The sequence below is a fragment of the Rhinoderma darwinii genome, chromosome 1 (assembly GCF_050947455.1).
Source record: "Rhinoderma darwinii isolate aRhiDar2 chromosome 1, aRhiDar2.hap1, whole genome shotgun sequence".
NCBI lineage: Eukaryota > Metazoa > Chordata > Amphibia > Anura > Rhinodermatidae > Rhinoderma > Rhinoderma darwinii.
The window spans coordinates 451,786,412-451,930,590 of NC_134687.1; the positions used below are offsets into that span (position 1 = coordinate 451,786,412).

Consider the following 144,179-nt stretch of genomic DNA (forward strand, 5'->3'; position numbering starts at 1 on the left):
ATTCTCTATGGGGATGTGTGTGCCGTATTCCATCACTGTATGTGTCGTTAATCGACACATACAGAGATGGCAAAAAAAAAATGGCAGCCCCCATAGACAAGAAAAAGTTAAAAAATATAAAAAAGTAAAACACAAACACACACATAAATAAAAGATGTAATAATAAAACACTAAATGCAAATTGATATAAAATTATTTTTTTTTCGTGACACTCGTCCTTTAAGGAACGAAAGAAGATAAACAAAAAGGTGCACGCTCGTGTCCTGGACATCGGTTAAAAAAAAATAAAAAATGTAAAAAAAATAAATTATATATATATATATATATATATAAATAATGTTTTATTGACTACATCTACTAAATGCATTTAGAGCCTGGAAATCCCGTTTTAGCACACAACATAATATGGATTAGTGCTGTACAGAACCATAATATGGTGCCCATACGGTACCTCTATGTGCCCTGATTTTATACAGCATCGAAGAGAATTTTTTTTCTTTTCAGGTTTTCTTTTTTATCTTCTTCATGGACTAATGCAGAATGTTGTATCACAATGCTTCTAGGGAAGAATACGGTGCAGCATGTAACCAAATATAGTAATGTTCACAATGACTCAAACAATATGAAAAATTACATAACACAGTTTTATTTTGGCATCTGAATGAAATGTTTCTCACAGTAAGATGAGGAAAAGAAAAAAAAATATCAGTAGATTTATTGTTAAATGAAACTTAACAACCCAAAAAATGAAACTAAAAAGTCAGAGGCTGAAAGATACAGCATCAAGTCTCATATCTACATGGTATATCAAAATTATTTACACATTGCCACAGGTAAAATCAGTCACAATATGTGAAAATCTACATATCAGAAAGAGCTGTTTTGTGGACGTACATTTCTGGGCCTCCTGCCCTGCAATAGTGGCTTGTAAACAATCTCTTCACTAATTGGGTAACAGCCTTCTCAAGGAGAATCTAGAAAGGCACCCAGAACAATGGAGAAAAAGGGGACACGTACTTTACTTTCTGCTCTTAGAGTCATACTACAGCAAAAAAAAGAAAAAGTTCCTGTCACAACATATGAGCTACTGCTGGCTTAGCGATACTGTCCAGCACGTGGGAATAATTTCTTCTGTTAAGAGACTTAGTTCACCCAAAACCTGAAGAGTGTCCATCGAGACTCAAAGGGCATAAAACAAAATGTACAAGGGTCCCCCCCAATTGTCACCTACAATGACTTCCTACTTTATAAGATCTATCACAATAGACTAGGCCTTGTGCATGGTTATGTTGCAAATGTTTAAAGGCAAAGCACTAACCACTGTAAATCTGGGCTCAGTTGTGTATCGGTCTCCTAAATGAACCATTTGGATATAAACCTCTTGCACATTTCTTTGAATCATACAGTTATTGGGAGTAGCGTACAGTAGTACTGAGAGTTAAAGGTCTGAAAATCATTCAGGATTCAGCGTAGGAAGCATTTACTCTAGTTCCTTAGGGTTTTGATAAATAATTGAACATTGATTTATTCTTCATTTACGAACGGTTCTAGCAAAGGCAACAAAAGAAAAAAAAATCTAAGTTAACGTGCATAGCTTTAGTTAAAGAGCCAAAAGCAAACCAAAATCTGGGGGCACAATAGAAAACGTCTTGAACATGATCTCATTTTTTCCAGTCTATAGAAAAAAATGCAAAAATTTAGAAGACCAAAAAAATATACCAAATTTAAAAAAAAAAGTGAACCACACTGAACATGCCCGTTAGGTCTTCACATCTTTAAGCTACGACATCGCTAAACAGCATAGAACTGTAGCACAATATACGGTTTCGGAAACCATAAAACAGCTTTTACAAACCGGTTCTTGTCTGTTATTCCAAATTAAGTGCCAGTATGGAAAACTCCTCATTTTAACGCTGCTGACAAAAAAAAAAAAAAACAGGGAAACACACATTTAAAAAGGCAAATTTATGTGCTAATCTATGAAAAATAAATTTAATTCGTTCAAACACAGTGTTTCAAGATATAGGCCATTACATTTCTCTTCCAGTCTAGGTGAACAGGGCGTTTTTCGAATTGATGGATAAAAACGAACAAGACAGCCATCAAACTAAGAAACCTCCTTTAAAAATGTAATACATTTTTTTTGCAGATAGAAAACCCCAATCCCTTCCAATAAAATAACCCTAGCATATCATATGTCATCATGCGATGATATGGTAATAAAGTATTCTGTATGGAGAGCGCAATATATCACCTGAACTAAAGCAAAATATGGACGATGATGTGAATGTGTAAGTACAAAGTCTTTGTTCATACGTAGGGAAAACTAATATCTTAAAAGCTTCTGGTCCCAAGAGTACAGATTATCCACACCTTGCAAGTCTCACAATGTTCTGAGAAGGATGCAGGGATGGTACTTCGTATTTACATCCAATTCTGCCCAAGACCCAATGGCAGTTGAACCTCAGCTGTGAAAGTATTCGGAAAAGATCAGTTGCCTTTGCCTGTGCTTTTATCATCATTTTGCATTGTGCTGGAGCTGAATTGACAGAATCTGAGGGTCCCGTGAATGCAGTTTCTTGCTTGATTATTGCAAGTTACTGAATTCAGAGAAACAAATGTAGAATAGAATTCAAAAAATAGCTATAAAAACTCTACAGGAGACAAAGTCTTCCTCACACTCTCACACATACACTCAAGGGGGAATGGAGAAAGTGCAGCACTTGAAATGGAATATTTACATGATAAATCGTAAAATTTTAGATCATGGTGTAACTTGCCTATTTAACACTTGACCTGCCTCAGTAGTTGCGTGTGCAGTGGCAGAAACACCTTAGGTAGCAAAAAGGGTTAATGTGATTATTATCTTTCTTTTTACAAAATAAGGATGTATGATCTGGGAGCCCTCTTGTAGAATATTTCAGCTAATGCTTTCAACAGTTCAATAAAGGTTGGCGATGTCATGGCACAGTTAGTATACCGTTCTCCGGTTCCTTTTTTTCATTCTAAACTCAAACAACAGTGTTAAGAGAACAGTTGCTCGGCGAGGGCCCAGATTGACCAGCATTAGGGAAGGCTTCATTTTGAAGAATATTAGGGGGCACAAGTAGTGAAATGCTTCTGTCTTCAGAGTCTTCTGTATCGCTTTGTGGTTGAGGCAGAGGTGGCACTGCAGGTGGCAGTGGTTCCTCTGTGGTTTGTGGTGAAGATGCATTGCTACTGCTTGCAGTGGAGAGTTGCCCTAACCCAGCTGACTGCCGAGTCACTTGATCTGAGTTCACAATAGAGAAGGGGAAAAAAAAAAAAAAGAGTGAAAATCAATAATCATAGATCAACAAGAGCTCTCACATTCCTTAGAGCCCCGCGAGAGGGTTTTAGTTCTAGCGCATACCATTCTAAAAGACTACACTAGCTAGTCACAACTACAGCTAAGGCTTGCCTCAACACACCATGACTTTATACTGCAGCCTTTCCCAACCGGGGTTCTGTAAAATTCAGTCAAGTTGCCTATAGACAATCGTCCCCCTCACTGAGATGTAGTGAACGCTGTGCTTACTTCTACCTAGGAATCATTGACAGTCCATTCTGTGAATAATACACTGCTGCTAAAGGAGTAGACCAGAGCGGACGAGATAAGCATATTATGTAGCAAACACCAATATAGGGGCACCGTGGTGGTCAAGGTTATGGGAGCATTGTATTGTGGATCTACAAAATTTGACAAATACAAAAATAGTGGTGGGTGGGTGGGTGTGTGTGTGTGTGTGTGTGCGTGTGCGTGTGCGTGTGCGTGTGCGTGTGCGTGTGCTATGAAAACGAGTCAGTGCGATTGAACTATAACTCTGCTGTTATAAAAATGTTGAGGATCACTGTTAGAGTCTCAATGTTCAGTTAAAACATAACCGCATGCAACATTTAGCTCAGTAAAGATAAATTACAATTTGCAATCTACAGCAATTTTGTACCACCACCGTTTGGGCCCTTCCCTTTCCTGGTTCCCAAACATCAGGGCCTTGCTAACTACCTCTGAAGGAATGTTCCCCGCTGGACTGTACTTCAGGATATTTTTTTTTCATCGCCACCTTCTAAGAGCCATAACTTTTTAATCGACGTAGCCGTATGAAGTTTTTTTGCGGGACAAGCGGTCGTTTTTATTGGTACGATTTGGGCCGCATGTGACCTTAAATCACTTCTATGCCATTTTTTGGGTGACAAGGTTATTTAAAAAAAAACACAAAAACAAATAGTATTTTTATTTATTTTTTTAACGGCGTTCACCGTGAGGTATAAATAACGCAATATCTTAATAGTTTAGGTCATTACGGACGCAGCGATACCAATTGGTTTATACAATGTTTTTTCAATGATAAAAAGGGACTGGATAAGGTAAAAAGATGACTTTACATTTTTAACGCACAATCTACTGTACAAGTTCTCATATTTTAGGATTATTTCTTAAATTTATTTAAGGGGTTTTCCCCACAATAAGTGATGGCATATCCTAGTGATATCGGTAGAGCTTCGACTGCTGGGACTTCCACCGATCCTCAGTATGAATAGGCTGCAGCGATAGTTTAGCACTGCGGTTCTTTAAAGTGCAGGGAACTTTCCAATTCACTTAAAAAAGCAGTTTTGTTCCTTCTTTCTCGGAATGGGACTCCCCACCGATCTTTATGTTACGGCATAACTTAGCGATATACCAAAACATTATGGGAGAAATTTATCAACTTTTCAATGCCAGTTTTTTCCAGTAGAAAACGGCTGAAAAAAATAAAAATTGGACTTTTGCCCTATTTCTGCCACTATTCTAAAACAAAGTTGGTGAAGCTTAGTGAAATGAGCCGCAGCCCATGGCGTTTACTATATTTTACACCAGCTACTGGTGTATGAAACGCAGTTTTAATAAATTCATCACTAAGTAATTATAAAGGAGTCATGTATTAAAGTATACATTTTGGCACACAAATGGGAAATTCCTTACCTGTTGTTGAGCAAAGAATGATATCAGGACATATTGAAGCTTCATATGGGGGTGGTGGACCATCCGGGGGATGGATGTCAGAGTATTTATATGCAGTATATGGAGGAGGTGGTTCATGAAAGTGGAAGGCTCCGCCCTCCCCATCATCAGAAAGGTGGAGTGGTGTCAGACCAGTACCAAAGCCATCAGGTCCATAATCGAAGCCTGGCATTCTGCGGCCCAAGTTAAAATGATGTACTGTGGGAGAAATATAAATAAAACCGATACATGTTACATGCATGCAGAATATAATATATATACACACACACACACACACACACACACACACACACACACACACACACACACTTCATTAGATTGCACTAACAAAAGAGGTTCAATTAGGAGTTACTAGTGTATTTAGGCTGCTTATTTGATGTCCCAAAATATTTGGGGAATCTAAAAACAAACAAAAAAAAGCTATTGTAAAAACAAAAAGCCCCTCGCTCTTTACATTTGCGTCAGATTCCATCATATGTGTCAGAACAAATTGCACAGCATATTGCGCTATTTTTTCCATTACATCAATGGTCCAAATGACAGAACCCATAAGTTAATAGGGTCAGTCGGTTGCTGGTGGCGTTCGTCGTGCGACGGATCGGGAACTCCATTAAGTTTAATGTGAAGCAAAACAAAAAAAAATTGAAGAAGAACGCAGATGTGAATAAGGTCTAAGTCGGCCAGAATGTGATCATTTAACTACTACTCGAAGCACCGGATTAGAAACACAGAGCTCTGACCTCTAAATAAGAAAGTGCGGTGTACACAGCCTTGTTCTTTAACCCTTTCACTGCTAAGGATGTAATATGTCATGACTTAATGCTTGCCGATACTAGCGTATAAGAGCTTAGATTGTGCATCATATTAGAGCTCAGTCTCCTAATTTTCAAAAGATACCAGGCTGATATTCTAGGTGCAATATTCAGGGCACAGCACGAAAAGTTTCACTCCTTGGTTTTGTGTAAGGGAGGGGGAAGATTAAATTGAGAGCAGGATGAAAGATCATAGGCTGTGACTGTCCTTTCTCACCTGGTACAAGCTTCCAGTGACCTCAGGGTGGTGATACAGAAACTTTTTTTTGTGTGGTCATGGTAAAAGGGTTGAGAGAGGAAATGTGCTCTCAGATTGTCACATAAAAAAGGGGCGGGGGGGGGGCTTTTTTTTATTTTCCACTACAGGGTGAGAAGTTGGGCTTGTTGCATAACTAATCGCACCTCATCAGGACACGTTTAGACTCAGATGTTTACCGGCATAAAAGGTTTGCGGGTATTTTTGGTCTATTCAGTTCTGGTGATTACAGGTATATACATGCAGACATAGGCATAAGGGGCAAGTATGAATACTGCACATTTTGAACTGTCATTTTAGGAGAGGTTGTGCACCTAGGGCTCTGCTTGTGTTAGCCTTTGAGACACTATATATATATATATACACATGCATAAAAAATTTTTATACAAAGTATTTCCCTTGTTATGGGTAGTATTACATGAAAACATTACATGGTAGAATTTTCACAATGTGCCAGGTGTCTACTCATACAGGGCAGCATAGTGCGAAGAAAGATTTATTTAAACATGTCGTCTAAGGTCCAAAAGTCTGTGCCGATTAATGTCACCTACATTTGTAGTGGTTGGAGCTTCTTTTTTAAGATACAGAGCTCCAAATCCCCTGAATAGAATCAGAGTAAATCTGTACAATCCAGGCTGCCTACAGCCACCACTAGGAGGAGCTTAGGTGCTTACTGCATACATTGAACTCAATAATAAAGCAGTATGCAGACAGCTCCCTCCAGTAGTGGCAAGAGGCAGCCAGAATGTTATCTTGCAAATCTATATGTATGCAAGAGTTTTGGAGCTCTGGATCAGAAAAACAGCCAACAACCACTATAAAAGATATATTTGAAGACATTAATCCACAGAGTTTTTGGCGCTTTTTAGATTAAAAAAGCAAAATGGTGTGGACCTTAATGTAAAATTAGGTTTGATCTTCAAGGGGTAAAAACTTGAGCATTTGAAATAAAGCAGGTATTTACAAGAACATGGCTTACAATTGGCTCCAATTAAGGACTCAATGCGTTCCCTCCGCCTCTGACGAAGCCGATGAACCATGAAGAGCAGAAGAGAGAGTATAAGGAAAGAGGAGATGCAGCTCACAATCAGACGCATACCACTGGCCATTGAATCAAAAAGACTGCTTCCATCTAGGAAACGAGAGAGAATAATTGCATTATAGTTTAACTTGTTACGTTTGTTGTCCTATCAGTTATTTAAAACACAAACTATTTATTAGTATTAAGACCGAGAAGCAATTTTTATACACTGTGTTGGTGCACCTAGAGTTTAGAAAATGAGAGTGGTAGTACATCACAGGAGTCACAGAAAATTGACCATCTATACATAGATAAAATGTAACCTTTACTGATTATTATATATAAAAATGGGCTAATGAGTGGAAATGGCCCTACTTTTATACAGTATACCGACCACCCTGTCAAACAACCCTAGTGTTCCCCTAATGTGTCCCTACCTAGTCGAAGCACCTGCCTCTAAGTGGAAGCCTCCTAGTACGACCAAGTTAAAGCACTAGACCTCTAGGTAGAGAAGGGTTTAAAAAAAATAAAATAAAACCCAAGTGAAAAAAAAAAAGTGAAACCACTAAACACACCCCGTGCTGCAGAACTGTGGCTCTGCTCCTATTCACTTGAATAGCAGCAGAGCTGAAGCACTGCATTTCAGGTCACTATTCCGTGACCGGAACCATCTGCTTCTGGCATGGAAGTCCGGTGCCCGGAGGCAACTGTTCGGTGTGGGGTCCGGGTGTTGAACCCGCATTGCCTATTCGGTGGATAGGTCATCAGTTGTCCGGTAGTGGACAACCCCTTTAAGACATACAATGCTTGCTAATCCTAAGATAAATTTCTAGCATAAATCAGCTATGACATATCTAAATAGTGTTGATTATTGACCAACACTACAAGCTATGTGTTCTCTGAGGAACCCACCAAATTGTGGGGAAAACTCACAAGAACTGGAACAGGTCCATACCAAATGGTAGAGGTTGATGTATTATTGACCAGCATACAACCTGTCGCGTATTCCTTTCGATTTTCACTTCCGGCGGCCAATGCGAATTGCTTATCTGTTACCAGTGGAGATAAGGTGGCCCATAAACTATATATCATTGGGGCCATTTCTGCTAACCATTTTTAGTTTTCTTGATGTGGTAATGGTCTATTTTCTGTGGTTCCCTAATTCGATTTTTCAGAAAATATATTAGGTAATAGGGTTGTCACGATACCAGAATTTGGACTTGGATACCGATACCAAAACGATACTTTGCCAACAAGAATAAAAAAATAAAAAAGTTCTTCCATTTTCTTAATAGTAATTAACCCCATCATGGACAACATTGGGTTAATGTGTGAGGTACATTATGGGGTTAATTGCTATTAATGTGAGGCACATGAACGTTCAAAATTCATAATACCTTGTGCCTCACATTAATAAGTGAAAGAACGCAGTTTTTATTTTACTTTATAACAGCGTAAACATCATAAATGACGCTATATATGTGCTATTACGGTCGCGACAATACGAATATCTGTAGATTTTATGTATTGAGACTTATTTAAGGTTAATTGTAAAAAATGTGTGTATTTTTTTAATTTAATATTACTTTATTTTTTTTAAAACCTTTACGTACTGGCATATACCTATATGCCAGTACATTAGCCTGTGTACTGATAGGTATGTCCTAACAACTGCCTGTGTACTAAGTATGCCCTAGCAACAGGAAATATGGTCAGACAGCCCTGGGGTCCTTCAATGGACCCTGGGCTGTCGGCCCATATATGGTATGTCCCTCGATCGGGTCACAGGGATTACCTGTAACGCGATCCAAAGGGCATACCCCTTCTCATTTACCCTTTGATCGCAGCATTCAAGGGAATAGCAGAGGAGATGAGGTTTCTCTGATCATGGTGCGGGTGCTGAAGTATGGAGCGGGCTCACGCGCTAAGCCCGCTCCATACGCTGTGGATATCAGCTGTGTATCACAGCTGACACCTCGCGCTAACGGCCAGGAACACATAGTTACCGCAAAATCTAAGCCATTAGAAAGAGGGCACTTTGACAGCCCTCTGACAGCAAGTTGGCCCCTCCCCGCGATGTCATGGCAGCCCGGGGGCCTAATGAAAGCCTCCAGGTTCACCACTTCCGTAAAAGCCGGAACAAATACAAAATAACATTTAACCTGCATGATGAATGCCGCAAAACGAAATTAAAAACGGACAGAATCGCTGTTTTTGGTCACCTTAGAGCTAAAAAAAATTGAACATCAAAAAGTGATCAAACAAGTCGTATGCAGGGCCGGCCAGATTCTCGATCGCTGCCCTCCACAAAAATAAATAAACAAATTACCCACATTAAATTATAAGTATGTGTAACACCACAGATAAAACACAATGGCACGTGCAATATTGTTGGAATGCACATCCGCCGTACATACACATATAGTGTTAATAGGTTAAAGGGGTTGTCCGGGTTTAAACTTTTATGTGGTAGTAGGAGAGGAGGGGTTCAAATGAAATGTAAAAAAAGCAGCCTATACTTACCTCACCCCTCAGACGTTCCTGTGCTGGGGGCTTCTGTCATCTCTGTTCTGTGTGTACACAGAGCGGCTGCAGTGGTGACATCACGTCGTCCTATTACTGGTCTCCGCTGAACACCCCTGAGGCTATTAATAGGCTGCAGCGGTGGTGTATGGTCAACATGATGTCACTGCTGCAGCCACACTGTGTACTAGAAGTTCTTTTTTTTTTTATTTTAACTCCTTCTGCTGCTTCAACAAAATGTTTTTTGTTTTTTTTTTATTCCGGACAGCCATTTTAAAGGCTATGCACACCTTTGAAATTATATATATATATATATATATATATATATATATATATATATATATATATATATATGTGTTTTGAGCAACTTTCAAAATAAATACTTTTTATTAAAAACTAATTTTTACTTTTTGAGATACAGCTGCTTTGTATTCTGTATACAGACAGAGCAGCCATATCTAGCGCTGAGACCTGAATCCGTCAGGTCAGTGGGACTGACAGGTTCAATGTCACCAGGTCCACCTGTTATCGATCACATCTAAGTTATGAACTGTCAGAGACACGGAGGACACACTGACACTGAACCCACTGACCTGACTGTTTCAGGTCTCAGCGCTAGATACGACTGCTCTGTATACAGAATACAAAGCAGCAGTATCTCAAAAAGTAAAAATAGTTTAATAAGGCTCCGTTCACATCTGCGTCAGGGCTCGGTTCAGGCGTTCCATATGAGCGGGACCCTGACAAAAACTGAAACCATAGGTTTCTGTTTGCATCACCATCGATTTCAATGACTGATCCGGTGAAAATGGTTTCAGTTTCTCTCCATTGTGCAAGGGTTCCGTCGTTTTGATAGAATCAATACTGTAGTTGACTACGCTATTCATACCATCAAAACGACAGAACCCTTACACAACGGTGACAAACGTAAACCATTTTTACCGAATCCGTCACCATTGAAATTAATGGTGATGCAAACGGAAACCTACGGTTTCCGTTTGTTTCAGTCAGGGTTCTGTTCTGATGGAAAGCTCAGACGGAACGCCAGAACGGAGCCCTGACGCAGATGTGAACGAAGCCTTGAATGTAATTACAAAGTTGCACCAAACACACGGATTTTTATAAAAAAAAAAAAAAAAGATTTCAAAGGTGCACATAGCTTTTAACGTAATCTGAACAGGGTTTAAAAAAAGCAACACATGGTAAATGTGCACTATGAAGGCACTTAATTCTGTGCCAATTTGACATTTATTAACACTTTAGTGTCTTTCAGTGCCAACATGGTGCTCACTTATTGCCCCTTTAGCGTCCTTCTGTTTGGTGGCCCCTTGATGCCCATTTGCCATTTACTGCCTCTGTAGCATCTTTTGTGATAAAACAATAAAGGGGCAACAAAATGGCAAATGGGCATCAAGGGGGCACTGAATAGAATGACACTAAAGGGGCAACAAAATGGCAAATGGGCACCAAGGTGGCACTGAATCCCCTGCCATTATTGCCCTTTTTAGACCCCCATCAGTGCCCCCATTCAAAGAAAGCCCACAGTCCGTGACTAACCTGCTCGGCTTCTGAGAAACACTGCCTTCTGGCGCTGGAGCCGGCCACAGAAAACGTTTCCTCGGTGTCCCCACCAGCCCTGGAAGCGCACAGAAAGCGCGGTGTCTCCTCCCTGTCTTGCGTCCTGAAAGAGGTCATCACGCCTGTCTAGTCATTCAGGACACAGGACAGGGTGAGCGGACGAGCGGCGTCCAGGCCGTGGGGCAGCCAGTATGGAGGTCGGTGCAGTGAGTGGCACCTGACCCGCTGGCGCCCCGAGTAGTGGCCACGGCGCAGGGCATGCACACCCGGTGGCGCCCTGTGCGACCACACTGGTCGCACGTACCTAATGCCGGCCATGGTCGTATTTGTACCAAAAAATTTTACCAATAAAAACTACAGCTCGTCCTGCAAATAATAAGCCCTCACACCGCTCAAATCGACGAAAAAATAAAAAAAAGTTATGACTTTCGGAATCTGCTGACCCAAAACAAAATGTATTTATTTTTTTTAAAAGTTTTTTCTTTGTAAAAAGTAGTAAAAAGATTAAAAAATAAAAACGATATAAATTTGGTATGGCCATAAATTGGATTGACCAGCAGAATAAACTTAAGTCGACGTTTTTAGTGCACAGTGAAAGCCGTAAAATTTAAACCCAAAAAAATCATGGAGGAATCCGTTTTTTCCAATACCACCCGGCAAGACCTTTTTTTTTCAGTTTCCCAGTGCCAATAAAAACCAACTCCTCCCGGAAAAAATAAGCCTTCGCACTGCTCCATTGATGGAAAAATAAAAAAATTAAGTTATGGCTTTTGGAAGCGGGGAGTGAAAAACTAAAGCAAAAAAAATAAAAAATGGCTGGGACTTTAACCCCTTCGGGACGAAGCAATTTTTTGATTTTTTTTATTCCCTGCATTCCAAAAGCCATAACTTTTTTATTTTTCCGTCAGTAGAGTGGTGTGAGGCCTTTTTTTTGCGGGAGGAGTTGTAGTTTCTTTTGGTACCATTTATAGTTCCATATAATGTACTCGGAAACTGAAATAAAATTATTTGCGGGCTGAAGTTGGAAAAAACGGCGATTCCTCAATTGTTTTTTGGGTTGCGTTTTTACAGCTTATCTTTATTCTGCGGCTCAATACGATTACGGTGATACCAAATTTATATAGTTGTTTTTTTACACTTTATTACTTTTATTGATAATAAACTTGCCAATAATAAATGTTTTGTGTCGCCACATTCTGAGAGCTTTAACTTTTTTATTTTTTCCCCGATTGAGCAGTGTGAGGGCTTATTTTTTAGCGGGACAAGCTGTAGTTTAATCGGTACCATTTTTTGGTGCATATAAGTTTTTGATCACTTTATATTACATTTATTTTTTAGAGCTAAGTTGACCAAGAAACTGAGATATGGCATTTTACATTTTTTACGGCGTTCACCGCGCTCGTTAAATAACGATATTCTAATAGTTCAGATTTTTACGGATGCAGCCATACCAATTTTGTTAACTTTTACATTACTTTAGGGGGAAATGTTTGTTTTTTTTAACTTTTAATATAAAAAAATTTCCCAACTACTACCGTAAAAAAAAATTTAACACTTTATTAGCACCCCTAGGGGACTTGAACCAGCGATCGTTAGATTGCTGGTATAATATACTGCAATACTAAGGTATTGCAGTATATTGTCATTTTGACAGGGGGGGATGATGAGATGTCTGAGGGGGCTGCCCTCCTCTTTTCAACGCCTCAGATGCTGCGGTCGGCAGCATTTGAGGGGTTAAATAGCCAGGAACAGCGCGATCGCTGTTAGTCCCGGGTGTCCGCTGTAAAATACAGCCGACACCCGCAGTATATGGAGCGCGTTTCAACCATCACCCCCCGCATCCAGACGTAATGGACCGTCCGGGTGCGCGAACAGTTTAAGGCGTGACCAACTTCTTTTTTTCGTTTTTGCCTCTCCACCTTCCAGCAAGGGAAATTGGATTTTTTTTTTATCCTGCGCAGTTTGGGGTTAAAAAAAACAAAAAAAAACAAAGAGAATGTGTGTCATTTATAGAAAAAAAAAGAAAAGGTGATTTGGCATTGTTTTAGATTTATTATTTTATACCGTTCACGTTTCACACTAAATAACCTGTTAAATTAATTCTTCAAGTTATTTTGTTCATGTAGATACCCAATATGTGTACTTTTTTTGTTTTTACGTAATGTATGGGCAATAAAATATATTTTATGCTAAATAACAACTTTTTTCGTAGTGTGATTTCTTTATTACATTTTTTTTCTAATCCCATGAAGGGATAACTAACAACTTTATTTTTGTACTTAGAATGTATTAGCATAATCTTGTATGCTATATATTGTATGCGGTCACTATGACACAGGCTGCCATTAGGGGAACAAATAGTATGCCCTAACTGCAGGCTTACAGGTCAGGTCAGGGGTCCCTAGGGCTGACTGCAGAGGGGGCTCCCCCTGTTGCGATCGCGTCACCAGGTTAAACAGCTGGGGTCAGAGTTTCCTCCAATACCAGCTGCATTCAGCAGGATTCACTAAGTACAGGAGCTGTTATTCTCTAAGCAGAAGCTGTTACTGAGTGCTCATAAACCTTTTCTACAGGAAAGCCAAAAGACATCACTATAGAGTGCGGATCGGCACCGCACACCATTAAAATACCGTGGGTGGATGGAAAACGTTTAATAAGACTCACACTTATTAGCAGTTATAAAACACCAAAAACACTGCAGGGCTTCATGGAGAATTTTAGAACCCCCACCAGCAGTGATGCGTTCTCACTATTATTAATGGTTAGGAAGTATTTTAAGATCATTCCCGTAGCTGCCCAAAAAAAAAAAAAAGAAGAAAGGTTCTGAAATTCTAATTATATTGTGGAATCAATGTGAAATAATCAAGCGTTTGTTCGCTACTTCTGCATCAATAAACAGTGCATGCTCATTGCCAAGGTCCAAAACACACACAAAACAAATGAAACAGCATCCTTTAGTGACTAATTCACATATGTACGTACAGTGAAGCCTCTTGACCATCGAAAATTGTATCAAAACATGGTCTTCTAGCAGGGTGGAATCCATAGCATATAGTCTTGTCAAAGAGGTGGTCTTTTGAAGAGGTTTCACTGTACATCATTGGCCAGAGTGTGAAACATTTTGGGTCTTCTTCCAGGTCTTTTAGTGTGGCTCTCAAATCCAGATTAAAAGGCCAGAAGAAGGGCCAATAGATGTCTGAAACATTGGATCACTAAAGTATGTGTAACTGCAAGACACCTTAAGGCAAAATGCACAAATTGCATGCAAATTCGCAGCGTAAAACAGTACCAGTAAATAAGATTTCAAGTCAATCTCATCTACACGTTAGGGAATTGTTCTGTGACAAATTTAGAAAAAAAAACCACACCAAAATTCGCACCAAAATTTAAATACCGCACCGATAAAAACGCACTATTAAATCCTTAACGACCGACAGTGTTTTTACGGCGGCCGTTCAGGGTAGTTCTTCTAAGGCGCCACCTTTTCACGAAAGGCACTTCAGAAGAAGTTTTCCCGCATCGGACGGGGTGCTCCTGCAGCCCATGCTGTTGCCAACAGCCTCCGGTTTCAGGTCAACGATCGGAGACCACTAGCAGATGCGGCAATCAATAGCAACTGCCGCATCTGAGTGGTATTAGAGTGAAGGGGCTCCCTCTCTCGCCCCACTGGCACACCCACAATGAGATTACGGGGTGCTAACAGTTTTAATGGCAGCCGGGGGCCTAACAAAGGCCCCCAGGTCTGCCTTTAGGGATTGCCTATTAGGCAATGCCTCTGGCATGACCTAACAGATGTCTGTCAGTTTTACACTGACAGGCAATAATACACTGCAAAACAGAAGAATTGCAGTGTATTATAAAAGCAATCAAATGATCGCATAGTGAACTTCCCCAGTGGGACTAAAAAATAAAAAAAAATGAACTAAAAATTTATATATTTGGTGTCGCCGCGTCCGTAATGAGCCCAGCTATAAAACGATTATTTAAACCAGCACGGTGAACGGCATAAAAAATAAAATAAAAAAGCAATGCCAGAATTGCTGTTTTCTGTTCATCCTGCTTAAAAAAAATGTGATAAAAGTGATCAAAAAGTCGCATGTACTCCAAAATGGTACCAATAAAAACTACGAGTAGTCCCGCAAAAAAAATTTGGCAACACCAAATCAAATCATTAAGAAAAAGTAGTAAAACATTAAAAAAAAAAAAAAAATCATCATAAATTTGGTATCGCCACAATCGGAACGACCCGCTGAATAAAGAGATTATGTTATTTATACCACACTATAAAACGGCGTAAACTTAAAACACGAAAAAAGCCACAATTTCAAGGTTTATTTGATATTACCCCACCAAAACAGTTAATACAAGTTTTTGTTTTTTTTTAAAGGTAATTTTATTAAGACCTCATAGCAAACAGCAGTACAAATACAAAAGTACAAAATAACGTTGCATTCAGTAAGTACAACAGTACCAAGTGCAGAAGGTCCGTTCTTCACAAAAAACATACAGACACAATTCTTCACATATCAATATGTATATATATATATATATATATATATATATATATATATATATATATATATATATATATTAGATAACAAAACAGCCTTTCCTTATCAGGAGAAAATGAAAAATAAAATCTGGTGACGAACAGCCAACGGAAACGTTTAGTGGAGGAATCGGGGAGCGCAGAGAGACTTCGGCAAATTCCAGGCCCAATCAACTCGAATAATGTCAAGTTATGAGCTAGTAGGCGGGTTGGCTATCCAAGAGCTCCACACTTTCAAAAATGTATCAGGGCATCCACCTGCTTCATAAGTGAGTTTAAGAAGTGGCAAAGCAGAACTAACAAACGTAATCAATGCTGACAATGTTGGAACCTTAAGACATTTCCAATGCAGCAGTATAGTTTTTTCAGCATAGAATAATACGAGAGTCATGAGAGATCTAACAGCCACAGTAGGTATCATTTCTTCTACCAGTTATAAAAGACAAGTTCTGGGTTTAAATAGATGAGGGAGTCCTACTTTAAACTCAAGAAATTCCATAACCTCAGCCAAGAAATTATTAATAATTGGAAATTCCTAGAACATATGTAGGAAAGAGCAAAAAGTTAATCAATAAATTATATGCACCCCAAAATGGTGCTATTAAAAAAATACAACTTGCCCCCCTCGAATTGGACAGGGTCCACCACTCAGCTGGCCCCAGAACCCGAATTATCCCATAGATGTTCTTAGCAGAGTCCACTTCTATAAACAAAAAGAGGATAAACTACGCTGCGCTTTGGAACAAGGTACGGTACTCTATGACGACGCTGACTATCCAAATGATCTTTCTGTCCGCTTAGAGGGTCCCGCGTACGCAACGTAAACAGTGAGAGGGTGATACGGACCATGTCACCCCCCTTCTGGCAATGGTAGGACGACGTCCCACAGCCATCACCATCCCTGTATATATGTAATCCTCATCATCCCTGTATATATGTAATCTTCATCATCCCTGTATATACCATCGGGGCAGGCTGCGCATGGCCATTGAGGAATAACATGAACATTAAGTAAATGGGACGGGCATTGAGACGTAAACAAAAAGTGAACGGGTCGGGCATTAAGGAGGCTGTGGACCAATAGGATGCCCGGGAACTCCAAGAGATATGGAGGAGGGGGCGTGGACGACCAGAGAATAGTTGCCAACATTTGAAAAATAAATTCCAGGAACACTTAGGGTGTGGCTTCTTTGGTGAGTGTGGCCAATGAGGTGTGGCTTTCTTCCCAGAATTTCTGCATGCAAATAAAACGAACAAACATTTCTGCATTAGTTTGGCTGACAACTGCTATGGTGGCCAGTATCTCTCGGTTTATCTTGTTGTAGAAAGGTAGTTGATGTCTCACTTTATCACCAGGGCTAGGTGATGTGTGGACCACTTCTGGTAGTGTAAAAACCAGCAGAGATCGTGCTACTCTCAGTGCCCCTTGTAGATCGTGCCAACCCCCTCCCCCCCCCCCGTCTTGATAGGGCCACACACACACACACATACACACTCCCCACCCGTCTTCATAGGGCCACACACACACACACACACACACACCCCCCACCCGTCTTGATAGGGACACACATACAACTTTTCCACATATAAACACACTTTATTTGAAAAGTAATTGTATATGCCACGTTAAGTCAAAATAGCAATAACATTTATTCCTGGCCAACTCCTTTAAAGAGGCTCTGTCATCACATTATAAGTGCCGTATCTCCTATATAAGGAGATGGGCGCTGTAATGTAGGTGACAGCAGTGCTTTTTATTTAAAAAAACGATCAGTTTTCACCACTTTATTAGCGATTTTCGATCCCTGTGCGCTGAGTAAATGAATGGAGAGGAGTGCAGGAGGCTGATTGGTCAGCGTCATACACTCCCCTGTACAACGCCCACTTGGTCTAAAGTAAAAACCCGCCCACTTGGGCATTAAGCAACTCATTAGCACAAATCTAAAATCGCTAATAAAGTGGTGAAAACAGGTCTTTTTTTTAATAAAAAGCACTCCTGTCATCTACATTATAGCACCGATCTCCTTATGTAGGAGATAGGGCACTTATAATGTGGTAACAGAGTCTCTTTAAGGTTTAAAATACCTTTGGTACTTAGGGCATGTTCACACGGCTTATTTTTAGCTGTACATAAACACCCCGAAAAACAGCTGAAAATACGGGGACTGAACGCCTCCAAACATTTGGCCATTGATTTGAATGGGAAAAACGTTGTTTCGTTCCCACGGGGCATTTTTTATGCGACCGTTCGTAAAAACGGTGCCTCGTAAAAACGAAGAAGTGTGTGTCACTTCTTGAGCCGTTTTTCATGGTCTCAATAGAAAAACAGCTCCAAAAACGAACTTAAAAAAACGAATCAAAAAACGCTTGATGCATTGATGATTTCCCTTGAAAACAGCTCTGTATTTTACAGCAGTTTTTCGTTTTGCGTGTGAACATACCCTAAGGGGTTAATTGCAGATTTTACCTGCGGTTTTATGCAGATTTTCAGAAGCAAATTATGCAACGTGTGCATGTATTTATACAGAGAAAAAGCTGAGTACGAAGGTGTATATATGAAAATATAACAAATTTTATCAAAAAAATAAGACAGACATTTAAAAAGGTACATAATGAATAGAAAGACTATAATGTTACATAGTATAACAGGAAAACAGACTATCCATGTTTGCAGCAATAAAGAAATACACTAATCCTAACAATGAGGATATATGGAATGGGAGGTAGATTTTCCTATGGGTGGCTGACCCCTCATGTAAAAACCCATCAAGTTATGGACACTGTAGTCCTGGGAAAAGTTAGGGAAAACCTGAATGTCAAAGGAATAGAGAAAACCTTACCCATGTCAATGATCATGAAAGGCTGAATACCATGTATGGAACCCCGCGCATGTAGTTTAAGTGTGATGATCACATTCTTCTATTGTACTGAAGCAATTTACTAATAATTTCTCAGGACAAGAGAAATATTTTAAATATCACGCAGACAAGTCCAGTAAGTTTAATTGATGCATAATAGCTTCCCAGAAGCCACAGTACTAAAGGATTGCAAACAAAGCATTAAAAGGCTTTTAAAATTTCCTGGGAGCAATAATTTTCTGCTGCAAGCAGCAAGACGAAGACGTCTGGCAAAATAATATGCATACTAGATTACTATAAACAAAACATTGGCGGCACAGGTCCTTTGGAAGAAAACCCAGCGTGTTTGTATGTTATTGGCCAAATCGCACCCGAAAATGTCAATTAGGTCCAACGTGAAAGTATTTTTGCCACCGTTCACATTAATTTTTGTGTTTTAGTTTAGTGTGTACATTGGTAAGCTCCAGATGTACACGCCAAATGTGTCCACAAAGCTCCATTATCAGACAGAAGACCAGGAAAAAAAAAAAAGGGGGGGGGGGAATAAACATTAAATCACATAGTAGATTACGTTATTCCATCCCACGGAGCCCAGTAAATAAAATGCATACTTTTTTTACATTGCAGCCTATGGGTGACAGATGCCACTGTATGGCATATATGTTGGCCATAGGTTATAATGGAATCCGTTAAACGGATACCTCATACTTCTAATAGTTTTTCATAACGTATCCGTTAAACAGATGCCAATATAACCTATGAGTGACAGATGAAATAAACGGATCCCTTAATGGATACATCATGAAAAGGGTCAGAATAGTTCATGACGTATCCATTAAACAGTTACCATTTAGCCTATGGATGACTAAAGCCACTGGTAGGTATCCGTCATAGCCTACGTGTAATGTATACATCGGGAGACTTTCCAGGTATATACATCAGACATAGCTCCAAAAAACGTAATGTGTACATTAAGACACATCAAATACAGCACCCATAATTTCGATGGGCATCTACTGTACCTCTGTATACCTATTTTATGCAGCATGCAGTGTTTTGTTGTTTTGTTTTTTTCCCCAGACCAAAAATCAGCATGAAAACCAGCGCTGAAAATAAAACAGCCTGAAATTGGAGGCCGATTCAGCATCTGATATTTCAACTTATAAAGAACTCGGAACTGCTTTGCTACCTCAGGGCCTGGACGCCGTGCGATCATTGAGGGAACTATGAATTCAAAAGGTTTATCAAGACCTTTTACAGGAGAATGTAAGGGCTACAGTCCATGACCTCCAGCTGAAGAGACGTTGGGTGATGCAACAAGACACACAAGTAAATCAACTAAAGAAAGGTTGAAAAAGAGGAGGATTTGTGTTTTGGAATGACCAAGTCAGAGTTGTGGCCTTAACCCTATGGAGATGATGTGGCATGACTTGGAGAGCTGTGCATGCAAGGAATCCCAGCAATATTCAGGACCTGAAACACATTTGCAGGGAGGAACGGTTCAGAATTCCTCCTCAATGTTGTGCATTTGGTGGAGGTGATTGCTGTTTCACTTACTTTTTCTCCCTGCACTGTGGATATTTACTCAACCGGTTGTCTGTTATTAGATTAATCGCGCTTACTAATCAAATGTGGCCTGATTTGCCAAGTCGCAATTATAGACAATCAAAGCAGTAACGCAGGTAACTCCAAATGGTTCTCTTTCTTGCAACTGTACTTATGGTATTCTGTATGCTGCTATCCACACACAAAGTATCGGTGGGAGTGGGCGGGTGTTGAGAATATGATGTTGCTACTGCTAAAAGCATCCATTGACTGGGTTATTCTTTTTATTCCAACAGTTTTCATACAACCAAGACCCCATCGCCTACCCTCCCATATACCATTCAACCCACAGTCGTTAACCTCTTAAGGACACAGCCTGCTTTGGCCTTTAGGACACACATTTTTTTTCCAAATCTGACATATGTCACTTTATGTGGTAATAACTCCGGAATGCTTTTACCTGTCCAAGTGATTCTGAGATTGTTTTCTCGTGACATATTGTACTTTGTGTTACTGAATAAATTTGGCGGATAAATTCTGAATTTGTGAAAATCACCATAATTTAGAGAAAATTAGCATTTTTCTAAATGTAAATGTATCTGCTTGTAAGACAGGCAGTAATACCACACAAAATAGTTACTATTTCATATATCCCATATGTCTACTTTATGTTTGCATCGTTTTTTGAACATTCTTTTATTTTTCTAGGACGTTACGAGGTTTAGAACTTTACCAGCAATTTCTCATATTTTCAAGAAAATGTCAAAAGGCTATTTTTACAGGGACCAGTTCAGTTCTGAAGTGGCTTTGAGGGCCTTATATATTAGAAAGTCCTCCATAAATCACCCCATTTAAAAAACTGCACCCCTCATAGTATTCAAAACAGCATTTAGAAATATTCTTAACCCTTTAGGCGTTTCACAGGAATTAAAGCAAAAGTAGAGGTGACATTTATAAATTATTATTTTTTTGCCAAAATTCATTTGTAATAAAAAAAAATCTGTAACAGAAAAATTTACGAGAGAAACGCAACTCAATACTTATTGCCCAGATTCTGCAGTCTTTAGAAATATCCAACATGTGGCCCTAGTGTGATAATGGACTGAAACACAGGCCTCAGAAGCAAAGGAGCACCTAGTGGATTTTTGGGCCTCCTTTTTTTTTTTTTTTTTATATATATTTTAGGCCCCATGTCCAGTTCGAGGAGGTCTTGTGGTGCCAAAACCGTGGAAACCCCATTTTGGAAACTACACCCCTTAGTTTTCATTGGTACCATTTTGGGCACATGCGATTTTTTTTATAACGTTTTGTTTCATTTTTTGGCAAGCAAGGTTACCTAAAACCAGCAACTCTGACAATGTTTTTTGAGATATATATATATATATATATAGTTTTTTTATGTTTTGCCGCGTTTGCACAATAAAATCACTTTTGTTTCGAATAATACATTTTTTGTGTCGCCATATTCTGAGAGCCATAACGTTTATATTTTGTCGTCAAAAAAAGCCGTGAAGGGCTTGTTTTTTGCAGGACGGGATTTAGTTTTTAATGGTATCATTTTGGGGTACATGCAACATTTTCATCACTTTTTTTATTCTGTTTTGGGAGGGGTAGTGACCAAAGACAGATTCCGGAATTGTTCATTTTTTTTTCAGTGTTCACCGTTCGGGTAAAATAGCGTGATATTTTTTTTATAGTTTGGGCCATTACGGACGCGGTGATACCAAAAATGTATACTTTTTTTTTATGTTTTCCATTTTTTCCTATAATAAAAGACTTATAAAAAAAAATGGCGGTTATTGTTTTTATTAACTTTTTTTTTTTGTCCCACTATGGGACTTGAAGGCATGAAGCCCTTGCGATTCAAATACACTGCATTACCTACATAGTACAGTGTATTAGAGCTGTCATCTATTCACTGACAGCAAACCTATTAGGCTTCACCTCCCGTGGCCTAATAGGCTTTCGTACTAGGAAGCCATTGTTAGGCCTCCGGTTGCCATAGCAACCATCGGGTGCGATCTAACCACCTAGATACAGTGATCGCTTTTGATCGCTGCATCTAAGGGGTTAATCAGCCGGATTGGAGGCTAGCTCCGGTCCTGGCCGTTACAGCGGGATGTCATCTGTAATATACAGCAGACACCCGGCGGTGATGGCGCTGGCTCACACATACTAGCGCCCATCAGGTAACTGTACATGATTTTGCGGGTAAGTGGGCACACTGTTAAGAGTATGTGCACACGCTTACTCAAAAACATCTGAAAATGCGGAGCAGTTTTCAAGGGAAATCAGCTCCTGATTTTCAGCCGTTTTTTACGGCCTTTTTTGGGGCTGTTTTTCTATAAAGTCAATAAAAAACTGCTCGAAAAAAGTGACATGCACTTCTTTTTCGTGGGCGTTTTTCAAAACGGCCGCGTAAAAAAACGCTCCGTCGGAACAGAACGCCGGATTTCCCATTGAAATCAATGGGCAGATGTTTGTAGGCGCTCTGCTTCCGATTTTTTGGCTGTTTATGGCCCGAAAAACTGCCAAAAATAAGCCGTGCGAACATACCCTTACATGTCCGATCTCTTTACTTTCACACCGAGGAGATCCGATGCTGTAACAATTTTTACAGCCAGTTTTGTTGTCAAGGAGCTGTGATTGGTCCCCTGCCGTATTACTGTGCCAATCAACTGTGAAACAGTTGATGGCACAGTTCTGTCATCTTGTCCTTTGACAGAGGGACAGTTTACATCCATGAATAATGTGCGCATAGATCGACACGGCCGTGCGGCAGACAGAGGGGGCTCCCTTCCCTCCCTGTGCCCTTTCGGCAACTCACAGATCTGGCCCCCTTCCGTCACATGTGTTATTGATGCCATCAATAACATATCTTAAGGAAGAGGGCACAATCTGTGAGTTGCCGAAAGGGCACAGGGTGGGAAGGGAGCCCCCTCTGTCTGCCGCACCGATCTATTACTTAGAAAACGTATTAGGAGGGGAGAGGCCTGGTGAGGCTTGCTCTGTCTGGTGGTCTTCATCACCTAGTAACCAGCGTCACTGTTCGATGCAGTGCAACATCAGATAGTGACGCTCACTTGATAACCAAGACCACCAGATAAAGCGCGCCGAGCCTAGCAAGCAGCATCGTTATCTTCGGACCAGTAAATGATCCGGGATAGCGGTGCTGCTGAAATTAAGCCTAATACTGGTTGGCTGAGCCGCTCAGACAGTGTTAGAGTTCTTCTTGCTCCACCCTCTTAGCCAGCCGATGCTTTTACGGTGTGGTGTGTGTGCCGAGCATCGTGAATGGTACGGACTAAAAATAAAAATAACTAGGATGTAGTGGTTGCTGCCCTGTCTGTAGAAAATGTTTGGAGTGGAGCTCAGTGGATAGTTAGGCCCTGGTCACACTGAGTTTTTTTGACACGTATTTTGACCCGGAAAAGCGTGTCGGAAAAAGCGCCAAAAAAAAAACGGCAGAAAATGCCTCTTCGGGACAGGATATGCCATAAATGACCAATAGATTCAGGTCCCACCTCTGGGACCTGCACCTATCCGTAGAACAGATCCCTAAACCCTGTTCTGCCTTTCTCAGCTTATGCTGCTTCCCGGCCACTTCCTGATTAGATGGTCGGGAGTTCGCTGAGTTACGCTTTTTCCGTAACTCCCATAGAAGTCAATGGCAGTTACGGTAGCAGCGTAGTACGATAGTCATTATAAGTTAGTTACACGAGTGCTTTGGATTATACCCAGTTGTTACATATGGAAATTATTTGCATTATTTATGTTTGTTACTTGTGTTCTAAACTAGTAATAAAATGTGCAATATAGATTTGTATAGTTTTCTAATGCGCACGGGTGTGGTTAGGTTATGGGGGGCCCAGGCACATTCTTTGCACAGGGGCCCTCTGCAGTCACAACATATGTATGTACAGCAATACATTTATTGACTAGGTTTTGCGATATCTAACGCGCAAAACTTAAACATTAATATATAGAATAAGCAGCCCAAGCAAGAACGTGGTATTGTGAACAGAGAAGTTTTCACAGACCATTAGACTTCCTGAATTAATCATGAATGCAATTCTTACAACGCTACACAGCTTAAAAATGATCTTATACAGCAAAGGCTCATTATTTTTTCCCACGGAGAGCCAGAACAAACATGGTTTCTAAGCGGTTTCACAACGTGCAGTTTAATTAAAGGGGTATTCTCATCTCAGACATTTATGGCATATCCACAGGATATGCCATAAAGCTCCAACAGATGCTGGTCCCACGTCTTGAACTAACACATTTCTAGAACGGGGCCACCTGACATACCTTGTCTTGCTGTCGCTTTTCTCCTGCCACTATGTGGTCTGGAGTACAAAAACAGCCAAGTTCTCTGAGCCATGGTGTTTTCGTTACCCGGGAGCTACAGAAACCGTATTCACACCACCCATTCACCTCTGAGAGTTGCAGAATCAACGCAAGCTCAGCTGTTTCCATACTCCTGACCTTCTCATAACTAAGTGAGCGGAGAGCAGCCACAGCAGGACAAGGTAGGACAGGGGTCAGGGGCACAGTTCTAGAGATAGGTGCGGGTCCCACCTGTAAATATGCCCTAACTGTCCGAGATGAGAAGTATTTTTTTTACTAATCAGTTTTGAGATTATTTCCATTTTTTTAGTATCGCATCTAGTTAAATAACCAAAACAGGTCCATAATTAAAATGCAGAGCACAAAAGGCAATGCTACCAAAGCTTTCATTAGTGCTCAGTCTTGGCCACTCTTACCAGGGTCTAGGCAAGTGAATTTACAGCATTCTTTAGGATCTTTGAGATATTGCTGGCATCCCTGTGGTTTCTCACATAGAGCAGCCACACACATTTCAGGTTCACCGTTGTGGCAGGTGCAGCTAAGACATGGGTCATCACCTTTTGGGGTAAAATAGTATCCCTCATCCACAATGTTGTCTTTGATATCAACACATGTCTGACCTGAGGGGGAAAAAAAAAAGAAAAAAAGAGAAGATTAAAAACAGATTGTTAGGCCTCATTCACACGAGCGTATCAGATTCACGCGCATGAATCTGGTCCGTGTGTGTTGCGTTATGCATCAGTGTGCTTTGCGAGTGACATGCTTAAAAGGGGTTGGCCACTTTACGTATAATCTTTTTAAATGTGTGTCAGTCTCCAGAGGGGGGGGGGGGCGTGTGCGTGTGCGTGTGCGTGTGCGCGTGTGTGTAGGATGGGGCAGTTCAACTTTATTTTTATAGCCGGCCTCCTAGACTCTTTCTGGTAAAGATCTGCCACTCATCAGAAGCCAAGCGGGAAACGCTTTGCAAAACCAGTAAAATAACAGTGATCCTAATTACTTTACATTTGATGGTTCTACCATCAGTCAGCAGAGCTTTGCCAATTTTTATGCACTATGGGCCTCAGCATTCAGCGACCCCACTCTTTAACTTTACGTGGTCTTCCACTTCATTGCTAAATTTGCCGTGGTTCCTAAACGCTTCCACTTTGCAATAATACCACTAACATTTGATCGTGGAATATCTAGGAGGGAAGAAGTCTCATGAACTGAGTAGTAACAACGACGCCATCCTATTACAGTACCATGCTCAAATTTTTTTATTTTTTTTTGAATATTGCCTTTAGTATGTTATTAAAATAAGTTTTATTTATTTGTGTTCTACTTATTTTTTTTTCTTACTTTTACTTCTCTATGGGGCTGCCATTTTTTTTTTTTTCATCTCTGTATGTGTCGAGAGACGACACATACAGAGATGGAATACAGCACATACATCAGCCGTTCCATTCACTGCAGCGTACGCCGTTTGTGTGGAAACGGAGCTTGCGCCGCTCCCACAAAGACCAAAACGAAGCTCGTTAGCAGAGCGAAATCCGGTGCCATTTTCATGTGGACCGGAAGCTACTGCCGGACAGTCAGATGACTACTTCCGGCCGCGGCTTCCGGCCATATGTTCAAGGCAGCGAAGATGCAAGGAATAGGAGCGGAGGCAGGAGCAGGTAAGTTATATTTGTGTATGTGATGTGTGTATTATGTTCATGTTATACTGTCTGATTTCCACTGTATCTAATCCTCCTACACTGTGCAGTCGCTCAAAATGGAAGCACACAGTGTAAGAGGTTTGAAGATTCAACCCCCTCCTTCTCCTGGCACTAGCCAGAATAAGGAAGGGGGGGGGAATTGTGTGAGGACACTAGGGGAGAGTGTATCCACCCCAAATTTGCAGCATAAAGCAATGAGGTTGGGAACTCTTTGATCACTTTTTAATTCCATATCTTGGAGGGGTGGTGTCCAAAAAATAGCGATGCAGGTATCGTTTTTCGTTTATTAATTTTTTGCTGTGTTCACCGTGCGGGAAAAATAACAGTTTTATAGTTTGGGTCGTTACGAACGCGGTAAGACCAAATATGTGCACTTTTTTTTTTTTTTTACGTTTTCAATTTCTTCCTATAATAAAAGACTTATAGGGGAAAAAAAAACAAAAAACATTTTTTACACTTTAACCCCTTAATGACCAAGCTATTTTATTTGTTTTTCTATAGTCGCATTCAAAGAGCTATAACGTTTTTATTTTTTCGTCTACATAGCTGTATGAGGACTTGTTTTTTGCGGGATTAGTTGTGCTTTTTAAATGGCACCATTTTTGGGTACATATAATTTTTATATTAACTTTTATTAACCTTTTTGGGGGGGATTATAAAAAAAAACTGAAATTCCGCCATTGTTCTATGCGTTTTTAAATTGACGCCGTGCACTGTGCGACGTAATTAACATGTGACCTTTATTCTATGGGTCGGTACGATTACGGCGATACCACATATGTGGAGGTTTTTTTATGTTTTACGACTTTTGCACAATAAAAACACTTTTGAACTAAAATTATTTGTTTTTGCATCGTCGCTTTCCAAGAGCCGTAATTTTTTTATTTTTCCATGAATGTAGTGATTTTTTTGGGCTTGTTTTCTGCGGGACAAGACGTAGTTTTGAATGGTACTGTTTTGGGGTACATGGGACTTATTGATTCATTTTTATTATGACTTTTTTGGGGGGCAATGGAAAAAAATTGCAATTTCGCCATAGTTTTTGGCGTTTTTTTTTTACGGTGTTCACTTTGCGGTTTAAATTACATATTAACTTTATTAATGGAGTCATTACGGTCGCGGCGATACCACATATGTGTACTTTTTTTTATTTTTTACACTTTTACTAAATAAAACCACTTTTTATGGAAAAAAATGGATTTATTTTTTTACTGTACTTTTTATTAATAATCTTTATTTCACTTTGATGACTGATTCTATTAGTCCCACTAGGGGACTTTACTGTGCGATATTCCGATCGCTGCTATAATGCTCTGGTATACTTCGTATACCAGAGCATTATTGCCTGTCAGTGTAAATCTGACAGGCAATCTGTTAGGACGTGCCTCCGGCGCGTCCTAACAGGCATATGTCCAGGGCAGACCTGGGGGCTTTTATCAGTCCCCCGGCTGCCATGACACCCCATCGGAGACCCGCGATTTCATTCGAGGGCCGCCGATGGGTGACGGAGGGAGCGCACTCCCTCTGTAAACAAAGTTAAATGCCGCGGTCGCTATTGACGGCGGCATTTAACGGGTTAAACGGCCGCGATCGAAGTAAACTTCGATCGCGGGCGTTGGAGCAGGAGCTCAGCTGTCATCAGACAGCAGAGCCCCGGCTCCTGCCTGCACGGGAGACCCGTGCAGGACTTAGACTAGGCTGACGTGAAAAAGGCGTCAGCCTAGCCTAAAGCCCAGTAGTGAATCACGTTAAAACACGTATTAGTGGTCACTAAGGGGTTAATAAAACATTCTTAACTTTTTTTTTACTTCTTACAATTTTTGTTTTTTACCTGCAGCTCTGATCGCTGCTATAATATATCACACTACCTTGTAGTGTAATGTATATCAACTGTCAGTGTGACATCACAGTCACTGACCGTAAGCCTATGAGGATCAGCCAGAGGCTGGTCCTCATAGGCTTCCATACATGGCAGACCTGTAGATCATTGTCTGGCCTCCGGTTGCCATGGCAACCCCCACAATTGCATTGGGGGCTGTCAATGTGCTACAAACCCCCTAAATTGCGGCCATCGCAACCGACAGTATGCATCGGAAACGACACAGTGACTTCCGGTCACTCAGACAAGAAGCCTATCAGGACCAGCCGGAGGTTGGTCCTGATAGGCTTCAGTCCATGGCAGACACAGAGGCCTCCAATTGCATGCTGACCATCGGCAAGCCCTGCGATTTCAGAGCGGGGTCTGCCGATGTGCTAGAAACCCCTAAAATGCGGCGATTGCAACCGATCGCCGCATTTAAGGGATTATTTGCCCAAATTAGCGGCAAAGGACCGCTGGCCGGCAAGAGTGGAGTGTCAGCTGTCGGAGACAGCAGACCTCCTGGTTCCCGGTGCACACGGTCGCCGACCTCCCGCGACGACGTATAGTTACTGAGTGGTGCAGCTAGGGGTTAAGGCTTTAGTATTGATCTTTTACGATCATTATTTTAATCGACCTTGCCTTTATAAAATAATTTGCCTGTTTACACAACTATTTTCACGTTAGATGCGTTATAAACAAAATGTACACTAACGTACAAGTCCTTCAGGCCAAGTTTTAACAATGCAGGGATGCTTCCATGTTGTCTATAAGAATGTCACATTCAGTAGTCATAGTAACATGACCACAGCATTCTGTGGCAGCAGCGTGGAAAATGGTTCAGAATAGGGGGACCACCGTAATTAAAAATAAAAGACACGAGTAGAATGCAGTAGAAAAAAGGAAAAGCTAAAATAACTAATGGAGCAGGATTCCGTCAGTTGGAAACAATGTGCCATAGCGGTGATGATTATTGTTAAGAATGGCAAAATAGCTTTTATCATTAGTCTTTTTCAACCTTACAGACTACGTCACTAGGTTATTGCTATTGTACTATATTACTACTAAAATAAAATATTTATAAAAGCAATAAAAATGTGAAATTACTTCTTACAATTGTGACAATTTTGGTAATGGTCCAGCCCTAATCATTTATGTAGTAAAATTGCTATATGCAAAAGAGGGTCTTGACTTCAAATGTACTAGTTTACCAAACAGGAAAACCTACTTACTGCGTTTGCAAAGGAAGGAGGACTTTTCGTAGCAGTTTTCAGCATACCAGCTATGGAGTCCATGATGCCGGAGAGAGGGCAGATAGAAATACTGCAGTTGGGCACAAAGGATGTTCTCATTTTCATACATTCCAAAGATGGGCACAGGAGGTAAAAATACTTCAGAGGAGCCTAAAAGAGAAAATTGAGACAGCCTTACAGAAACAATAGGATTAACTATTAGAGGCAATGCTATTTATGACGAATAACTATGGTTGTCTATAGAGAATACATTGTTATGAAACAGAAGCTGCGCCTAGGAGTGGCACAGTTACACAACTCCATCAACCTTACCTTTGTAAGCCACTTCCCAGTGTCCTTCCACGGAATGATTCCGGTTTGTTATCACAAACTGGTAACCTACCCACAGTCTATGGAAATAAATAAAATAATATATTACTGTATGGAAGTGTGTGTGTGTGTGTGTGTGTGTGTGTGTGTGTGTGTGTGTGTGTGTGTGTGTGTGTGTGTGTGTGTGTGTGTGTGTGTGTGTGTGTGTTTTCATACAACCTGTGAAAAGTCATTAAGTTACGTTAATAAAGAAACAATATTTTGATAAAAGAATCTCTGTGAGAGACAAAGGTTTGGCGGAGGAGCTCAATTCTGATAATCCTTTCAGTGGTCTAGCTGCCTGAGAGATCGGTCTAGATGTCTTTCTTTTATTTTTTGACTACAAGGAGGGATAGGAATGTCAAGGGTTTTAATTCTAGTGCAGAAGCTCTTAGAGACCTTAACACCACGTTCAAGACACAGCAGCAAAACAGTATTTCATGCAATTTCATACAAGGAACTATTTCAGAGATCCATGTAGCTTCAAAAGTAGCACATTACAATAAAAAAAAAAAAAACAATCCTGATTGCCAGAATAACCAGAAAAGTGTATATATAAATAGGCTTTGCCTCACCTTCGCTGGTCCTTTCTTAAATAGGGCCTTTCTTCCATTTCCCATTCTTGAGCCAAGATGAACTTTAGCTCAGAGTCTGTGGTAAATGTAGCAAGAGAGCCATTCACCTTCTGACAGGTCTGAACAGCATCCCAGTAGTTCTCACCCGAGGAGTACACCTTATAGCAGCTTGCAGTCCCATCATAATGATGCCACCCTGATGGGCATTTCCCTAGGAAACCTAAAAAGAGGACGGAGTACATAACCACACAATGTGAAAAACTTTAACACATATCATTTGCTCTACGGTTTCTTTTCTATAATATTTGGATATGTCATAAGACTACTTCATGGATACAGACGGAAACAGCAGAGCTCCAATTCATTATATCAGATGGTAAGACACAATCAAACTTACTACTGAAGCGCACAGGTTGGGCTAAGTTAACCGTCTGGAATCTAGGCCCTTCCCCATTCCTGACACGACCATGTCGTGTCTCCACACTCTCCTTCCCATGAAATCCTCTTTGGTCTCCTCCCAGTCCTTAAACAAAAGTAGAAGAAATAATTTATTTATTTATTTTTTTATTTTTTTAAAAACAGCATATTAAAAACTAATTTAATAGGTCTAAGGCCACATTCAGATGTGGGGGGTTTGTCATGGATTTTTAGTACAATATATGTGGATGGGATATATGAAAACCCCATTAACACAGTGGAAATATCTGCGTGGATTTCAAGTCATGCTGCAGATTTTCAAATCTGCATCATGCACATTCGGTTGCAAAATTTTTGCTTCCGTTTTTGCAGGATTCGGAACATGAGAGTTCAGTTATGATCCATTTGACTTAAAGAGGCTCTGTCACCAGATTATAAATGCTCTATCATAATCTGATCGGCGCTGTAATGTAGATAACAGTGATTTTTACTTTGAAAAACTATCATTTTTGAGCACGTTATGAGCAATTTTAGATTTATGCCAATTAGTTTCTTAATGCCCAACTGGGCGGTTTTTGACTTTTGACCAAGTGGGCTTTGTAAAGAGAAGTGTATGACGCTGACCAATCAGCGTCATACACTTCTCTCCATTTGTACTCAGCACAGCGTCATCTCGCGAGATCATGCTGTGCTGTCATACACCCACATTAACTTTACTGAAGTGTCTCGAGTGAATAGACATTGCCTACAGCCAGGACGCAATGTCTATTCACACTTCGGTAAAGTTTGTGTGGGACTTAATCACAGCACAGCGTGATCTCACATGGACATGAATGGAGAGAAGCGTATGACGCTGATTGGTCAGCGTCATACACTTCTCTTTACAACGCCCACTTGGTCAAAAGTTAAAAAACGCCCAGCGGGGCATTAAGAAACGAATTAGCATAAATCTAAAATTGCTCATAACTTGCTAAAAAATGATAGTTTTTCTAAATAAAAACAACTGTTGTTATCTACATTCCAGCGCCGATCAGATTATGTAGGATATAGGGCACTTATAATCTGGTGACAGAGCCTCTTTAACTGTTATTATCCGGCCTGTACCATAATGATTTTTCCCCCACTGTATAGAATAGCATACAATGCTACAATATTTTGTCAAAAATGAATTTAAAAAACTGATGAAAAAAAGAACCCAGGTGTGTATGGAGTCTAAGGGCTCGTCCACACGCTCCGGAATTGGAGCGTTTTCCGGCCAGAAAAAACGCAGCAGAATACAGTAGCAGCATAGTGGATGAGATTGAACAAATCTCATCCACACGCTGCGTAAAATTTCCGAGCCGAAATTTACCTGTGGTGCGTATTTTTCGGACCACAGCAGGTCAATTCCTGCTACAAAAGGGTGCAGAATTGCTGCGTTTTTCAGAGGAGATGTCTCCACCTCCTAACATTGGAAAAAACGCAGCAATTTATGCACCATTTACTGCCGCAAAAAACGCAGGAAATGGTGCGTTTATTGCCGCAGCGGAAAGCCTTTGACTTTCAACGGAATTGCTGCAGAAATTCTGTTGTGTGTGGACAAGCCCTAAGTGCAACTTATTGTACAGAATGGGTTAATAGTTAAAGCGGCTCTGTTTAAGGGCAGCATAGTATGGGGACAGATCCTCTACTATTAAAGCCTGAACAGCACACAAAAAATTGTGCTGTTTGGCGAATAGCAGCTATCAAAGAAAACAGCGGAATCATAGTTGGGAGTTCGCTGTATTCATGAGACCACCCCACCCCCTCTTGCCCCGCTCTCCAGCGACTAACGAGCTTGCTGTGTATCTGCCTGTACACATGGCAATCAATGATGGTGGAGTCCGCTATATTCTTTGATTGCTGCTAATAGCCAACCAGCAGAATATTTTATTGTGCCCTGTAATATGCTACCCTAAAACACCGTGGCATAATATGACAACAAAACCGCTTTAACATGTAAAATTCCTGGAATAATGAAGGTTCCTGTTGAACTACAGCAAGCTAAGATCTTGAAAACAGTGAGGAATTGATAACTGTAAAGTGTCTCATTATACAATAATCTTTTTTTTCTTGAAACCGTAATAGCCATAATTGCTGTAGTAGTGGACAACCCCTTTAAGATCCACTGGACTATCACATAGCCATGTACTAGAGTTTATAACAGCAGATAGGTTACGAATAGAGTTGTAGAAGGGGAAATTATACTTACTTTGGATGAATGTTACTTCACAAAGTTATTTAACCCCTTCCCGTTCCTGGACGTACTATTAGGTCATGGTAACCATAGCTTTCGCGCTCCATGACCTAATAGTACGTCTCGGGAGTAACGGCCATTTCGGCCGTCCTCCCGACACATACAGGAGCTGTGACAGCTGCTGTCTCGTACAGCAGTTGTCACAGCTCCTACAGCGGGCACCGATCGCTGTGTCCCCGCTGATTAACCCCTTAAAAGCCGCGTTCAATAGAGAACGCGGCTTTTTAGGGGTTAAGCTGCCATCGCCGGCCTGCTACACGATAGCTGCCGGCGATGGTGACTATGGCAACCGGACACCAAACAATGGCGTCCGGCTATGCCATAGACGGAAGCCTAGTGGGTCCTGACAAAGTCAGGACCCACTATGCTTGCTGTCAGTGAGTAGCTGACAGCTCTAATACACTGCACTACTCATGTAGTGCAGTGTATTAGAATTGCGATCAGGGCCTCCTGCCCTCAAGTCCCCTAGTGGGACAGAGTAAAAAAGTAAAAAAAAAAAAAAAAAAAAAAAAAAAAAGGTGTAAAAATAAGAAAATAAAAGATTTAAAAGTAATAATCCCCCCTTTTCCCTGATCAGTCCTTTATTATTAATAAAAACATATAAACAAACAAATAAACTATACATAATTGGTATCGCCGCGTCCGTAACGGCCTGAACTACAAAATTATTTTGTTATTTATAACGCGCGGTGAACGCCGTAAAAGAAAATAATAATAAACCGTACCAGAATCACAATTGTTTGGTCACTTCACATCCCAAAAAAATGGAATAAAACGAGATCAAAAAGTCGCATGTACCGAGAAATGGTACTGATGGAAACTGCAGTTCGTTACGCAAAAAATAAGTCCGGGCACGGCTTTATTGATTGAAAAAAAAAAACGTTATGGCTCTTAGAATAAGGTAACACAAAAAGTGAATGATTGTTTACAAAACGTATTTTATTGTGCAAACCCCAGAAGACATAAAAAAAAAACTATAAACATCTGGTATCGCCGTGATCGTATCGCCCCGCAGAATAAAGTGAATGTGTCATGTATAGCGCACGGTGAACGCTGTAAAAAAAAATAGAATAAAAAACAAATAGTAGAATTGCTGTTTTTTAGTCACCGCGCCACTTAAAAATAGAATAAAAACTGATCAAAAAGCCGCATGCACCCCAAGAAAACTACAATGAATTCCTCAAGGGGTCTAGTTTCCAAAATGGGGTCACTTTTGGGGGGTTTCCACAGTTTTGGCACCACAAGACCTCTTAAAACCGGACATGGTGCCTAATAAAAAGGAGGGCTCAAAATCCACTAGGTTCTCCTTTGCTTCGGAGGCCGGTGCTTCAGTCCATTACCGCACTAGGGCCACATGTGGGATATTTCTCAAAACTGCAGAATCTGGGTAATACGTATTAAGTTGCGTTTCTCTGGTAAAACCTTTTGTGTTATAAAAAAAAAAAAAAAAAAATGGTATAAAAAGGATTTTCTGACCAAAAAAAAAAAAATTTACATTTCACCTCTACTTTGCTCAAAATTCCTGTGAACCTTAAGGGTTCATAAACTTTCTAAATGCTGTTGTGAATACTTTGAGGGGTCTAGTTTCTAAAATGGGGTGTTTGATAGGGGTTTCTAATATATGGGCCCCTCAAAGCAACTTCAGAACTGAACTGGAACCTAAAAAAATAAATAAATGAGGCAATACTTTGCTTCTTACATTATACTGATAATGAGCCGTGCCCACCCCGAGATGACCCCAGTTTTGACCGTTTGTATAAACGGAGACCCCTATTAGACCGTTTCAGTGCCCGGTTTTCCCAAGCATTCACCCCCGAGACGTGTATTTCTATTGATGAGTCCCTGGTACATTTTAAAGGGAGGGTTCAATTCCGCGAGTACCTGCCGGGTAAGAGGGCAAGGTATGGCGTGAAGATATATAAGCTGCGAGAGTGCATCAGGGTATACCTACAAATTTAGGATATATGAAGGAAAGGCCACCCCCAAAACAGACTGCTTCCTGGACTACAATAGGTACATAGGAGGGGTGGACTTGTCAGATCAAATCCTGAAGCCCTACAGCGCCATGCGGTGTGGTATAAGAAGCTGGCTGGGCACATCATACAGATGGCTTTGTACAATGCGTACGTGCTACGTCGATGTGCAGGCCAGACGGGAACTTTCCTGGAATTTCAAGAGGTGATTATCAAGAACCTAATCTTTAGGGACCAAGAAGGGGGGGCATCCAGTATTTCTGGAAGCGGGGCCACACGCATCGTACCAGGGCGGCAACACTTTCCAGGAGAAGTTCCCCAAACTGGCAAGAAGGGAAAAAGTCAAAAGAGGTGCAAAGTCTGCTATAAGGGATGACACAATATATAAATGTGACACGTGTCCCGAATAACCAGTGCTCTGTATGAAAGAGTGTTTTAAAATTTATCATACATCCCTTGGTTTATAATTTACCCCAATTTTACTTACCCTGACGCCCCCCGCACAGCTTATCCCCCCTCGTCTTTCCCCTCTGAGCCCTGCTGTGTGCCCAGGCAGCTGATAACAGTCACATGTAGGGTATTGCCATAACCAGGAGAACCCACATTACAGTTTATGGGGTGTAGGTCTCCGGTCAAAATGCTCACTACACCTCTAGATGAATGCCTTAAGGGTGTCGTTTTTAAAACGGGGTCACTTCTTGCGGGTTTCAACTGTACTGGTACCTCAGGTGCTTCTGCATACATGACTTCACAGTAGAAAATCCCCAGTAGGCCAAATGGTGGTACTTTCCTTCTGAGCCCTCCCATGGGCCCAAACGGCAGTTTATCACCACAAATGGGGTATTGCTGCACTCAGAACAAATTGCGCAACAGAATGGGGTATTTTGTTTCTTGTGAAAATAAGAAATTTTCAGCCAAAACGACATATTATTTGCAAAAATAATTTTGTTTTCATTCCCAGCCCAATTCAAATAAGTTCTGTGAAAAAACTATGGGGTCAAAATGGTCACAACACCCATAAATGAATTCCTTGAGGGGTGTAGTTTCCAAAATGGGGTCACTTCTGGTGGGTTTCTATTGCTTTGATACCTCTGGGGCTCTGCAAATGTAACATGGCACCCGAAAACCAATCCAGCAAAATCTGGACTCCAAAGAACAAATAGCGCTCCTTTGCTTTTGAGCCCTCCCATGGGCCCAAACAGCAGTTTATCACCACAAATGGGGTATTGCCGCACTCAGGACAAATTGGGCAACAAAATGGAGTATTTTATTTCTTGTGAAAATAAGAATTTTTGAGCTAAAATGACATATTATTGGAAAAAATATATTTTTTTTTCATTCCCAGCCCAATTCAAATAAGTTCTGTGAAGAAACTATTGGGTCTAAATCAGGGGTCTCAAGCACGCGGCCCGCGGGCCGCATGCGGCCCCTGGGGCTGTCATCTGCGGCCCGCGGGACACAGCCGCTAGTATCGGCTCTGCTCCGAGACTCTGGAATTCCCTGACATCGCTGTCCACATATGAACAGCGATGTCTGGGGCTTCCCCAGAGCCGGAGTCCCGAGCAGAGCGCTGGTGTCGGCTCTGCTCCGAGACTCTGTGGAATTCCCTGACATCGCTGCCCATATATGGACAGTGTGTCAGGGTCTTGCCCAGAGCGGAGCAGAGCGCTGGTGTCGGCTCTGCTCCTGGACTCTGTGGAATTCCCTGACATCGCTGTCCACATATGAACAGCGATGTCTGGGGCTTCCGCAGAGCCGGAGTCCCGAGCAGAGCGCTGGTGTCGGCTCTGCTCCGGGACTCTGTGGAATTCCCTGACATCGCTGCCCATATATGGACAGTGTGTCAGGGTCTTCCCCAGAGCGGAGTCCCGGGCAGAGCGCTATTATCGGCTCTGCTCCGGGACTCTGGGGAAGCCTCTGACATCGCTGTCCATACATCGACAATGATGTCAGGGGCTTCCCCAGAGCAGGAGTCCCAGTGATGTCAGGAGCACAGCTTGAGTCCCAGGAAGAGCTTACTAGCGCTCTGCCTGGGACTCCAGCTCTGGGCAAGCCCCTGACATCACTGGGGCAGCCTATACAGAGGGCACTGTGGCAGCCTCTACAGAGGGCACTGTGGCGTTATCTACAAGTGGGTGTGTGACAGTATCTGAAGAGGACATTGGCATTATCTAGGGGTGTGTTGCATTATCTACAGAGGGCACTGTGGCCTTATCTAGGGGTGTGTTGCGGCAGCAGCCGCAGAGGGCACTGCGGCAGCAGCCGCAGAGGGCACTGCGGCAGCAGCCGCAGAGGGCACTGCGGCAGCATCCGCAGAGGGCACTGCGGCAGCATCCGCAGAGGGCACTGCGGCAGCATCCGCAGAGGGCACTGCGGCAGCATCCCCAGAGGGCACTGCGGCAGCATCCCCAGAGGGCACTGCGGCAGCATCCCCAGAGGGCACTGCGGCAGCATCCCCAGAGGGCACTAAAAAGGGGCTGCCCAATCTTGACATGTGTGCTAACTGAGCCGCCGGACTGCATTTAGAGACACTTAAACTGGAAAGCTGGATTGTTGAAATAAGCACGTGGAGAAATATCTCAAATTTTAAACCTAGCGCTATTATTATAGTAATGTAGTATTATTATTCTAGTAATATAGTGTTATAGTAGTTCAAATAAATAATTGATTAACAATAATTTTGTATTGTATCAAATTTGAAAGTAATGTGGCCCGTCAACTTCCCATTTTTTCTATATGCGGCCCACTTACCCGGCCGAGTTTGAGACCCCTGGTCTAAATGGTCACATTATCCATAAATGAATTCCTTGAGGGGTGTAGTTTCCAAAATGGGGTCACTTCTGGTGGGTTTCTATTGCTTTGATACCTCTGGGGCTCTGCAAATGTGACATGGCACCCGAAAACCAATCCAGCAAAATCTGGACTCCAACAAACACATAGCGCTCCTTTCCTTCTGAGCCCTCCCATGAGCCCAAACGGCAGTTTATCACCACAAATGGGGTATTGCCACACTAAGGACAAATTGGGCAACAAAATGGGGTATTTTGTTCCCTGTGAAAATAAGAAATTTTGATCACAAATGACATTTTATTGGAAAAAATGACATTTTTTTCATTTCACAGCCCAATTCAAATACGTGCTGTAAAAAAACTGTGTGGTCAAAATGGTAACAGCAACCATAAATGAATTCCTTGAGGGGTGTAGTTTCCAAAATGGGGTCACTATTGGGGGATTCCTACTGTTTTGGCACCTCAACACCTCTTCAAACCTGGCATTCTGCCTAAAATATATTCTAATAAAAAAAGAGGACTCAAAATGCACTAGGTGCTTCTTTGCTTCTAGGGCTTGTGTTGTATTCCACGAGCGCACTAGAGACACATGTGGGACATTTCTAAAAACTGCAGAATCTGGGCAATACATATTTAGTAGTGTTTCTCTGGTAAAACCTTCTTTGTTACAGAAAAAAAATGAATAAAATTGAAATTCAGCAAGAAAAATGAAATTTGCAAATTTCACCTCCACTTTGCTTTAATTCCTGTGAAATGCCTGAAGGGTTAAAAAACTTTCTAAATGCTGTTTTGAATACTTTGAGGGGTCTAGTTTTTAAAATGGGGTGTTTTATCAGGGTTTCTAATACATAGGCCCCTCAAAGCCACTTCAGAACTGAAGAGGTACCTTAAAAAAAAGGCTTTTGAAATTTTCTTAAAAATATGAGAAATTGCTGTTTATGTTCTAAGCCTTGTAACGTCCAAGAAAAATAAAAGAATGTTCAAAAAACGATGCCAATCTAAAGTAGACATATGGGAAATGTGAACTAGTAACTATTTTGGGTGGTATAAACGTCTGTTTTACAAGCAGATGCATTTAAATTCTGAAAAATGCGATTTTTTCAAAATTTTCTCTACATTTTGCAATTTTTTACCAATAAACACTGAATATATCGACCAAATTTTACCACGAACATGAAGCCCAATGTGTCACAAGAAAACAATCTCAGAATCGCTTATGTAGGTTTAAGCATTCCGACGTTATTACCACATAAAGTGAAATATGTCAGATTTGAAAAATGGGCTCTGAGCCTTAACGCCAAAACTAGGCTGCGTCCTTAAGGGGTTAAAATAACACTTTACATTTCTCTTTAACCTAAAAAGCTGTGCAAAACAAGGTTACTGACCTTTTCGGACATACAGGTCCATATGGTTGGCAGACACAGCTGCAAGATGCGCCAGGAAGGCAGGTGTGGGTCTGGATTTAGCCCACAAGAATGTGTTGTGCTGAGTGATTTAAATGCCACTTGTGCCGGATGCAATATCAGTATCAGACAAGCCATATGCCCAAATTTAGGAGAAGTGAAATATCGCTACTACTAGAAAATGATTCAGGAATTTGTTTCCTGTTTAACAAATACTGCTCTACAGTCACATTTTCACCAAGTACAGAAGGACTCCAACACTTTTGTTTTGCCTATATAGTACAGCACATGCTAATATTAAAGAATAATGTAGAGGCTTATATGTATGCCTCGTGCATACCCGTTTTATGGTTCCTTCTTCACCTCTGATGTGGTTCCCCTAAGGCCCAATTTACACAGTTTTTTTGCGCCGATTTTGACGGATCGGAATCAGAGGCAAAAAATGTCTGAACCGCATCCCACGGCTTCCAATGGGAGGCAGAGGCATTTTTTCCGCTGCAATTTCTAGCCGCTCACGGTATAAAAATCGTGGCATGCTCTTTCTCGACGTGGTTCCACCTCTGACCTCCCATTGTAATCAATGGGAGGCAGAGAAAGCATTTTTCACCCGTGGCGCACAATGGCCGCGGCCGACAAAACAATGCGAAAATCTCGGCAAGAAATTGCAGGCAGGTCAAAATCTGCCTCAAAATTCCTGAAGGAATTTTGAGGCAGATTTTTCTGCCTGCAAAAAAAACCAAAAAAAAAAAATGTGTGAACAGGGCCTAATGCATCCTACATTTTCCACCATGCCTCCGGCTATGCAGAGGGGGCAGAGTCTCGTCACACTGCACTTGCTTTGTGTCCTAAGTGCAGCAAGTGATAGATCAGTGACATAGGACTGCTGTCTGCAGTCTCAATGTATCCTATGCGATGCAGTTCAGCCTGTCTCCCCTGCTAGTAATAGATTTTTCTCTGTCAGTTCTTACAAGCAGGACACCGGGGCGAGCAGTGTGAAGCGGCATCTCATAGAAATACACTGAAGACTTCGCACACAGATCATATAGACTGTAGTCAGGGTAGTAGACAATGGTGCAGCTAATCATTGTACGGACTCATATTATATCACTGCACTCCTACTCCCTAAGATAGGGCAGAATTATTTTTTTCAGCAGCACTATATGTATGACAAACAGAAACAAGGAAAGTGGAACTCAGTGGGGAGGGGTCTCAGAGCTGCTAAGAGGGATTTGATTGGTGATGATGTAATCATGTAGTTAAAGAGGCTCTGTCACCAGATTACATTACAGCGCCGATCAGATTATGTAGGAGATAGGGCATTTATAATCTGGTGACAGGGCCTCTTTAAGTCATCTATACAGGAGAAACTGACCTACCTACACGAGAGCATGGTCTATTTTGGCGGTCAGACTGAGATCACATGACAGCTGCTCACAATGAGATGACACCGCTAGAATATTGCTGGTGTCACAAAAACAATACACAAAAAAACAAAAAAAAAACCCACACCCAGAAACAATTTCAACACTATTTTGTCACTTGCCATATAGCTGGACTAGTCTCTTGTGCAGAAGCGGATATGTCCGTTTACTATACACTTCCAAAATCCATCGTAATTAAACACTCCCGAGTATTATTTTTATTTTATTTTTTTTTGCTAAGGCTGCTTTCCCTAAGTACTGTACTATGTTACAGTCTTTTGTTTGTATCACTAGCAATAGAAATTTCATCTCACCGTTCTGACGCCATCATTATCTGTTACTTTCTCCTTCCCTCTGGACCGGTTGTGGCTGCTACTGCAGCGTAAAACTTTCGTCCCTACGCAAGTCTTGACTTCCTACAACTCCCATAATGCCTCGTACAGAGGAGAGACAGCTAGAGGCATGTCTAGCTGAGCTCCTCCTCCCATTCTTCCAGGGCTGTGACGGCAAGTCCTACATGACGGGGAAGCCCATTAACCCCCACTTAAAAAAAACAGTAAGTGTCCCCTGTAGAAAACGACACACACACACACACACACACACACACACACACACACACACTTTATGTATCCTGTGTACATAGAATCTGTATCTTTCCGTCTCAACCGATTTTGTCAGTTCAGCTAAACTGATGGCTCAGCTGAGAGCGAGTCCTGCATGTCAGAGACAGGATGTACTTAATAGCGATCACATCTAAGGTCTTATCTTTAAGGAGTATAAGCCATTTTAGAAAAATTCTGGCAGATAAAAAGCTTTATCTGTAGAACATATGAGGGTTTACTGTGTATAGTGAATGCAGGAGTAGTTATATTGCAGGACTAAACGGGAGTTAGATCTCGGTCAAATACAGGAGGTCACTTGTCAAAAGGTGTAAGGCTGGGTTCACACGAGCATGTTACGTCTGTAAAGGACAAAACGTATTTCGGCCGCAAGTCCCGGACCTAACAGTGCAGGGAGCCGGGCTCCTAGCATCATAGTTATGTACGATGCTAGGAGTCCCTGCCTCTCTGCGGGACAACTGTCCCGTACTGTAATCATGTTTTCAGTACGGGACAGTAGTTCCACGGAAAGGCAGGGACTCCTAGCGTCGTACATAACTATGATGCTAGGAGCCAGACTCCCTGCACTGAGTTCGGTCCGGGACTTCCGGCCGAAATACGTCCGTCCATTACGGACGTTAATGTGCTCGTGTGAACCCAGCCTTAAGGTCAATATGGGGTGTTTCTCTGAGGTTTTTTTTACACCGTTTCTAAATAAAAAAAAGTCCTGATGGACTCAGCATCTTGTATAAGATGCAAAGATAAGAGGGCAGATTTGAATTATAGATTGGTGTTGCCCTAAAATATTTTGATACCGGAAATAAATTACAGAATGTTTGTACAGGGCATATGAAGTACGGATCCTACGGTTTGTGTTTTGGGCATCACACAGGGCCTAGCCCATCTAGCACTTTACACTCATCGACACCTCCATGTAATTTTGCATCAAAGCGTATCGTAAAATGAATAACAAGTCATGTTTTTGCCTAGAAGTCTGACCCAAGCAGAGCCTGAGAAGCAGAACATCTCCTAAAGATAAAAGTCCAGGATGTGCTGAATTCATATATGTCACTTATATCTACACGTACAGATCTTCATTTAATCACCAGAACTGAAGAGACCAAAAATCTCTGCAATACAGATGCCAGAAGATATTTGGCTCACAGAGTACACAAATGGTCTGATTAGATGTGTAACTGCTCATCTACTCACCCCCCCCCCCCCCTAAATGTGACAGAGGATCTGTGCTCTCATTGGTGAGAGGGGTGATAACATGAAGAATAGTTCCTGTATTACCCCTCTGCGGTCAATGGAGGCTGTACCAGAGACAGTAACAGGCTGTGATCTATCTTCTTGATGTCACTTGTGGTCCACCCCCCCCCCCCACCCTTTTTAGAGACAGAACAAAGTAGTAACATTTTTCGTTCTGCTCCCGGACTTCAAATTAGTGCTGCACTCATAACACTACCCTTACAGCTTTGACCTGGTATCATTTGAAATCTTAGATTGTTGGCTTTAACCCCTTAATGACCGGGCCATTTTGCACATTAATGACCAAGGATTATTTTTTGGTTTTTCATGGTCGCATTCCATGAGTCGTGACTTTTTTTATTCCGTCGACATAGCCGCATAAGGGCTTGTTTTTTGCGGGACGAGTTGTATTTTGTAATTGTACCATTTTTAGATGCTTATAATATATCGATTAACTTTTATTAACTTTTTTTTTTAGGAGAGAATTGAAAATAAGCAGCTATTCCAGCATTGATTTTCATGTTATAAATTTACGCCGTTTACTATGCAGCGTAAATAACATGTTAACTTTATTCTATGGGTCGGCACGATTACGGGGATACCAAATATGTAAAGGTTTTATATGTTTTCCTATATCTGCACAATAAAAACCCTTTTAATAAAAAAAACTACTTGTTTTTGCATCGCCGCATTCCAAGAGACGTAATTTTTTTATTTTTCCGTCGATGTGGCCGTATGTGGGCTTGATTATTGCGGGCCAAGGTGTAGTTTTCATTAGTCCTATTTTGGGGTAAATAGGACTTATAGATTAACTTTTATTTTATTTTTTATGGGGGGAATGGGAGGAGAGAATTTTGCCGTTTTTTTGGACGCCGTTCATCCGGCGGTTTAATTAATGTGTTCATTTTATTGTTCAAGTCGTTACGATCGCGGGGATACCATATATGTGTATGTGTTATTTTATTTTGACTGTAAATTTATTTTTATTTTTTTCACAAACTTTATTTAAAGAGGCTCTGTCACCAGATTTTGCAACCCCTATCTGCTATTGCAGCAGATAGGCGCTGCAATGTTGATTACAGTAACGTTTTTATTTTTTCAAAAACGAGCATTTTTGGCCAAGTTATGACCATTTTTATATTTATGAAATGAGCCTTTCTTAAGTACAAGTGGGCGTGTTTAAAGTTATCTACAACTGGGCGTGTATTATGTGTGTACATCTGGGTGCGTTTACTTGCTTTACTAGCTGGGCGTTGTGAATGGAAGTGTATGATGCTGACGAATCAGCATCATCCACTTCTCTTCACAACGCCCAGCTTCTGGCAGTGCACAGACACACAGCGTGTTCTCGAGAGATCACGCTGTGACGTCACTCACTTCCTCCCACAGGAACTTCATCGCGTCGAATGAGCGAGGACACGCTGTGCGTCTGAACTGCCAGAAGCTGGGTGGTAACGAAGAGAAGTGGATGATGCTGATTCGTCAGCATCATACACGTCTATTCACAACGCCCAGCTAGTAAAACAAGTAAAAACGCCCAGATGTACGCGCACAATACACGCCCAGTTGGACATAACTTTAAACACGCCCAGTTGTACTTAAGAAAGGCTCATTTGCATAAACATAGAAATGGTCATAACTTGGCCAAAAATGCTCGTTTTAAAAAAAAAAAAAAAAAAACTTTACTGTTATCTACATTGATCTGCTGCAATACGAGATAGGGGTTTGAAAATCTGGTGACAGAGCCTCTTTAAGTGCTTTACATTTATTTTTTTTAGTCCCACCAGGGGACTTCACTGTGCGATCTGCTGATCGCATATATAATGCTTTGGTATACTTAGTATACCAAAGCATTATTGCCCGTCAGTGTAAAACTGGCATCGCCTAACAGGCAGATGCTGAAGGCAGACCTGGGGGTCTTTGTTAGGCCCCCGCTGCCATGGAAACCCGACGGCGACCCGCGATTTCTTTGTGGGGGCGCTGATGGGGTGATAGAGGGAGCTCCCTCTGTCAAACACATTAGATGTCGCTGTCGCTATTGACCGCGGCATTTAATGGGTTAAACTGCCGGAATCGGAGCACGCTTCGATTCCGGCAGTTGCGGCAGGAGCCAGGCTGTGTATAACAGTCGTGCTCCTGCCGCTGATCGCGTGGGTACAGTGTCAGTACCCGCGCCATCACAGGACGGATATATCCGTCCTCCTGCGCGAACTAGAAGATGTAGAGGACGGATATATCTGTCCTTCGGCGTTAAGAGGTTAATATAAAACCAAGATCTAAGCTTTAGTTCCTATATTCTAGTGAAGGAGTGAATGATTAGTAAAAAGTAATTTATATACACAAAACATATTACACAATCAGCATAATGTCACCTGCTCAAAGAAAAGAGGTCTTATTTATTATAAATTTGTGCAAAAGGTAGTGGACTACTGGCTCATGCCGACACATAGTAACCAGCACAAAGAAAAACACTCGGATTAGTTTGGTTACTATGGGGACAACACCTTCACTTTCCTGTGCGTTTCCTGTTTTTTTTCATACATAGAACTTGAAAATCCCTTTAAAGCCTAAGAAATTGATGGCCTATCTGTAGGATTGGCCACCAATATCTGTTCAGTGGGCATCGGACACTCGGCACCCCTGCCAATCATCTGTTTTGACGGGGCTACGGTGCTAGCTTTCCCTTCATTCTTTCTGTCCCATGCTGTGAATCGCCGACACACGTGTATCGGCAGTTCACAGTATTACAGCTTTCTCCCATTCAAGTATGTCGGCAATTCAGTACGAGCATTAACAGAAGTAGCGCACACATGAGCACCGCAGCCCCTACAAAACAGCAGATTTCCGCAGTTGCCGAAAGTCAGACGACCACTGTTTATTTATTGTAGGCCATCAATTTCTTTCAACTGGAAAAAGCCCTTTAAGATATTATGGAAACAAAACCACTGAAACCATAGAATTTCCACATAGGACATGTCTGTACACTTACCCGGACAGTTAACCTCATCACTCTCATCCTCGCAGGTTGGCCAACCATCACACTGCCACTGCAAGGGTATACACTGAATGGCACCACTGTGGCATGCAAACTGCAAATGTGTACAGCGCAGTTCTAGAAAAGAAAAGAAAAAAATTATATATATATATATATATATCTTCAAGCACACTATCAATACTAAAGGTTTATACAATAAATCCCTAAGGTTTACTAAATTTGGTACATTTAAAAAAAAAAAACAGCATCATAAAGAAATGTCAGGAAGAGCTTTGACAATACAGACATAACTGTTGGACACACACATATAAGATATTGGCCAAACACTCATTTTTCTGACAGCTCAAACGATAGTGAAAATAGGTCAGTAAGAGCTAATTGCTCATCTCAGATTAATATTTATTTATAACTTGCTTCTCTATGACAAATAGCCAGGAGTACCCAAAGTACTTGATCTGTTTTGTCGTACATTAGGCTTTACATGTTGTAAATTAGTATGAGTTAGTATAGCACTCTAATGCAAACATTCCTTGGCTTTGAGAATGCTGCAATTCGGTTTAAGATTGAGACATATACGAGTGATCCACCCTCATTTTTCTATGCATTTTTGGGTGGTCTGCTCAAAGAAAAAAAGTACACAGTATTCAAGTTAAACGTCTAATGGTGTCAGAAAACACGTACAGCACACAGATTAACACAATACAATGATAAAAGCGCCCAAAATCACGTCTTTTATCACAAGTGCTCTGGTAGAACAGAAAGCAAGTTTTTGATCCCCAGCATTGTTCCCCTCTTAGGAGCTACACACACACGAGCATGTTCGGTCCGTGATATACGGTTTGTATGTCGGACGCATTTCCCAGACCGAACACACTGCAGGGAGCCGGGCTCCTAGCATCCTAGTTATCTATGACTCTAGGTGTCACTGCCTCGCTGCAGGACAACTGTCCTGTAATGTAATCATGTTTTCAGTACGGGACAGTTGTCCCGCAGCGAGGAAGTGACACCTAGCGTCATAGATAACTAGGATGCTAGGAGCCCGGCTCCCTGCAGTGTGTTCGGTCCGGGAAACGCGGCCGACATACGGACCGTATAACACGGACCGAGCACGCTCATGTGTGAGGCTCTTTAGTCTCCAGCATGACTCCCCTCTCATCCCTAGTTTCCAGCATTAACTGCTCGCATTCCTAGTCCACAGCATTGCTCCCCTCATTCTTAGACCTCAGTCAGATGATACACAGCGCATGCAAGTACAATTTGTAGTTTTTCCAAAAGGGTTCTCCCTGAGAAATTTGCTCAAAAAAGTAATCTTTGGTCTGAATAGTGGGGCAGCTTCCATAGACTATAATGGTAGAAAAATCTGTCACAGAAAAATTCAGCCTGGATGGGGAGACACCTTTTTAGATGCCCATATCTACACGTTCTGTGTGGCAAGAATGAATACAGACCTCTGAAAGATTATCTTGTTGAAACTAATAGAATGGCACCAGTAAGTATACTTTAATGTCTGCACAAAGTCACAAACACAGTATAAACACACGTCGTGATGGTCTTAACAGTTATCTATACAACTGTACACCAATATTAACTTACACCTTAAAGAAAAACGACATAGCTTTAGCCTGCTTTTCTTTGTATGAGAGGCAGCAGGGACGTTCGAGTACTGCACTGATTGAGATTCACACCAAACTAAACTAAGGGTAATATTACACGGCCTGACGTGACCGCTCGTTTGCTCTGTTCACAAGGAGCTATGTATGGGGACGAGAACTCGTTACTACGATCGCTCTTTCCCAGACATTATCATCGTGTGGGCAGCACGTCTCCCAGTTTACACAGGGAGATGTGCGAACGGTAATAGTTTAGGCATTTAAAACGATACAATCAGTAGATGAAGGAGCGTTTGCTCGTTCATCTGCTGATCACTGCCTTGTTTACACACGACAATTATCGGGAACGAGTGTAAAAGGTGTAAGCTGGTGTAAAAGGGCCTTAAGCCTCACCCCTTCTAATACACACATCTTTGAGAAAACAGAGCTGTTAAAGCCCCCAACCGGCCAAGGTCCTACAATCTTTTAGCATTAGCCCCAGCAGGTTGAAAAAAAAAAAAAAAAAAAAGGGTTTGCCCTGTTCACACAGAGTTCTTTGAAGCGGAATCCGCATTTGAAAATGCGCCAAAAAAAGCCAATGGGAGGTGGAGGTGTTTTTTTCCCGTGAGCAGTAAAACCGGCAAGGGGAAAAAGAAGAGTCATGCCCTGTCTTCGGGCATTTACGTCTCTGACCTCCCATTGACATCAATGTGAGGTAGAGAAAGCGTTTTTGCCCTCGGAGCTCAACGGCCTCGGGCGAAAAACACCGCGAAGAACGCCATGCAGGCAGAATTTTCAGCCTGCGATTACAGCAAAATCACGACAAAACGCCATGGTTTTGCTGTGATTTAGCAAAACCACTGCATTTTGTGGTAATTGCGGCAATAGACCACGATTTAACCGCGCCACGTGAATAGACCTAGAGGTTGGGGTTGTGGGTCCTTTGGCCTCCTTTGCCAGCAATAATAGTAGATCAGTGACAGGAAGCAAAATGGACACCTTGAAAACTTCTATTTGCACACAAAATCCCTAAATGTGGAGATTCAATGGCTTTCACAATAAAAGATGTAGAATCTGATTTTTACAGCATATAAAAATAAGTTCTGTAAGCAGAACAGGCAGTATATCATGTGAGAATAGAAGAGAGAGAGGAGTTTTTTTCCTAGCGTCTGCATACTATACTCCAGCAGTTCAGATCGGACGATGAACAGGTAGGACAAAACTTATATGATGTTCAAATAACAGGGCAAGCTAGAAGAAAAACAACTTCTCTCCTGTTGCTACCCATCACGTAGTGATTCAAAAGAATGTCCACATGTCAGGCTCACCGTGGACAAGGATCGTGTGAATCTATACCACATCCCTGTCATACAAGAAAAAGACTAAAGCTTGATAAAATAATGCAACCAGAGAAAGCATCTCGGGTAAATCTGGCTTTAAAGTTACTCCTGAAGGAATCTCTGGTCCATATGCCCCATTAATATATATTTACACGATTCGTTCTCGCTGCGTTTTTTTGCTGAGATTTTTGTTATCAACGTAAAACCGAACCATTTTTGCTAGAGCGTTGCTGTTTTGCCAGAAGAAAAAAATAGGGGGGGGGGGGAGAGGAACAACTCATTGCAGTAACTGCCTAAACGGCGTATTCACATAACGCCTGAACAGAAAATTTTACGCTATAAAAATAATCTCATGCACATTCCTACACAGGAGACTGAAGTTCACTAAACCCAGTGCCACAGCGCTACATCAGCATGGTGCAGATGGGAAAGGAGAGCAGCAGAGCCAATGAGAAAGCTCCTTATTCTCAGCCAATGGTAGGCAGCGCCGGCGGCAAGTAAGGAGGTTTGTCAGGCAGCCGATTCATCATTTTGGTTGGGCTGCAGTGACAGACCTGGCTGAGTCAGTGAGAGAGTAATTATTTAAATTCAATAGAGTGTGTATTACAGAATACATGCTGCTAGATATATGTAGAATTCGATTGTAAGCTCCTGCGGTGCGGAACATGAGTGTAGCACACTGTCCGTGTTTTTGACTTTGTTCATTTGCATAGTCTACTGCCCTGGTTCCTTAGTGACAGATTTCATGCCTCAAGAATAGGTAACAATTTCACTCTTATGTACAGTGTCGGATGTAAAATAGGTTTAGAATTATTAAATTCTCTATTTATGCATAAGAAACATTGTTATTTATAGTAATGTTTTCACCAGAAAGGGTGAGTTTTTAACACCACGTATGCCTACATATTCATTTGAATTACATAATCCTCCTTGGCAAAAAAAAACTCCCCCAAAAATGGTAAGAGTATTTTTACTTTTTACACTTCGGTAGCGTTTGTGTGAGATTTACAGCAAGGCAAGCGTAATCTCGCGATATTACGCTGTAAACGGTCATTTAAAACGAGATTACGCTTGCCTTGCTGTAAATCTCACACAAACGTTAGCGAAGTGTCAGGATTCTGAATAGACATCATGTCCTGGCTGGTAGTGATCTCTATTCACTGTTAGGACACTTGAGTAGTGTGTGTGTGTGTGTGTGCGCGTCTGCACATAGTGATCAAGCTAGATCACTATGTGCTATGTAAATGAATGGGGAGAAGTGTATGACGCTGATTGGTCACGGATTGGTCAGCGTCATACACTTCTCTCCACAACGCCCACTTGGTCAAAAAGTAAAACACGCCCAGTTGTCCATTAAGAAAGTCATTAGCATAAAGCTAAAATAGGTCATAACTCGGTCAAAAATGATAGTTTTTCTAAATAAAAAACACTGCTGTGATCTACATTACAGCGCCGATCAGATTATGTACAAGATAGGGCACGTATAATGTGGTGACAGAGCCTCTTTAAGGCCAGGATCACACACACAGTTTTGATGCGGTTTTTGGATCAGGATTTTTTTTCTTTAGCTAAAAGGTAGTAGTGGATCTAAAAGGAAGGAAAGGTATAAAGAATAGACTGATGCATGTCTTTTCTTTTGTGTCCTGTCCTGTGTCCTGCTCAAAAAACGGATTCAAAAACTGAATGAACACTGTGTGTGTGTGATCCTGGCTTAAAGGGATTCTGTCAGCACATTTTCACCTCTCAAACCGCTATATAGTGGAGGATGATAGTGTTTTTTTAAAAAACATACCTATGTTGCCCAAGTCAGCCCATTGTGAATCAGAAAAAAGTAATTTTATTCCTCTGGTGCGCCATCTGCAAATGAGCACTGAAGAGTCCTGCAATCCAGAAAGTGGCCTTCATTCTAAGCAGATACCACGTAAATGAGGACACTTCCTGGATTGCAGGACTCTTCAGTGCTCATTTGAATACGGTGGACTAGAGGAATATAATCACTTTTTTAGTGCTCCCGACTGGCTGACTTAGGCAACATAAGTATGTTTGAAAAATCATCCTTCCATTTACAACAGTATGAGGCCGGATTCACACGAGCGTGTGCGTTTTGCGCGCACAAAAAATGCTGCGTTTTGCGCGCGCAAAAGGTCCGTGTGTCATCAGCATATAGTGCACGGCTGGGGGATTTTCGCGCAGCCGGCATCATGATGGCACTGTCTTTATGTTTTCAATCATAGTTTTGACTACTGTAGCGCGCATCACGCACGGCACCCGAAGGTTGTTCCGTGTGCCGAGCGCGATTTGCACGCACCCATTGACTTCAATGGGTGCGTGCAGCGCAAAACGCAGGCAAATATAGGACATGTCATGAGTTTCACGCAGCACACATACGCCATTCATTAACATAGGTCCGTGCGACGCACGGACGTATTATACGCTTGTGTGAATAAGGCCTTAGCGGTTTGGGAGGCGAAAATGTGACCCCCTTCCCCCTGCAGCCACTTTTGACCTTGTGGACAGAGCCTCATTTTTCAATTCTCACGTTTCACTTTATGTGGTAATAACTTCGGAATGCTTTTACCTATCCAATCGATTTGAAATGGTTTTCCCGTGACAAATTGTACTTTATGTCAGGGGTAAATTTTGTTTGAGAATTCTTTTTCTTCTTTTTTTTTTTTTTTTTTAAACACCAACATTGAGAAAATGTGCAAAAATTAAAAAAAATTCTCAATTTAAATGTATTGTTAGTCCTCCTGTTGCCATAGCAGCAGTCAGCACCGGGTGCAGATTTGGCTACAAACCACTATCGCTTTTGTAATGTACAGCTGACACAAGCTCAGATTCTGAGCCCACGCCATCCATACGACAAATTGCAGGAAGCACTAGTTTTCCATGAAACTTATAACAAATGTTTGGAAGGGGCTAATGAACATGAAGGCAAACTATAAACTATAATCTCACAATTTGTAGAAGATTTGTTTTAAAAAAAAAAAAAACAAACAAGGAAAAGGCGAATCATTTCTTCATATCCAAAAGGTGTTTATTTCCTAAGCAGTAAAACCTTCTTAATGCCCCCCAGTACAAGTCTTTTGATCTACAAATCTTTGCACTGGTTTTTTAGGAGTGGAGAAATGCTCAATAAAATATATTGCTTACCTTTTTTGTGTTTAGGCCTTGTTCACATCTGTGTTCGGGGACTCCGTCGCAGATTCGGCCGAAAATACCGGAAACACTAGCGCAGCATGAAAGTTTCCAGTAAAACCAGGGGAGACCCGACGGAACTCATTAAAGGGGCAGAACAATGGAAACAGCAATGCAGGTGTGAAACCTGCCTCAGATGTGCAGATGTTGTTGGCTTTTTTATTTATTTTTTTATTTTTGAGTAATTATCGCTGCAACAAACACTGTGGTTGGGTAAAAAACAACCAAGACGACTCTGCTTTTCTTGCTGCGACTTTGCAATACTTGAGGTACAAAAAGGCCACAAAAACGACACATGGAAATACACCCTTATTGAGTGGCCAGTGATTGTTATTTTATCTGATTAGTTACAGTTAGGGGGTCCATACACGCAGCAGCCGTGCTGGGTAGTGTGCCGTGCTGCTGAGAACTGCACATACAGTGAACTGCCAGTAGTTTTTGGCCGCGAGGTTTGAACAGGTATAGCAGATGGTTTCAATGTGCTTTATCTCTCCAAGCCACGCACCCAAAAACAACACCGCAGAATAGTGGAAAAATGTGTGATAAGACCTATGTGGTGTAGCTGCGCAGTTCTTGGCTACTTGGCACACTTCCACAGCACAGGCGCTACGTGTACAGGCACCTTAAGGGTATATTTACACATAGCAGTTGAGGTGCAGTTAAAAAAAAAACATCTGAAAAACCACATGCGCTTTTACCGCTATTTGGTGCGTTTTTCCATGCATTTGTGTTTTTTTAACTGCAACAAAATACGCACCAAATTACATGCGATTTTTCAGATGTGCTTTTGATGGAGTTTAACTACACTTCAACTGCTACACGTGAACATACCCTTAACTATTGACCAAAAACACGATCCATCTACTCACTACCAACTCTATAAGCATGCTCACCTGATTGCAGTCTTGCGAGAACTACTTGAGGACCTGAAATTTAAAATGTAAAAAAACACTTACCAAAAAAGATACGTTCTAATTGAAAATGAGAGAATAACGTACAGAAAGAACAGAATGTACAAAACAAAGTGTTACTTATTTAGATTGCATGTTAACTAGATCATCCGATAAAGTAAAAAGTATATTAGGCCCTGTTCACATCAGCATTGACCTTCCGTTGAGGGGTTCCGTCGGAGGACTTCAATGGTGACAAACGGAAACCACTTTCACCAGATCTGTCACCATTGTGTAAGTGTTCCATCGTTTTGACGGAATGCATAGCGCAGTCGACTGCGCTATTGGTTTAGACAAAACAACAGAACCCATTTACAACGGTGACAAACGGAAACCATTCGCAAAGTTTCCATCACCATTGACATAAACGGTGATACAAATGGAAGCTAAGGTTTGCGTTTGCCTTTCCGTTGAGGGGTTAAACCGACGGAAACCTCAGACGGAACCACTCAAAGGAAGGGCAACGTTGATGTGAACAGGGCCTTAGTAAATCAAAACTCCTATGAACCTGATCATTTCTTTTATTGTGAAAAGAGGTCATTGCCAGCAACAGATACATACACCGTGTTCCAAATTATTATGCACCTTGGATTTAAGTGTCATAAACATTTAATTATTAGTTTTTCAATTAAACTCATGGATGGTATTGTGTCTGAGGGTATGTTCACACGAGGGCGTCCGTAACGGCTGAAATTATGGGGATGTTTCCGCCTGAAAACATCCCCGTAATTTCAGCCGTAACGGCATGTGCAGGCGCTTGAACGCCGCGTCCATTACGGACGTAATTGGCGCTGCTATTCATTGGAGTCAATGAATAACGGCTCCAATTACGCCCAAAGAAGTGACAGGTCACTTCTTTGACGCGGGCGTCTATTTACGCGCCGTCATTTGACAGCGGCGCGTAAATATACGCCTCGTGTGAACAGACAAACGTCTGCCCATTGCTTTCAATGGGCAGATGTTTGTCAACGCTATTGAGGCGCTATTTTCGGACGTAATTCGGGGCAAAAACGCCAGAATTACGTCCGTAATTAGTGCGTGTGAACATACCCTGAGGGCTCTTTGGATCATTGTAATCAATCTCAGACACCTGTGATAATTAGTTTGCCAGGTGTGCCCAATCAAAGGAAAACTACGTAAGAAGGACGTTCCGCCTTATTAAAGAGTCTCTGTCACCACATTATAAGTGTCCTGTCTCCCATATAAGGAGATCGGCGCTGTAATGTAGGTGACAGCAGTGCTTTTTATTTAAAAAAACGATCTTTTTTCACAACGTTAGGAGCGATTTTGGTTTATGCTAATGAGCTTTCTTAATGCCCAAGTGGGCGTACTTTTACTTTCGACCAAGTGGGCGTTGTACAGAGGAGTGCATGACGCTGACCAATCGGCATCATGCACTCCTCTCCATTCATTTACACTGCACTAGCGATATAGATATATCGCTATGTGCAGCCTCATACACAAACCCTAACATTACTACAGTGTCCTGATAATGAATACACATGAAATCCAGCCTGGACGTCATGTGTACTCAGAATCCTGACACTTCTGAATCTTTTCTGTGAGATTTACAGCAATGGATACGAAATCTCGCGAGATCACGCAGCTAAACGAGATTTGGTTTCACTTGAAATCAATGGGAGGCATTTTCGGGCCGTATTTGCCGAGTTTTGCGACGCGGTTTCCGCGTCAAAAAACTCTGCAAAATACCCCGTGTGAACATAGCCTTAAAATGTTTTGATCTCTGTTGTGCATAATAATGTGAAACAGTGCATTTTCAGTTATTTTACTTCTAAAAAAAATCTGTTATCATTAGGAGATTTGTTCAATAAAATTTGCATTATACTCCAACGGTTGATGGCTTGAAGAATATACTGACTGTCATTTGCACCGACTATTTAGGAAAATCAGCGAAAAATAACATTTGCATAATAATGAATTAGAATATCAAGAAGTTAATTTATTTCAGTGATGCCGGATTTACACGAGCGTGGGCGTTTTGTGCACGCAAAAGGCACTTAACAGCTCCGTGTGTCATCACCATATGATGCGTGGCTGCGTGATTTTCGCGCAGCCGCCATCATTATGACACTGTGTTTGTAAACAGAAAAGCACGTGGTGCTTTTCTGTTTTCAATCACACTTTTTACTGCTGTTGCGCGAATCACGCGCGTCACACGGAAGTGCTTGCGTGTGCTGCGCGTGATTTTCACGCACCTATTGACTTCAATGGGAGAGTGATGCGCGAGAAACGCACAAATATAGGACATGTCGTGTGTTTCACGCAGCGGACATACGCTGAGTGAAAATCACGGACTGTCTGTACGGCCCCATTGACTAACATAGGTCCGTGCGAGGTGCGTGAAAATCAAGCACGTTGCTCGGACGTATTATACGATCGTCTGAATAAGCCCTAATTCAATTCAAAAAGTGAAACTCATATTATATAGATTCATTACACACAGTGATCTATTTCCAGAATTTTTTTCTTTTAATGGTGATGATTATGGCTAACAGATAGGGTACGTTCACACGGCTTATTTACGGACGTAATTCGGGCGTTTTCTGCCTCGATTTCCGTCCGAAAATGCGGCTCGATAGCGTCGGCAAACATCTGCCCATTCATTTGAATGGGTCTTACGATGTTCTGTTCCGGTCATTTTTTTTACGCCCCGCTGTCAAGAGGCGGGGCGTAAACAAGACGCCCGCGTCAAAGAAGTTCCTGTCACTTCTTCAGACGTAAATGGAGCAGTTTTCCATTGACTCCATGGAAAAACAGCTCCATTTACGTCCGTAATTGACGCAGCGAAAAAGCGCCTCAACATGCCATGACGGCTGAAATTACGGAGCTGTTTTCTCCTGAAAACAGCCCCGTAATTTCAGCCGTAACGGACGCTGCCGTGTGAACATACCCTTAACGAAAACCCAAAATTTTGTGTCTCTGAAAATGTGAATATTGGGTAAAAGCTGAAGATTGTAGTCTCATGGTGTCACACTCTAATCAGCTAATAAACACAAAACACCTGCAAAGGTTTCCTATGCCTTTAACCCCTTCAGGACTGAGCCTGTTTTGGCCTTCAGGACGAAGCAGATTTTTAAAATCTGACATGTCACTTTGTGGTAATAACTTCAGAATGCTTTTACCTATCCAAGCGATTCTGAGATTGTTTTCTCGTGACATATTGTACTGTTAGTGAAAAAAAAATTCTCAATTTAAATGTATCTACTTGTAAAACAGATATTAATATCACACAAAATACTTACTAGTTTACATTTCCCATATGTCTACTTTATGTTTGCATCGTTTTTTGAACATTCTTTTATTTTTCTAGGACGTTACAAGGCTTATATCTTTAGCAGCGATTTCTCATATTTTCCAAAAAAAATTCAAAAGGCTATTTTTTCAGGGACCAGTTCAGTTCTGAAGTGGCTTTGAGGGCCTTATTATTAGAAAGTCCCCATAAATCACCCCATTTTGAAAACTGCACCCCTCAAAGTATTCAAAACAGCATTTAGAAAAATTCTTAACCCCTTAGGCGTTTCACAGGAGTTAAAGCAAAGTAGAGGTGAAATTTACTAATTTCATTTTTTTTTTTGCCAAAATTCAGTTGTAATACATGTTTTTCTGTACCACTGAAGGTTTTACCCAAGAAATGTAACTATGTCTATGTCATATGTCGGAAAGGGGTTAATGACACAGTTGAAAGGGGTTTAACCCCTTCCCCCTGCTTGCATTCTGGGCCCTAATGACCAAGCCATTTTTTAAGTTTTTCCATCGTCACATTCGAAGAGCTATAACTATTTTATTATTCTGCCGATGCGGTTGTATGAGGACTTATTTTTGCGGGACAACTTGTAGTTTTTATTGGTACCATTTGAGAGAAGATGCGACTTTTTGATCACTTTTTTTTTTAAGTCAGGATTAACAGAAAACAGCAATTTTTCCATTTTTTTTAATTTTATTTTTACAGAGTTCACCGTGCGGGTTAAATAATGTAACTGCTTTATAGTCTGGGTCGTCACGGATGCGGCGATATCAAATATGTGTAACTTTTTTGCTTTATTGTGTTTTTTTTTTATAGTAAAGCATTTTGTAAGGGGAAAAAGTGGGTTTTTCATTTTTTTTCACCTTTTTTTTTTTATTAACTTTCTTAAACTTTTTTTTTTACTTGTCCTACTAGGGGACTTCACTATGCGATCCTCCGATCGCTATTATAATACACTGCAATACTTTTGTATTGCAGTGTATTACTGCCTGTCCGTTTAAAATGGACAGGCATCTGCTAGGTCATGCCTCTGTCACCACTCAGATGCGGTGCTCGCTATTGTGCACCGCATCTGAAGGGTTAAAACGGGTGAGATCGATACTAAAATCGATCTCACTCGGCAGAGCAGGGACGCCCCCAGCCCTCAGCTGCCTCTGGCAGCTGAGAGCAGGGAGATTTGACAGCTCCCTACTCTGTTTACTTTATTCTAACGCAGCGCCGTGGAATAGCGGCGCTGTAGAATAAAGCCCATTAATGACCGCCGTGAAAAGGCTAATCGGCGGTCATTAAGGGGTTAAAATTAATCCAAGACTTCAATTCCTCTTTGACGAAAGACAAAGAACAATGACAGTTTCTGTTAGAAGTTGTATCTGAATGTAGACAAATTTTTCCTGACTTCAAAAGCCACCATATCTAAGCCATTACCACCTTAATCTGAAAATGTTCAATAATATGTATAATATAATTAATAAAATGCATTTGAACACGATTTGTTATTTTTACACCTTCCTTGCTCTTCTTTTCCCCTAATTCCTTCATTTTCAATTTGGATTTTGTTACACCTCCAACTAAACCATGTTTAATGTACAAAATGAAAAATGCAAAAAGCAAAATCTGTAAAGCAGATGTAATTGAATGTTGTAATGTTTTTAGGCCTTTGCATGAAAAGTCACTTTTGAGGATAAGCACCACGACTTGACCCGAAAAATGCCAAATACCACTAAATCTATAAGTTTTAGCAACAAAGTCATAAGAACCAAACTTCAAGGCAACAAAATTTCCTATGAAATGAGACAAGAATTCGTTTTCTAGGACGAATGGTTTCCATTTTAAAAGGAGGAAAAACTGCGATTTTTTTGCTAAACTTTAACCTCAATGAGGCACGCGTTAACGTTATGAAGTTGAGCTGAAACTTTGGCAATCACATTTTCTAGCCAATTGACAACTCGGTAAAAATTCGAACATTGATTTTTTGTGACCAGCCTAATACCCTAAAACGACACGCCTCACTCATATGGTGGCTATGTTCACACGCTTAACCAAAAACTTCTGAAAATACGGAGCTGTTTTGAAGGGAAACCCGTTCCTGATTTTCAAACATTTTTTACTCAAAATCACGTTTTTCATGGCCGTTTTTCTATAGTCTGAAAAACGGCTACAAAAAAAAGTCTCAAGAAGTGACATGCACTTCTTTTTCGCGGCCGTTCTTCAAAGCGGCAACGTAAAAAAAACGGCCCGTCGGAACAGAACGCCGTTTTTTCCATTGAAATCAATGAGCAGACGTTTGGAGGCGTTCTGCTTCCGATTTTTTGCCCATCTTTCGGCCGTTCACGGCCCGAAAATAAGCCATGTGAACATACCCTTAACCTAATATGGGCCACACAAAAAATTGCATTAAAGGGTCTAAAGCCCTAGAAGCCTCCAGAATGCTGGCGAAACGCGCATCGGGTGCGCAGTATTTTTAATAATCCAATGTGTAACAATATGGCCTCTAGATATACAGTACATTACCATTTTTTATGCAGCCAACTTCACTGCCACAATCGGAAAGCTATCAGCTCTCCTTCACGTGTGCTTGCGAGGTCTCGTGAGACTGGAACGCAACCTCCCTTTGCTCTAACCTAGCAGTAGAGCCTAATTCATCGCTCACCTGCCTCACCGTTGGCGGGACCCTGATTATTTCTTCGGTGTCCAACAACGGACGATCTCTCCTGTATCACCGCCCGGGTGGCCTGTTGGGGCACCGCTGCAGCCGACTACCTGTCCGTGGGGAAACCGGGCAGGCATACACTAGCCAGAATATCTCACCCCTGTCGCCTCTTCATCCGCACGGTGCCCACCGCACTGCCGCCCTGCTGACTCAGGCAGAGCGCCTCTGCGAGGGCCTGCTGTGTCTAGACACCGGCCAACCACTTTGGATGATTGTCCTGCAACGCTGCCTTAGCTCTGCTTGCTGGGGCGCCGCTGCAACATACATTCAGTCCCAAGTGGCTGGGCACCAGCTCCAGACGGCATCCCTCACATTGCTGCTCTGCATTCCTCAGGGAGCGCCGCTGTGAGAGATCACTGCCTGGACCTCATTCAGACACTGCTGCATGCCAACTGCACGGTAGTACAGCAATCACGTCATATTGCGGTTATAGTAATAGTGACACACCATTGTTACGCTGTTTATTTTGCCCATAGGGTATGTGAGCTTGGGGGGGGGGGGGGTCACTCACACAAATCGAATAAAAGTTATCCATTATAAAGACCACATATTTTCCTCTCTACCTTTCCTCAAATTGTGCATTAAAAGGTCACATGTGCATCAGAGGAATCGTGTTACAGGGTGCTAGCTTTTAAAAGACACATTATAGCACTCATAACATAACTAATGCCTAGAGACAGCAGACCCAAAAAAAAAGCAAATCAGACCATGCATGCTGCAATAAAAGGAGCTAATGCCATGAGTTAGCAAATTATCATTAAAGAGGCTCTATCACCAGATTTTGCAACCCCTATCTGCTATTGCAGCAGATCGGCGCTGCAATGTAGATTACAGTACTGTTTTTATTTTTTAAAAACGAGCATTTTTGGCCAAGTTATGACCATTTTTGTAGTTATGCAAATGAGGCTTGCAAAAGTCCAAGTGGGCGTGTATTATGTGCGTTTTTAATACTTTTACTAGCTGGGCGTTCTGATGAGAAGTATCATCCACTTCTCTTCAGAACGCCCAGTTTCTGGCAGATCACGCTGTGACGTCACTTCCCCAGGTCCTGCATCGTGTCAGACGAGCGAGGACACATCGGCACCAAAGGCTACAGATGATTCTGCAGCAGCATCAGCAGGTAAGTAGCTACATCGACTTACCTGCAAACGCTGATGCTGCTGCAGAATCAACTGAAGCCTCTGGTGCCGATGTGTCCTCGCTCGTCTGACACGATGCAGGACCTGTGAGTGACGACACAGCGTGATCTCTCGAGAACACGGCTGTGTCTGCACTGCCAGAAGCTGGGCGTTCTGAAGAGAAGTGGATGATACTTCTCGTCAGAACGCCCAGCTAGTAAAAGTAGTAAACACGCCCCGATGTACGCACATAATACACGCCCACTTGGACTTTTACTTTTAAACACACCCACTTGGACTTTTGCAAGCCTCATTTGCAGAACTACAAAAATGGTCATAACTTGGCCAAAAATGCTCGTTTTTAAAAAAATGAAAACGTTACTGTAATCTACATTGCAGCGCCGATCTGCTGCAATAGCAGATAGGGGCTGCAAAATCTGGTGACAGAGCCTCTTTAAGTGTATTCACACTGCTTGCAGCGTACCTTGGAAGAGAATTGTAAAGCGCTGCAAGATATGTTGCCGCTATATAAAGATTATATTATTATTATTATTATGTCGTGAAGTACTCCCGACGTAAACCTGTGACGGAAGCCTCCGACCTATGCCATACCGCGCAGTGCATGCTTTTTTTGCCGGATGCCCCTTTATTGAATACCATAGACTACTATGTTTATGAATACCACCCTGAAGTACAAGGACACTCTTTTGGCACACGTCGGGTCAATAGGGGCCCGATGGACACATGATGTGATTTTACTCCAGACAAAGTAAAATCAGGCAACAGAAGTTTTTTTTTTGTCTTTTTTTTTTTACAAAAAACAAACATGCAGATAAGTTAAACCAATAGGCATCAAAACCACCACCAAAAATAGCCCACTCAAGGTAAGGGGGTTCACGACGGTCAATATAGCAAAGTGGTAAATATCAACAGCTCTTCCAATCCAGAAACATGCTGAAAAGGAACCTGCAGGAAGGCCAGCCAGCAACAGAATCGCATCTGACTGGATGGGAATTATGCTGACAGTATACAGACGCTGTCAGCATAACACTCGTCCAGTCCAATTTGTTTAAACATTATGCTAGACAGAATGCGATGTGAGAAAACGGTTCAGTAAATCTTGGATGCATGTACAATTTTCCAACTCAGTGCCCAGGTTTTAAGTTCCTCCTGATGGTGCAGATACTACGGTCAGCAGCCTCAGAAATAAAACGTCTCCTGCTTTACCATAATGGAATCCAATTCCATGTTGGGCAAGAAAAATAAGGATACATTTACATGAGACTTGATTTTTGCTGCAATTGACATAAATCGCAGCAAAACTATGCGATTACAAAAGCCATAAACAAATCATATACCCCAACAGAGACTGTAGATAAAACTAGGTTTATTTAGCTGCAATGACACTACAGTTCTTAAAGTGCACCAAAGGCTAAATTCACATATACTCAGGAGTAAATCAGAATCTAAGGGAAAAAAATGCATCACAAACTTCAGTAAAATCAGCCTTGAGCCGCATTTAGTCAGTCGTAATGCGGACGCAAGACCCAGACTACCCGCAATTCAAGTGAACCAGAATTAAAATCACCATAGAATCCCATGGTGATCAAAGATCGGTTCACTAAAGCTAGAAGTAGCCCCATGCAAGCAACCATATTGTCTAGGAAACTAGCAACTCTCAGCCGCTGACCGATTAGGAGCGGTTCACATCAGCGTTCGCTTTCCGTTCCGGGGTTCCGTCGTGGAACCCCGCAAAGGAAAGTTTGTCGACTGCGCTATGGATTACGTTGATAAACACGGAAACCTGCCGGAACAGTGACAAACGCAAACCATTAGCAGCGTTTCGGTCACCATTGATATCAATGGTAATGCAAACGGAAGCTGTGGTTTCCGTTTGACTTTACGTTGCGGGGTTCCACGACGAAAACCTCAGACGGAACCCATGAACGAAAAAGCAAACGCTGATGTGAACCGGCCCTAACATCAGTTTTTACCACAATGGTCCACCAAAAAGGTAGTCCAGGCTCTGAATATATGCCAATTTTTTTTTTATTTTTTTTTAAGAGTGGTGGATAGTTTGTGATCGATTGAACACGATAGATTAGATACTTGTTGTGTTCCATGTCAGGGCTCTCCTTCTCTGCTCCGGCCTTGGCGCTACACTGAAGTCTGACACACACATTGTAATCTCTTGTGTGTCATATTCAGCGCAGCGCCAAGGCCGGCGCCAAGAGAGAAAGAGCCCAGAAGGCAGCTGCTGTCCACTGACCTCAGATCAAATCTTCCAAGCAGCCATGGGAGCCTGAAAAGACACCAAACACTAGCCCTAACTTCAGGGAGTAGATCGTTTTTGGCACCTTTACAGCTACCAAATACCAGCGCCACACAGGCCCCCTTCTAGGCAGCGCCACACAGGCCCCCTTCTAGGCAGCACGCCCGCCCCTTCTTGTAGATAGAGCCACTGTAGCTCCCTGAAGGAGCGAAATCCCCCTTTGGATACCGACAGCTGACATCCTGCTATAACGGCGGGGACCGAAGTTAGCTTCGATCCCCACCATTAACCCCTTAAATGCAGCCGTCAAAAGCGATCGCTGCATTTAAGGCGTTTGCAGCTCATCGACACCCCAGCAATTAAATCGCCGGGGTGTCGGTGGCTCCAATGGCAACCGGAGGCCTAATACTGGCGTCCCGGTGTGCCTAGCATGGAAAACTTCCAGCCCCCGCCCAGAGAAAGGGCCTAAAAGGCTTCTGTACCCGCCGGCAAGATGGCGTCGGCGTCATCAGATGTATGTTACAGCTGACATCCACCTGTAACGGATGGAACCGGAGCTAGCTCCGATCCCTGCCATTAACCCCTCAGATGCAGCGATCGCTGAATCTTTGTGGTTGCTAGCAGATCGCCAGCTGTGCCCTGCAATCGCACGACTGCGGACTGCTATTATGACACCAGGAGACCTAACAATGGCCTCCTGTTTGCCATTACGGAAGCCGATTAGGCCCCGCTCGGAGGCGTAGCCTAATCGGCTTGCTGTCAGTGAATGACTGACAGATCTAATACATTGCACTACGTAGGTAGTGCAATGTTTTAGAAAAAAAATCTGACAGTTGGACCTTCAAGTCCTCTAGTGGGACTAAAGTAAAGTGTAAAAAAAAAAGTGAAAAAAAAAGGTGGAAAAAAGTTGTAAAGAATATAATAAAACGTTTTAAGTAATAAAATAAAACACAATCGCCCTTTAAATAAAATAAACCATACATATTTGGCATTGCCGCGACCGTAACGGCCTAAACTATATTATGTTATTTATTCCACGCTGTGAACGGCGTAAAAAAAAAAAAATGGTACCAATAATAACTACAGCTCGTCCCGCAAAAAAAACAGCCCTCATACCACTACGTCTATGAAAAACTACAATTAGTTATGGCTTCCATAAGTCAGGAAATAAAAAAATATGCGGTTGTACAGATCAGAGGGGGAACATTTCATCTTTTTCAAGAGGCGATTTATCGGGGCCATAAAATTAGGGAACCAGGAAGGGGAGGGTCCAAACATATCTGCTAGAAGTGAGGGTGTCCGTATTATACCAGGACAACACTTCCTAGCAAAATTCCCCAAACTGCAAAGGTGCGGAGTGTGGACCAAAAGGGGGATAAGTAAAGACACCGTTTATCAGTGCGACACTGACCTGTGCAGAAATTATTGCTTCACAGCGTAAGGGGCTTATTCAGACGAACGTATAATACGTCCGTGCAACACGCGTGATTTTCACGTGCGTCGCACGGACCTATGTTAGTCAATGGGGCCGTTCAGAAAGTACGTGATTTTCACGCAGTGTGTCCGCTGCGTAAAACTCACGACATGTCCTATATTTGTGCGTTTTTCGCGCATCACGTACCCATTGAAGTCAATGGGTGCGTGAAAATCACGCGCAGCACACGGAAGCACTTCCGTGTGACGTGCGTGATTCGCGCAACAGCAGTAAAAACTATGAATGAAAACAGAAAAGCACCACATGCTTTTCTGTTTACAAACATAAAAACAGAGTGTCATAATGATCACGCATCATATGCTGCTGACACACGGAGCGGTTATGGACCTTTTGCGCGAGCAAAACTACGCGTTTTTTGCGCGCGCAAAACGCACACACTCGTGTGAATCCGGCCTAACAAATATCTATGGATTATTTTATGGTTTACCCCATTATTATACCACCTGACTAAGCCCCGGATATACTCTGCCCGGCTTACATGTACCCCCCTATTATTATACCACCTGACTATGCCACTGATGTACTCTGCCTAGCTCACATATGCCCCCACATTATAAACTGAAATACCAGCAATACTCCAAACAAAACTACCACCAAGCAAAATCTACGCTTCAAAAGCCAAATGGCGCTGCCTCCCATCGGAGCCCAAACAGTAGTTTACTTCCACATATATGGCACCTCCATACCCGGGAGAACCCTTTTAACAATTTTTGGCGTATGTGTCTACAGTGGCATAAGCTGGGCACGACATACTTGCCACTGAATTGGCATATCTGGGGAAAAATTTACATTTTTACTTTGCACCATACGCATCGCATTTACTTGTCGAAAAAACCTGTGGGGTGAAAATGCTCACAACACCCCTTAATAAATGCCTTGAGGGGTTTAGTTTCTAAAATGGGGTCACTTCTGGGGGGTTTGTTTTATTATTTCCCATCTGAGCCTCTGAAATTGTGAACCAATTATGTGTAAATCGCCAAATTAGGCCTCAATTTCGCATGGTACTCGCTCACTCCTGAGCCCTGTCAAATGTCCATGCAAAAGATTAGGGCCCCATGTAGGGTGATTCTAAAACCGGGAAACACAACATAATAATTAATTAGAGAGCTGTCTTGTTATGGTGGCACAAGCTGGGCACCACATATTGGCATATCGATTAAAAAATCCCATTTTCACTCTGCAATATCGAGTGCACACTAATTTATGCAAAACACCTGCGGGATTAACATGCTCACTACACCCCTAGGTGAATACCTTGAGGGGTGTAGTTCCCAAAATGGGGGTCACTTTTGGGGAGTTTCCAATGTTTTGGTCCCACGGGGGTTTTGCAAATGCTACATAGCGACCAGAAACCAATCCAGCAAAAGCTGTACTCCGAAAGCCAAATGGCACTCATTCCCTTCTGAGCGCTGCCGTGTGCCTAAAAAAGACATTATAACCACATATGGGGTATTGCCATACTCAGGAGAAATTTCTTAACAAATGTTGGGGTTCTTTTTCGGCTTTATTTTTTGAGAAAATTGTGCTAAATCTACGTCTTATTGGAAAAAAAACGTAATTTTTATTTTCATTGCCCAATTCAAATAAAATCTATGAAACACCTGTGGGGTCAAAATGCTCTACACCCCTAGATGAATTCCTCTAAAGGTGTAATATCACAAATGGAGTCCCTTTTGGGTAGTTTCCACTGTACTGGCACCTTAGGGGCTTTGTAAAAACGACGGTGTCAGGAAACCAATCCAGCAAAATCTCTGCTCCAAAAGCCAAATGCCGCTCCCTCCCTTCTGAGCCCTGCCGTGTGCCCAAACAGCAGTTTATGACCACATATGGGGTATTTCCGTACTCCAGAGAAGTTGCTTTACAAATGTTGGGGTTCTTTTTTCACTTTATTTATTGAGAAAATGAAAAATTTTGAGCTAAAGCTACGTCTTATTGAAGAAAAGGGATAGTTTTTTTTTTCACTGCCCAATACTAATAAATTCTATGAAACACCTGTGGGGTCAAAATGATCACTACACCCATAGATGAATTCCTCAAGGGGTGTAGTTTCTTAAATGGAGTCACTTTTTGGGCGTTTTCATTGTTTTGTCCACTCAGGGGCTCTGCAAATGTGACATGGCCTCCATAAACCATTCCTGCTAAATTTGATCTCCAAAAGCCAAATGGCGCTCTTTCCCTTCTAAGCCCTGCTTTGTGTCCAAACAGCCGTTTATTACCACATATGGGGTATTGTTTTACTCGGGAGAAATTGCTTTACAAATTTTGCGGTACTTTTTCTCCTTCAGTCCTTGTGGAAATGAGAAAAAATTTGCTAAACCTACAACTTTGAAAGACTGTAGATTTCCATTTTCACATCCTACTTCCAATAATTTCTGTAATAAACCTGTAGGGTCAAAATGCTGACTATACCCCTAGATAATTTCCTTAAGGGGTATAGATTCCCAAATGGGGTCACTTTTGGGGGATTTCCACTGTTCTGACACTACAAGAGCCCTTCAAACATGACATGGGGCCTAAAATATATTCTAATAAAAAGGAGGCCCAAAATCCCCTAGGTGCTCCTTTGCTTCTGAGGCCGGTGCTTCAGTCCATTAGCACACTAGGGCCACATGTGGGATGTTTCCTAAAACTGCAGAACCTGGGCATTAAAAATAAAAAATACAAAAAAATGGATTAAAAATAAATTTCTGAAACAAAAAATAAATTAAATTTGTAAATTTCACCTCTACTTTGCTATAATTCCTGTGAAAAGTCTAAAGGGTTAAGAAACTTTCTAAATGCTGTTCTGAATATTTGAGGGGTGAAGTTTTTAAAATGGGGTGACTTTTTGGAGGTTTGTAATATATAAGGCCCTAAAAGCCACTTCACAACTGAATTGGTCCCTGTAAAAATAGCCTTTTGAAATTTTCTTGAAAACGTGAGAAGACAAAATACAACTTCGAACATCCCCAACACCTACAGTATTATCAAATATTATCCTCCTGTAAAACTAAACTTGCTGACATCTCCTGCGAGATTCCCCCCAACCTGTTTGACTCATGGTTCTTAGGCACGCATCACAGATCTATATCACAACTGTATAACACTCTGAAACCATTGCTATCAAAGGTGTCACCTGCCCAGGCATTTGTGAGATGGGAAAAATTATTTGGCTTGCCAGACATTGCGCCAAGCATGTGGAAATGGGGTTGATAGATCTCAGAAAACATAACGAATGAGAAATGGAGGGAAACCCATCTAAAAATTCTTCATCATGCCATATATGCTTTTACTCTGCCCCCTTCGATAACCAAACCAGATAGAAAGACTTCGTGCCCGAGGTGCAGTTCACCTCGCACGGACATGTATCATGGATTCTGGGCATGCAATAACATACAGCCATTCTGGAAAGAAATGGCGTCTTTACTGCAACAAGTAAGCAGATTTAAGGGGCTTCTGGGGCCAATGGAAGTTTTCTTCCATGTTCAGCATGATGGAGAGTTGGAAGATGCAGAAGTAACCCATTTGCCCCCCATAGTGCACGTTGCACTGATGGTGGCAAAACGATGCATACTCCAAAAATGGTTGGTAGCGGATATCCCGCAATTGAGCAAGGTTGTTCAGGGGATGAGAAACCTGTTCTATCTGGATAGAATCGATGTTTTAAAACACAAGGACGCACTAGGGAAAAAAATACGCAAAATGATCGATCCATTCACTGGATCACCTTGGTACTTGATAGAAGACCTCAAAGGCACCTTAGGAGTGTTAAAAATATGTAGAACATAATATCTATGGTTTTGATATATTGTATTGGCCGATTCAGTGAGCTCACACGGCCTTAAATCCTACTACTTACTTGAGAATATCTATTTGTAATGCTACCTGTTTTTACATTAACTTTCATTAAAACTTGGAAATAGTTTCCGATTTTAAACAAACCTCAAGGACACAGCGCTGGATCCATCTCTTTGTTTTTCCCTAGCTTCATGTGGCTCCAGTTTATGTTTATACTTAGAAAAGTTTTGTATGCATTGTTCCTCAGGGATATTCATCACTAGCGCCGTTCCCCTAATGTTATGGAAATTCTTGTGACGACCTCCAATAACTGCTTCATAATGATGTTACAATTATGATCTCGGTGTCATTGTATGGATGTGATTTCTGTAACTTCTGCAACATATGATTATATCCTTGTAACAGTTTGCTGTATATTATGTTATTTGAAAATTCTTCAGAAAAATCAATAAAAATATGTTTTGTTTTTTTTTAAAAAAAAACGGGAGAAACTGCTGCTAAAGTTCTAAGCCTTGTAACGTCATAGAAAAATAAAAGGATGTTCAAAAAACGATGTCAATCTAAAGAAGACATATGGGGGATGTTAATTAGCGACTATTTTGTGTGGTATAACTGCCTGTATTACAAGCAGATGCATTTACATTTAGAAAAATGAAACATTTTTGTAATTTTTCGCAAAATTTTGTGTTTTTCACATTTAAATACTGAATGTATCGAGCAAATTTTGCCAGTAACAAAGTCCAATTTATTACGAGAAAACAATCTCAAAATCTATTGGATAGGTAAAAGCATTCTGAAATTATTACCACATAAAGTAACATGTCAGATTTGAAAAATGAGGCTCTGTCAGGAAGGTCAAAAGTGGCTAAAGAGGGAAGGGGTTAATAACCGCCATGAAAAGGTGTAACGGTGGTCATTAAGGCCCTTTTACATGGGCCACTATAGGGCAAATGAGCGTTCACAGAGCGCTCGTTCCAGATCATTGCCCTGTGTAAACAGGGCAGCTATCCGCCGATGAACGAGCAAACGTTTATGCAGTGTATCGTTTACGCAGCGCACAAATATTATCGTTGTCTGCCGCACATCTCCGTTTAAACAGAGAAATATGCTGCCAGCATGATAGAAATACATGGAGACTAGCGATCGTCCCCATACATTGCTCCTTGTTTAAAGAGGCTCTGTCACCAGATTTTGCAACCCCTATCTGCTATTGCAGCAGATCGGCGCTGCAATGTAGATTACAGTAACGTTTTTATTTTTAAAAAACGAGCATTTTTGGCCAAGTTATGACCATTTTCGTATTTATGCAAATGAGGCTTGCAAAAGTACAACTGGGCGTGTTGAAAAGTAAAAGTACAACTGGGCGTGTATTATGTGCGTACATCGGGGCGTGTTTACTACTTTTACTAGCTGGGCGTTGTGTATAGAAGTATCATCCACTTCTCTTCACAACGCCCAGCTTCTGGCAGTGCAGATCTGTGACGTCACTCACAGGTCCTGCATCGTGTCGGCACCAGAGGCTACAGATGATTCTGCAGCAGCATCGGCGTTTGCAGGTAAGTCGATGTAGCTACTTACCTGCAAACGCTGATGCTGCTGCAGAATCAAGTGTAGCCTCTGGTGCCGACACGATGCAGGACCTGTGAGTGACGACACAGCGTGATCTCTGGAGAACACGGCTGTGTCTGCACTGCCAGAAGCTGGGCGTTGTGAAGAGAAGTGGATGATACTTCTCTTCAGAACGCCCAGCTAGTAATAGTAGTAAACACGCCCCGATGTACGCACATAATACACGCCCAGTTGTACTTTTACTTTTCAACACGCCCAGTTGTACTTTTGCAAGCCTCATTTGCATAAATACGAAAATGGTCATAACTTGGCCAAAAATGCTCGTTTTTTAAAAATAAAAACGTTACTGTAATCTACATTGCAGCGCCTATCTGCTGCAATAGCAGATAGGGCTTGCAAAATCTGGTGACAGAGCCTCTTTAAGGATCAAACGTGAACCGATCAAAGAGCTGGCTCGTTGATCTGCGCTCGTTTACACGGCCCATGTCGGGCTGTGCAAGAGGACTCTGACAATGTTCATAAATGGACTTCCCCCTTATCTGCAGAACAACCTAGGTTTCCCATTGTTTATTTAGACAGATGACAAGCACAGCATCAAAGTATTATTAGAATAGGCTATTATTTAAGGTTTCATCTTTTGACAGTAAGGGTATGTGCACACGGTAGCAGGCTTTTACGTGTGAAATGACAGACTGTTTTCAGGAGAAAACAGCTGCCTCGTTTCAGACGTAAATGCTCCTCCTCGCATTTTGCGAGGCTTCTCTGACAGCCGTAAATTTTGAGCTGTACTTCATTGAGTTCAATGAAGAACGCCTCAAATTACGTCTGAAAGAAGTGTCCTGCACTTCTTTTGACGAGGCTGTATTTTTACGCGTCGTCGTTTGACAGCTGTCAAACGACGACGCGTAAATGACAGGTCGTCTGCACAGTACGTCGGCAAACCCATTCAAATGAATGGGCAGATGTTTGCCGACGTATTGTAGCCCTATTTTCAGACGTAAAACGAGGCATAATACGCCTCGTTTACGTCTGAAAATAGGTCGTGTGAACCCAGCCTAAGGCCTCATTCACACGGCAGGGTTTCCCGTCCGGGTGCCGGCCGTTCATAAATCGGCCGGCACCCGGCTGCATTAGGAATGATAGACCCCTAATGGGGCTATTCACACGACCGATTTTTTGACGGCCGGAAAATCCGGCCGTCAAAAAATAGGACATGCTCTATCTTTGCCCGGACACCCGGCCGCCCGGCTCCCATAGAAGTCTATGGGGCCGGGTATTACACGGCCATCACCGGAATGTGTTCCGAGTGATGGCCGGGTTTCCCGGCGCTTGCGCTCTATCTCCTCCTCCTCACAGCGCAGAGTGCATGTGAGGAGGAGGAGTTGATGCCATTCTGACGAATGGCATCGCTGCACACTGTGTTGCAGGGCCGGGGTGTACAGCAGGTGGAGGGAGCGCTGCGCTGGCTCCCTTCCCCTGCTTGTTAAAAGCACCCTGGCTCGGCGACACCTTAGATGGCGCCGCTAGTAGCAGCAGCTGCTGCGGCTGCTACTACTGCAGCGACGCCACTATAGCAGAGCGGGGAGGTATCTCCCCGCTCTGCTATGTGCTAGCCGCACTTTAGCTCCTTGAAGGAGCGGAATCCCCGTGTGTTCGGGGATTCCGCTCCTGGACAGAGCGCTTGAGGTCTCTGTCCATATCTGGGCAGTGACATCAGGGGAAACTCCTGAAGCGGAATCCCCGAACACATGGGGATTCCCCTTCAGGAGCTGCCGCTGATGTCACTGTCCGGATCTGCCCGGCCCGGCACGGATGCATAACTTTATGCAAACCGGCCGGGCAGAATGGCCGATTTTACCGGCCGGCACTCGGGCTCGGACCCGACCCGGTCGTGTGAATCCCGCCTAAGGGTATGTTCATATGGCTTATTTTCGGCCGACGGAGCATTTTTTTTTACGCAGCCGTTTAAAAAAACAGCCGCGTAAAAAACACCCACGAAAAAGAAGTGCATGTCAGTTCTTTAGCCGTTTTTCATTGACTCTAGAAAAACACGCAGTGTATTCAAGCGTATTTCGTGGTGTTTACGCCTCGAAAAAATGGAAGCTGAACGCCTACAAACATCTGCCCATTGAAATCAATGAGAAAAACAGCATTTAGTTCATACGGGGCGTCTTTTTACGCCGCTGTTTTAAAAAAGAATAAGCATGTCACTTCTTGAGGTGTTTTTTGGAGCTGATTTTCCATTGAACACTATGAAAAACGCCTATGTGAACAGGGCCTAATTTGGAGCGCCGTTTGCAGCGTTTTTCTCTCTCGCCCATTGACTGCCACGGGCAAAAACACAACGAAATAAACTTTCTCAGCCTCCCATTGATGTCAATCGGAGGTCAGAGGCATAAACGCCCGAAGATAGGGCATGTCTCTTCTTTTTACCGTGAGCGGTTTTTACGGGTCAAAAAACTGTGTGAACAGGGCCTTAAAAGAAGCTTCATTTTCAGCTTCAAAAACGCCTGAAAATCAAAGGCCGTTTTCTCTGAAAACCGCTCCGTATTTTCAGACGTTTTTTTGAGTTTGCGTGTGAACATAACCTAAGCGTGTGAACATACCCTAAGGCCCCATGCACACTAACGTGTTTTTGCGTCCGCAATTCCCCCGCAAATCCACGGGAGAATTGCGGACCCATTCATTTCTATGGGCCCATACACATTATCCGTGTTTTCACGGGTCTCCGCATGTCCGCAAATCCGTGCCGCACAAACTCAGGACATGTCTTATTACGGCCCGCAAATTCGATGCGGACATGCCCATAGAAGTCAATGGGCCCGTGGAAAATGCGGGTACACCTCCGTGTGTCAACCGCAGTTTGCGGAAGTGTTGCTAGGCGACGACCGGGAATGAGTTCTGTCGTCATCCTGTTTTACCTAGGCTTTTTTTTTTTATCCGCATTTTGCGGATTACATACGGATGAACTGCGGAGGACATTTCACTGAACACGGTCCTGGAATTTGCGGACCAGAAAAACACTACGGTCGTGTGCATGAGGCCTTATAATGAATCAGTCATGTTTCTGTCTGGTATAAAAAAAAATATATATATATAAAAATTGCTGGATACAATACTGAAGCATGCTACGCTATTCTGAACATCGAGAAGAAACTGAAAAGTACTAACGTAGGTGTGAACAGAGCTTAAACAGTTAATCTCTTCAGCCGTGTAAAATAGGGCCGCATGACTCCAGCTAGGGTCTTGACATAATTGGCTTTTCCTGTCTCTCTCCTAAAGTGGGTCAATTTTGTACATTAAATCCTTGACATTGCAGAGGTGATCAGTAGACGGCTTAGAAGCAGAATATTTCTACATCCACATGAAGAAGAAAACACATAAGAGGATATGCTGGTTACTACTTGGGAACAAAACCGATTTAATATTGAGTACAGGAGAACTATACTTGACCCGAGCTGGAATGAGACATCTATAAGAAAAATAAAAAGCTAAGATTGCTTTCACTTAGGCTTTGTTCACATCTGCGTCAAGGCTCCATTCCTGACGTTATGTCTGAGCTTTCCGTCGGAACGGAGCCCTGACTGACACAAACAAACCGTAGGTTTGCATCACCATTCATTTCAATGGTGATGGATCCGGTGCCAAAGGCTTCAGTTTGTCTCCGTTGTGCAAGGGTTGTGAATACGTTAGTCGACTACGTAATTGATTCCGTCAAAACGACGGAACCCTTGAAGCTGAAAATGAAGCTTCTTTTAATTTGGAGCTTCTTTTGAGACGTTTTTCATAGTGTTCAATGGAAAATCAGCTCCAAAAAACGCCTCAAGAAGTGACATGCTACTTCTTTTTAGGCTGTGTTCACACAGAGTTTTTTGCAGGAGGAAAATTCTGCCTCAAAATTCCGTTTGGGATTTTGAGGCAGATTTTGTCCTTCCTGCACGTCGTGTTCCGCTATTTTCGCTCACGCCCATTGAGTGCTACGGGCAAAAAAAACTCAGCGAAATACGCTCTCTCTGCCTCCCATTGAAAACCGCCCCCGTCTCCCATTGAAATCAATGGGAGGCATTTTCGGCCGGTTTTTGCGGAGCGGTTTCCGCTCCAAAAATCTCGTCAAAATACTCCGTGTGAACAGGGCCTTACGGAACATCTTTTTACGCTCCGTTTTTTAAAACAGCGGCATAAAAAGATGCCCTATATGAACTAAATGCCGTTTTTCCCATCGTTCTCAATGGGCAGATGTTTGTAGGCATTCAGCTTCCATTTTTTAAGGGGTTTCTCGAGGAGTAAACGCCCCTAAATACGCCTGAAAACACTGCGTGCGAACATACCCTGAGGGTATGTTCACACGGCCGAAAAATCGGAAGCAGGATGCCTTCAAACATCTGCCCATGGATTTCAATGGGAAACACAGCGTACTGTTCCGACGGGCGTATTTTTACGTGGCCATTTTTAAATACGGCCACGTAAGGAAAAAAAAAAACACCCACGAAAAAGAAGAGCATTTCACTTCTGGAGTTGTTTTTCATTGACTATAGAAAAACAGCTCCAAAAACGGCCGTGAAAAACGCGAGGTGTTAAAAAAAAAAAAAATGGCTGAAAGTCCGGAGCTGTTTTCCCTTGACATTGATTATTGCCTGCCAGATTTACACTGACAGGCAATAATGCTCTGGTATACTAAGTATACCAAAGCATTATAGCAGCGATCTGAAGATGCATGGTAAAGTCCCCTAGTGGGACTAAAAAAATAATTAATGTGAAAGATTATTAATAAAAATGACAGTAAAAAAAATAAGTAAAGCCATTTTTTTTCCATAAAAAGTGGATTCAGTAAGGCCCCATGCACACGACCGTAAAAACTCCCGTAATTACGGGCCCATAGACTTCTATTGGCCACGGGTACCTCCCCGTATGCTTACGGGAAGGTGCCCGTGCCGTTGAAAAATATAGAACATGTCCTATTTCAGGCCGTAATTACGGCACGGGCAGCCCATAGAAGTCTATGGGGCTCCCGTAATTACGGGAGCGTTGCTAGGCGACGTCAGTAAATAGTCACTGTCCAGGGTGCTGAAAGAGTTAAACGATCGGCAGTAACTCTTTCAGCACCCTGGACAGTGGCTACCGATCACAATATAGATAAAGCTGTAAACAAAAAAAAACAACAAAAAAAAGACGTTCATACTTACCAAGAACTCCCTGCTTCTTCCTCCAGTCCGGCCTCCTGGGATGACGTTACAGCCCATGTGACCGCTGCAGCCAATCACAGGCCAATCACTGGCTGCAGCGGTCACATGGACTGCCGCGTCATCCAGGGAAGTCGGACTGGATGTCAAGAGAGGGACGCGTCACCAAGACAACGGCCGGGTAAGTATGAATTTCTTTTACTTTTTTTACGGAAAGGGCTAGCCTGCACTGATAGAGAGAAGGGGCTGCCGATTAGTGAAGTGCAATTTTGCAGCCAAAAACATGCCCGTAAATACTGGTGCAATACGGGTCGAATACATGTGACCAAGGTCCCGTATTTACAGGTGGACAAAAATACGGCCGTGTGCATGGGGCCTAAAAGTGTCAAAAATAAATAAAAGTACAGATATATGGTATTGCCGCGACTATAATGACTCAATTAATAAAGCTAATATGTCATTAAAACCGCAAGGTGAGCACCGTAAAAAAAACAATGGCGAAATTGCTATTTTTTTCCATTGCCCCCCAAAAAAGTCATAATAAAAAAAATCAATCAATAAATCCAGTGTACCAATCAAAACTACATCTCGTCTCGCAAAAAACAAGCCCTAAACAGAATTACATTGACTGAAAAATAAAAAAATTACAGCTCTTGGAAAGACGATGCAAAAAAACAAATAATTTTAGTTCAAAAGCGTTTTTATTGTGCTAAAGTCATAAAAACATGAAAAACCTCTACATATGTGGTATTGTCCGAATCGTACCGACCCATAGAATAAAGGTAACATGTTATTTATGCCGCACAGTGAACGGCGTCAATTTAAAGGAACAGTGTCATCACTAATTATTTTTTTATATGTTAAAGATGTTAGTGCTTTATTAAAAACGTTTATATTCATTTGTGTGTTTGTGTTTTACTTTTTCTTATTTTTACACTTTTTCTTCCCTATGGGGGCTGCCATTTTTTGTTCCATTTCTGTGTGTGTCGATTAACGACACATACAGACATGGAATACGGCAGCCACAGTCCCATAGGGACTGCGAACGGCTCCCGTCCCATTGACTGCAGTGTACGGCGTCTGTGTGGGAACTGCGCATGCGCCGCTCCCACACAGTCCTATTCGAAATTGGCGCCGTCCGGCGCCATTTTCCTGTGGACCGGAAGTCGCGGCCGGACAGTAATATTACTACTTCCGGTCGCGGCTTCCGGATTTATGCACTTGCACCAGCGACAGCAAACGGAGCGGACGGGCCGGAGGGAGCCGCGGCGGCAGGAGCAGGTAAGCGATTTCAATGTATGTTCGTGTTTTTGTGTGTTTACTACTGTATGTAAACCTACTACACTGTGGGTTAGCTCAAAAAATGGCGACACACAGTGTAGGAGGTTCAAACCCCTCGTTTATCCCGGCACTAGCCAGGATAAAGGAGGGGGGGATGCCGAGAGCTCACTAGAGCGAGGGCTTTTAACCCAATGTTGCAATGCTGCAATTTTGGGAACAGCTCCATCTAGTGACCAAAAATGGGTAGTATTATAAATTAGAAATAATTTATAATATTTCCTGGCTCGTGCAAAAAAAAAAAAAAAAAAATTTGAACAATGTTTAATCACCCACACACTAAATGTTTAATTTTTTAAAAAAAAAACATGTTTTTCTGCCAACACATTCCCTTTAAAACGCATAGAACAATGGTGGAATTTCAGGGTTTTTTTCTAATCCTCCCAAAAAAAGTTCATAAAAGTTAATCAAAAAATTATATGTACCCAAAAATGGTGCTATTAAAAAGTACAACTAATCCCGCAAAAACAAGTCATCAGACAGCTGTGTCGACGGAAAAATAAAAAAAGTTATAGCTCTTTGAATGCAACTATAGAAAAACAAATAAAATAGCTTGTTCATTAGGGCCTAAAATAGGATGGTCACTAAGGGGTTAAGGGCAGTATATTAGAGACCTGTCTAGCATACAATGAGAACAAGCAACGCAAAAAATATTGTGCTGCTGAAATCAATGGTAATGCAAACGGAAGCTATAGTTTCCATTCATCTGTTCCTCTGACGGAAAGGTGAATGGAACTGAACGCTGATGTGAACAAAGGTACACTTAAGGCCCCATGGAATTACGGGCCCATGGACTTCTATTGGCCACGGGTACCTCCCCGTATGCTTAGGGGAAGGTGCCCGTGCCATTGAAAAATATAGAACATGTCCTATTTTAGGCCGTAATTACGGCACGGGCAGGCCCATAGAAGTCTATGGGGCTCCCGTAATTACGGGTGACTACGTGTGTGCACCCGTAATTACGGGAGCGTTGCTAGGCGACGTCAGTGGATAGTCACTGTCCAGGGTGCTGAAAGAGTTAAACGATCGGCAGTAACTTTTTCAGCACCCTGGACAGTGAATTCAGATCACAATATAAATCAACGTGTAAAAAAATAGAAGTTCATACTTACCCAGAACTCCCTGCTTCTTCCTCCAGTCCGGCCTCCCGAGATGACGTTTCAGCCCATTTGACCGCTGCAGCCAATCACAGGCCAATCACAAGCTGCAGCGGTCACAAGGACTGCCGCGTCATCCAGGGAGGTCGGGCTGGATGTCGAGAGGGACGCATCACCAAGGCAACAGCCGGGTAAGTATGAATTTCTTTTACTCTTACCTCGGAAAGGGCTGCCCCTTCTCTCTACCCTGCACTGATAGAGAGAAGGGGCTGCCGGTTAGTGCAGTGCAATGAAAATGTGCCCGTAAATACGTGTGGAATACTGGTGACACCGGACCCGTATTTACGGACACGGGTCCATAAATACTGGGGCAATACGAGTCGAATACGTGTGACCAAGGACCCGTATTTACAGGAGGGAAAAATATGTTCGTGTGCATGAGGCCTAAAAGGTGCACGGAGCCTGTTTTACATACATTTACAGTGTAACTGAACGTAATCTATTGCCACATGTGAGGAGCGTGACTATAGTGGGATCCCGGTCTGCCCCCACGATGGCTTCTTTTTCTCTCATACACTATATGGACAAATTAATGGGACACAGCTCTTAACTGGTTGCCGACACAGGACGAGTATGCTCGTCCTGAGCGGCGAGCACTTCGCGCATTAGGACGAGCATACTCGTCCTGTGTGACAGCCGTCTGTGCGATCGAGAGCGGGGCAACGGCTGTAATACACAGCCACGACCCCGCTCTGACAGCGGAGAGGAGAGAAACATCTTCTCTCCGCTGTTAACCCTTTGAACGCCGCGATGACAGCTGATCGCGGCGTTCAAGGGAGAGGGGACTGCACATTGATCGCGTCACAGAAAATAACTGTGACGCGATCAAAGCCCACAACTCGTATGGCCAGACAGCCCAGGGTCCAGTGAAGGACCCCAGGGCTGTCTTAACATATTTCCTGTTGTTAGGGCATACTGAGGTATGCCCTAACAACTGCCTGTGTACGATCAGTAACAGGCTAATGTACTGGCATATAGATCTATGCCAGTACATTGCAGTTACAAAATAAAAATCAAAATGATAAATCCCTTTATGGGATTAAAAAAAAAAGTTAAATGAATGTAAAAAAAAAATAATGGTAAATAAATAAATAAAAAGTAAATAAAATACACAGAAACACACATTTTTTATAATAAATCAACTTTTTAAAATACGACCGTAACAACCTGTACAACAAATGTAGAACATTATTTATGATGATCGGTGTATTGTGTAAAAAAAAAAATATTAAAACTGCTGCACAACTGCTTTTTTTCTGCATTTTAATCTAATTAAAAATGTATAGAAATTAAACGATAATGTATTTGTACCAAAAAATGGTACGTACATAAAGTACAACTCGTCCCGCAAAAAACAAAGTCTCATACAACTACGTCGTACAAAAAATAAAAGCGTTATGAGCGTCGGGATGCAAAGAGGGAAATTTAAAAAAAATTGCTCTGTCCTCAAGGCTAAAATTGGCCGTGTCCTTAAGGGGTTAAAGGGGTTGTCCACTACTGGACACCCGGACCACGCACCGCTAAGTCGCTCCGGCTGCCTCGGAACGCCGAACGTACATGCCGGAACCAGCTGGCTCCGGGCACTGAATAGAGGTGCTGCATTACTGCAGTTCTGCTCCTATTTAAGCAAATAGGTGTAGAGCTGCAGTTCGGCCGCTATGCTATGTATGGAGCAAACGACTTCCTGCTCCATACATCGCATAAAGGGCCATAACAGCCAGTGCCCAGAGGCAGCCGGAGCGGCTTAATGGTGTGGGGGTTCAGGTGTCGCACCGATTATATACCAATGACCTATCTGGTGGATAGGTCATCAGTTGACAACCCCTTTAACCCTTTCCCGTCGCTAATATGCCTATTTACATCAGGAAAGGGTTTTTAAAAATGGCCTCAGAAGCAGAGCGGGCACCATAGCCGCCGGGTCTCTGCTGTGCTGCACAGCAGGGACCCAGCGGCAATGCTTGCAATTCGAAAAAAGCATTTAACCCCTCAGATGCCAGCATTAGATGTGACCACTAGCACGTGAGGGGTTTTTACTGCCCCTTTCACTTTAGGCCGGTCACCGGCTCCCGTGGGAGACTGTACTCCTATAGCAGCTGGGAGCCTTGTTAACGCTCCCAGCCCTGCTATAGGAAGATTGCTATTGAGACCTGCTTCTGGCAGGTCTCAATAACAACAAAGTATTATTATCTTAGGCCTTAGTCTTAGGGCAGATACAGACGGACGTTGCGTTTTTGCGCGCGCAAACAACGCAGCGTTTTGCGCGCGCAAAAAACATTTGACAGCTGCGTGTGTCATCCGTGTATGATGCGCGGCTGCGTGATTTTCGCGCAGCCGCCATCATAGAGATGAGGCTAGTCGACGCCCGTCACTGTCCAAGGTGCTGAAAGAGCTAACTCTTTCAGCACCCTCGACAGTGAATGCCGAACACAATATCGAAAAACCTGTTGAAAAAATAAAAAGTTCGTACTTACCGAGAACTTCCCGGCCGTTGCCTTGGTGACGCGTCCTTGGTGACGCGTCCCTCGACATCGGGCCCCACCTCCCTGGATGACGGGCCAGTCCATGTGACCGCTGCAGCCTGTGCTTGGCCTGTGATTGGCTGGAGCTGTCACTTGGACTGAATTGTCATCCCGGGTGGTCAGACTGGAGGAAGAAGCCGGGAGTTATCGGTAAGTCAGAACTTCGTTTTTTTTTCTACAGGTTCATGTATATTGGGATCGGAAGTCACTGTCCATGGTGCTGAAACAGTTTAACTCTTTCAGCACCATGGACAGTGACTATCTCCTGACGTCGCGTACCGATAATTTTTTTGCCGGGTTCGGCAAAAACGAGTTCGGCCGAACCCGGTGAAGTTCGGTTCGCTTGTCCGGCTTCGCTCATCGCAAAGACACTCCGTTTGGATGTTCGGAAACAGAAAAGCACGTGGTGCTTTTCTGTTTACATTCATCCTTTTGACAGCTGGTGCGCTGTTTCAGTCGGTTCGCACGGAAGTTGACTTCAATGGGTGCGTGATGCGCAAAATACGCAGAGTTATTGAACCTGTCGCGCTTTTTGCGCAGCAGACAAACGCTGCGCAAAAAGCACGGACTGTCTGTACTGCCCCATAGACTTGTATTGGTCCATGCGTGCCGCGTGAAAACCACACGGCCCGCACGGACCGAATACACGCTCGTGTGAATCCCCCCTTACTAACGAGTTATACGCCCGTGTGACGGCCGTTAAAAAAACTGCAGTTTTTCACGTCCAAGATGCGCAATGTCCGTGTAAATAAGGCCTTAGACTGCAATATTGTCATATTGCAGTCTATGGTATAATCAAGCCCCCTAGGGGGGCTAAATAAGAGTTTTAAAAAAAAAACGTACATTTTATAGAATATTAAATAGTACTACTTGTCCCGTAAAAATTAAGCCCTCATATAGCTGTGTCAACGAAAAAATAAGAGTTATGACAAGGAAAAAACGAAATCCTAAAAATGAGTCTGGTCCTGAAAGGGTTAATCATTGAATTCAGGTATTTCATGCAGTCCGATTGCCACAGATGTATAAAATCAAGCACCTAGCCATGCCGTCTGCCTTCACAAACATTTGTGATAGAGTGGGTCGTTTTAAGACCAGGACTACACTTTTTGCAGTACTATATAATTGATTATAACTATTGCGATACAGCTGTAATCCAAATGAGTACATTGAGCTTCATAACATCTTGGACCACAGACGTCGCTCCATAGTTAAAATCAATTATGTAGTACTACAAAAAGTATTGGGGTAGCCCTGGCCTAAAGATATCACTGAATTTGAGCAGGGTACTTTAACCCCTTCCCACACCTTGACGTAACTGTACGTCGAGGGGAGAAGCAAGTTCGCGCACCTTGACGTGCAGTTACGTCTGTGCTCTGACAGTTAACCGCCACGCGGCGCTACACCGCAGCGGCGGTTAACTGTGCAGGGTGTCTGCCCTGCATTCCCCGTTGCCGATCAGCGGCCCATCGCCGCTGATATCGGAAGTTAACCCCTTAATTGCGGCGTTCGATTTTGAACGCCACAATTAAGGTGTTTAGCACCGATCGGCAGCCCCCACGTGAAATCACGGGGGCTGGCGATGGTACCCATGGCAACCGGACGCCGGACAATGGCTTCCGGGCTGCCATGTACAGAAGCCTATGAGGACCAGCCGGAGGGTGGTCGTCGTAGGCTTCCTGTCAGTGTGAGGCTGGGTTCACACGACCTATTTTCAGACGTAAACGAGGCGTATTATGAAAATAGGGCGACAATACGTCGGCAAACATCTGCCCATTCAGTTGAATGGGTTTGCCGACGACCTGTAATTTACGCGTCGTCGTTTGACAGCTGTCAAACGACGACGCGTAAATTGACTGCCTCGGCAAAGAAGTGCAGTACGAGGAGGAGCTTTTACGGCTGAAACGAGGCAGCTGTTTTCTCCTGAAAACAGTCTGTCATTTCAGCCGTAAAAGCCAGCTAGCGTGTGCACATACCCGCACTGTTACGTCACAATGACAGTTAGAACACATTACACTACGTGTGTAGTGTAATGTATTCCAGCAGCGATCAGAGGTGCAAGTCTAAGTGTCCCCTAGTGGGACAAGTGAAAAAAAAAAAAAAAAAAAAAAAAGAATAAAAATCAAAGTTATAAGTGACATAAATAAGAACTGCTTTTATTATAGGAAAAAAAATTAATACGTAAAAAAAAAAGTACACATATTTGGTATCACCGCGTTCGTAACGACCCCAACTATAAAACTATAATATTATTTTTCCCGCACGGTGAACACCGCAAAAAAAATAAACGAAAAACAATGCCAGAATCACTATTTTTTGGTCACCACCCCTCCCAAAATATACAATAAAAAGTGATCAAAAAGTCGCATGTACGCCAAAATAGTACCGATACAAACTACAACCCGTCCCGCAAAAAACAAGCCCTTACACAGCTTTTTTTTGACTGAAAAATAAAAATAAAAACTTATGGCTCTCAGAATATGGTGACACAAAAAATAAATTATTTTCTAAATAAGTTATTTTATTGCGCAAACGCTGCAAAACATAAAAAAAGTATATACATATGGTATCGCCATAATCGTACCGACCCGCAGAATAAAGTATAATAGTCATTTATAGCCCAGGGTAAACGCCGTCAAAAATAAATAAAAATCATTGTCAGAATTGATGGTTTTTGGTCACCTGGCTTGCCGAAAAATGGAATAAAAAGTGAACAAAAAAAAAACAAAAAAAAACCCATGTACCCCAAAATGGTACCAATGAAAATTACAGATTGTCCCGCAACAGATAAGCCCTCACACAGCTCCGGTGGTGAAAAAATAAAAAAAGTTCCGGCTCCCAGATTATGCCGATGCAAAATGAACAGAGCGTTGCAAAAGCGGATAGGATCAGGTGCCATTTATAAGTGCGACACTGGCCACTTATCTGTGGATTATTATTTATTTACCCCATTATTAGACCCTCTTATTTTGGCCCTGATGTACTCTGCCCAGCCTACATATGCCCCCACATTATAAACTGAAATACCAGCAAAACGCCAGAGCTACTACCAAGCAAAATCTGCGCTCCAAAGGCCAAATGGCGTCCCTCCCTTCTGAACCCTACAGCGTGCCCAAACAGCCGTTTACGTCCACCGATATTGCATCGCCATACCCGGGGAGAATCCTGTTAATATTTTATGTGGTATTTGTAGCACAAACTGGGCTCAACATATAGTGCACTAAAATGGCACATCAGTGGAAAATTGTAATTTTCACTCTGCACCATCCGTTGCGCATTAAACCCTTAACGCACCATGACTTAATAGCATGTCGTGGTGTGGGGGGTGATATATGGATCATCTCACGCGCTGAGCCCGCGCCATACGCTGCGGGTGTCAGCTGTGTATTACAGCTGATACCCGGGACTAACGGACAGAAACAGCGATCACGCTGTTACAGGAGCCTGTAAAAATTACAATATACTGCAATACATTAGTATCGCAGTGTATTCTACCAGTGATCTAACGATCGCTGGTTCAAGTCTCCTATGGGGACTAATAAAATATGTAAAAACAAAAGTAAATAGTTATTATTAGTGAAAAACATGAAATAAATATTTAAAGTCCAAAAAGAAACCCTCTTCACATTTTTTCTCTAAAGTAATGTAAAAAAAAAAAAAAAAAAAAAAACACAAAATTGGTATCGCTGCATCCGTAAAAGTCCAAGCTATTACAATATACCATTATTTAACTCACACCGTGAAATGAAGAATTTTAAACTGCAAAATCGCAGTTTTTTGGTCACCCTGGCTCTACCAAAAAATGTAATAAAAAGTGCTCAAAAAGTCTTATGTACCAAAAAATGGTACCAATAAAAACTACAGCTCGTCCCGCAAAAAATAAGCCCTCACACCACTCTATTGACGGAAAAATAAAAAAAGTTGTGGCTCTCGGAAAGCGGGGAGGAAAAACGAAAAAGAAAAAAGCAAAACATGAATCAGTTCGTAAAGGGTTAATTACTTTCTAATGAAACGGCATTTATGACCACATGTGGGGTATTGCTGTACTCGGGAGAAATTGCTTTACAAATGTTGGGCGGCATTTTCTCCTTTAATTTTTTCAATTTCACAAAGGATAAACATTTTAGTGGAAATAATGTTAATATTAATTTTCACGCCCTAATTCTAATAAATTCTGCAAAAGACGTGTGGGGCCTAAATGCTCCCTATACCCCTAGATAGATTCCTTAAGTGGTTAGTTTCTCAAATGGGGTTACTTTTGGGGGGCTTCCACTGTTTCGGTCTCTCGGGGGCTTTGCAAATTCGACATGACACCCAAAAACTATTCCAGCTAAATTTGAGCTCCAAAAGCCAAATAGCGCTCCTTCCCTTCTAAGCCCCGGTGTGGGTCCAAACGGCAGTTTATTACCACATATGGGGTATTTCTGTAATCAGGAGAAATTGTTTTACAAATGTTGGGGTGCTTTTTCTCCTTTATTCCTTGTAAAAATTAAAAATGTCTAAGTTACAGAAAAAAAGTAGATTTTTACCTTTACCGACTAATTCCAATGAATTCAGAACAAACAACTATGGGGTCAAAATGCTAACTTTACCCCTAGAAAAATTCCTTGGAGGGGTGTAGCTTCCAAAATGGGGTCACTATTGGGGGGGTTCCACGGTTTTCATCCCTCCAGTGCATTGCAAACGCGACACGGCACTGAAAACTATTCCAGCAAAATCAGAAACCCAAAATCCAAATGGTGCTCCTTCTCTTCTGAGGCCTGATGTGGGTCCAAACAGCAGTTTATTACCACATATGGGGTATTGCTATAATCGGAAGAAATTGCTTTACATATGTTGGGGTGTTTTTTCTACTTTATTCCTTGTAAAAATGTAACATTTCTACGTTTTTTCACAAAAAAAAGTAGATTTTCATCTTCACATACTAATTCAAATAAATTTAGCAAAAAAACTTTGGGTTCAAAATACTAACTATACCCATAAATTCCTTGAGGGGCATAGTTTCCAAAATGGGGTCACTTTTGGGGGGTCTTTACTGTTTTGGTACCACAAGACCTCTTCAAACCCGACATGGTGCCTAAAATATATTCTAAAAAAAGGAGGCCCCAAAATGCACTAGGTGCTCCTTTGCTTCTGAGGCCTGTGTTTCAGTCCATTACCGCACTAGGGCCACATGTGGGATATTTCTAAAAACTGCAGAATCTGGGCAATAAATATTGAGTTGCATTTCTTGGGTAAAACCTTCAGTGGTACAGAAAAAATGTATTACAAATGAATTTTCGAAGAAATAAAATGAAATTTGTAAATTTCACCTCTACTTTGCTTTAATTCCTGTGAAACGCCTAAAGGGTTAAAACCCTTTCTGAATGCTGTTTTGAATACTTTGATGGGTGCCGTTTTCAAAATGGGGTGATTTATGGTGACTTTCTAATATATAAGGCCCTCAAAGCTACTTCAGAACTGAACTGGTCCCTGAAAAAATAGGCTTTTGACATTTTCTTGAAAATATGAGAAATTGCAGCTAAAGTTCTAAGCCTTGTAACGTCCTAGAAAAAGAAAAGAATGTTCAAAAAACGACGCAAACATAAAGAAGACATATGGGAAATATAAACTAGTAAGTATTTTGTGTGGTATTACTATCGGTTTTACAAGTAAATGCATTTAAATTTAGAAAAATGCAAATTTTTGCTAATTTTCTCGAAATCTTGGCGTTTCTTACAAATAAATATTGAATTTAGCGACAAAATTTTTTCAGCATCATAAAGTACAACATGTCACGAGAAAACAATCTCAGAATCGCTTGGATAGGCAAAAGCATTCCGGAGTTATTACCACATAAAGTGACACGTTAGATTTGCAAAAATCGACTGTGTCCACAAGGCCAAAACAGGCTTAGACACTAAGGGGTTAATAGGAGGCCACCATTCCAACTAGTCCGTTTGTTAAATTTATTCCCTCCTAGATATTCTGCGATGACCTGTGAGTGGTATTACATAAAAGTGGAAGCGTTTAGGAACCACAGCAACTCAGACATGAAGTGGCAGACCACGTAAAGTTACAGAGAAGGGTTGTCGAGCGCTGAGGCGCAGAGTGCATAAAAGTTGCCAACGATCTGCTCAGTTCAAAACCTCCTCTGACATTATCAGCACAAGAACTGTGCACCGGGAGCTTCATGGCATGGGTTGCCATGGCCGAGCAGCTGCATGCAAGCCTTACATTACCATACAAAATACAAAGTGTCGGATGGAGTGGTGTAAAGCAACCGCCACTGGACTGTTCCAGTATGACTGTGCCCCAGTGCACAAAACAAGGTCCATAAAAAGGTATAGCTGGGTGAGTTTGTAGCGGAAAAACTTGACTGTCCTGCACAAAGCCCTGACCACAACCCCATCGAACACATTTAGGGTATGTGCACACGCTAGCTGGCTTTTACGGCTGAAATGACAGACTGTTTTCAGGAGAAAACAGCTGCCTCGTTTCAGCCGTAAAAGCTCCTCCTCGTATTATGCGAGGCGTCTGAGACGCTCGTATATCTTGAGTTGCTCTTTATTGAGTTCAATGAAGAACGGCTCAAATTACGTTGCAAAGAAGTGCCCTGCACTTCTTTGCCGAGGCAGTCAATTTACGCGTCGTCGTTTGACAGGTCGTCTGCACAATACGTCGGCAAACCCATTCAAATGAATGGGCAGATGTTTGCCGACGTATTGTAGCCCTATTATCAGGCGTAAAACGAGGCGTAATACGCCTCGTTTACGTCTGAAAATAGGTCGTGTAAACCCAGCCTTAAGATTTTCTAGAATGGAGATAACAAACCAGACACTGTTGTCCAACACGTCTGACCTCACAAATGCTCTTCTGGATGAATGGGAAAAAAATCCTACAGACAGCCCAAGATCTTGAAAAAAAAATCCTCCAGTCTTCTGGAGGCTGTTTCAGATGCAAAGGGGGGACCAACTCCATATTAATGACGATGGATTTAGACTGGGATGTCATAAAAGCTCCTGTAGGTGTCCCAATACTTTTGTCCATATAGTGCATCTCTACTTTTGAGAACCTTCATAAACTTTGACATATTGTGTGAATGATAGCAGCATTTCTTTATATAAGCTGCACTTTGAAAAAGTTGAGCACATTAATGGGGTTGTCCTGTTCGGACATATGGATATCATAAAAAGGGGATTCCGTAACAAAGAACACCTTTCTATTAGCCAAAGTTCAGACTCATTGCAATGCACATATAATGATCACGCTATAGAACAGTACAATAGTTCCAGCATCTTTCGACTAAGTCATTAGCAGATGTGCAGGGTTCCAGCAACCGGATCTTTAAAGGGAAGGTGTCAGGATTTATTTATTTATTTTTTTTATTATATTGCTTTTAATATATTAACAAAAATTGTATTTATTTGTGTTCTCATTTTAAACTTTTTACTGTATTCATACTTTTCCTTCTCTATGGGGGCTGCCATTTTTTTTTCCATCTCTGTATGTGTCGATTAACGACACATACAGAGATGCTATACGGCACATACAACCCCATAGAGAATGCGAATGGGAGCCGTTCCATTCTCAGAAGCGTGCGCCGTCTGTGTGGGAACGGCACAGACCAAAACGAAGCTCGTCCGTAGAGTTAAATCCGGCGCCATTTTCATGTGGACCGGAAGCCGCTGCCGGACAGTAAGATGACGACTTCCAGCCGCGGCTTCTGGCCATATGTTCAACAAAGCGAAGGTGCAAGGAAGAGGAGCGTAGGCGGCAAGAACTTTGTTAGACCAGCGGAGGCGGCAGGAGCAGGTAATTTAGGTGTGTGTATGTTCATGTGTGATACTGTCTGCTGAGCCCTGTATCTAATCCTCCTACACTGTGCATTCGCTCAGAAAATGGCGGCACACAGTGTAGGAGGTTTGAAGACATTCAAAAAACCCTCCTTCTCCTGGCACTAGCCAGAATAAGGGAGGGGGGGGGGATTGTGTGAGGTCACTAGAGCGAGTGTGTCCACCCCAAATTTGCAGCATAAATCAATGAGGTTGCTTTACCACAGTGACCATGCTGTAATTTTGGGAACTGCTCCCTCTAGTGGCCAGCACATGGAAATGTTATAAATTAGAATCTTACTTATAATATTTCCTGACTTGTGAAAAAATTAAAACAATGTGTAATCACTTATATACTAAGTGTTTAACTGGAAAAAAATAATAATTCTAGCGACACATTCCCTTTAAAGAGGCTCTGTCACCAGATTTTGCAACCCCTATCTGCTATTGCAGCAGATAGGCGCTGCAATGTAGATTACAGTAACGTTTTTATTTTTAAAAAACGAGCATTTTTGGCCAAGTTATGACCATTTTTGTAATTATGCAAATGAGGCTTGCAAAAGTCCAAGTGGGTGTGTTTAAAAGTAAAAGTCCAAGTGGGCGTGTATTAGGTGCGTACATCGGGGCGTTTTTAATACTTTCACTAGCTGGGCGCTGTGAAGAGAAGTAACATCCTCTTCTCTTCAGAACGCCCAGCTTGTGACAGTGCAGATCTGTGACGTCACTCACAGGTCCTGCATCGTGACGGCCACATCGGCAGCAGAGGCTACAGTTGATTCTGCAGCAGCATCAGCGTTTGCAGGTAAGATCGACTTACCTGCAAACGCTGATGCTGCTGCAGAATCAACTGTAGCCTCTGGTGCCGATGTGGCCGTCACGATGCAGGACCTGTGAGTGACGTCACAGATCTGCACTGTCACAAGCTGGGCGTTCTGAAGAGAAGAGGATGATACTTCTCATGAGAGCGCCCAGCTAGTGAAAGTATTAAAAACGCCCCGATGTACGCACATAATACACACCCACTTGGACTTTTACTTTTAAACACACCCACTTGGACTTTTGCAAGCCTCATTTGCATAACTACAAAAATGGTCATAACTTGGCCAAAAATGCTCGTTTTTTTAAAATAAAAACGTTACTGTAATCTACATTGCAGCGCCTATCTGCTGCAATAGCAGATAGGGGTTGCAAAATCTGGTGACAGAGCCTCTTTAAAGAGCGCAGTAGTGCCGATTAGAAAGGAGAGCAGAAAGATCGTACTGCGCATGCGCCGAATATAGAGCAGGGACAAACGCGCATTACAGACCGTACAGAGCAAGGCATGAACGCGCTGATTACACTGCCTGCCCCCTGTCAATCATTGTAAGAAGGGAGGGAGGGAGGGGAGGTTGAACTGGGTAGCGACGTAGGAGCATTTAGGGGCAACAGTGACGCCCTCGTTGCCCATAAATGCGCAATAGCATAAAGTAAATAAAATGGATTTCTTGACAAAGGAGGCAGTAAGCAGAAATTGAAAACAACGCATGAAACAGGTTAGTCTCTTCCATAATACCCTGTTACTAGTTTAATACGGACATTCTGGTGACTGACTCCCTTTAAGGTTCAGTCACACACAGCAGACTCTTGCAGAAATTTCTGAGACTGAAAATCCGTTTTATTCATCTGACTGAAACTTGCAGAAATCCATGCACCTGCTGCAGAAACAACCCGATACAGATGAATGGAACGGCTTTTCAGTCGCAGAAATTTCTGCAACAACGTCTGCTGCGTGAGACCGCACCCTTAGGCCTCATGCACATGACCGTAGTGTTTCTCTGGTCCGCAAATTCACGGACCGAGGTCTGTATTTTTTTTGCGGATGAAGTGTCATCTGTAAAAAGCAGATCATATAAAAAAGCACAAGAAAAACAATGATGTTGACTTCCTGTCATCGCTTAGAAACTGTCACACGGAGGTGTATCCGCAGTTTCCATGGGCCCATTGACTTCTATGGGCAAATCCATAGCGAATTTATGGGCCGTAATAAGACACGTCATGAGTTTCTGCGGCTCATATTTGCGGTTCTGGAACGAACCGTGAATACCACGGTCGTGTGCATGGTGTAATGAATGAGTCCCCAATTCACCTGCAGATTTGCGGACGCAAAAACAGGTTCGTGTGCATGAGGCCTTAGTGGCCAACTCATCAGGTAAGCTGCTAAAAGGGGAAATCCACTCAAATGTGATGTCACATAGTAAATCTTATTGGGGAAACTGACAACATTCTAAGAAAACCGGACCTTTGACTGGAACCAAAAAAAACGGGAGGTTTCTATAGAGCCCTTTTGTTCAGGAGATCAGTGATATTCCCACAGGTAAATAAGACATATGATCATTTTGACCGGATTTTCCTGATTTGGTCAAAACGACCATCACTGTCCACATACCCCATTATACAGATGTCATAGAGGAGGGGGGTTCCGCACTCAGGAGACCCTCTACGTGCCAGAACAGAGAGCGTCTCCCACTCCAGCTGACCCTGCAGGTCTATTTGAATAGCCAACAGGTAATGCTATATTTCCCCTGCAGGATGCAACTTCCCCTGGCAAGAACACGTTCACGACTGCGGATAATCCGGGATGAAATCACAAGCCTTAGGCCAGGTTCACACAGGGGGCTTGAGTTACATACTTTTCCACAGAGGGAAGTTGTGTAACGTTCATAAATGAGAATTTAGGAATACGCATTGCACTTTAGTCTGCTGTTTTACATCATGCTTCACGTGTGGCGTATTTCCCTCGTTTACTTCAGTCGGTAAAAACAGCAATATAAAAGAAAAGCTTAAAAAAATATATATATATCTCATACAGAAATCGCACACGTTAAATTCCAAAGCGCTTTCTGTGGCAGTATTTTGTGTGATAGTGGAACGAAGCAGGCAGTGACAAAGACAACATATTACTCAAACAGGCCCTATTGGGAATCAGCAGTGCAGCACTTGAAGTGGGTTACCAGAAAGGCCAAAGTGCAACAAGGATGCGGCATGATGCCCCCTAGTTCCCTGTCAGGGGGCAATGGCATGAAATCAGGAAGGAAGGAGTGGCAACCCAGCCTGCATAGGGTGACCTTCCAGTGACAGGGACCTGCCCGGTGTCCGGGGATTACTGCTGAAGACAGGTCTAATTACCGGGAGCTCATCTGAGAAACCTGAATGGGCCGAGAACACGCCCTTAACATTACATGCCAGCCCCGGCCTCATGCATGATATTATTTACCTCAGTCACATACAGCTGCCGGCCTCAGGCGACGTACTGCAGCTCAACACCTCACACAGGCTCCATGCACGCTATTCTAATAGACGAAAGCCAAAAGGCCGCGCACCCACCGGAGAACTCACCTGGCCGCAGCGGCTCGGTCAGGGTTAGCACAAGCAGAAAGAGAACAAGGAAGGTGCCGCTGTCCGGTTTGGGCACCATTTATCCTCCGTTCATCCTCCCGCCAGAGCAATGAAAACCGGACACTCGCCGCAGAAGTGGAGCGTAGCGGGCACCAATCCCGGTCCTAGCAGTATGTTGCTGAGGCAATATATAAGTCCGCTAGTACACTGGAAGTAACCACGTCTCCTAGTCGTATTCGGTAACGGGTAATGCTCCGCTGCTCCTATCTCCGGGAACAAGATGGCGGCCTCCGTCTCCTCACAACAAACAGAAAACAATGCAGCCAATCACAGCGCTCCAGGGGTGGGCTTCACGGTGGATCACGTGAATCTGGAACACACCGGAGTGTGGGCGTGAAAATAAGCAGAGTTCGGGGATCTGCGGCTGTATACGATTATTGTATCATTTAGAAACGGAAATGTCGCGCAGTAATATAGCAATGAATATTAAGCTCAAGTGCGTGAATATTACAATCGTTTGGTTTATGTATTAATTTCTTTATATTAATTCAAAAAAATGGCAAAAGTCTCTCAGCGCTGAGTTCTGGTTGTCAATGGGGAGACTCCTGCAATTAAATTGTAAGGGTATGTTCACACGGCAGCGTCTGTTACGGCTGAAATTACGGGGCTGTTTTCAGGAGAAAACCGCTCCGTAATTTCAGCCGTCATGGCATGTTGAGGCGCTTTTTCGCTGCGTCAATTACGGACGTAAATGGAGCTGTTTTTCCATGGAGTCAATGGAAAACGCCTCCATTTAACGTCTGAAGAAGTGACAGGCACTTCTTTGACGCGGGCGTCTATTTACGCCCCGCCTTTTGACAACGGGGCGTAAAAAAAATGACCGTCGGAACAGAACATCGTAAGACCCATTCAAATGAATGGGCAGATGTTTGCCGACGCTATCGAACCGCATTTTCGGACGTAAATCAAGGCGGAAAACGCCCGAATTACGTCCGTAAATAAGCCGTGTGAACATACCCTTAGACAAATGGACCAACCACGACCAAAAAAAAGTGCCATTTATCAATCCTTTCATTTTGAAATCTTAATTTAAAAAAAATTGAGAGAACTCTCTTTAGTAAAAAGATTGCACCTGTAAAAGTAAAGATTTGTACAATAAATACAAATCCCGTTTATTTCTTGTTGCTAATATAGTGCCAACATATTCCGCACATTATCGTAGGCACACATGTCCCGGTAGGCTCTTTCACATGTTAGGCCTAGTTCACATTGCGTTTTTGCTCTACGTTTAGCATGAACATTCAGTAAACTCCCGATGTACATGCTAATCGTGTCCATAGGGCTCCATTAACCCTACTGAGGTCAAAAGTATATCCTATAAGGCCTCAGTCGGGCTGGTAAACCTTTTTTTTTAATTATTTTTTTTATGGATGGAATAGCGTATCAGTCTACGCTATTCCATCCTGCCGGATCCCGCAAAAAAAAATAAGTGTGGTATACTTTTTTTTTCAACATGGGGGTCTATAGGTGACATGCCACTGTATGGCATATGTCACAGATATGCGTTTAAAGTATACATCATGGTTTTTTTTCAATAGCCTTTCATGACATGTGTCAAATGGATACCATTATAGTCTATGGGCATTAACCAGTTCAGGACCGGGCTATTTTGACTTCAATGGGTGCGTGATTCGCGCAAAACGCCCAAAGAACGGACATGTCGTGACTTTTTTTCAGCGGACATGTCTGCACGGCCCCATAGACTAATATAGGTCCGTGCAACGCGCGTGCAAATCACGCGCGTTGCACGGACGTTTTTCCCGTTCGTCTGAATAAAGCCTTAGTCCCAGTTCTGGATGTACGTGCAGAGTAGGCTCCCACCTATGGAGGACGCCTCGTCGTGGCAGGTAGGCAAACACAATTTGATCAACATGTGCACTAAGAACCTCCCTATTGTAAGTAGATTTAGCAGTAAAAAAACGCAGCGAAAATCGTCTTAAATTACACTACCGTTCAGAAGTTTAGGGTCACTTAGAAATTTCCTTATTTTTGAAAGAAAAGCACCGTTTTTTTCAATGAAGATAACATGAAATTAATCAGAAATACACTCTATACATTGTTAATGTGCTAAATGACTATTCTAGCTGCAAACGTCTGGTTTTTAATGCAATATCTACATAGGTGTATAGAGGCCCATTTCCAGCAACCATCACTCCCGTGTTCTAATGGTACATTGTGTTTGCTAACTGTGTTAGAAGGCTAATGGATGATTAGAAAACACTTAAACCCTTGTGCAATTATGTTAGCACCGCTGTAAACAGTTTTGCTGTTTAGAGGAGCTATAAAACTGACCTTCCTTTGAGCTAGTTGAGAATCTGGAGCACTACATTTGTGGGTTCGATTAAACTCTCAAAATGGCTAGAAAAAGAGAGCTTTAATGTGAAACTCGACAGTCTATTCTTGTTCTTAGAAATGAAGGCTATTCCATGCGAGAAATTGCCAAGAAACTGAAGATTTCCTACAACAGTGTGTACTACTCCCTTCAGAGGACAGCACAAACAGGCTCTAACCAGAGAAGAGAGAGAAGTGGGAGGCCCCGCTGCACAACTGAGCAACAAGACAAGTACATTAGAGTCTCTAGTTTGAGAAATAGACGCCTCACAGGTCCTCAACTGGCAGCTTCATTAAATAGTACCCGCAAAACGCCAGTGTCAACGTCTACAGTGAAGAGGTGACTCCGGGATGCTGGCCTTCAGGACAGAGTGGCAAAGAAAAAGCCATATCTGAGACTGGCTAATAAAAGGAAAAGATTAATATGGGCAAAAGCACACAGACATTGGACAGAGGAAGATTGGAAAAAAGTGTTATGGACAGACGAATCTAAGTTTGAGGTGTTTGGATCACACAGAAGAACATTTGTGAGACGCAGAACAACTGAAAAGATGCTGGAAGAGTGCCTGATGCCATCTGTCAAGCATGGTGGAGCTAATGTGATGGTCTGGGGTTGCTTTGGTGCTGGTAAAGTGGGAGATTTGTACAAGGTAAAAGGGATTTTGAATAAGGAAGGCTATCACTCCATTTTGCAACGCCATGCCATACCCTGTGGGCAGCGCTTGATTGGAGCCAATTTCATCCTACAACAGGACAATGACCCAAAGCACACCTCCAAATTATGCAAGAACTATTTAGGGAAGAAGCAGGCAGCTGGTATTCTATCTGTAATGGAGTGGCCAGCGCAGTCCCCAGATCTCAACCCCATAGAGCTGTTGTGGGAGCAGCTTGACCGTATGGTACGCAAGAAGTGCCCATCAAGCCAATCCAACTTGTGGGAGGGGCTTCTGGAAGCATGGGGTGAAATTTCTCCCGATTACCTCAGCAAATTAACAGCTAGAATGCCAAAGGTCTGCAATGCTGTAATTGCTGCAAATGGAGCATTCCAAGACGAAAGCAAAGTTTGAAGGACAAAATTATTATTTCAAATAAAAATCATTATTTCTAACCTTGTCAATGTCTTGACTATATTTTCTAGTCATTTTGCAACTCATTTGATAAATATAAGTGTGAGTTTTCATGGAAAACACAAAATTGTCTGGGTGACCCCAAACTTTTGAACAGTATTGTATGTCTGAAAATCAGGAGCTATTTTCCCTTTTACCCTAAGGCCGGATTCACACGAGCGTGTGCGTTTTGCGCAAGCAAAAAACGTGGCGTTTTGTGTGCGCAAAAGGCACTTAACAGCTCCGTGTATCAGCCCCGTATGATGCGCGGCTGCGTGATTTTCGCGCAGCCGCCATCATTATGACACTCCGTTTGGATGTTTCATTCATAGTTTTACAGCTGTTGCGCGAATCACGCACGTCCCACGGAAGTGCTTCCGTGTGGTGCGCGTGATTTTCACACACCCATTGACTTCAATGGGTGCGTGATGCGCGAAATACGCACAAAGAACGGGCATGTCGTGAGTTTTTCACAGCGGACTCACGCTGCGTAAAAATCACGCAACTGTCTGCACGGCCCCATAGACTAATATAGGTCCGTGCGACGCGCGTGAAAATCCAGTTCGTCTGAATAAGCCCTAAGCCTACATATATCTGGGGATTGTAGGAACCAGCATTAAACTAATTAAAATCACAGAGGGCAGAATGGGAGGAGTGCAAGATCCAAAAAATAATATATGTAGGCTTAGGGCTTATTCAGACGAACGTATAATACGTCCGTGCTATGTGTGTGATTTTCACGCGCGTCGCACAGACCTATGTTAGTCAATGGGGCCGTTCAGACAGTCCGTGATTTTCACGCAGCGTGTGCCCGCTGCGTAAAAGTCACGACATGTCCTATATTTGTGCGTTTTTAACGCATCACGCACACATTGAAGTCAATGGGTGCGTGAAAATCACGTACGCCACATGGAAGCACTTTCGGGTGGCGCGTGTGATGCGCGCTACAGTAGTCAAAACTATGAATGAAAACAGAAAAGCAACACGTGTCAGAGTGTCATCATGATGCCAGCTGTGCGAAAATCATGCAGCCGCGCACCATATGCTGATGACACACGGACCTTTTGCACGCGCAAAACGAAGCGTTTTTTTGCGCGCGCAAAACGCACACGCTCGTGTGATTCCGGTGTTAGTCCCAGTTCTGGATGTACGTGCAGAGTAGGCTCCCACCTGTGGAGGATGCCTTGTCGTGGCAGGTGGGCAAACACAATTTGATCAAAATGTGCACTAAGAACCTCCCTATTGTAAGTAGATTTAGCAGTAATGCATATTTATTTATATTTAGCGGCTTAGGTGACATTGGTGTTCGCAGTGTGCTATCGCCATTTTTTTGTGTGCTATATACTATATATATATATATATATATATATAAACATTTTCTTAAATAGTATACCTAGGCAAGACTAGGTTTAACCTTAGGCCACGTTCTGAGGTAGCGTAAACGCTGCGGAATTTCCACAATGGAATTGTGTGCGGAAATTCCGCAGCATTTACATGCTTACCCAGAACACCCTCCTTCCTGGGATGACATTTCATCCCATGTGACCGCTGCAGCGTCACATGGCCTGCAATGTCATCGTAGGAGGTCGGACTACGCACAGAGAAGACGGAGGGGGTAAGTATGAGCGCTTTCTTCCGCAGCGGAAATTCTGTTAGAAAACCCACACCACTGTGTTGTGCGATTTTTAGGACAGAATGTCCTGCGGGTTGCAAGTCGGGCACGCTGCGTGATTTTTATGCAGCGTATCCGATCCGTGGGAACCCGGTCTTGGTTAGTCTAGGGTTAGGCAGTTTTTTGTGTAGCGTTTGTGTGTGACGTCTTTTTAATTTTTTTGTGTAAAAAAAAAAAGTTGAAAAAAGTTTTAGAGTTAGGGTATGTCCCCCCCCCCCTTTTTTCAGACGTAATTCGGGCGTTTTACGCCTCGAATTACGCCTGAAAAAACGTCTCCATTACGCCTACAAACATCTGCCCATTGCTTTCAATGGGTTTTACGATGTTCTGTTCCCACGAGGTGTAATTTTACGCATCGCTGTCAAAAGACGGCGCGTAAAAAGGCGCCCGCGTCAAAGAAGTGCATGTCACTTCTTGGGACGTTTTTGGAGCCATTTTTCATTGACTCCATTGAAAAACAGCTCCAATAACGTCTGTAAAATACGCAGCGAAAAAAGCGAGTAGTTACAAAAACGTCTGAAAATCAGGAGCTGTTTTCAGGCGAAAACAGCTCCGTAATTTCATACGTATTTTGCTACTGCGTGTGAACATACCCTCAGGGGGCATCTTTTTATGCTGCTATTTTAAAAAACAGAGCGTAAAAAGACGCACTGTAAAAAGAAGTAGCATGTCACTTCTGGAGGCTTTTTGTGGAGCTGATTTTCCATTGAATACTATGAGGGTATGTTCACACGGCCAAATTTCAGACGTATACGAGGCGTATTATGCCTCGTTTTACGTCTGAAAATACGGCTCCAATACGTCGGCAAACATCTGCCCATTCATTTGAATGGGTTTGCCGACGTACTGTGCAGACGACCTGTTATTTACGCGTCGTCGTTTGACAGCTGTCAAAAGACGACGCGTAAAAATACAGCCTCGTCAAAAGAAGTGCAGGACACTTCTTTGGACGTTTTTGGAGCTGTTTTCTCATAGACTCCAATGAAAACAGCTCCAAAAACGGACGTAAAAAACGCAGCGAAAACGGCGTGAAAACGCCGCGAAAAATGCGAGTTGGTAAAAAAACGTCTGAAAAGCAGGGTCTGTTTTCCCTTGAAAACAGCTCTGGATTTTCAGACGTTTTTGTTGACTACGTGTGAACATACCCTGAAAAACGCCTCAAAAGAAGCTCCAAATTGAAAGAAGCTTCATTTTCAGCTTCAAAAACGCCTGAAAATCAAAGGCTGTTTTCTCTGAAAACAGCTCCGTATTTTCAGACGTTTTTTAGTAAGTGTGTGAACATACCCTTAGGCCTTTTTTTAGGAATTTTTTTCCTTCCTGCACATCGTTTGCCGCAATTTTTTGCCCGCGGCCATTGAGTACTACGGTTTCTGCTCCAAAAAGCTTGTCAAGATACTCCGTGTGAACAGGCCCTAAGGGTATGTTCACACGGCAGCGTCCGTAACGGCTGAAATTACGGGGCTGTTTTCAGGAGAAAACAGCACCGTAATTTCAGCCGTCATGGCATGTTGAGGCGCTATTTCGCTGCATCCATTACGTAAATGGAGCTGTTTTTCCATGGAGTCAATGGAAAACGGCTCCATTTACGTCTGAAGAAGTGACAAGGCACTTCTTTGACGCGGGCGTCTATTTACGCGCCGTCTTTTGACAGCGACGCGTAAATATACGCCTCGTGGGCAGTGGCGGATTAAGTAGACCATGGGCCCTGGGCTGTTACCCAAACTTGGGCCCCCCTTCCTCACCGCCGCCCTGCCGCGCCGTAACTATTTTTGACACTACTTTTTTGGGCAAGCATTAACAGTGTTACGATTTCCCTTGTCACAGGGCTGTGTCCCTACATACTGAGAGTATCACACTGTGCAGGGACACAACCTCCTGACAAGGGGAATTGTCTATCAGTCCTGGACTGCAGAAAGACTTTTTGTGAAATACAAGGATTCCTATAATAAACATGTCAGGAGAGGTGACAGATTCTCTATAAATCTAGTGACTCACAGGTGACGACGTCTCAGATTCTAGTAGTTTTTTTCCTCTTTTCTTCTCCATCCGGTCCAGCGCTCATGACGACTTCTCCCGGCCATGACTCATTTCTGCAGAATTTGCCACTCAGACGTCTCCTCACTTTTCCAACATTTCCACACCTATAAACGAAAATAAAGTTATCACGGTGCCACATACTGTGCCCCTAAATATAATAGCACCAAACACTGTGTGCCTGAATATAATAATACCACACACTGTAAAACACCACATACACACAGCCCCCTGTACATAGTGCCACACACAGCCCCTGTAGATATTACACACCCCCATAGATATCGCCATACACAGCCCCCTCTATATATCACACATCCTCCCCGTAGAGAGCGTTACACACAGCCCCATATAGATAGTGCCATACAGCCCCCTGTAGAGAGCGCCACACAGCCCTCCCCCTCTTGTAAATAGCACCAAAAAGCCCCCCCTATAAAGAGCGCCACACACATACCACTGTGGATAGCACTACACAGCCCCCCTTGTATATAGTGCCACACAGCGCTCCCCCTTGTATATAGTGCCACACAGCGCTCCCCTTGTATATAGTGCCACACAGCGCTCCCCCTTGTATATAGTGGCACACAGCGCTCCCCCTTGTATATAGTGGCACACAGCGCTCCCCCTTGTATATAGTGGCACACAGCGCTCCCCCTTGTATATAGTGGCACACAGCGCTCCCCCTTGTATATAGTGGCACACAGCGCTCCCCCTTGTATATAGTGCCACACAGAACTCCCCCTTGTATATAGTGCCACAAGGTTATGTACACATTTAAAAACTTTATATCATAATTTTATATATATATATATATATATATATATATATATATATATATATTACCCAATTACCCTAATATAGACATGTAATATATTACAATTTACGGTAAACAATGACGATTACAAATAAAAGGTCTATTTTAGGGTAAAACTATGTTATTACCAAAAAAAATAGCTGAAACGTAAAAAAGCTTATTTGTTTACTATTATTTTCAACCTATATGAATAAAAATTGTAAAATAGCAAAAAAGGTGTGTATAAAAACGATAAAAAACGAAACCTGCATTTTCTACGGAAAAAAACGTCGCAAAAATCACGTCGTTTTTATTTATTTTTTATAAAAATGTGTGTTTGGTGCAACTTTGTAATTACGTTTTATTAAAAAATATTTTCACTTTTTGAGATACGGCTGCTTTGTATCCTGTATCCGTCAGGTCAGCAGGACTGACGGGATCAGTGACACGCAGGATCCACCTCAAATCTATCACATCTAAGATTATAATTTAGCGCAGGGCCCGTTTCACTGATCCCGTCAGTCCTGCTGACCTGACGGATACAGGATACAAAGCAGCTGTAACTCAAAAAGTGAAAATATTTTTTAATAAAACGTAATTACAAAGTTGCACCAAACACACATTTTTATAAAAAATAAATAAAAACGACGTGATTTTTGCGATGTTTTTTCCGTAGACAATGCAGGTTTCTTTTTTTTTATCGTTTTTATACACACCTTTTTGCTATTTTACAATTTTTATTCATAAAGTTTGAAAATAATAGTAAAAAAATAAGCTTTTTTACGTTTCAGCTATTTTTTTTGGTAATAACAGTTTTACCCTAAAATAGACCTTTTATTTGTGATCGTCATTGTCTACCGTAAATTGTAATATATTACATGTCTATATTAGGGTAATTGGGTCAGCGCTAGCGTTACAACAATGATTGGCGGGGGGGGGGGACGGTTTTTATTGGGGTGGGTATTTTATGTGTATTTATTATTTCATTTTGTTTTGCACTTTACTTTCCTATTTTTTATTATTATGGTCTGTCCCCCAAAGGTCAAAAAAGACCTTTGGGGAACTTTATATATATTTTTTCTTTCTTTTACACCATGTTTTTCCACTGTAACTGGAGCTGCACAGCAGCCCCAGTTACAGGGGAAATCAGCCCTCTCATAGTGACGATTGTCACTAATAGGGCTGTGCTGGGTCTAGTTAGACCCAGCAGCAGCCTGCCACTAACGGCACCCGGCGATCATGTGACCAGTCACATGATCACCGGGAGGAATAGAGACAGCGCCGCTGCTGCTGTCTCTATTCCTATACACAGCGTTCATTGAACGCTGTGTAAGAAGACATCGGAGAAGACAGAAGCAGCGAAAGCTGCTTCTGTCTTCTCCTCAGGGTCCCCGGCAGTCACTGACAGCCGGAGACCCGACATTCAGCTGCCCGATCGCGCGGGCAGCAAGTTAAAACCCGAGCCGTAGAAAGTCTATGGCTCGGGTTTTAAGGACCCGTCCCTGACCGCTGGCCGTAAAAATACAGCCAGCGGTCGGGAACCAGTTGGGCAGGAGGATAAGCCTGCTGTACTGACCTCAGCGCCGGTGACCGACCGCCCGGCTCTTGTCTTGCGGATTCGGAGTAACAGAACAGCCGTCCGTCGCTGTTCTGTTACTCAATGGCGGCGGCCCGCCCTTGTCAGGGAGGCGTGTCCTACCCCTTTCCTGGCCAATTCCCTGCTCCTCCCCTCCTCATCTTCGTTAGTTAGCAGCGCTAGTGCGCTGAATAGGTACCTTTTCAAGATGATGTGCGGTTCGGGCTGCCATGGGCCCCCTGGGAGCCTCGGGCCCCGGGCGGCCGCCCGAATCGCCCATATGATAATCCGCCACTGCTCGTGGGAACAGACCAACGTAATACCCATTGCTTTCAATTGGCAGATGTTTGTCAACGCTTTCAAGCCGTATTTTCGGGCGTAATTCAACGCGTAAAACACCCGAATTACGTCCGTAAATAAGCCGTGTGAACATACCCTAAGTCTTGTGTCTACGTGTGTGCAACGTCCGTTTTTTGTGAAGTTTGCTTGTGTGACGTCCGTGTATTTTTTTCTGTAAAAAAAAGAATAAAAAGAAGAAATCTGTTGTGCGTACGTATGAGTCTAGTTACATTCTTTGTCGTACGTGTGTATTTGTAATTAGTATGTGGCATACGCCATGTTATGTTCTGACTCAGATGAAAGCAATACAGAAACCGCGTCCGAGGTAGAAATGTTATCTACCAGTGATAGCGACGATCGTGATACGCTTTCTGCAAATGCAAGTGTCACTGTAGAGTCCACAAGCACAGGGCATGTCGCAGAAGTACCACAAAACACGGCCCACTCTAATGCCCCAGAATATATTGAGTGGTTACCCACAGAATAATTTTCCCCTAATATCCCAGAATTTACTGCCACACCAGGGATAAATATTAATGTGGAAAATTTTACAGCCCTTAAAGGAACAGTGTCATGGCAAATAATTTTTTTATATGTTAAAGATGTTAGTGCTGTAATAAAAACGTTTATATTCATTTGTGTGTTTGTGTTTTACTGTTTCTTATTTTTACACTTTTTCTTCCCTATGGGGGCTGCCATTTTTTGTTCCATTTCTGTGTGTGTCCATTAACGACACACACAGACATGGAGTACGGCAGCCACAGTCCCATAGGGACTGTGAACGGCTCCCGTCCCATTCACGTCCGTGTACGGCGTCTGTGTGGGAACTGCGCATGCGCCGCTCCCACACAGTCCTATTCGAAATTGGCGCCGTCCGGCGCCATTTTCCTGTGGACCGGAAGTCGCGGCCGGACTGTAATATTACTACTTCCGGTCGCGGCTTCCGGACTTGTGCACATGGAACAGCGGCAGCAAAGGGAGTGGACGGGCCCGAGGGAGCCGTGGCGGCAGGAGCAGGTAAGAGATTTCAATGTATGTTAGTGTTTGTGTGTGTTTACTACTGTATGTAAACCTACTACACTGTGGGTTACCTCAAAAAATGGCGACACACAGTGTAGGAGGTTAAACCTTTCAAACCCCTCGTTTATCCCGGCACTAGCCAGGATAAAGGAGGGGGGGATGCTGAGAGCTCACTAGAGCGAGGGCTTTTAACCCAATGTTGCAATGCTGCAACATTGGGAACAGCTCCATCTAGTGACCAAAAATGGGTAGTATTATAAATTAGAAATAATTTATAATATTTCCTGGACTCGTGCAAAAAAAAAAAAAAAATTTGAACAATGTTTAATCACCCACACACTAAATGTTTAATTTTTAAAAAAAAAACATGTTTTTAGGGCAACACCATGCCTTTAATTTTTTTAAAGTGTTCATTACAGATGAATTCTTGGAGCAGGTTGTTAACCAAACCAATCTGTATGCTCGCCAATTCTTTTCCGAAAAGCCAACGTCCTCCCGTGCAAAACAGTGGAACCCCACAAATACTGGCGGACTTAATAAATTTTTGGTGCTCATCCTCAACATGGAGTTAGTGGAAAAAAGCCCTGAATCCGGTCCCAACCAGCCCTACACATGCCACACCTGTTTTTCCAGCCGTCATGTCCAAAAGCAGATATGAAGTGCTAATGCGCCAGGCGAGCCCCCCCCCCCCAGTAGTGATCCAGGCCGCGACTGCCTGTATAAAACAAGGCCCCTGATAAAAAATTTGGCGGCCCCCGAAACCCCCGAAAAAACCTAGTGGTGGATGAATCGCTGATGAGTTACAAAGACAGGCTCTCATTCCGCTAGTTTATCCCCTCAAAGAGAGCAAAATATGGGGTTAAGATCAACAAGCTCTGTGGAAGCGGTACAGGATACACATGAAGCGTGATATTAAACCCCCAGGATGTCCCAGTGGGTTAGGATGCAGTGGCCAAATAGTCTGGGACTTGATGCAGCCTCTGCTGAATAAGGGTTATCAGTTATACACTAATAACTTCTATACCAGCGTCCCTTTGTACAAGCACCTGCATGCTGCTGACACGGGGGCTTGCAGAACAATCCGCAAAAACAGAAGGGGCTTGCGAGAAAGCGCCTGAGAAGGGGGGAATTGATTGCTCTTGAAAGCTTGCTATAAAATTTAATGACCGCAAGGATGTGTTCATGTTAAGCACTATCCTCACAGACAGAAAAGTGACAATAAGAGAACGTGGTGTCACCTCTGAAAAAGAGAAGCCGGTCTGCATCACAGACTATAATAAATTCATGGGGGCAGTGGATTTATCTGATCAGGCTTTACAGCCAGACCTGGTGCAAAGAAAATCCCACACCTGGTATAAAAAGGTGACCATCCACCTTATAATTTTCTTCGCGTTCAGATATTCCTTTCGGGGCAGGCAGAGCACGAGTACTGAGAAATAGCCTGAACGTAAAGAAAATGGTGCTGGTATTGAAGCATAAGCAAAGAATGAACGGGGCGGGCATTGAAGAGGCTGTGGACCAATAGGATGCCTCAAATCTGGGACTTCTGACTTATACCTGGGTTTGAGGCATCCTATTGGTCCCGTCCCTCCTCAATGCCCGCCCCTGTTCAGTTCTTTGCTTACACCTCAATGCCCGCCCCATTTTCTTCTCATTCATGAAATACTTCAGTGCTCAAGCGCTGCCCGCCCAGAAAAATGTAGTGTCCCTGGAAAACCTCTTTAAGAAAAGTGACACATTTGTGAAAAAAATGCTATTTGTATTTTTTTGGGCCTAGTTTGGGCAGATTCTGTAAAAAATGTGGAGGGTAAAAACATACAGTGTACCCACAAAAATAGACTTTAGAGCGTCTAGTTTTTAGAATGTTTTTTTTAGCATTATTTATTGGACTTCAAGTCCATTACCCATACATTAATACCATTGTGTAAAAAACCTTTATTTTCAAACTATTACACTTTAAATTATGAAAAATCTAAAATTTTCTTTATCTTCCATCTTTCCATGGCTATGAAAAACTAACAAAAATGTTACCTATACATATATACCACAAAAAGAAAGCACTACATGTTCCAAGAAAACAGTGCAAAATTCTCATCGATGCATAAAACACATACAAAATCTGTGCATAGCAAGACTGCGAAAATTGCCCTGGTCACTAAGGTTTAAAATACCTTCGGTATAAAGGGGTTAAAGCTTACGTTTAATGTATACGTTGGGAAGGTTTTCCAGACATATACATCAAACTTAGACAAAAAATGATGTGTACAGGGCCTTATACTAGAGATCCTCAGAGAAACCATGGAGACAGTTTACTTCAAATTAGATTAATTTAATCTGTTAGCATGCACTTGTGGTGCCGTGTGCCATATCTTCAGTTGGCACCCTCCACAATGCTATGTACAATTGACCATACAATAGAGTGCTTAATAATAAGCGACATACATTATGGTGCCCAAATAAAAGTGCCATATATTAGTGCCCAAATAACACTTCCATACAGTTGCCTAGATAACAATGCTAGGCAGTGCTGTCACCAACATACAATACAAAAAAAATACTATACAGTGTTTAACACCCTGCAGACAGACAATTTTGGTATTATGGACACAGCCCTTTTTTCCCAAATTTAACCTGTCACTTTATGTGGTAATAACTTTGCAATAGTTTTACTTATCCGAGCGATTCTGAGATTGTTTTCTTGTGACACATTGTACTTTATGTCAGTAGAAAAACTTGGTAGATAAATTCTGTATTTATCTGCGAAAAAACAAAATTTAGAGAAAATGTGCAAAAATATGCATTTTTCTAAATTTAAATGTATTTGCTTGTAAGACCTATAGTAATACCACACAAAATAGTTACTAGTTAACATTTCCCATATGTCTACTTTATGTTTGCATCGTTTTTTTGAACATCCTTTTGTTTTTCGATGACGTTACAAAGCTTAGAACTTTAGCAGCAATTTCTCACATTTTCAAGAAAATTTCCAAAACGTATTTTTTTAGGGAGCAGTTCAGTTCTGAAGTGGCTTTGAGGGCCCTATAAATTAGAAAGTCCCCATAAATCACCCCATTTTAAAACTGCATCCCTCAAAGTATTCAAAACAACATTTAGAACATTTCTTAACCCTTTAGGTGTTTCACATGAATTAGAGCAAACTGGAGGTAAAATTGACACATTTCATTTAATTTTTTTTTTAGAAAATCCATTTTAATAAAAAAAATTCTGTAACGCAGAAGGTTTTACAAGGGCAACGCAACTCAATATTTATTGCCGAGGTTCTGCAGTTTTTTTTAGAAATATCTTGCATAAGGCCCTAGTGTGCTACGTGACTGAAATACTGGCCTCAGACGCAAAAGAGCACCTAAAGGACGTTGGAGCCTCCTATTTTTTCGAATATATTTTAGGCACCATGTCGGGTTTGAAGATGGTGCCAAAACACCCCCACAAAGATACAATTTTGGAAATACGCCCCCAAGGAATTCATCTAGGGGTATAGTGATCAATTTGACCCCACAGGTTTTTAGCTAAATGTAATGGAATTAGGCCGTGACAATCAAAATTTCGTTTTTTTCTCATAAAATGTAGTTTTAGCTCAGATTTTTTTCTGGATCGTACCGGGCTCATCCCTGTACACCTGGTGGCGGTAGGTAAAGGGGTAATAATGCGGGGTCAGTGTTAGCCTCTTCACCGTCTAACTTTAACGTTACTGGCTGTACAACAGAACAGCCCATACACGGCACGTCACTAGTGACATGTCGTATACCAGGAAGAAAATTGAAGATCAACACAGCGGCCAGAGAGTGACGTCACCCTTGAAGTACCCCACGGCAGCATCTGGAAACGGGGCCAATTTGGAAAATGTAAGTACATTACAAATGTATTTACATTCATAAGTTACAAGCATTAACACATACACATTTTAACTCGGAAAACCCCTTTAACCAATTTATTGAGAATAACAACAACGCCGTCATCGAAGTAGTCCTCGAATCCGAAGTAGTCCAACAACCGAACCTGTAAAAAAAAACACAAAGACACAAAAATAATTAGTAACACATAAAAAAAGCAAAACAATTCTTATACTTACCTTTCCTGGGTCCAGCGCTGGAGCCGCAATGTCCCAATTTTTTTATTTTCACAAGGGGTAATAAGAGAAAGAAACACCACAAAATCTATTACTCAATATCTCCCTAGTATGGCTATACCCAATATGTGTTTGGGCACATGGCAGGACTCTGAAAGGAAGGAGCACCATTTGGAACTCAGATTTTGCGGAATTGCTGTTCGAGCACCATGCTACATTTGTAAAGCCCCTGAGGTACCAGAGTACCATGGAAACCCCAAAATAGTGACCCCATTTTGGAAACTACACTTTTCAAGGCAGTTATCATTTGCCTGGACATATGATAGAGCTCAGAAGTGAAAGAGCACCATCCGCATGTGAGGCCTATTTCGGTGATTTTCACAGCATTGGCCCACAATTGCAGGGCTCTGAGGTCAAATAGCAAAACAAACCCCCCAGAAGTGACCCCATTTTGGAAACTACACACTTCAAGGCATTTAACAGGAAGGGTAGTGAGCATTTTCTTCCCACAGGTGTGTTTTGTACCAGGAATTATTGCTCAACGGATGGTGCAAAGTGAACATTTTAATTTTCCGCTGATTTGTCATTTTATTGCACATTATGTTGTGCTCAGTTTGTGCAACTGAAGACAAATACTTCATAAACTGTTAAGCGGGTTCTCCCTGGTACGGTAATGACATATGGGTAGACGTAAACTGATGTTTGGGCACACTGTAGGGTTCACAAGGGAGGTAGCGCTATTTGGCTTTTGGAGCGCTGATTTTGCTTTTGTAGTAGTTTGGTGGGTATTTCCGTTTATAATGTGGGGGCATATGTAATCTGTGCGGAGTACATCAGTGCATAATAAGGTGGTATAATAATGGGGTAAATAAATAATAATCCACAGATATGTGGCAAGTGTCGCAGCGAGAAATGGGGCCTGGTCTTATCCCTCTTTTGGAACATACCCTGCACATTTTGTGTCGTCATATTTTGAGAGGCAGAACTTTTTTAGTTTTTCGTTAACGGAGCTTTTAATTAAAATTTTTTGGGATGCAAGGTGACCAAAAAACAGCAATTATGGGTGTTCACCAAGTGCTATAAATGACATAAATTTACTCCGGGGGCCGATACGATTACAGCGATACCAAATGTACTAGTCCTTCTCAATGAATTAGAATATTATCAAAAAGTTAATTTATTTCAGTAATTGAATTCAAAAAGTGAAACTCATATTATATCGATTTCATTACACACAGAGTGATCTATCTCCAGTATTTTTATCTTTTAATGTTGATGATTATAGCTCCTGATTTTCAGCCATTTTTTAAGCAACTTGCATTTTTTTGCGGCGTTTTTTACGGCCGTTTTTGGAACTGTTTTTCTATTGAGTCAATGAAAAACGGCTCAAGTAGTGACATGCACTTCTTTTTACGAGGTGTTTTTTTACACAGCCGTTTTTAAAAACGGGGGCATAAAAAAAGGCCTGTGGGAACGGAACGCCGTTTTTCCCATGGAAATCAATGGGCAGATGTTTGGAGGCGTTGAGCCCCCACATTTGCAGCCTTTTTTCGGCCCATTTACGGCCCGAAAAACGGCTGAAAATAGCCAGTGTGAACATACCCTAAGGGTATGTGCACATGACCTATTCAAAGACATAATGCAGGCGAATTACGCCTGAAAAGACGGCTCCAATACGTCGGCAAACATCTGCCCATTGCTTGCAATAGGTCTTACGATGTTCTGTGCAGACGAGCTGTAATTTTCCGCGTCACTGTCAAAAGACGGAGCATAAAATTACGCCCACGTCAAAGAACTGCAGGACACTTCTTGGGACGTAATTGGAGCCGTTTTTCATTGACTCCATTGAAAAACATCTACGATTACGTCCGTAATGGACGCCGCGAAAAACGCGTAAAAACGTCTGAAATTCAGGAGCTGTTTTCGCCTGAAAGCAGCTCCGTCATTTTAGATGTATTTTGCGTTGTCGTGTGAAAATACCCTAAGGCTGGGTTCACACGACCTATTTTCAGACGTAATGGAGGCGTTTTACGCCTCGAATTACGTCTGAAAAAACGGCTCCAATACGTCAGCAAACATCTGCCCATTACTTTCAATGGGCTTTACGATGTACTGTGCCGACGACCTGTCATTTTACGCGTCGCTGTCAAAAGACGGCTCGTAAAATTACAGCCTCATCAAAAGAGGTGCAGGACACTTCTTGGGACGTTTTTGGAGCTGTTTTCTCATAGACTCCAATGAAAACAGCTCCAAAAACGGCCGTAAAAAACGCTGCGAAAAACGCGAGTTGCTCAAAAAATGTCTGAAAATAAGGGGCTGTTTTCCCTTGAAAACAGCTCCGTATTTTGAGTCGTTTTTGACTACGTGTGAACATACCCTAAGGCTGGGTTCACACGACCTATTTTCAGGCGTAAACGAGGCGTATTATGCCTCGTTTTACGCCTGAAAATAGGGCTACAATACGTCGGCAAACATCTGCCCATTCATTTGAATGGGTTTGCCGACGTACTGTGCAGACAACCTGTCATTTACGCGTTGTCGTTTGACAGCTGTCAAACGACGACGCGTAAAAATACAGCCTCGTCAAAAGAAGTGCAGGGCACTTCTTTCAGACGTAATTTGAGCCGTTTTTCATTGAACTCAATGAAGTACAGCTCAAAATTTACGGCTGTCAGAGAAGCCTCGCAAAATGCGAGGAGGAGCAATTACGTCTGAAATGAGGCAGCTGTTTTCTCCTGAAAACAGTCTGTCTTTTCAGACGTAAAAGCCTGCTACCGTGTGCACATACCCTAACAGTTCATGAAAAATTTAGTCTTTCAGAAAATCAGAATATTGGGTAAAAGTTGAAGATTGTAGACTCATGGTGTCACACTCTAATCAGCTAATCAACACAAAACACCTGCAAAGGTTTCCTAAGCCTTTAAAAGAAATGATAAAGAGAAAAAAACACGGCGCCACCTTGTGCAGATCAGTTGGTACGGGTGAGACAATAGAGCGAGAAATGTGCTCACCTGGATACGACGTTTTTAGGGCATGTATAATAGAAACCACAGTGCTGCTGCCAGATCCGAGTCGGTAACCAGATGGGACCGCTTGAGTATAGATAGTTGCAGGAGAAAAATGTGGATCATTCCAGGGGCGCTGCTGTGTGGTGGAAATAATAGGAGCGAAATCCAGAGATATTAGTAAGTTCAATTTAATTGAATGAGTGGCTACGCGTTTCAACGATGGACAATCGTCTTCCTCAGGCCATGTACACATTACAAAGGACATAGCTTATATAGCATCTAGGTTCAATTTACCATGAGTGAAAAAACCGCCAAATCTGTAAAGGTCAAGGTGCGATCGTGACGTAACTCCCGGTTTTTTTCCCCCTTATTCCCACCGCGAGGCAGTGAGTACATATTATATTTAGTATACAAGCCAAATAGATAAATATAAAGAAACAGTTATACAAAGAAACAATTATACGAACACAGGGGCAAAAATGAAAAACAGCGATAATAAATATATAAATACATGGCTAAATGAAATATTCACAAACGTCTCAGTGTCATTAATATACGAATATAAAAACCTACATTATTCGGTTAACATAGTATGGTAAGACCAATAGGATGAGTATATGAAATAGTAAGAAATCATTTGGACATAGGGTTACAGTAGAAGCCAATGTGTTGCTGGGTTACAGTGAGAGACGCCGGGACGCGGTTTCGTTACCAGGGCAACCGAGCAGAGAGCGAAGTGACAGAACCAATGGAGGGATCTGCGCTTGCTATAGGTAAGTTATTAAAAGCTTAAAAAAGGTTAAAATATGTATTGTTAGATTAGAGGATGTACATAAATACTGTATTCATCTTAAACAATCTTTTGTAGCTACAAGAATAAAACAAAAGTAAAACAAAAGTAAGAGAATTGGAACTTACACAATTCTCAAAACTGAACAGTCCTATTTTGAGTGGAAATACACAGTGTATTTTTAGCTCTAGTGTGTGATTCTATGAGAGGAATATTAAATTTAAAATTTTAAACTAATAGTTTTGAACAAGGTTAAAATTTGCAATTATATTGCTAGGTTGACAGAGTCGGACAACGGGACCAGAGGATCTAAAGACGGACGGGAATAAGACGGGCAGAGCATGCTGCAGGTGAGTGGATGATAAAACGATTATATATAACTTATTATTAATCCCGTTTTTAAATGGTTGAATGTGCATTATTTCATATTTAGTATTTACACCAAAGAAAAAAAGAGACAAGGCATGAATGAACTTTGTAGATGGTGAGGTAATAGAAAGAGAACGCATAGTGTATCAATGAATTTTGTCGTTCAAATTTAGCAAATATTTGTTGTTGATTATATTTATCCAGATTGTTTGACTTCAAGTATTAGTTTGCGATTTTACGGATACTGAAGGTGTGGGTTAATCTAATGAAGATTCAGAGATATCATTTAGACCCCCTGGGTGCAATGTCTGCAATTTAAAGATCCAATAGTTTTCCCTCTGTTTAAGCTTATTGAATCTATTGGGAACATCATGTTGTATATCTTCAATGGGTGTAACTGTGATTTGGTTAAATTGGCATTTATGTACATGGGTGAAATGGCGAGACACACTATGTTTCAAAAAGCCTGTGTTCACGTTGAATCTGTGTTTATTTATTCTGGCTCTCAGGCACTGTGTTGTTCTCCCTACGTATTGGAGTTTGCATGTACATTCCATTAAATAGATTACATAGGCACTGCTGCAACTTAGGGGTGACTTGATTGTGAAAGACTCTTTCGTAACTGTAGATGTGTATGTGTATTTTTTGTTACTGATGCTATTGCAGCATAGACATCGTGGGTGGCCACATTTGTATGATCCATTTGGTCTAGATAGAAAGGTGGTTGATATTGTTTTTGGTTTGCGGATTCTGCTGGGGGCCAGGATGTTTTTCAAAGTCAACGACCGTCGGAAAGTGATGTTCGGATGAGCAGGTATTACATCTTTGAGGTAAGGGTCACTTTGTATAATGTGCCAATATTTGTGTAAAACTGATCTGACTGTTTTGTTACCTAGATTGAAAGTTGTAATAAAATTGGTATTGTATTTATTTGGCTCAGGTTTTTTCTGTACAGGGTTTAGGCAGGAATCCTGAGATAATAATGAGGCTTTACGTCTTGCATCTTTGATTAGTTTAAGACGGAAGTTTTTGTCTCTAAATCTTCTCTCTAAAGTGTTGCATTCTGATTTAAAATTTCCATTGGTACTACAATTTTTACGTACTCTTCTAAATTGGCCGAAGGGTACATTTGTCAGCCAAGGGCGGTAGTGGGCACTTTTGAAGTCAATGTAGCTGTTTACATCGACAGATTTAAAGTGAGTTTTTGGGACAAAGTGCTCGGTCGTGGTGTCATAGCTGATGGTTAGGTCCAGATAATTAATTGAGATTTCGGAAAAAGTGTGCGTGAAAGAAATATCATAACTGTTGATGTTTAGATAATTGATAAAACTAGAGGCTTCATTTTCTGATCCTGTCCACACGAAAAACAGGTCGTCGATATAACGCCGATATAAAAGGATATTATTTTTAAATAAATGTTCCCCAAGAATGTATTCCTCTTCAAATGCCCCCATGTACAGATTTGCATAGGCTGGTGCGAATCTGGTGCCCATTGCACAGCCTCTAGTTTGATTATAGAAGCTGTGATTGAAAGTGAATGCATTGTGATGAAGAATAAAGTCGATGCAATCAGTTAGAAAGGAGACTTGGTTATCGGGGATTGAGGTGTTAGATGATAGAAATAATTTGGTTACCTGCATGCCTTTTTTATGTGGGATGTTACTGTACAAAGCGGTTACATCTGCTGTAAGGAAGTGTATATCGGATGTGGTCGTATCAGTTTTGAGATTAAATAAGTCTTTGATTAGTTGGGTAGAGTCTTTGAGATAGGATGGTAACGTGAGTACAAAAGGTTGAAGGTGTAAATCTACGAAGTGAGAGAGGTTACTGGTTAATGAGCCGATTCCTGAAATGATTGGGCGTCCGGGGGGGGTCCGTGAGTGTTTTATGTATCTTGGGGAGGTGATAAATGAAAGGTACGCTTGGGAATGGTACATGTAAGAACCGTTTTTCTTTTTTCGTGAGTAAGCCCTCCTGGAAAGCTTTCTCTATCATGGATGTATACTTGAGTGTGTAAGTAGGAAGGGGGTTCGAAGTTAATTTGCAGTAAAAAGTATTGTCGTTTAAAATCCTTATAGTTTCTCCGAGGTAATTGTCTCTATTCTGGATCACTATGCCTCCCCCTTTGTCGGCAGGACGAATGACTATATCTCCGTTGTTTTGCAGGGATTTGATAGCCCTTCTTTCATGTGGGGTTAGATTGTCTTGATAGGGATAAGGGTTTTCTAGCGACCTGAATTCACTACTCACTAGTGTTGAGAAAGTTTCAATGAGAGGACCCTGGTGATGGATAGGGTAAAATTCGGATTTGGAGTGGACTTCAACTGGAATGGCTTTGATATTTGGATGCAGTAGTTGTGGATCCTCTATAATAACGGATGATGTGATGGGTTTCTGTAAGGCAAAGTGTCTGATTAGGGTAAGTTTTCTAATAAAGCGGTTGAGGTCCATGAATAAATCAGTCATTAGATAGAGATGTAGGACAAAAGGACAGTCCTTTATTAAGTAGATTCGTCTCATGAGTATTTAATAAGTAAGATGACAGGTTAAATATTTTTATTGCTTTGTTCGATTTTTCTTTGGGTTCAATCTCGGACAGTGGCTTATTACGGTTCTTTCCTCCTCTCCGTCCTCTATGTCTGTATTGAGTTTTCTTTTTATGGAAATTTTCTGAATTTTCGGAAAGAAGTTGGCGATGGTTTGTGCTTTGGGGCTCATTATGAAGGGTAGGAGAATGTCGTTGCTGGTGACTGTAGTTGTTAATGGAGGTCTGGTGAGTTGTGAGGGAAGGCCTAAAAAAGAGGTTGCTGCATATGTGATGTCTAATGATGATGTTGCTAACTCGATTTTGGAAGGGTTGTCTTTGAATGGTAAGGATGTGGAGAGGTTCCTATGGGGACTTTCTTGTATGTCAAGGAGGGAGGACTGGGGGGTACTGTGCACTGATAGTTGGAGTAGTGATACCAAGCTATCTTCGATGGAGTCGTTGAGTGAGGAAGAAGGAGAATTAGGTATAGTTAGGACTTCCATTGGCTCAGGTATAGGAAAGAACTTGGAGAGGTGAAGCTCCAAATCAGATGCCCTGAAAGCATTCAAAGGTACTTCAGTAATTGTTACTTTGCTAGGTAAGGAAATGGCTTGTGTAGAATTGCATTCCTCCTCTAATGGTTTCTTTGACGCTAAGGGTATGCGTGTGAGGTGTTTCTCAGCTAGAACACTTTTGGGTGCTCTTGTTGAGGGGCTGTCGTTATTTAGTCTATGATGGGGTCTTAGACTATTTTTGAAGGACCTACTGAAGGTGTTCCCTTCAGCAGTGGGAGCCCGAAAGTTGGGGGAGGCCCTGGACCTTGAGGGGACATCCAAAGGTGCTAAGTGGTTTTGACATGGAGTGTTATATTTGGTTGTGACAATGTCTGTTTTAGATATATGTGGTATTGATGATCTCCAATCCCCTAAATCATTAAGTGTATAACCCTCACGGTCCCTCTTAAGTTTTTTGACCTTTTTCAAAATGATGTCTTTTTCATATATGTTAAGTCTGTTACTAGTGGAAGTCTCTAATTTCAGAAAATCACGATGGTCAGTAAATTTAAGGAGTTTTTCTTTGATCAGAGAGATTTCTGATTTAAAAGTCTCAATGAGTGTGTTGCGTTTTTTCAGAAGTCTTTCTAGAAGACCTAGGTGGCATTGGTCTAAAAATGTCTTCCAGTCATTACTGAAAGGCAAATCTGTGGGGTAAGGGTTATTGATAGAAAACCTTAAACCTCTTGGGGCCATGTTTTCATTGATATAGAACTGTAGAAAAAGGCAGTCTATGCTCTGTAGAGCTTCTTTTTTGAGGGTGTCCTCCAGTGTTAAATAAAGATCAGTCATTATTTTGGTCAGTTCGGGGTTGACATCGTTACTCACTGTAGGAAGTGCCCCCATCGTAGTATCAGTTCCAATCAGCTGCATGATCAGGTTCTCACGTAGGACATTCCTTTCGTCTGTAAAATCCAGCATTGTGGATGTTGATTGTAGTGATGTTGATTGTAGTGATGTTGATTGTAGTGATGTTGGTAGATCAGAGGGGAAGAGATCCACAACGATGCTTCCACAAAGATAGAAATAGATCTATACAAGCGGCTGCCAGTGCAGGAGAATCCTTGAGACCGAAAGTGCCAGTGGGGGTCACCACAGGGTAATTGGTCCTGGACTCCTGGAAGCGGAGTGCTAATTCCAAGAAGGAAACAATGCAGTCCGACCTAAAAAGAAATGATAAAGAGAAAAAAACACGGCGCCACCTTGTGCAGATCAGTTGGTACGGGTGAGACAATAGAGCGAGAAATGTGCTCACCTGGATACGACGTTTTTAGGGCATGTATAATAGAAACCACAGTGCTGCTGCCAGATCCGAGTCGGTAACCAGATGGAACCGCTTGAGTATAGATAGTTGCAGGAGAAAAATGTGGATCATTCCAGGGGCGCTGCTGTGTGGTGGAAATAATAGGAGCGAAATCCAGAGATATTAGTAAGTTCAATTTAATTGAATGAGTGGCTACGCGTTTCAACGATGGACAATCGTCTTCCTCAGGCCATGTACACATTACAAAGGACATAGCTTATATAGCATCTAGGTTCAATTTACCATGAGTGAAAAAACCGCCAAATCGTAAAGGTCAAGGTGCGATCGTGACGTAACTCCCGGTTTTTTTCCCCCTTATTCCCACCGCGAGGCAGTGAGTACATATTATATTTAGTATACAAGCCAAATAGATAAATATAAAGAAACAGTTATACAAAGAAACAATTATACGAACACAGGGGCAAAAATGAAAAACAGCGATAATAAATATATAAATACATGGCTAAATGAAATATTCACGAACGTCTCAGTGTCATTAATATACGAATATAAAAACCTACATTATTCGGTTAACATAGTATGGTAAGACCAATAGGATGAGTATATGAAATACTAATATCTCTGGATTTCGCTCCTATTATTTCCACCACACAGCAGCGCCCCTGGAATGATCCACATTTTTCTCCTGCAACTATCTATACTCAAGCAGTTCCATCTGGTTACCGACTCGGATCTGGCAGCAGCACTGTGGTTTCTATCATACATGCCCTAAAAACGTCGTATCCAGGTGAGCACATTTCTCGCTCTATTGTCTCACCCGTACCAACTGATCTGCACAAGGTGGCGCCGTGTTTTTTTCTCTTTATCATTTCTTTTTAGGTCGGACTGCATTGTTTCCTTCTTGGAATTAGCACTCCGCTTCCAGGAGTCCAGGACCAATTACCCTGTGGTGACCCCCACTGGCACTTTCGGTCTCAAGGATTCTCCTGCACTGGCAGCCGCTTGTATAGATCTATTTCTATCTTTGTGGAAGCATCGTTGTGGATCTCTTCCCCTCTGATCTACCAACATCACTACAATCAACATCACTACAATCAACATCCACAATGCTGGATTTTACAGACGAAAGGAATGTCCTACGTGAGAACCTGATCATGCAGCTGATTGGAACTGATACTACGATGGGGGCACTTCCTACAGTGAGTAACGATGTCAACCCCGAACTGACCAAAATAATGACTGATCTTTATTTAACACTGGAGGACACCCTCAAAAAAGAAGCTCTACAGAGCATAGACTGCCTTTTTCTACAGTTCTATATCAATGAAAACATGGCCCCAAGAGGTTTAAGGTTTTCTATCAATAACCCTTACCCCACAGATTTGCCTTTCAGTAATGACTGGAAGACATTTTTAGACCAATGCCACCTAGGTCTTCTAGAAAGACTTCTGAAAAAACGCAACACACTCATTGAGACTTTTAAATCAGAAATCTCTCTGATCAAAGAAAAACTCCTTAAATTTACTGACCACCGTGATTTTCTGAAATTAGAGACTTCCACTAGTAACAGACTTAAAGAGGCTCTGTCACCAGATTCTGCAACCCCTATCTGCTATTGCAGCAGATAGGCGCTGCAATGTAGATTACAGTAACGTTTTTATTTTTAAAAAACGAGCATTTTTGGCCAAGTTATGACCATTTTTGTAATTATGCAAATGAGGCTTGCAAAAGTCCAAGTGGGTGTGTTTAAAAGTAAAAGTCCAAGTGGGCGTGTATTAGGTGCGTACATCGGGGCGTTTTTAATACTTTTACTAGCTGGGCGCTGTGAAGAGAAGTAACATCCTCTTCTCTTCAGAACGCCCAGCTTCTGACAGTGCAGATCTGTGACGTCACTCACAGGTCCTGCATCGTGACGGCCGCATCGGCAGCAGAGGCTACAGTTGATTCTGCAGCAGCATCAGCGTTTGCAGGTAAGATCGACTTACCTGCAAACGCTGTTGCTGCTGCAGAATCAACTGTAGCCTCTGGTGCCGATGTGGCCGTCACGATGCAGGACCTGTGAGTGACGTCACAGATCTGCACTGTCACAAGCTGGGCGTTCTGAAGAGAAGAGGATGTTACTTCTCATCAGAGCGCCCAGCTAGTGAAAGTATTAAAAACGCCCCGATGTACGCACATAATACACACCCACTTGGACTTTTACTTTTAAACACACCCACTTGGACTTTTGCAAGCCTCATTTGCATAACTACAAAAATGGTCATAACTTGGCCAAAAATGCTCGTTTTTTTAAAATAAAAACGTTACTGTAATCTACATTGCAGCGCCTATCTGCTGCAATAGCAGATAGGGGTTGCAAAATCTGGTGACAGAGCCTCTTTAACATATATGAAAAATACATCATTTTGAAAAAGGTCAAAAAACTTAAGAGGGACCGTGAGGATTATACACTTAATGATTTAGGGGATTGGAGATCATCAATACCACATATATCTAAAACAGACATTGTCACATCCAAATATAACACTCCACGTCAAAACCACTTAGCACCTTTGGATGTCCCCTCAAGGTCCAGGGCCTCCCCCAACTTTCGGGCTCCCACTGCTGAAGGGAACACCTTCAGTAGGTCCTTCAAAAATAGTCTAAGACCCCATCATAGACTAAATAACGACAGCCCCTCAACAAGAGCACCCAAAAGTGTTCTAGCTGAGAAACACCTCACACGCATCCCCTTAGCGTCAAAGAAACCATTAGAGGAGGAATGCAATTCTACACAAGCCATTTCCTTACCTAGCAAAGTAACAATTACTGAAGTACCTTTGAATGCTTTCAGGGCATCTGATTTGGAGCTTCACCTCTCCAAGTTCTTTCCTATACCTGAGCCAATGGAAGTCCTAACTATACCTAATTCTCCTTCTTCCTCACTCAACGACTCCATCGAAGATAGCTTGGTATCACTACTCCAACTATCAGTGCACAGTACCCCCCAGTCCTCCCTCCTTGACATACAAGAAAGTCCCCATAGGAACCTCTCCACATCCTTACCATTCAAAGACAACCCTTCCAAAATCGAGTTAGCAACATCATCATTAGACATCACATATGCAGCAACCTCTTTTTTAGGCCTTCCCTCACAACTCACCAGACCTCCATTAACACCTACAGTCACCAGTAGAGATGAGCGAACCGGGACAACCGAACCCGGTTTCGGTCCGAACATCGGGAAAAGTTCGGTTCGCAGCGAATCCGAACTTCACCGGGTTCGGCCGAACCCGTTTTGACCGAACCCGGTCAAAAACATTATACAAATCGGCAGCCACTTGTCTCTATCAATCACTGATAGAGAAAAGAGGCTGCTGATTAAAAATAAAATAAAAAGCATTTCATACGTACCCGGTCGTTGTCTTGTTGACGAGTCCCTCTTCTTCCTCCAGTCCGACCTTTTCTGACGCGGCAGCCTGTGATTGGCTGCAGAGGCCTCTGCAGCCTGTGATTGGCTGCAGAGGCCGCGGCAGCCTGTGATTGGCTGCAGCGCTCACATGGGCTGCATCGTCATCAAGGGATGTCGAGAGGGACGCGTCACCAAGGCAACGGCCAGGAGACCGGACTGGAGGAAGCAGGGAGTTCCCGGTAAGTATGAACGTCTTTTTTTTACAGGTACTGTGATCGGTAGTCACTGTCCAGGGTGCTGAAACAGTTACTGCCGATCAGTTAACTCTTTCAGCACCCTGAACAGTGACTATTTAGGGTATGTGCACACACACTAATTACGTCCGTAATTGACGGACGTATTTCGGCCGCAAGTACCGGACCGAACACAGTGCAGGGAGCCGGGCTCCTAGCATCATAGTTATGTACGATGCTAGGAGTCCCTGCCTCTCTGCAGGACAACTGTCCCGTACTGTAATCATGTTTTCAGCACGGGACAGTAGTTCCACGGAGAGGCAGGGACTCCTAGCATCGTACATAAGTATGATGCTAGGAGCCCGGCTCCCTGCAGTGTGTTTGGTCCGGTACTTGCGGCCGAAATACGTCCGTCAGTTACGGACGTAATTAGTGTGTGTGCACATACCCTTACTGACGTCGCCTAGCAACGCTGCCGTAATGACGGGTGCACACATGTAGCCACCCGTCATTACGGGGCCTCATGCACACGACCATAAAAACACCCGTTATCACGGGTCGTAATTACGACCCGAAATAGCGGGCCCATAGACTTCTATTAGCCACGGGTACCTTCCCGTTTTCTCACGGGAAGGTGCCCGTGCCGTTAAAAAGATAGAACATGTTCTATTTTTTTATTTTACGGGCCGTGCTCGTAATTACGACTCGTAACTACGAGCACGGCCGGCCACGGGCAGCCGGCCGCTTTTGCGAACCGTCCTGTCATTATAATTATAGCAGCACGGCCAGTAAAATAGAAAAATAGAACATGTTCTATTTTTTTAACGGCACGGGCACCTTCCCGTGAGAAAACGGAAAGGTACCCGTGGGTTATAGAAGTCTATCAGCCCGTTATTGCGGGTCGTAATTCCGACCCGCAATAACGGGTGTTTTTACGGTCGTGTGCATAATGGGAGCACGGCTCGGAAAAACGAACGGCTGCCCGTGCTCATCTCCTGAAATACTCTGTGCTGCCTTAAACTCTGTGGACAGGTCAGGATCCTGTTTATTTTAAATGCTGCTAGGGAACCCGCTCGATTCACTATATAAGGCTACGCTACAGTGCAGCATTTAAAAGAAACAGGATCCTGACCTGTCCACAGAGTTTAAGGCAGCACAGAGTATTTCAGGAGATGAGCGTGCAGATTCAGTGCTGCTGTGAACTCTGCTCTTACCATTACGTAGCTCTCAGTCTGTTACCTCTCCTCCACTCCTGTCCTCAAGAACACCTTCACATGATTGGCAAGTCACCACGTAATGGTAAGAGCAGAGTTCACAGCAGCACAGAGTATTTCAGGAGATGAGCATGCGGATCTTGTGCGTGGTGGTGACTTGCCAATCATGTGAACGTGTTATAGAGGACAGGAGTGGAGGAGATGTAACAGACTGAGCTACGTAATGGTAAGAACAGAGTTCACAGCAGCACAGAGTATTTCAGGAGAGGAGCTTGCAGATTCAGTGCTGCTGTGAACTCTGCTCTTACCATTACGTAGCTCAGTCTGTTACCTCTCCTCCACTCCTGTCCTCAATAACACCTTCACATGATTGGCAAGTCACCACCCCGCACAAGATCTGCACGCTCATCTCCTGAAATACTCTGTGCTGCTGTGAACTCTGCTCTTACCATTACGTGGTGACTTGCCAATCATGTGAAGGTGTTCTGGAGGACAGGAGTGGAGGAGAGGTAACAGACTGAGAGCTACGTAATGGTAAGAGCAGAGTTCACAGCAGCACTGAATCTGCATGCTCATCTCCTGAAATACTCTGTGCTGCCTTAAACTCTATGGACAGGTCAGAATCCTGTTTCTTTTAAATGCTGCACTGTAGCGCAGCCTTATATAGTGGATCGAGCGTGTTCCCCAGCAGCATTTAAAAGAAACCGTGTTTGTGTATGTGTGTGTTTGTGTATATATGTGTGTTTGGGTATGTGACTTTGTCTGTTTTTGTTTTTATATGTGTGTTTGTGTATATGTGTGTGTGTATATATGGGTGTGTTTGTGTATATGTGTGTGTGTGTGTGTATATATGGGTGTGTTTGTGTATATGTGTTTGTGTATATGTGTGTTTGGGTATGTGTGTTTTTGTTTGTATATGTGTTTGTGTATATGTGTATGTGTGTGTATAACTGTGTGTGTGTGTTTGGATATGTGTGTTTTTGTTTGTATATGTGTGAGTTCGTGTATATGTGTGTGTGTGTTTGTCTGTTTATGTGTGTGTGTTTGTATATCTTGTTGTGTTTGTGTATATATGTGTGTTTGTGTATGGTTGTTTGTTTGTGTGTGCGTGTATATATGTGTGTAGGTGAGTAGAAGTATTGTTATTGTTCACATTGATAACTGTTTTTTTATGTTGTTGCAGATTTTGATGTACCGATTGGACTACATCTTCGATTCGTTGGACTACTGCGTAGATCTACGTTTTTTCAAATTTTAATAAAATGGTTAACGAGGGCTTTGTTGGGGATTTCTTATTTCAATAAAAAAGAATTGTCTTTGTGTTTTTTTTTAAACTTTATTAGTGCCTAGATAATGGCAGTTGGCTGATTGACAGCGTCCATTATTAAGGCGGTACTTAAGTGTTAGCCGGTGCAGAGGCTAGCACTAACCACCCATTATTACCCCGGTACCCACCACCACCAGGGGTGCCGGGAAGAGCTTGGTACGATCCAGTACCCGACCATCTGTTGTGATGGTCGGGTACTGGGGCGGCCGTAGGCTGGTATTATGAGGCTGGGAAGGGCCAAAATCAGTGGACCTTCCCACCCTTGTAATGCTAGGCTGCTGCTGCTGTGTTGTATCGGGCTGGTTATAAAAATGGGGGGGACCCCCACGTCGTTTTTTTTTTGGAATTTAACAAATTTAGCAATAGACGGGTCCCCCACATTTTTAATAACCAGCCATATACAAGGCCGCAGCAGTCTGGCATTACATTGGTGGGAAGGGCCACTGGTTTTGTCCATTCCCAGGCTAATAACACTGTGTTGTATGTGGCTGGTTATGATAAATTGGGTGGAACCCCATGTCTTTTAAAAAAAAAAAATGTAAATAAATAATTTAAAAAAATGACGTGGGGTCCCCCCCACTTTTATAACCAGCCAGATACAACACAGCAGCAGCAGCCTAGCATTACAAGGGTGGGAAGGTCCACTGTTTTTGGCCCTTCCCAGCCTCATAATACCAGCCTGCGGCCGCCCCAGAGCCATCACAACAGATGGTCGGGTACTGGATCATACCTGGCACTTCCCGGCACCCCTGGTGGTGGTGGGTACCGGGGTAATAATGGTGGTTAGTGTTAGCCTCTGCACCGGCTAACACTAAGCCTCGCCTTAGTAATGGATGTTGTCACTCAGACAGCGGCCATTACTAAAGTGGTAGTAATAAAATTTGAAAAGAAAAAGACAAAGATATAGATAAAATATTTTATTGAAATAAAGCACCCCCAACACAACCCTCATTAACCATTTTATTGTAGAAAAAAAACACGTCATCTAAGTAGTCCTCGAAACCGACGTAGTCCAAACACCAAACCTGTGAAAAAAAAAAAATTAAATAAAACATGTCGTAGGCTTAGATTCAGTTTAATGTGTGATACTGACTGTTATACCATGTATAGAAGCCTGCCGCGAAGTTGACTTAGATACAGGGCGCCAGCAGACAGTATCATACATAGCCATACATACATATATACAAACATACATACAAGCATTGATATATATACATGCAAATATACATACATGCAAACACACACACACACACACACACACATATACATGCAAACTATCATACATACATGCATACACACACACACATGAAAACATACATACATACAAACAAACATGCAAAGATACATACATACATACAAGCATGCACAAATATACATGCAAACATAAATACATGCAAACATAATTACATACATGCACATATATATATAAACATACATGCAAACATACATGCAAAAATAAAAACATGCAAACATACATACATGCACATATATACATACATACATACATGACAACATACATACAAACATACATGACAACATACATACATGCATACATACATACATGCAAACATACATACACACATGCACATGTATACATACATGCCAACATACATGCAAACATACATGACAACATACATACATGCAAATATATACATGCAAATATACATAAATACACACATGCACATATATACATACATGCCAACATACATGCACATATATACATACATGACAACATACATACATACATATATATATATATATATATATATACACACACATGCAAATATACATACAAACATGCATACATACATACATGCAAACATACATTCATGCAAACACACATACATGCAAACATACATACATTCATGCAAACATACATACATACAAATATACATACACACATGCACATATATACATACATACATACATGACAACATACATGACAACATACATGCAAAAATACATACATGCAAACATACATACATACATGCAAATATACATACAAACATGCACATATATACATACATGCCAACATACATGCACAGATATACATACATGACAACATACATACATGCCAACATACATACATACCCAAAAAAATAATAATACGTTCATACTTACTTTCCTCCTGTCCGGCCTCCAGCGATGACGTTTCATCCATGTCGCCGCTGCAGCCTGTGATTGGCTGCAGAGGCGGTCACGTGGGATGAAGCGTCATCCTGTCGTGCGTGACCGCCACTACAGCCTGTGATTGGCTGCAGCGGCGAAAGGGATGAAACGTCATCGCTGGAGGCCGGACAGGAGGAAAGTAAGTACGAACGTATAATTTTTATTTTTTTATTACATTTATTAAAATTGTATTTTCCGCGCGCCGAGCATGTACTGTGAAGGTTGCTGAAAGAGTTAGTGCAGCCCATTAACTCTATCAGCACCCCGGACAGTACCATGCTCGGCGCACGTAAGTGACAGGTTCGGTCAGAACTAGTTCGGTCCGAACCGAACTTTTTTGTGAAATTCGGCGAACTAGCCGAACCGAACTTTTGATAAGTTCGCTCATCTCTAGTCACCAGCAACGACATTCTCCTACCCTTCATAATGACCCCAAAGCACAAACCATCACCAACTTCTTTCCGAAAATTCAGAAAATTTCCATAAAAAGAAAACTCAATACAGACATAGAGGACGGAGAGGAGGAAAGAACCGTAATAAGCCACTGTCCGAGATTGAACCCAAAGAAAAATCGAACAAAGCAATAAAAATATTTAACCTGTCATCTTACTTATTAAATACTCATGAGACGAATCTACTTAATAAAGGACTGTCCTTTTGTCCTACATCTCTATCTAATGACTTTGATTTATTCATGGACCTCAACCGCTTTATTAGAAAACTTACCCTAATCAGACACTTTGCCTTACAGAAACCCATCACATCATCCGTTATTATAGAGGATCCACAACTACTGCATCCAAATATCAAAGCCATTCCAGTTGAAGTCCACTCCAAATCCGAATTTTACCCTATCCATCACCAGGGTCCTCTCATTGAAACTTTCTCAACACTAGTGAGTAGTGAATTCAGGTCGCTAGAAAACCCTTATCCCTATCAAGACAATCTAACCCCACATGAAAGAAGGGCTATCAAATCCCTGCAAAACAACGGAGATATAGTCATTCGTCCTGCCGACAAAGGGGGAGGCATAGTGATCCAGAATAGAGACAATTACCTCGGAGAAACTATAAGGATTTTAAACGACAATACTTTTTACTGCAAATTAACTTCGAACCCCCTTCCTACTTACACACTCAAGTATACATCCATGATAGAGAAAGCTTTCCAGGAGGGCTTACTCACGAAAAAAGAAAAACGGTTCTTACATGTACCATTCCCAAGCGTACCTTTCATTTATCACCTCCCCAAGATACATAAAACACTCACGGACCCCCCCGGACGCCCAATCATTTCAGGAATCGGCTCATTAACCAGTAACCTCTCTCACTTCGTAGATTTACACCTTCAACCTTTTGTACTCACGTTACCATCCTATCTCAAAGACTCTACCCAACTAATCAAAGACTTATTTAATCTCAAAACTGATACGACCACATCCGATATACACTTCCTTACAGCAGATGTAACCGCTTTGTACAGTAACATCCCACATAAAAAAGGCATGCAGGTAACCAAATTATTTCTATCATCTAACACCTCAATCCCCGATAACCAAGTCTCCTTTCTAACTGATTGCATCGACTTTATTCTTCATCACAATGCATTCACTTTCAATCACAGCTTCTATAATCAAACTAGAGGCTGTGCAATGAGCACCAGATTCGCACCAGCCTATGCAAATCTGTACATGGGGGCATTTGAAGAGGAATACATTCTTGGGGAACATTTATTTAAAAATAATATCCTTTTATATCGGCGTTATATCGACGACCTGTTTTTCGTGTGGACAGGATCAGAAAATGAAGCCTCTAGTTTTATCAATTATCTAAACATCAACAGTTATGATATTTCTTTCACGCACACTTTTTCCGAAATCTCAATTAATTATCTGGACCTAACCATCAGCTATGACACCACGACCGAGCACTTTGTCCCAAAAACTCACTTTAAATCTGTCGATGTAAACAGCTACATTGACTTCAAAAGTGCCCACTACCGCCCTTGGCTGACAAATGTACCCTTCGGCCAATTTAGAAGAGTACGTAAAAATTGTAGTACCAATGGAAATTTTAAATCAGAATGCAACACTTTAGAGAGAAGATTTAGAGACAAAAACTTCCGTCTTAAACTAATCAAAGATGCAAGACGTAAAGCCTCATTATTATCTCAGGATTCCTGCCTAAACCCTGTACAGAAAAAACCTGAGCCAAATAAATACAACACCAATTTTATTACAACTTTCAATCTAGGTAACAAAACAGTCAGATCAGTTTTACACAAATATTGGCACATTATACAAAGTGACCCTTACCTCAAAGATGTAATACCTGCTCATCCGAACATCACTTTCCGACGGTCGTTGACTTTGAAAAACATCCTGGCCCCCAGCAGAATCCGCAAACCAAAAACAATATCAACCACCTTTCTATCTAGACCAAATGGATCATACAAATGTGGCCACCCACGATGTCTATGCTGCAATAGCATCAGTAACAAAAAATACACATACACATCTACAGTTACGAAAGAGTCTTTCACAATCAAGTCACCCCTAAGTTGCAGCAGTGCCTATGTAATCTATTTAATGGAATGTACATGCAAACTCCAATACGTAGGGAGAACAACACAGTGCCTGAGAGCCAGAATAAATAAACACAGATTCAACGTGAACACAGGCTTTTTGAAACATAGTGTGTCTCGCCATTTCACCCATGTACATAAATGCCAATTTAACCAAATCACAGTTACACCCATTGAAGATATACAACATGATGTTCCCAATAGATTCAATAAGCTTAAACAGAGGGAAAACTATTGGATCTTTAAATTGCAGACATTGCACCCAGGGGGTCTAAATGATATCTCTGAATCTTCATTAGATTAACCCACACCTTCAGTATCCGTAAAATCGCAAACTAATACTTGAAGTCAAACAATCTGGATAAATATAATCAACAACAAATATTTTCTAAATTTGAACGACAAAATTCATTGATACACTATGCGTTCTCTTTCTATTACCTCACCATCTACAAAGTTCATTCATGCCTTGTCTCTTTTTTTCTTTGGTGTAAATACTAAATATGAAATAATGCACATTCAACCATTTAAAAACGGGATTAATAATAAGTTATATATAATCGTTTTATCATCCACTCACCTGCAGCATGCTCTGCCCGTCTTATTCCCGTCCGTCTTTAGATCCTCTGGTCCCGTTGTCCGACTCTGTCAACCTAGCAATATAATTGCAAATTTTAACCTTGTTCAAAACTATTAGTTTAAAATTTAAAATTTAATATTCCTCTCATAGAATCACACACTAGAGCTAAAAATACACTGTGTATTTCCACTCAAAATAGGACTGTTCAGTTTTGAGAATTGTGTAAGTTCCAATTCTCTTACTTTTGTTTTACTTTTGTTTTATTCTTGTAGCTACAAAAGATTGTTTAAGATGAATACAGTATTTATGTACATCCTCTAATCTAACAATACATATTTTAACCTTTTTTAAGCTTTTAATAACTTACCTATAGCAAGCGCAGATCCCTCCATTGGTTCTGTCACTTCGCTCTCTGCTCGGTTGCCCTGGTAACGAAACCGCGTCCCGGCGTCTCTCACTGTAACCCAGCAACACATTGGCTTCTACTGTAACCCTATGTCCAAATGATTTCTTACTATTTCATATACTCATCCTATTGGTCTTACCATACTATGTTAACCGAATAATGTAGGTTTTTATATTCGTATATTAATGACACTGAGACGTTCGTGAATATTTCATTTAGCCATGTATTTATATATTTATTATCGCTGTTTTTCATTTTTGCCCCTGTGTTCGTATAATTGTTTCTTTGTATAACTGTTTCTTTATATTTATCTATTTGGCTTGTATACTAAATATAATATGTACTCACTGCCTCGCGGTGGGAATAAGGGGGAAAAAAACCGGGAGTTACGTCACGATCGCACCTTGACCTTTACAGATTTGGCGGTTTTTTCACTCATGGTAAATTGAACCTAGATGCTATATAAGCTATGTCCTTTGTAATGTGTACATGGCCTGAGGAAGACGATTGTCCATCGTTGAAACGCGTAGCCACTCATTCAATTAAATTGAACTTACTAATATCTCTGGATTTCGCTCCTATTATTTCCACCACACAGCAGCGCCCCTGGAATGATCCACATTTTTCTCCTGCAACTATCTAAGCCTTTAAAAGGACTGGTCTGTTGTCCAGTGTCCAAAGTCCTGTTTTCAGATGAACGTAAATTTTGCATTTCATTTGGAAATCTCGGTCCCAGAGTCTGGAGGAAGAGTGGAGAGGCATCAATCCAAGTTGCTTGCAGTCCAGTGTGAAGTTTCCACAGTCAGTGATGGTTTGGGGAGCCATGTCATCTGCTGGTGTTGGTCTACTGTGTTATATCAAGTCCAGAGTCAACGCAGCCGTCTACCAGGAAATTTTCGAGCACTTCATGCTTCCCTCTGCTGACAAGCTTTATGGAGATTCTGATTTCATTTTCCAGCAGGATTTGGCACCTGCCCACACTGCCAAAAGTACCAATACCTGGTTTAATAACCACAGTATCACTGTGCTTGATTGGCCAGCAAACTCGCCTGACCTAAACCCCATAGAGAATCCATAGGGTATTGGCAAGAGGAAGATGAGGGACACCAGACCCAACAATGCAGACAAGCTGAAGGCCGCTATTAAAGCAACCTGGGCTTCCATAACACCTCAGCAGTGCCACAGGCTGATAGCCTCCATGTCACGCCGCATTGATGCAGTAATTCATACAAAAGGAGCCCCGACCAAGCATTGACGGCATATACTGTACATACTTTTCAGTAGGCCAACATTTCGGTATTAAAAATAATTTTTTAAATTGGGCTTATTTCATATTCTAATTTTCTGAGATACAAAATTTTGGGTCTTTATTAAGGGTATGTTCACACGGGCTATTTTCAGCCGTTTTTAGGGCCGTAAACTTCCAGAAAAACAGCTGAAAAATTGGAAGCAGAATGCCTACAAACATCTGCCAATTGATTTCAAAGGGAAATACGGTGTTCTGTTCCGACGGGGCGTTTTTTTACGCCTCGTTTTCCAAAAATGGCACGTAAAAAGACGCCCGCGATAAAGAAGTGCATGTCACTTCTTGGGACGTTTTTGGAGCCGTTTTTCATTGACTCTATAGAAAGACAGCTCCAAAAACATCCGTAAAACACGCTGCGAAAAACACGAGTTGCTAAAAAAAGTCTGAAAATCAGGAGCTATTTTCCCTTGGAAACAGCTCTGTATTTTCAGACGTTTTTTATTTTGTGTGTGCACATACCCTCACTGTCAGGGTATGTTCACACGCTTAGCAAAAAACGTCTGAAAATACGGAGCTGTTTTCAAGAGAAAACAGCTCCTGATTTTCAGCCATTTTTAGCAGCGTTTTTTACGGCCGTTTTTGGAGTAATGGCTCCAAAAATGGCTCCAAAAATGGCTCAAGAAGTGACATGCACTTCTTTTTACGGGAAGTCTTTTTACGCGCCTTTTTTCAAAACAGCCACGTAAAAAACGCCCCGTCAGAACAGAACGTCAAATGAAATCAATGGGCAGATGATTGGAGGCATTCCGTTTCCGATATTTCGGCCCGAAAAACAGCCGAAAATAAGCCGTGTGAACATACCCTTAGCCAAATTCATCAATATTAAAAGAAAAAAATGCCGGAAATAGATCACTCACTTTTTGAATTGAATTACTGAAATTAAATTTCTCCATCACCAGCAGACACCCGCTGGTGATGGAGCAGGCTCAGCTTCTGAGCCTGCTCCATTACTGTCACGTACAGTTACGTGACAATGCGCTAACCCCTTGGCAGCAGCAACGTAATTGTACGTGAGATGTCACCAAGGGGTTAAATGCAGTGCCAAAATCTAAAATAATACCATACAGTAGTCTAATAACAGTGTATTACAATTAATTGTGGTCGCAAGTCTCAGATGACAGGTCTGTGGCGCCCCCTTCAGCGGGGGTGGCTGATACACTGGTCGCACATGCCTAAGGCCTGCCCTGCTACCCCCTCCCCAAACTTGTGAACATGGATCTGTATATGTAAAACTGTTTGCCCCTCTAAGCACAGCCATTTTTGGTCAGAGGGCCACATATCAGATTTTACACAAGGGCCGCAACTTGAAGAGATTTTTCCGACCTGGGACTTTTAAACACAATATATGCTATAAATGTCTGATAGGTGGGGGCTCAACCTCTGGGACTTCCACTTATTGGGAAAATGAGGATCCCTTGCTCACCTGTTCGACACTCTAGCAAAGAAGAGTTGGATAAAGTGAAGCTTATGTCCCCCTGATTGAACAAGTGAAGTTTATGCCCCCCTCCCTGGTTGAACAAGTGAAGATTATGTCCCCCTGCTTCCTCAGTGACATTGGGGGAAATTTATCAAGCTGTCTTTTAAGCCTAATTCAGACAAATGTAGAGAACGTCCGTGTGACGGCCGTTAAATGGGCAGGGTCCGTTGAAAAATAGAACATGTCCTATTTTGTTCAGTTTTCACGGATCCCTCCATAGACTCAAGTCTATGGGGATCTGTGAAAACGGAACCCGCACGGGGGCACCTCGGACATGAAAAACTGCAAGTTTTTCACGTCCGAGTTTTTCCCCATTTGTGTGAATCTGGCCTATAGTAAGAATATCCTTTGTTGCCTATAGCAACCCCACAGCTTCATCCAGGGGCATAGCTAGAGGCTCATGGGCCCCGATGCAAAAATTCTTACTGGGCCCCCCCCCCCCCCCGCAAACTTCTCATGGCCGACGGTCCGCTTTCAGCTGCATCGCTGGGTCTCCTAAGTGACCCAACAATGCAGCACTAGCAGCCGGGGCGTCACTAAGGCTGGGTTCACACACACTATTTACGGACGTAATTCGGGCGTTTTAGCATTGAATTACGTCCGAAAATGCGGCTCAAAAGCGTCGGCAAAGATCTGCCCATTCATTTGAATGGGTCTTACGATGTTCTGTGCCGACGGTCATTTTTTTTTACGCGCCGCTGTCAAAAGGCGGCGCGTAAAAAAGTGCCTGTCACTTCTTCAGACGTAAATGGAGCCGTTTTCCATGGAAAACCAGCTTCAATTACTTCCGTAATGGACGCAGCAAAAGACGCCTGCACATGCCATTACGGCTGAAATTACGGTGCTGTTTTCTCCTGAAAACAGCACCGTAATTTCAGCCGTAACGGACTCTGCCGTGTGAACATACCCTCAGGGCTTAAAATGTCCGGGAAATAGCCCCAATACATATGTGTCCGCCCAAAAAAAAGTGTGTATATGAGACAGCATAGCATATCTATAGCACTACGACCCTATAAACTATGGATAGGATTAGATACAGTGGCTCAGAAGGCAGTATCACACATGATAGGATTAGATACAGTGGCCCAGCAGACCGTATCACACATGATAGGATTAGATACAGTGGCTCAGAAGGCAGTATCACACATGATAGGATTAGATACACAGCTCAGCACAGTATCACACATGATAGGATTAGATACAGTGGCCCAGCAGACAGTATCACACATGATAGGATTAGATACAGTGGCTCAGCAGACAGTATCACACATGATAGGATTAGATACAGTGGCTCAGCAGACAGTACCACACATGATAGGATTAGATACAGTGGCTCAGCAGACAGTATCACACATGATAGGATTAGATACAGTGGCTCAGCAGACAGTATCACACATGATAGGATTAGATACAGTGGCTCAGCAGACAGTATCACACATGATCGGATTAGATATAGGGCCCAGCAGACAGTATCATACATGATTGGATTAGATACACAGCTCAGCAGAATGTATCACACATGATAGGATTAGATACAGGGCCCAGCTCGCTGACATTGCGGCTCCAGCGCTGGACCCAGGATAGGTAAGAATAATAATTTTGCTTCTTTATGTGTTACTGATTATTTTTGTGTGTTTGTGTTTTTTTACAGGTTCGGTTGTTGGACTTAGGATACGAGGACTTCAATGACGGCGTTTTTTTTATTCTCAATAAAATGGTTAATGAGGGTTGTGTTTTTTTATTTCAATAAAATATTTTTTCTATGTGCTTGTATCTTTTTAAACTTTATTATCACCGCCTTAGTAATGGCCGCTGGCTGATTGACAACCTCCATTACTAAGGCAAGGCTTAATGTTAGCCGGTGCAGAGGCTACACTAACACCCATTATTACCCCGGTACCCACCGCCACCAGGGGTACTGGGAAGAGCCGGGTACAAACCAGTACCCGACTATCTGTAGTGACGGGCAGGCACCGGGGTGGCCGCAGGCTGGTAGTATTAGGCTGGGGAAGGCCAAAAACAGTGGCCCTTCCCACCCTTGTAATGCTGCCTGCCGCTGCTGTGTTGTATCTGGCTGGTTATGAAAATTGGGGGACCGTTCTTTCCAATTATTTTTTATTTATTTTTTAAATGACGTGGGGTCCCCCCCATTTTCATAACCAGCCAGATACAATAAAGCAGCAGGCAGCATTACCAGGATGGGAAGGGCCACTGTTTTTGGCCTTTCCCCTCCTGATGATACCAGCCTGCGGCCACCCCAGTGGCCGACCATCACTACAGATGGTCAGGTACTGGATCGTACCCGGCTCTTCCCAGCACCCCTGGTGGCGGTGGGTACCGGGGTAATAAAGGGGGTTAGTGTTAGCCTCTGCACCGGCTAACACTAAGCCCCGCCTTAGCAATGGATGCTGTCAATCAGCCGGCGGCCATTACTAAGGCGGTAGTAATATAGTTTAAAAAAAACCACAAAGACATAGAAAAAATATTTTATTGAAATAAAAAAAAAAAAAACACACAACCCTCATTAACCATTTTATTAATAAAAAAAGCCGTCATCGAAGTAGTCCTGGAATCCGACGTAGTCCAACGACCGAACCTGCAAGAAAACACACAAAAAATGATTAGTAACACATGTGTTAGGGTATGTGCACACACACTAATTACGTCCGTAATTGACGGACGTATTTCGGCCGCAAGTACCGGACCGAACACACTGCAGGGAGCCGGGCTCCTAGCATCATACTTATGTACGACGCTAGGAGTCCCTGCCTCTCCGTGGAACTACTGTCCCGTACTGAAAACATGATTACAGTATGGGACAGTTGTCCTGCAGCGAGGCAGGGACTCCTAGCATCGTACATAACTATAATGCTAGGAGCCCGGCTCCCTGCACTGTGTTCGGTCCGGGACTTGCGGCCGAAATACGTCCGTCAATTACGGACGTAATTAGTGTCTGTGCACATACCCTAAGGCTTAGATACAGGGCCCATGTGTGATACTGTCTGTGGGACCCTGTATCTAAGCCTACCACAAGGTAGGCTTAGATACAGGGTCCAGCAGACAGTAATCTTATACAGTATAAGATTACTGTGTGCTGGGGCCCTGTATCTAAACCTACAGTGTGGTAGGCTTAGATACAGGGCCCAGCAGACAGGATCACGCATGGGCCATGTATCTAAGCCTACCATGTGATTGGCTTAGATACAGGGCCCAGCAGACAGGATCACACAATCTGTGATCCTGTCTCATGGGCCCCCTAAGCCTGCTACATCGTAGGCTTAGGGGTTGTGCAGTCCCTAAACATTGATGGCCTATCCTCAGGATAGGCCATCAATAGCTGATGTGTCGCCCGGGAACCGCAAATCAGCTGTTTTGAAGGGGCCGCAGCACTCATACGAGAGCTGCTTCCCCTTCATTTCACTACTCGCTCACACTGTGAATCGCCGACACGGATTCACAGTGTGACCGGAATGAAGTGACAGGAATGAAGGGGAGCAGCTCTCGTACGAGTGCTGCGGCCCCTTCAAAACAGCTGATTGGCGGGTCCCGGGAGTCAGACCCCGCCAGTCAGGGCTAAGCTTACCTTCCTCTTCGGCCGCAGCGGGAGTTCTGTCGTCTCGATGCTGTGCGCGGCGGCATAGCGTGGTGACGTCATGCGCTGCGCACAGCGCTTGACGTCAGGACCTCCGCTGCCATCCGGAACCAGGAAGGTAAGTAAAGTATGTTACTATAGTAACAGGGGCCCGCGGCCCGAGTTACTATAGTAACTTTTTATTGATGTGGTGCGGGGGGCCGTGGGCCCCCCTGGCTTCGGGGCCCGGTCGCAATTGCGACCGCTGCGACCCCTATAGCTACGCCAGTGGCTTCATCTATTAATGAGCTCAGGTAAAATTAAAACTGAGCTCTGATTGGTTGCTATGGGCAATAAAAGACATTCTTAAAAATCTGGCTTTTTCTGCCTCCCATTGATTTTAACCGCGGGAAGAAAGTGCATCTCGCTTTTTTTTCCTGCGAGTGTTTTTTTCCGCTCGTGGGCAAAAACACCCCCGCCTCCCATTGAAATCAATAAGAGGCGATTTCTGCCTTTTTTGGCGCGGGTTCCGCATCAAAAACAGCGCTAAAAAACTCTGTGAACTAGCCCTAAGACAGCTAGGTAAATGTCCCCTATTGCAGTTTTTTGTTGCCCTTAAATTAAGATGAATAGACATTTTGTTGGGAAGACACTGGTATGAATAAAACCGTCATCGAATTCATTAAACAGAACTATTTACTTGCAAACAATCTGGACTGCGAAAAGGGCTCTTTGAAAAGTCGCACATCTCTCTGAAAAAGTGGCTGCACATTACTTACCTCTGGTGTTTGGAAACCACCGAAAAACAAGCTGCACAACTGACTGGAATATCAAAATGCATGGGGACATGACCTGCACAACGGACTGGAATATCCGAACGCAGGGGGACATAATCTTCACTTGATCCGAAGAGTGAAGGTAGCCACACATAAGTACAGTTCTCTCCACTCATAAGCCAAATCTCCACCTCATCTCTTCCTCTCTGGAGAGTCCATCAGAAAGGAGTCCCCAAATATAGAGATGGCTGGGGGCCGCACAGAATTCCTTTACTGGCCACAGGTTGTGCATGGCTGGGAGTAATCACCTGACCAGTTCCATGGCACTTCTTTTGTATACAAGTCACGGATCTGGATACCTCACAGTCGGTCTGCAGCCACAGGGATGGACGACCTGTCAACTTGTTTTCCCGATTAGTTTACTGCGTCTAAATTTGTTGCATCTTAGGTCAGGTTCCCACGGGTCAGATACGCTGCGTAAAAACTGCGCAGCCTATCTGACCTGGAATCCACAGCACCTTCCGTCCAAAAAAAAACGCACCACTCAGTGGTGCCGATTTTTCTCCCGCAAGTGGCCAAAAGCTGCTCAGGAAAAAATCAAATCAATGGGAGCCAATTTCGATCGTTTTTTTCCGCGTCAATATCAGCGCCAAAAAAAACTCAGTGTGAACAGGGCCTTAAACGAATCTATGTCCGTACGACAAGCGCCAAATTTATTAAGAGTTGCAGATCTCTTAACAAAAAATTTGCGCATCTTTGGCTATCCGTGCGACACAAATGCAAATCTACACCTACTAAGAGCAGGTGAAGGTTTGCGCCATAATTCACGCCAGTTTCTGGCATAAGTTATAGTAAATCTGTGGGGTCATAGAAGGTTCCCTCCAGCTAAACCCCACCCACTTTTCTAGCCTCTTTTGAAAAATGGCAACAGAAGTAAAAAAAAATTGCAAACTATAACATTAAGGGTATGTGCACACGATAGCAGGCTTTTACGTCTGAAAAGACAGACTGTTTTCAGGAGAAAACAGCTGCCTCGTTTCAGACGTAAATGCTCCTCCTCGCATTATGCGAGGCGTCTCTGACAGCCGTAAATTTTGAGCTGTGCTTCATTGAGTTCAATGAAGAACGGCTCAAATTACGTCTGAAAGAAGTGTCCTGCACTTCTTTTGACGAGGCTGTATTTTTACGCGTCGTCGTTTGAGGGTATGTTCACACGGCCTATTTACGGACGTAAATCGGGCGTTTTTGCCCCGAATTACGCCCGAAAATAGCGCCTCAATAGCGCTGACAAACATCTGCCCATTGAAAGCAATGGGCAGACGTTTGTCTGTTCACACGAGGCGTATATTTACGCGCCGCTGTCAAATGACGCCGCGCAAATAGACGCCCGCGTCAAAGAAGTGACCTGTCACTTCTTTGGCCGTAATTGGAGCCGCTATTCATTGACTCCAATGAATAGCAGCGCTAATTACGGCCGTAATTGACGCGGCGTTCAAGCGCCTGCACATGCCGGTACGGCTGAAATTACGGGGATGTTTTCAGGCTGAAACATCCCCGTAATTTCAGCCGTTACGGACCCCCGCCGTGTGAACATACCCTGACAGCTGTCAAACGACGACGCGTAAATGACAGGTCGTCTGCACAGCACGTCGGCAAACCCATTCAAATGAATGGGCAGATGTTTGCCGACGTATTATAGCCCTATTTTCAGACGTAAAACGAGGCATAATACGCCTCGTTTACATCTGAAAATAGGTTGTGTGAACCCAGCCTAATATTTCCCCTACTACCTGCTCTGGTCCTCATCTGTGCGTGTCGAGTGTGTCGCCCGCAGTCCTTGCTCTTGTGACCGGCTGTGCCTGTCTGCGCGTGCGCGGTTTCCGGAGCCGCGCATGCGTGTTCGGGTCCCGGCGGCTCGGAGTTGTGATTGTGTGGTGACTCATCTCGGCACGCGCGATGGGAGCTAGAGCTCAGGTTCCCATTGGCCTGAAAAATCAGCTGACTTCTCGACCTATCGTATGTAAGAGGCTTAATTTGTACAACTCAGAACACCCCTTGAAAAAGCAATCTACGCGAAACGCGCGTCGGGGTTTCTCTTCACACTTGGGAGCTGTTACAATCTGAGGAGCCACATGGGTTAGTACTTGCTGGTCTTGTTTCACTAGGACTAATACTTTTTGTCACGTTGTTACCAGATTATCTGTATACTTTTGACATTTACCTGAAATAGGTCATCTTTACTGTTGGTCCCTGTTCTGAATTAGTTACGATACTGACACTGAGTGTGTCTAAATTACTTGCCACTATAATCAAATCACTATCTCTGTACTCCCGATTATTGTCCATAGAGACATAGTATACTGGGAATTTGCTGTAATTTTGTTTGGACATAAGTGTTCTGCTATTATATGGTTCTAGGGATTTGCTTTGTAATTATATTATATCTATCTTTTTTTGGTAACTTCTTATGGGATACCTTCCCGACTTAATGTGACTAAATGTGACATATACAAATTGTACTAATTTAAGTAGTTTTTTGTGGCTCCATACTGTCTCCTATTTTGGAGATATACAGTTATTGGGTTTGTAGTCTGTTTTTAATTATGTATTTTTGTATGTCTCAATAAAATTTGTATTTTTTGATATTTTGTGCTTTATACTTGAATAGTTCCGACTCCTTCTTCTCGTGTATTTAGTATATGATGTTTGGAGTTTCTATTTTTACTATTGGGGAGCTGGGAATTGCTGCACTTGCTGGTAGCTCAACCCATATGACATTATAGTCCCATGAGACATTTGTGTATAATAATATTGGTATGGGACTGCGTCAGGGACACCCTGGTCTGCTCTTCCTTCATCCCCAGAGGCAACATTTCTGAGATTCCGGCTGGTCCGGGGCATTTAGGCCTATACAGACTGCCATCATTCTTTCCCCTCTAGGCGGTGACACGCAGCGGGAGAACGGAGACCGCAGATAGCCTGAGGGAAGCACAGTAGTGAGTGCTAGCTGTAGCGTCCATGGCCGCGGGCCGTCGGGTTTACTCACCTCCCGACGCCCGCAGCCATGGATACGTGAGCGCTGGCCCCTGTCTCCATCCTAGGAGATGCCAGCGCTCACTTCCGCTCCGTCCTGCTGTGTCCCGTAGGGTGCCTTAAAGGGCCAGCGCGCGCACAAAAGGATCGTCATCATCATCAACTGCCATGATTTCCTGGTCTATAAAAAGGCCCCAGGCCTTCTGATCCTTGCCTGAGCATTGTTAGTCTATCCCAGTCTGTCTCGCAAATGGTCCCTTAGTGGTTCCCCATTCCAGTTGTTACCCATGCCCTGTTACCCGTTCCTGTATTCCGTATTGTTCTAGTTCTTGTGCCTACCAGCGTTGGAGTCGTGTCTACTGCACCTGCTGTTGTTTGCCACGTCCAGTGTCTTCTGCCACATCCAGTGTCTTCTGCCATGTCCAGTGTCTTCTGCCACGTCCTGTGTCTCCTGCCACGTCCAGTGTCTTCTGCCACGTCCAGTGTCTTCTGCTACATCGGATACTGCCCGCCACGTCTGGCGCCACCTGCCGCACCAGCCTCCATCCGTGCTGAAGCCACTGCCACCGTCTGGACTATTTCAGGTACCCAAGCATTACTGTCTGCCATTGACTTTCGCATAGACTGTGACCTGGTCAGCTGCCTCCCCGCTACGGCGGAGCGGCCTAGTGGGTCCACATACCCTGTGTCTGTGACAGTACGCTCAGGCCATGGAACTCGCTGGCCAGTCCAAGACCGCAGTCCAGAAGATACAGACAGAGATGCATGACCTACGCAAACGTCAGGATCAACTCCTTGAGGCGGTGAATTCTATCCTGGTCCGCCTGGATCTACTTGCTGTTCCACCTCCGGTTCTTCCTCCTGAAGCGGTTGCTGTGCCACTGCCCGTTGCTCCTACTGTTTGTTCCAGATCCACAGTTCCTCTGCCTCTTCCTCCTCGCTACGACGGTGATCCCAGAGTTTGCAGAGGATTTCTCAATCAATGCACGGTTCATTTCAGACTATGGCCTCATCTCTTCCCCTCCGAGGAGGCCAAAGTGGCGTTTATTATCTTCCTCCTCGCTGGCAAGGCCCTGGCATGGGCGAACCCAATCTTGGAGCAACAAGGACCTGTATCCTCGGACCTAGCCTTGTTCCTGCAGTCCTTTCGTGCCGTGTTCGAGGAGCCGGGTCGAACATCCTCTGCCGCAGCCACTCTGTTGACCCTCAAGCAAGAAGGCTCCACAGTAGGGGAGTATGCTATCTCCTTCCATACCCTAGCAGCCGAGCTGGCATGGAACAATGAGGCACTGGTGGCGACCTTCTGGCAGGGACTGTCCTCTCACATCAAGGACGAACTGGCGGCCCGCGACCTTCCTTCTACCTTGGATGCCCTCATCCTGTTAGCCACCTGGGTTGATATGAGAATCCGGGAGCGCTCTCAAGAGGTTCGACAGGAGAGCCGGGTCCACAGACCAGCACCCTCGGTCCAGAGACCACTATGGTCCTGTCCTAGTGCGCTACCTAATGAACCCATGCAGGTAGACAGAGTCTGGTTATCTGAACAGGAGAAGCAGCGCTGACGCTCCTCTGGACTATGTATGTATTGTGGCCTCAAGGGCCATTTTGTGCGCCAATGCCCACAGAAACCGGGAAACTCCAGTACCTAGGGTTGATTGGAGAGGCAACTCTAGGTGGAACGTCTCCAAACGTTAAAACCTCTTCCAGATTATCGATTCCCGTGGCCATCGTCACCGGAGAGACATCACATCCTTCCTCCGTCTGTCTTGACTCCGGAGCGGCTGCTAATTTCATCCAGCAGGATCTAGTGGATCGTTTTCGTCTACCCACAGTCCGTCTGGAGAGACCCCTGGCTGTTGCCTCTGTGAATGGTCTACCATTGCCTGATCCGATCATGCTCATCACAGAGCCGTTGACACTACGGGTCGGAGCTCTTCACTCAGAACAGATCACCTTCCTGGTACTACCTAAGGCTATCAATCCTAGCCTGCTGGGCCTGCTTTGGCTCTACACGCCCCGACCCTTGACTGGAATTCTGGAGAGGTTCTTCAATGGGGTTCCAGATGCCATAGCCATTGCCTGTCACAAGTCCGTCCTGTTGTGCCCCCTCTGCCTTAGTCACTTTCCGGTCTACCATCCCAGTATGCCAGTTTTGCAGATGTCTTTTGCAAACGAGAGGCTGAGACGTTGCCTCCACATCGGAATTATGACTGTCCCATTGAACTGGTTCCTAATGCTTCTCTTCCCCGTGGACGAGTATATCCTCTCTCCTTGCCAGAGACTTTATCGATGTCAGCCTATATCAAGGAGAACTTGGAGAGGGGTTTTATTCGAAAATCTTCCTCCCCGGCTGGGGCAGGCTTCTTCTTCGTTAAGAAGAGAGATGGATCTCTTCGACCCTGCATTGACTACCGTGGTCTCAATCAGATCACGGTCAAGAACAAATACCCGTTGCCACTTATTTCCGAGCTCTTTGATTGCATACGAGGAGCCAACATTTTTTCTAAGCTAGATCTGCGGGGGGCTTATAATCTAATCCGAATTCGCCGGGGTGACGAATGGAAGACGGCATTTAACACCCACGATGGGCACTACGAATACCTAGTGATGCCCTTCGGACTGTGTAACGCTCCCGCAGTATTTCAGGATTTCGTTAATGATATCTTCCGAGATCTTCTCTATATGTGTGTTGTAGTTTATCTCGATGATATTTTAATTTTCTTCCCAGATCTGATGACCCATCGGAGGCATGTTTGTCAAGTTCTTCTGCGACTAAGAGAGAATCGCTTATATGCCAAGTTGGAGAAGTGCGCCTATGAAAAGAGGTCTTTGCCCTTCCTGGGCTACGTCATGTCGGATCAAGGCCTTAAGATGGACCCTGAGAAACTAAAGTCTGTCCTGGAATGGCCCCGTCCTCAAGGCCTAAGGGCATTACAAAGGTTCCTGGGATTCGCCAATTTCTACCGGCAGTTTATTCCGAACTTTTCTTCTCTGACGGCTCCCATCTCTACCCTTACCAAGAAGGGTGTGAACGCCAAGGTGTGGACCCCAGAGGCAGAGTCCGCATTCATTAGCCTCAAGAAAGCCTTCACTTCAGCTTCAATCCTCCATCACCCTGACGTATCTCGGCAGTTCTCACCGGAAGTGGACGCTTCCTCTGTTGGTGCTGGTGCACTTCTGTTCCAGAGGAGCTCTAAAGGAAAGGCAGTGGTATGTGGCTACTACTCAAGACTGTTTTCTTCTGCTGAGCGCAATTACTCCATTGGAGATCGGGAGCTATTGGCTATCAAATTGGCCCTGGAGGAGTGGAGACATCTTCTAGAAGGCGCAGCTCACCCCATCCTGATCTTCACCAACCACAAGAACCTCACCTACCTTCAGTCCGCTCAAAGACTGAATCCTCGTCAAGCCAGGCGGTCGCTGTTCTTCACCCGTTTCCAGTTTCTGCTCCACTACCGTCCCGCTGAGAAGAATGTGATGGCCGATGCCCTGTCTAGATCAATTGAGACGGAAGACACGGTGGAGTCCCTTCAGACTATCATAGACCCATCCTGCGTTGTCACCGCTAATCCTCTGCAGCTTAGAGACATACCTCCGGGGAGAACTTTTGTTCGGTTGGCAGACAGAAAAATAATTCTCCGCTGGGGACACAGTTCTAAACTGGCGGGACACGCTGGTGTTCGTAAAACCCAATACCTGATTGCTCGTCACTTTTGGTGGCCCACGCTACCTAAAGATGTTCTGGACTTTGTCTCTTCTTGCACGGTGTGTGCCTCTAACAAAGTGACTCACTCCAAGCCTGCCGGCCTGCTTCAACCTCTGCCTGTACCCAGTGCCCCTTGGCAGCACATTGCGATGGACCTCGTCACATACCTTCCTCCCTCAGCAGGATGCAACACCATCTGGGTGGTGGTGGACCGGTTCTCTAAGATGGCACATTTTATCCCGCTGACCGGCCTACCCTCTGCTCCCCGACTGGCGAGTCTCTTCATTCAGCACATCTTTCGCTTGCATGGCTTGCTTCTTCACATTGTGTCCGACCGGGGGGGGTGTTCAGTTGACCTCTAAGTTCTGGAGAGCCCTCTGTAGACTCCTGGATGTGAGTTTGGACTTTTCCTCTGCCTATCACCCCCAATCCAATGGGCAAGTTGAGAGGATCAACCAGATCATGGAAAATTATCTCCGCCACTTCATCTCTTCACAGCACGATAACTGGGTACAGCTTTTTCCATGGGCCGAGTTCTCATACAACAACCACACAAGTGAGTCCACCACTTCCACTCCGTTCCACATTGTGTACAGTCAACATCCTAGAGTCCCTCTTCCTGTGTCGACTTCATCTCAGGTACCCGCTGCTGACTCTGCATATGGGGACTTCCTGCAAATCTGGCAACAGACCCGGTCCTCTATTTTGCTGGCAGTAGATCGCATGAAGCGAAAGGCAGATACTAAGAGAAGAGAGCCGCCTCAGTATCTTGCGGGGACTAAAGTCTGGCTGTCCTCTTGGAAAATTCGCTTGAAGGTACCCTCATACAAGTTTGCTCCCAGGTTCCTTGGTCCTTTCGAGATTCTGCAACAGATCAAACCTGTCTCCTATAAACTGCGGCTGCCTCCTACCCTCAGAATCCCTAACTCCTTCCATGTGTCCCTCCTGAAACCAGTGGTCCTAAACCGCTATAGCAAGACTTCTAGTTCCTCAGTTGCTCCCAGCGGCCCTTCTGATGTATTCGAGGTAAAGGAGATCCTGGACTGCAAAAGGGAGGACTTTCTATTTGGTGGACTGGAGAGGGTTTGGTCCTGAGGAGAGGTCCTGGGAGCCAGAAGAGAACCTCAGTGCTCCTGCTCTCATTAAAAAGTTCCTCTCTCGCTCTGGTCCCAAGAAGAGGGGGCGTAAGAGGGGGGATACTGTAGCGTCCATGGCCGCGGGCCGTCGGGTTTACTCACCTCCCGACGCCCGCAGCCATGGATCCGTGAGCGCTGGCCCCAGTCTCCTTCCTAGGAGACACCAGCGCTCACTTCCGCTCCGTCCTGCTGTGTCCCTTAAAGGGCCAGCGCGCGCACAAAAGGATCATCATCATCATCAACTGCCATGATTTCCTGGTCTATAAAAAGGCCCCAGGCCTTCTGATCCTTGCCTGAGCGTTGTTAGTCTATCCCAGTCTGTCTCCCAAATGGTCCCTTAGTGTTTCCCCGTTCCAGTTGTTACCCGTGCCCCGTTACCCGTTCCTGTATTCCGTATTGTTCTAGTTCTTGTGCCTACCAGCGTTGGAGTCGTGTCTACTGCACCTGCTGTCGTTTGCCACGTCCAGTGTCTTCTGCCACGTCCAGTGTCTTCTGCCACGTCCTGTGTCTTCTGCCACGTCCTGTGTCTTCTGCCACGTCCAGTGTCTTCTGCCACATCCAGTGTCTTCTGCTACATCGGATACTGCCCGCCACGTCTGGCGCCACCTGCCGCACCAGCCTCCATCCGTGCTGAAGCCACTGCCACCGTCTGGACTATTTCAGGTACCCAAGCATTACTGTCTGCCATTGACTTTCGCATAGACTGTGACCTGGTCAGCTGCCTCCCCGCTACGGTGGAGCGGCCTAGTGGGTCCACATAACCTGTGTCCGTGACACTAGCGTAAGCTCTACATAGTGTGGCACCTACTATTCTTCTTTTTTTTTTAGACCCTCTTTACTCGGGCAAAGTTTGGCCTCTTGGACACAGTACTATACTTATACCTAACAATAGTACCTATTTAATGGACTATTTATGGTGGATTTAGCACGTTTCTACAAAGTCTGATTATTTTTGGATTAATATATGTGTGATTTAACGCATATCTCCAGTAAGACTTTCTTATATTGCTCTTCACATATTGGTTTGGACTGTACAAGTTATACTTGATTACATACTGAGCCACTAGGTGGAGCTGTACACCTTATAATTGCAATGTAATTGCTAACACTCCTAGTGACCTTTCACTTCTTTAAAGAGGGCTCGTATTACATCATTGTTTTATATACATCAGCTTCTTGCCTCCATCACTGAACGCTATATAGATAAACCTGGTTCGGCAGCTAAAGGCCCTTTTACGCTGGCCAATTATGAGGCAAACGAGTGTTCACAGAACACTGGGCCGTACCGTCTTGGCGATTTGGCAGCTGGCCAACAAGGTGCATGTCACAGTTCAGTTTGTATAAGGTACCTGTGGCAGCTCGGACAGTAGCAAGGCAGGCTCGACTGGGACTAGGCAGCGGGTAGACGTCGGGCGTGGAGCAGCAGGACAGGCATAGGTACAGCACAGCACAACTACAGCACAGCACTAGAACAGGATAGTACAGGATACAGGATACGGGATACAGGAACAGGGAACACTGGAACTGGAAAACAATGGAAGACCATTAGCTAGACAAACTAGGATATGACAAACAACGCTCAGGCATGGGAGGATGGGGCTGGAACCTTCTTATAGCCTAGGGTGCTCTGGGAGCAATCAGCTCAATCTCCCACATGCGTGCGCTTTGGCTTCTTAAGTCTGGACTGAACTCGCGAGCGCACTCTGGTGGTCACTGTAAAACAGGATGGCCGTATGTGCAGACATCTCTGGAGATAAGGACGTCGACTGGATGGAAGGAGTTCGTGGTCAGTGACCACGGATGTTACAGTATCCCCCCTCTTACGCCCCCTCCTCTTGGGACCAGAACAAGAGAGAAACCTCTTAATGAGGGTAGGAGCGTTGAGATTCTCTTCTGGCTCCCAGGACCTCTCTTCTGGACCAAACCCCTACCAATCTATTAAATAAAAGGTTCTTCCTCTTACTTTTTAATGTCCAGGATCTCCTTAATCTCGAAGGCGTCTGAAGGTCCACTGGAGGCAACCGCAGGGCTAGGAGTCAGCCAGACCTTTGTGCCAGGAAGAAACTGAGGAGGTTCTCTTCTTCTTGTGTCCGCCTTCTGTTTCACGCAGTCGACCGCCAGCAGGATGGAGGATCGAGTCTGCTGCCAGATCTGCAGAAAGTCCCTAAAAGCCGTGTCAGCAGCTGGTACCTCGGACGTATCAGGCACCGGGAGAGGAATTCGTGGGTGTTGGCCGTAGAGAATGAAGAACGGTGTCTTCTGTGCGGACTCGCTGGTGTGATTGTTGTATGAGAATTCTGCCCACGGAAGCAACTGCACCCAGTCATCATGCTGCTTGGAGATTAAATGGCGTACGTAGTTCTTCAAGATCTGATTGATCCTCTCGACCTGACCATTGGACTGAGGATGGTAGGCCGAGGAAAAGTCCAACTTCACACCAAGGAGTCCGCAGAGGGCTCTCCAGAACTTCAAGATAAACTGAACCCCCTGATCAGACACAATATGCTGCAGAAAGCCGTGCAGGCGAAAGATTTGTTGGATGAACAGCTTGGCCAGCTGAGGAGCAGAAGGAAGACCGGTCAGAGGAACGAAGTAGGCCATCTTCAAAAACCGATCCACCACCACCCAGACAGTACTGCATCCGGCAGAGAGAGGCAGGTCCATAATAAAGTCCATAGCTATATGCTGCCAGGGAGCATCGGGCACAGGCAATTGCTGGAGGAGGCCAGCAGGTCTGGAGTGAGCGACCTTGTTAGCTGCACACACTGAGCAGGACGAAACAAAGTCCAAAATGTCCTTGGGCAGCGTGGGCCACCAGAAATGACGGACAATCAGATCTCGGGTCTTACGGGTCCCCGCGTGACCTGCCAGTCTAGAGGAGTGTCCCCAGCGGAGGATTCTCCCTCGGTCAGCCAGGCGCACAAAAGTCCTCCCTGGAGGAATGTCCCCAACTTGCAGGGGGTTGACAGAGACAATGCAAGATGGATCAATAATGTTCTATGACATCTCCATGGTGTCTTCTGTCTCGAAAGACCTGGACAAGGCATCGGCCCTCACATTCTTGTCGGCCGGGCGATAATGGAGCTCAAACTGGAACCTGGTAAAGCACAGCGACCACCTGGCCTGACGAGGGTTCAGCCGTTGGGCCCTCTAGCAGATGTCTCCACTCCTCCAGGTCCAACTTCATGGCCAGTAACTCCCGATCCCCAATCGAGTAGTTGCGTTCTGCGGAAGAGAAGAGCTTAGAGAAATATCCACATGCCATTGACTTACCCTTGGAACCTCTCTGGAACGGGAGTGCACCAGCACCGACATAGGATGCGTCCACCTCCAGCGAGAACTGTAGAGAAATATCGGGATGATGGAGGATAGAGGCTGACGAGAGGGCACTCTTCAGGCTATTGAATGCAGACTCTGCCTCAGGAGTCCACACCTTCAGTGTTCATGCCCTTCTTAGTGAGGTTAGAGATAGGAGATGTCAGTGAGAAGAAGTTTGGAATAAACTGTCTGTAAAATTTGGCGAATCCCTGAAAGCCCTGTATGGCCCTCAAGCCTTGAGGGCGTGGCCATTCCAGGACAGACTTTACATTTTCAGGGTGAAAAGTGAAAAAGATTGTACCTCAAGTTTTGCTCACCTCATAACCAAGTTGCGTTTTTCCAATGCGTTTTTTCAATGCGTTTTGTGTAAAGCTTGATTGATACCTAAATAGGC

General features: G+C 43.0%; 1 protein-coding gene across 2 annotated transcripts; it reads right to left on the reverse strand.

Moving 5' to 3' along the window:
- Window positions 1–623: 623 nt before the first annotated feature.
- DGCR2 (DiGeorge syndrome critical region gene 2) lies at window positions 624–90,345 on the reverse strand. Of its 2 annotated transcripts, XM_075832216.1 has the most exons (11): window positions 90,030–90,345; window positions 52,387–52,419; window positions 45,361–45,483; window positions 30,641–30,766; window positions 30,244–30,463; window positions 29,633–29,709; window positions 29,300–29,470; window positions 24,929–25,132; window positions 7,068–7,220; window positions 4,982–5,218; window positions 624–3,271 (listed from the first exon to the last, which is right to left on the reverse strand). In XM_075832216.1, the coding sequence occupies exons 1-11, from the start codon at window positions 90,106–90,108 to the stop codon at window positions 3,012–3,014; spliced, it is 1,683 nt and encodes a 560-aa protein (XP_075688331.1). In that variant the 5' UTR covers window positions 90,109–90,345; the 3' UTR covers window positions 624–3,011. The 2 variants fall into 2 exon arrangements, with proteins under 2 accessions (XP_075688331.1, XP_075688339.1); XM_075832224.1 differs by lacking the exon at window positions 52,387–52,419.
- Between the last annotated feature and the right edge of the window lie 53,834 nt (window positions 90,346–144,179).

Excerpts from the sequence above, each read along its gene's own strand:
- DGCR2 (XM_075832216.1), bottom strand. The coding sequence starts at position 90,108 with ATGGTGCCCAAACCGGACAGCGGCACCTTCCTTGTTCTCTTTCTGCTT. Across the intron at positions 45,484-52,386 it reads TCTCGCAAGACTGCAATCAG|AACTGCGCTGTACACATTTG; the intron begins GTGAGCATGCTT and ends TTTCTTTTCTAG. Across the intron at positions 7,221-24,928 it reads ATTCACTTGCCTAGACCCTG|ATGGAAGCAGTCTTTTTGAT; the intron begins GTAAGAGTGGCC and ends CTCGTTTCCTAG.